Below are 144179 nucleotides of genomic sequence, written 5' to 3' on the forward strand. Positions count from 1 at the left end.
CATTCTGTTATGTAAGATGACAATTTTAAGTGATTCCTTAAAACCTTTGTTTTAGAAAACAGTGTCTTCCAAGGAAATTAGCTCTTGGCAAGAAAAGGACAGAAGACTTGTAAGAAGTTGAATTAAGAAACCTCTACTCTAGCTATTGAATGTATGACTCCAGGAAAGAGAAATCATATCATATGGTTTTATTCTAACACTTTTGTTATAGCTCTGTTAATAATAAAGTTTTGATGAATGAATTACATGAACCTTGCTAAAGCTGATCTACACATGGAATGTCTACAATGTAGTCAGCTACAACCATTTACTACTTTGACTAAACTTTAAAATTTTGGTGTTTACATTGAATTTCCAAAGTACACAGGAAAAAAAAAAAAAGAAATAGGAGGAGCATTTACATCCATTTTAATTGGTGGCAGGCATAAATTCATAAAAACAAAAGGGGAAGAAAGACCATTTAGCAGAAACCTCAAAAAGTGCAGATACAGATTTGTTGAATGACAATCTTTCAAGAGATTCTCCTGCAGGCTCGGCATTCCTTTTAGACGTTATGTTCATTAAACACTGTCACATAGAAGTTCTCAAGATAAATGAAGATGAAAGCATACTGCAGAAACAAACTGGTGGTGTGATGCATTTCAATCCCTTTGCAAAGGAGATCTCGGATAATTTACCTTTTTACTGCTTTGCTTCAAGGTAGTCTGTCTCCACCTGTTACAGATTTGTTTGAATTATTATTACCATAAATCTTTACATGGTAACCTATGCCACAAATTACATAATATATTAACTTTCGTGCACAAAAATAAAATCGGGGAAATAATTAGAGAACATAGAAAAATCACAATACTATTAAAGGGGAACATCTGATTTTGATAATAAATTTGTACTGCAAGAATTTCATGATGGTCAGATGTGAAACTGTATATTTAAAAAAAGAAGTACATCAAAATGAATAATGCTAGTAGTAATATAAAGCCAAATCACACAAGATCATTTCAAGATCAATGTAATAAATGCTTATTATTCAGCAGAAAAAAAAATCAGGAACAATGTACAAAATAATAGTGCAAGAACAGCTGCAATCTATTTGTTCTCATCAGTTTTGAGATTTTGGTTAAAAACTTTACAGCTGGCGAGAGATGCTGCTGAAAGACTCAGATTCCACTCAGTGGGCTGATTAAGGCACATCTTTATGGACTTCAAATGTTCATTTTCTGTGTTCATGTCTATTGAATTCTGTGGCTCCGAGACTTTCACTTGTAGCGTGCTGTGAGGAAAGAAGTGGGGGTGGGAGAGGGAAAAAAATGAGAAAAAGTTTAGTATGCTTTCCTCTTCCCCTGCAAACAAGCAAACTGACAAGAGGCAAGATGAGGTGGTGGCAGAGCGTGTTCTGCTGGGTGTTTTTTTTATTGGTTTACTGCGTTATGTTCCAGAAACACTGAGATGAGAACCTGACCGTGCTGCGTTCTCCCTGTTGTGAAAGGACATCAGGCTTGTTTGCATTGCAGTAACTGAGGTCCTGCCAAGTTTTGGAGACTGTCCTAGGTCAGTCTCCAGCTCGTGCTATTCCTCTGCAGAGGAATAAGGGTGTTCTGCAGGCTGGCCCTTCTTAAATAGCATCCAGCTGACTACTGTAAAACCACAGAGCAGGAACTGGGCGAGAATTTGTTTGGGTTTTTTTCTGACGTTAATTTAGTACAGTCATAAAAGGTTTTTATTTTGTTTCAGATCTAGGAAAATAAGTCCTACAAGAAGATAAAAAAACTTAGCTTTTTGTAGGGATCACAAAGCAGAGGCCATAAGTGTAGATTCAGTCATAACTCTCATTGTTGCCATACAGAACCACAGAACAGACTCATAGAATGGGTTGGGTGGGAAGGGGCCTTTAAAGGTCATCGAGTCCGACCCCCTGCCATGGGCACGGACACCTTCCACTAGCCCAGGTTGCTCAGAGCCCTGTTCAGCCTGACCCTGAATGTTTCCAAGGATAGGGCATCCACCACCTCTCTGGGCAGCCTATTCCAGCGTTCCACCACCCTCATCATAAATTCTTCCTTAATATTTAAAGCAGTGTAATTGTGCACGTTCAGAAGACAAGAAGGTACAGTTTGGCAATCCTAATTTTGAACCTCTCCACCCCTGCTATTTTTTCCCCTTTTTTTTCCTGCCCTACCTCTTGCAGTGATGCGTCCTATGTGCAATTCATTGTTTCTCACCATCTTTTTCAAAGATTTCAAGAAGTGCAAGAATGATGCAGAGGTGGAGATATTTTAGAGATATTTCTAATTACTGTGATACTAAAGTTCTAAGTTCTAGGTAGTTTAACTAAGGGTAGGAGGTAATGATCATACTATAAACTGCCTGTGCACAGTTTCTCCTATCAAGGAAGTGTTTAAGCAGCAAGACTCTCTTAATGGCTCTTACTTGCTGCATTTCAGGAAACCAGGTTCATCACAGGCCTTGAGTGTAAATTATCAACGATTGAATCTGCTGAAGTACAGTGTTTGCATGGGTGAACAATCTGGCTGAGGACATTCGGTAATCATAAGACGATAACCTAAAACATGGTAGCTTGTGTTACTCAAATACTGGTGACTGACTTTGGTTGGACTTTTTCCTATGTCATGGCAAGAGGGAAAGACAGCTTGTGTAACAGCTGAAGTGACAAGTCACTGTTACTTTTCACAGATCGTACGAAATACAATTTTCATTCTTTCACATTTTTATGCAAGCTTTCTAGGCTATACGCCTTTCTGACATGGTAGTGAAACAGGCGTTACTGATTTATTAACCCTCGTTCCCAGCCCTCCCTAACTGGGCTATTGCTCCCATGCCCTGCATTTCCTTGTGCCTTTTATTCCCCTGCCTCTGTCTTTTGTCCTGTTTTTGCCTTGTACCCTTTTCCTTCATTCTTTTCTGCTTTGCACACACTCTTGTTGCTCTGGTCTTTTCCTTCACATAGGAAACAGAGTGTGAGCACAGGTGACAGAGAAGACTGTAGTCAACAAGGTTACTTTCTTGAAGTTACAGCCTCTTCAGACTTGAATCTTTGCCCTCACTTGCTGTGAGGAAAATCAAAGCCTTTTCTTATGACCATCGGATTAGTAAGTGCAGACATGAGATGGTGCTGGGGCTGAAGTGTTGCAGCTTTCCTTATCCCCACTGGTTCTGTGCTTTCCAGGTGTGGCCAGGTAGCAAAACTTAAATTTAACAGAAATAATCAACAGCTAAATTAAGAGATAGGGCTTGAATGTTATTTTGTTTGGGGGTTGTTGTTGGGTGTTTTGTTTCTGTTTTGGTGGTGGCTGTTGTTTTCTGAAAGGAACGTAAATGCCTTGGGAATCAAGAAATGGCAAACTGAAGTAGTATATACCTGCAGCGTGCTTTGAAGAACAGCATTTCTACTGTCTTTAAAGCAGCAGATACAGAATTAATGCTGAGCAAGTGCCAGACAGAGAAAGCTAAAGGTTCAGGCTTCTCAAATGATTTGGCATGTTACTTCTGTGTATAAACTATTGATTGTACTAAGTCAGTATGGCGCATTTTCCAAACACCACTGCTAGCAGTAACACAGCTAGGGTTTGGTGTAATCGTGACCGTAATTCCCCGTTTGCTTGGACTGCAAATGAAAACGCAGAGTGCTGTAATACAACCAAACAGCACTTTCTGAGTAGTCAGCTGAGGGACTTTCCTACTCTTTACTGTTTATTTTTGTACAGGTTTCAAACTGGCACTGAGGTACCTGCTGATAATTGCCATGCAGTAATTCACCTCTTACAGAAGAACCCTAGGACACTAGAGACTTTCACATTTTAAAGAGAATGCGTAAAAACAGAAATAGGAAAGTGTTAGTGTCTTCTTTCAGTTCCCCAGTACAGGTAACAGCCACATAAAAAGCTCAAGTATTTTAGGAAATTTTACATTGATAAAAATAAAGTAGAAAATAATATGGTTAGAGATCTGCATTAATGTATTCATTAACCAAGAAGAACCTAGTTTTTCCATCTTTTCATTCTTGTGTGATTTATTTTTTTGCTGTTGATATAACAAGGTACAAAAATGGTGTATTTAAATAGTATTTTTTAAACACAGAATGTAATTAAAGCATAAAATTAAATAGAAAGTTTTAATTTCTCCAGCCAAATCTATCAATAGATTCTACTCTTAAATTTTATTCTGCTTTGCTTACAAGAGGCACACTGCATTAAGCACTCCTAGCAAAAGAAAGAGATGCTTCATACAGCAGCCCTCCTGTCAGGAAGAACTGCAGGTTACAGCCTGATGCCACCAGCAGCCATGAAGCCCGTTTGAGTAGAGCTTGGAATTAGGCTGTATAATACCTCTGCTCAATATCCTCCTGGAGTTCTCCACTACCAGTTCTTCCACCAGGAAGAAAACGGAGGTCCCTTTATCTTCCTAGACAATAGGCATTCGCTAATCTTATATAATGGTCTCTTAGAAAGGTTAGATTTTCCAACTCTGAAGCCATCTGTTTACTTTTCCAGCAATTATAATCTGTTTTGGTTTTATTCACTTGGGATTGACTCAGTTAATCAGTTTCTGTCCATGTGATTTGTGGAAGTGGGCTACAAGTGCTTCTGTAACATGGAACATAAATTCCAGCCATGGCATATTCAATAGTTTTGCTTTCACTAGGAATTTGAAGACAGGCCAACAGTGCTAGAAGCCCAGTGAAAAAGAAGAAAACCATTTATATTTTTAAAAGTTCTTTTAGTGATATTTCTTGAAAATTCAGATGCTTTTCTTCAACTGTAAATATACTACCCTCTACCAGCCCTTGTCCTCTAACTACTCTCGAAGTGCTGGTAACATATTTAAAGGTTAATTTAAAAGATTTCATATTTCAGAGTGCACAATAACTGATTCCAATAACTGTCTTAGAAAGTAAAAGTGAAAAAAAAATATCTAGAAATAAAAGTATACCTTTTTGATCTGAAACAATAGAAATAAAAAAAAATACACCTCAGGGAGCTAAGTTGTATGTTTCTGCAGTCCTTTAGCATGTGCTGTGTAACTGCTCTGTATAAGGAGCATCTTCAGTCTTACAAAGATTTTTGACTGTGAGTGAGCATATGTGACCTACAGGAGAGGCAGGAGGCACCAGGTACCGCACTGAGAACGATGTGGTGTGACACTGTGGTGGACACACCAAGGCCGTGTACAGTGACAGGACACGCTGTTTTGTCAGTGCAGGCTAAGGATGCCCTCATGTGCTCTTGGCTTTCTTTGGATGCTGTTGCACACAAAACCAATGGGTCTAGAAAACTGTCAGTGAGGACTCCAGGATAATTTTTTTTTTTTTTTCATATGTTGCAACTCCCAGTTCCCTAATCGCCATTCCTCAATCATCTCTGAATTTACTACTTTTCGACAGTGAGGGGAAAAAGAGGCAATTGCCTGTTACTTTAACAAATCACTGTAGCCAAATCAGAATAATACTGATGGACTGTGAAGTCCTGTATCTAGTCTCCCCTGGCTAAGCAGACAACCCTACGTGTGGTTAAGTCTCCAGGCCTGCTAGGACCTAAAAGGATCATCTCTTCCCACAGAAATTTCCTCCCATCATTAAAGCAAAAGGAATTAAAATAAAATGGTCTTTGAATTCAACCTTCTACTAAAGCAAGCAACAAGGGGCCTTTCCTTGCTCCCCAAAAGCTAAAGAAAACCCTGCCCTTTTCCACACTTCCAGTTAAAATTGCTTGAATACAAGTATTTCTTTGTGAAATATTGCGTTTCTTTCTCTAGTTTTACCAAGTCATTGTTATGATAACAGAAATACTGATTTTTAATAGCAGGATGTGAAAACAATACTGTATAAGTTGACAGGCTGACAAGCATGAAAATAAAAATAATATTCTTTGAGCTGCTTATTTTCTGTGCAGTTTGGATCTGCGTTCTTCAGGAAAAACAGGAATTTGACACCTGTTCTATGAAAATGACAAAGTTAAAAAAAAACATCTGGCTAGCTTAAGTCCATACATTTGCTGAGTTAATCTGTGTCTGCGACAAGTCAAGGCCATGCACAAAAAGTAGGGATAGGGATAAGTGTTTTTTATCTGTTGGGTGACTCCTCTGCACTTCCTATCAAAAAGATTACCATCAAATGTTGTGTGTTTGTATGCTGAAAAATGACTACGAAAGTACCACTATAGGGTTATATTTCTCTAAATCTTTTGCAACACTTACAGATAAAAATGTCCCCACCTAGCTAAGAGCTATGTCAGACTGGTTTTAACCCTCCTGTCTGACAAAAATTCTGCAAATTGCACTTGTTACACACCTCCATCAATGATGTGCAGGTTGATAGCTTGGAAAGTATAAGATCATTTGTGATACACTGCACTGATTTGAGGCTTTTACAGAAAGGTTTCAAAAACACTGAGTAGAAATAGTAAAACTTTAGCAGCATAAAACAATTTTATCTATACAGACTATTCAAACATTTCCCAGAAAAGGAAACAGTGGAATGTATTAGGTTAAAATCTGCAATGACTATAGTAGCCTCAGCATGCTTTCCAATAGAGATTGATTTGATAATGCAACATACATTGAAATTCAAGTAAACTGAGCACACACAGTCAGATTTGCTGTCTCTAAAATTTAAACTCATCTTTCCACAATGCTAAAAAGCAACAACAAAGAAATCTACAAATAAATTTTTAAATGTCTCATTACTGTTTCTCAAAGGGATTCTCATTGTAATAAGAAATAATAGTTTTCAGCTGAGTGGATGGAATCCTATTTGGGAATCAGAGAGAGAGAGAGAAAGAAATGCTCTGGAAATAGATGGAGCTGGGGAGATAAGCAATATCCAGAGAGTCTGAAAAATCTGGACTACTAAGACAAATAAATCAGTACACAAGACAGAATCAAGACAGAAGGTGAACTGAATTGAGACAAAAAGACAGGCTGAGGCGTCAGAACCAGTCACAGTCCCACCTGACATTATGGTAGAAAAGTTTCTTTTGCTCTTCATACTACCTCAGAAATGTTTTCTTGGTTTGAGGGGGAAAAAAAAAAAGTGGGAAGAAGAAAGGAAATAGGAATGAAATGCATACAAAATATATGAGAAAGATAACTAGAAGAGGCTAGTAAGAATTTGCTGAGAACTTGTGGCACATCAGGGAAAGAGGCTTACTTACTGGTAGCTATTTCCTGAAGCTATATATTGAAATATCCACACACTGTTGAAACTTTAATTTGCACTGAGGCAAAATTATATAGCAGTGGATGTTTGTTGCACCTTTTACATCACTAATTCATCTTCAAAGAACACAGCAGAACAGCAAAACCAAACAGCATATTTTATGCATTTTCAGGTGAAAGTTTGTCAAGTGGAATAGATGACAACAGTTTCAGAGTGCAGTCATAGAAATAACGTGACTTTCTCCCCCAAACCAGTCAGCTACAGCAAATATTCTCATTCCCTCAAACATAATAGATCACAGGCAACATAAAAGGTTTAAATTGCAACTTCACTGCAGAAATTGAGAACTGAAACAAGTATTGGAGGGGTGGGGGTGGGTGGGAAGAAAGAAGTTCATCAGACTTGCGCAGCCATGGAAGTACAGAGCTCAGTGCTAATGAACATTCTCCCCAAAATACAGGACGGATTTGAGTGTATGTTGACAAGTTTAAATATAGACAACATTCCTGCCCCCTTTAATGTTATAATTATTTAAAGCAGCCTGATAAAGTTATTTAGAAATGTGATCTTTTGGACAAGAGTCCTTATGTTTTGTAGTAATACAGATTATTTAGCAGTTCACAGAAAGCACAGGGTTCTTAAAGCACAAGGAAACAAAATATAAATGTAAGCTGTCACTGAAATGGGCATGAAGAAGTGATAAAAATTTTAGGGCATCTTTTTCTAGTGCTGATAGTATTAAACCTGTTAAAGAAAAAAATGCTCTTATGATCTCATATTGTTCATAGAATACTGTCTTCAAGATCTTGGAAACAAAAACCAGCTAAGAATCTAACAGTTGTAAGGAAGCATCATTAATTTGATGATGAACAAATTTAATTCTTAGCAACTAGGCACCTTCATGAAACAAGTCTGCCTCTGATCATCAGTTCCATCAAAGAAAACTGCCTAATTTCTAAGCATTACTAGAATTTAGTAGCATGCAAATAAATAAAAAAAAAACCCTAAACACCTGTTGTGCAGATGACTACTGTTGTATTTACCCTAGAAACATACTATAACAGAAAAAAGGTTTTGCTATTTGTATTCTAGTTAATCATAATTAAAAATGGTTTTGAACAAAGTACAGTAAGACTAAGGCTTGGAGGTTCAGAACTATGTATGCTGGTTTGGGCTGTTCTCAGAGGAAACAGAATGCCACCATCTCAACACAGTGATAAATGCAGCTACGTAAATGTTGTCATTGAGCTGGATTAATCTTGTATCTTTAATTCATAATAGTTTTTTGACATTAGAAATGCAATTATGTTATGGAGGGAGATCATCTAATAAATATGATGAGAGTCCCTGGGTGGTTTATAACCCACCAGACTTCTGAGTTACGGAAGGTCAAACAATAATTTGCAAATAAGTCACTTCCTTTTCTGAGATTTCTACTACTTAAATATAATTTAAAAACAGCTGTGAGTAGTAAACTGATAAATATGAATGTCTCAGCAACAAATCTGATATTGAGAAGAATTTCTTCAAACACACATCTCAAGAACTTCAAACTAGAAAGACAGGTATCAACAACCACCACAATTTTAAGAATGGATACCTTCAGTATAGCTTTTAAATCTTTACTTGTATTGTAAATAAATTTCTGAAATTATTGCTACTGAATGTTTTGAAATTTAGACTAAGTACCCCAATAAAAACACTGAAACCTAACTTTAAGTACTTTTCCCCAAAAAAATTTAGCCTCCCTTCCAAATGGAAAACGTGACATAGATAAAAGAGCACCAGCACCACCAAGTGAGAATAAGTTTTGTGGTTTGTTTTTTTTTTTTAATTAAGAAAAATATCACGTGGTATTCTTACAGCTTCTAGATAGGAATTTTTCAACTAGGCTTCCATTTCACGTACAGAAAAATAATCCGTTTTTTGAAGCAAATAATCAAGATTTCAATAGTTTGAAATAGACAACTTTGAGGGCAAGCCTGTATCAGTAAAATATCAAGTATAATCTCTGCGTATTTGTGCAGTCTGCACCTTCAATAATAGGAACCTGTGACAAGATCCACCTGAAAAGACTGACCCCCCTTAATAATCTTAATTTTTATATATGCATGTATTTTAATGTGAAACGTGAAAGTCTTATTATTCTCATTCCTAGCAGGACCACAATTTGGAAATATTCTACCCTGAGCTGCAAAATGAAAACAAAGAATAACAATACCTACATAAGACCTGCTTTGAAAAACATCAGCGTAGTCACGTTACTCACTAATGTCTTGACAACTGAGAGAAAACATTCAAAACCAAATAAAAATACATAGGCTTATGCTTTTGAAAGGATTTTAATTCCTAAGCTAATGTTAAATCAAGGCCATTTCCACTGGCAGGCATGCAGAAAGAAAAGCAGGTCTAAAGTCAATTATCACTGAAGAAAGTGCTGCAGCCAAGTTAAGATACCTGCCCCACTTAGAGATAAACATGATAAAAGACAGAAGCCTAGATTCCTTTCCCGTATGCTTAGAAGTGGAGACAGAAAGGAACATGCAGCAGTAAGTAGAGGATGGAGAGTAGGTAAGTTGGCATACCCACTGAAAGAAGTTTGTGAAACTCCTTCTAAATTTAATTTCTGAATTAATTAGCTGAATGCAGACATAAGTCAGGTGAATTTCTGCTGCTGAGCAAAAAAAAAAGACAATAAAATCTGTCAAATTGGCAAGACCAAACAAAATAATAGAGGAAAAAAAAGCTTAGGTCTGCACAAAGCAAGACGTTTCTCTAAAGATTTACTTCTCTTAGTAGAGCAAGAGATGCTATTATTACTACTCCAAAGAACATTGAAGAATAATCAGAGCAGCCTTACTGATGTCTAGAACATGAGAGAAATCAGCATCAGAAAAACATCTCCTTCCTTCAGTTATAAAAAAAAAGGAAAGAGAAATATAAATTCCATGACCTGTTCCACAAGAGCAGAACATGCAATTTGCCATGCGAATGGGCACAGAAACAGTAACTTTTCCAGAACTATAAAGTGGCCAGAGCTGTTGGTCCAAAAGCATGGAGCTAGGAAGACAAAAGTCTGTTTATACATCCTGATTTTGGAAAAGATAAAGATCTTTACACTGTAGGGAAAAAAACAAACCAAAACAAACCCTGGTCTTCAATAAGAAAAAGTGGATTAAAAAGTAAGCATGCCTATTTAGAAAAGAAGTTCCATACCTGGGTGGTGGTGGTGAAGAAATCTATGACAAAGGCTGACTGACACCTTGCTCATATGGTATTAATAAATCTCTTATCATGTATAAGAGATACTATGGACTGGCATAAGTACACAATGACAAATATGCAGTAAGCAGCAAAGGGAACGCAACTGGGCTGTGCTCGTCCTGCAGCGCTCTGCAGAGTATGCTTTGGCACTCATAAGCAGAGAGATTGGGAAAAAAGAAAGCTGATGCATGATCTGAGAATCAATTAAAGTTTGGTACTAAAGGAGAGCAAAGTATGAAGAGAGGATGCAGATGCGTGTGGAACCACTACAGTGTAATGGTCTGAATGGTCTGAGAAGCGGTTCAGACATGGGTGTGGATAAAATAATAAAAGCAATGGCATGAAATAAACAACAGTTCAGCAGGGACCATGACAAAGTACTAATGCGGGTTAGGCAGTTCTTTAACAAAGGCATAGGTGGCTACAGCGGATCACATATGAAGCACAAATCAATGCTATATTGCTGTAAAATTACATGTATCATGACATATAAAAAGCAGTGGGGTAGCTCACATGGGAAGAGATAGTCAATGACAACAGTGTAATTTTCATTATGGGAGCTAACCTGTTATGAGAAGCAGTTAGACACCCTTTTTGCCCTCATCAGCTTCCCTGAAAAAGTATGCACACTTTCTATGCTTCTATAAGGGAGAAAAAAAAAAAAAAATGCAGAAATCTGCAGGGAAAACATAGCTAGTCTGACTTATTAAAGCGAGTAAGATAAAAAATAATGTTGACAAAAATTATACATTGAGAAAAAAAATAAGTGAGCATTTAGATGAGAAAACAAGTCAGTCGGCTGAAAGCCGGCAATCCAATAAGGAGGAAAAAGAAATAGCAGATGAAGGAGATACGAAAACTGAAGTAACTCAAGACGATACCTTATGCATTGAAAGGAGAAGACGGAAAGAGATGTGTCTCAAGATCAGCATTATTTTATCAACGTATACTGCAACTTATCAAAATATTATTTTGAGTCATAAACTGACTAGGAACCTGACAAAAATGTGTGGAGTATATTTTAATTACTGCTCAGTTACAATAATTTCAATACTTCATTTGACTAGCAGTGAAATTTCTATTTTATTGTCTAGCTTTTTATAAGGCACTATTAAAAAAAATCCTTGCAAACAACAAAGTAATTTAAAAATGCTAATTAACTTCTAAATTGGGACCTCAGTCTAGGTTCTATTTGCAGTATTTCACATATAGGTACTTAAATTGGTACATTAGAAATGTTCTCAGTTCACAGGTAGCGCATATCCCTATACAAATACATATATAGGTACAGGTCTATAAATCATACATTTCCATATACTTCTATTTTTAAAAAACGCAAATTGGGTTTCCAAACATTTTCTAATAATAAAACATTTTCCAAACATTTCCTAACATTTTCTAATAAAAAATATCTAATAATATCTTTTAAATAACCGTGAAGTAAACTATGTTAATGACGACTCCATCAACTTTCTTTGCTAGATTAGGCACGAGAATACCACCAGGGTTTCTATTGCATTGAAGCCACAAGCATGACACCACCACAGCGGTATACCGCTGTACACAAATACCATCAAGCGGTGATGTCGTGGTGAGTGCACGTGAATGCCAAATGCTGCTCTTAAAATCTTGGGTGTCCCATATAAAACAATTTCCATTCAGATACATCCATCTAATTAGTTGCGGACTGTTGTAAAAATAGCTGGCTTAATTAGAACCTGAAGGCTGTGAACAGCTTTCAGAAACAGCCTGCTAGGGAACACTCAAGATTCAAGGCCGTTTTAAAGGGCAGAGAGTCTTTCTTTTTGATGTTGACCATAGGAAACACCAGATTAAAAAAGCCTTATGGTAAAAAAAAAAAAGCTGTTCTTAAAATATGGCAAATGTCTTATTTGTATTAAATTAATATCCAGTTACCAAATGAATATAAGGAAGAAGGAACATAAGAAACGAAATATAATTTCTAACAGCTACTCAATGTTTACCTACATTTGAAACAGAATTTCAGATAAATGAATAAATTTAGCACCACTTTGTAAAGCCCTGCAAACAAACGTTTAGACTTCCTCCTGAAATACTCCAAAATAACAAAACATTTCTATTAGTCTCAAATCCTGTTTAAATATCTTTAAGGCACAACTGTGACATTACAGCAAAACAAAAGGATACCGCTAGCAAAAGGATAAAGAGTGAATAAATGCGGCATTGTATTTGGCTTGAAAATCTGAAGGTGTTGTCGTCAAAGGACAGACTACAACTATCTTTTGATTAAGTGAAAGAGGAATTAAAGGAAGGAAAGTCTTTCTAAGAAGAATGAAAAGAAAAATTGAAATTGAATATTTATATTCTCTGCCAACAAATACAATAGATTTTCTTCTAAAACTCCAGACTACTTGAAGAAAAGCCAAATAATAAGGGAGAAAATGAAGAGGTTCATTTTAGATGAAGAAAGTATCCTAGCTTGAAGTGATTGGAATTGATTTTTAAAAGCTTTTCTACGTGAGCTCCCACCTTGATACGAAGGGTAAATAAACAGGTATGTCATATCATCACAGGATGTAGTACTGCTTGCTACTGTAGTAGGTCCACAGCAGCCTCCTTTGCATGTGATAAATCCACACCCTCTCAAGTAGGTTTTAAAAATATTCAGTACATTGTAAGTTCCTAATATGGAGTCTTTTACAGTGTCCCATTTTATTGTTGGATAACAGTTTCTCTTATTTTAGCTTGGCTCTCTTGAAGCCTTTTGGCCAAGTCATGCAAGTGGGATCTTTAGTCTTATAAGGAAACACACTGAATCACTCTTATGGAAAGAAAAGATAAATGCTTTCCCAAAAACATGCTTACGTAATTTTGCTTGCCACCACAGCGAGTAATAATGTTTCAGTGGAGCTAAAGAAATAAAAGTGGTCAGAACATAGATTTACAGTAAAAAGAAACTGCCCATCATACATCAAATGCATTGATGAAGCAACAGTTCAAAAGTCAAGTAGTAACAAACAGCATATGGACCAATATGTCTACCATCCACCTTATCTTGAAAAAAACAGGCAATATGAAAAAGTGATTAATTCTCTTCTATTACTACCATGAGTAAATGGCTAGTTCCAGTTGCTTGATACTACCTTGAGCTGCAAGAACTCAATGCTTTATTCCCACTTGCACATTTTAACAAAAACTGAATATACATAAAAATTTGATACTAATATTCTGCCTACCTGCCACAGTGCTTTGCAATAAAACAGCATCACACCACCTCCCTCTTTCAAGAATATTCGGTCAGACACCAAGATCAGTAAAACTTGGAAGAAAAACTTCAAATGTTGACCATAAATGTGTATGTAAGAACATTTCAAGCATGACAATGGAACAATGATATAATTTATGATATCACACCAACAAAAATAGAGTCCAAAGAACATACAAATGAATAATGATGTTTTCATGTGCACTGAACTTCCAGATGCAGGAATTATGTTTGAAAACACCTGCATGCACAGCTAGAAATCATGTACCTTCTTTTTAGCCTGTAGGTATACAGATACTAAAAATGTTTATATGATTTCCTTGGCTAGTGCAGACAGTATACAATGTTGAATCAACATGCCAAAACAAGACATCCATTTCTATACCAGACAATCCTGATACCACAAGAGAACCCTGAAAAAAGATTCAGGGTTTCAAGTGTGGAGAAAAATCCAGAATCATAATTCTTTGGTTTTTAACATTTCCTTTATCAATGAACTTTCTATCATATCTTTTCTAAAGACAACGACTGATATGAGAAACTATGAGTAAAAGGGAAAATAACAAAAATTGTAAATGAAACAATGTAAAATATCAAAACAGTTATCAGATTTCCTAAAGATACAAAACTAAACGAAGAAAGTTATCAGGTAAATAAAATTGAGTCCCAATTAAAACTAACATGAGACCATATCACAGTAATAGGTCTTACATTGCCATAGCAAGAAAAAGTTTAAAGATTAATATAGTTTGAATCCAAAATTTTCTCAACTACAGTCAAAAATATGAAATAAAAGTATGAGAGAGCTCTGTCTTCATTTGCAAAAAAGGAACAGAGAGATGTTACCCTTTCCTTTTCTAGTTCTAGCTTTTTTATAGCAATCTTGTGTCAAGGTTTTAACTTCTTAAAACCAAGTTTTTTATGTTGAGTTTGGCCCCAAATCAGTGAAATAAAATACAAAATAATAGACTAAAGATAAAAAATGTTGTACTTAAGAAAAGCAGAGTTACATTGAATGAACTAAATATGAAGAGCTTCATATATTACATAAAGCACAAAAGAAATAAAGTATACAAAAGCCATAATGTTATTTATATTACAACTTAAATTAACTTTTCAATTTATTATCAGGGATAGTTTTCTACAATGTACAATACAAAGGGGGACATAAGATTTGGTCTGATATTCTGAATTTTTTTTTTATTCTTTGGACAACATAATTGAACTAGCTAATACAGTATCTTTTCTACAAATGAATACTTCTGCAATAATTAATTCCTATTGCAGAATTATTTATTTTTTACTTGGTATTTTACACCTTATTTATTTTGCGGAAATGAGTTAAGACTTCTGTTTAAGGAGATCTCTTCACCGAACAGAAGAAATAATTTTGTAAGTGAACCTTCTTTGTAAATAACAGAATAGCCTTTCTGAGATCACAAGCTGTACTATGATGCATTATAAATATCCAGCTTTAAAAATGGATTTCACACCAGCCTAAAAAGATTCCAAGCCAATGCATTTAACACAGTAACTGTATATTGTATTTGTCTAGAATAATTTTGCATTTTTAATTGTTCTGTTAAGGATTTAATGTGCAAACCCTTTAAAGTCAGCAGATTTCATTTGGCGTTGAATGGATGTTAAAATGATCTCTGAATACTTCTCAGAAGTATCTAGTACTATTTTTTACTCTACAATTATAAAACTATTACAGATTTATATCAGAATCAATGACGATTTCTTTTAAACAACTATATGTTAATACACTGAATTTCTATTTCATTTTATAATTTACCCTTCCTCACAATATAAGAAGCTACAGAGCAGAATGATATTTTGTTCCTTTTGAAATCAGTAATCAGTTGCGACTGACTTCAGACATGCCATAACTCAATCTGTTGTCTGTCCATCTCAATTACATTAGTTAGCTCTTTTTTTTTTTTTTTTAATCTTGGTGTCTTATCACCATAATAGAATGTGACACACCTATTTTAGCTGAAAGATTTGTGTAAAGTACTATATACAAGTTAAAATTGCACTTTCTGCATTATTCTGATGCTATACAATGTTTAATTTCATGACTTCCCTGAAATTAAAATGAGTATCATGCAATAAAAAAAAAGTATTCAAAGTGCTTAGTTGTTTGACTTCTCCAATTCTTGGAGATTCCAAAGACTGGAATTTTAGGATGAAGGGGGGAACAGGAACTTACCTACTTGGTACTTTGGGTAATAAGTTGCCATTTGTCCACTACTGCATGACTGTCTCTTATGCTTTTTTCTTATATTTGTATCAGTGGTCTCCCATTGTGGAGTTTTTCTTTTGTTTATTCTGATAAGAACTTCAGAACTACCAGCAGGATTATCATCATGGTTTACACTACTTAATTTTCTGCTGTGAAACTGGTTATCCAGCCTTTCAGTCACTTTAGAAGAATTAGATCCTTTAGATGTTTCCATTTCATTTTCTTGTTTCTTTAATGCATTTTGCTTAGTAGAATGGGACCTTAAAAGAGGATGTCTTTTTTCTTCCATATAGGTCTGAGTGCTTTTACTTTCAACAGCTTCAGCAGAATAAATGACATTATTTAACTTAAATGAATTGTGCTGCTCAATATGGTTGATTTTTCTCAGAAATATCCTACAATCTTTAAAGGTTTTGGTTTTCCAAGTATTTTCAAACAGTTTATCTTGGCTTTGTTCTTTTCTAACATTTTGTTGGCAGCAAATTGTTCCATTTGTCTCTGCATGTGACTTAAGTATATTTGTTAAACCAGGATGTGGGTTAAAGTCAGAAGATCCCATCATCTGTTGAACAAATGCATCTCTGGCTTCATTTTCAGTTGGCAAGAGGCTACTCTGAGACTCAACCAAAGTCTGAGTGGGCTGGATTTCTACTGTATTTTTTTCCTGGAGCTTGGGCATTTCATCATTGGTTTCCCCACTTGTACTTTTAAACAACTGGCTTTGGCAAAAGAACTGTAAATTTTTCTTTTTTGATTTCCAGCCTCCAGGAGGCTGATTATAGAGCTTTTTTGTTTGTCCCCACCTATCATGCTGTAACTTCTTAAATTCATTTCTTTTTAATCTGGCTAACGTGAAATTACTTTTCATGCTCAAGACTGGAGACCTTACCATGTTATGTAATATTTGTAATTTCCCTGCTGGTTTAGAAGGAGAGGATAGTGCAAACTTTTTAAAGTGCTTTCTGAAAGGGCAAGTACTAAGATCAGGTTGTTTAGTTTCCATCTTTACCTCTCTAGTACTAACTACTTCTAAAGGATTGCGGGCATTCGCCTTCCTCACTAGAGAGAGAGACTGTGTTTCTGTAGTTTGCATAAACCAGGTGCAGAGTTCATTCATATTACACTTTTTCTGAAAAAGCATTCTTATAGGTGATGTTTCAAGTTCTACAAGGCAGGAGTCTAAAGGATTTGATATTTCAGTACTACAGTCTTGTTCAGTGGGATCCCTTTTTTCACATACACATTTATCAAACTCATTTCCCCCCACTCGCAACCAGGTATTAGTTATCTGTTCAAATCTATTATTTAGTTCTTCCAACAAAGTGTCACTTGAAGTGGAAATAGGCCACCACCTGAGAGAGGGATTCGATGAAAAAATGGGATCCAATGATACTTCATTAATGGGCCCAAATTCACCATCCTTAAGACCCTTTTTTGTATTTCCTGAATTTCTCAGTTCTGAGGTATCTTTGGATGCTGTGCTCTGACTTGATTTCCTGTGTTTTTCCTTTCGATCTTTAGCTTTTTTCAAATGGAGTTTGTAAGATTTACGTAGTAAGGCACTTCTACAAGTAAATGCACTAGAAGATGCTAATGAATGTAAAAAATGCAGCGAGGGTTTTCTGTCTCTAGCAGAATGTCTCAATGGAATTTCACGTTTTCTTGACACTGTTGTGATAACATTGTTTGATCCATCCTCTCTAGAATCTTTCCGCATGCTCTTTACTTGACCTATATTATTGCACAGTTGATTTTTTCTCTCCTGTGGTACGTTTTTTTCCAACACATTCTGCTGTTGCAAAGGAGGCAAACAGTTGCTAATACTCACTTTTCTTTCCTGAGGTGAAACCCTATTAACAGTTACTGATATGCCAGAGATTTTTACTTTTGCTGGCCTACCGGGTTTTCGAATGGTGGTTAATGGTTTCTTAATTGGCTGTATAATATTGCTGCAAGGATGTGGTGACGCTAGGTTACTCTTGATAGGTCTGACATAGTCATAACCACAGACCTTGTTTTCAGTAGAAGAATTCTGTAAGGCTCTTACTATTTCAGTCAAAGCATTTTCAGTTTCTGCACTATGCTTTGCTTTACTGTGGTCATTGGCAAAACTAGAATCAAGGCGTTGTGTGGGCAGAATGCTGATTACATTTAGATTACCTTCAGAAACATGTCTCTTTGTCCTTCTTGACCTTCCAAAAACAACCGTCACAGTAATGTTTTTGTTGCTATTAACTTCTTCCATTACTGCTGCAGCAGATTTGGTACCTCGACTATCACTGCTAAGTTCAGGTCTAGGTTCTGTGCTTTCAGTCACATCTATTTTTGGTTTTGGAGGCCGTCCAATAGGTCTCTTAACCTGCTTAACAACTTGAGGACCTATTTTCTTTGGTCTACCAGGTTTTCTTTTTAAAACTGATTCACTGCTGCTTGATTTCTCCGCAACTTTGTCATTCTGTTTCGCATCATTTAAATTAGCTTGACCAACTGGACAAGAACTTGTAATTGCTTCTGCATAAACACAGCTTGACTCCTCCTTGGTATCATTTTCACTGTAATCACAATCCTTGACACAGATTGCATGAGAAAGAGCTCCTGCGGCCTTTTTGTCTAACAATGTGTTTGCATGCCCCTGAAACAAACAAATATCTGTGCTTCCTTTAGAAGATGCAGCTGCAGATGTCAAAGTATATTTGACTCCTTCACTACTATTAACCTCAGAGACAAACATAAGCTTAATAGGACTAGAGTAGTTTAAGGGAGATGAGATCTCCACAGCTTCAGAAGTTGTATGCGAGTCCCCATTATTGGAAGCTGAACTGGATGAATCAAAGGTCAGAGATCTCAAAAGGCTATCACTAATTTCTTGATCTATAACCATTTCTTGTTTCTTTGTTGTCACACACAGAGCTTTGATTTTACTGCTGCTTAGTACAGGTGAACGTGGAAGGAAGCTTTGTCCTGTGCATCCCATTTCACTCAGATTGAAAGGTAAGACTCTTCTAGCAGCTGCGTTCATAAACTGTTCATAAACATTCTCTTTTAATTTTTGGCTGATTTTGTAACTATCCAACAATGAGCTGTTAGTCTTTCTAGCAAAGTTCATTGTATCTTCTAAACGCTCTACAACAACTTGCAGATTTGTGTCTCTCACAATTTTGCTTATGTCACTGCATCTTTCAGCAGGAACATCTTTATTTATTTTAATTTTTTCCAAACTTTCTAAAGACTTTTTTGCACTGGATGACTTCCTAAACACAATATTGTTCGTTACATACACAGAGTACCATCCAGGGGGCACAATGTTACGTTTAGTTCTTCCCAAGTTTCCATTACTTTCGTCCATTAAAGGAATCTCATCAGTCTCTTTTAAGGTTGCATAATCTCCTTGTGTGTTTGCAAGTTTTACCTGGCTGGCTGCAACAGCACTGTTTTCTGAAAGAACTAAAAAGCTGGGGCTGGTTTGAAAATTAGTAAGAGGTAGTTCGAAAGACTCTGTTTGGTGAACTGGAAAGCACATTGGTTTGGTTTGGCAATTCACATATGGATTACTTTCAAAATGTTGCAAAGTGTCATCTTCTACCACCGTAAAACTGTGTCTTTTATTTGGATATATTTTGTCAAATTTTTTTGTAGATTTCTTTGCATTTCTCTCAGAAATTGATTTTTTTCTTACAAGAGTTTCATCAAGGCTTGCAAGCTCCCTCTTGATTTGCAAAGATTGTCGCCGAATGAACGGTGAATCAGGAGAATTATACATTGCACATAAAGTTTCCTGACGCTTGCGAAATCTTGTTTGGATAATTTTATTTTCCATTTGTTTATCATGTTGGCGAAGTAATTCCATAAAGCTGTAATCACTTGCCTTAGCATTATGCAAGAGAGATGTTATGAAGTCTCCTAATTTGACATCATTTTCTGGTGCCCTGTCACTGCTAGAAAGTTTTAGAAGATTTGTTGCTATATCTGTAGTGTCTATTGATTTTAACTTTTCATTAATACGATCCATTAAATCTTGAAAAATGTAAGAATGTTCACCTTTCTCAGCCTTCTCAGAAGTTACATAGTAATTGTTGCTTTCTTGGTCTGTTGCTAGCAACATTCCATCTGAATATTTGGTCTCTTTTCCTCTGCATGTTCTACCTTCATATTCAAATTCTCCTGCGTTTCCTTCCGCTGGCAAGAGGGATGGAGGCTGGTTGATGGATATTTCAAGTTTGTCATTGTCTAAAGTTGGAAAATCTATAACAGATCCTTCCAAAGATTCAAATTCTTTACTCTGTACAGGCGATAGCGGAGGCGGTGATGGGCTGCGGGATCTATTTGAATTTTTAATGCTGTTCAAGAGATCACAGTCCTTAGTTGAGTATGTACATGCTGCTGCTTTCACAGAATGCCTGTTACAATTTTGCATTTGTTCAGCACAATACTTATGAGAACTACATGCTTTGTTCATCATTGTCTTAATACATCCCATTGCTACAGCTTGGCATGACAAAGAATGGAAATCTTTAATACAGACAGACAGAGGTGGTAAACAAGTGTTTGGTTGTTGATTTTGTAAACAGCACCTTTTTGTTAGCATATGTCCATTGCAATTGCAAAATGAAATGTGAACATCCTCTTCAGTAAGGGAATTGGGAGTTTCAGAGTGGACCAAATGTGTTTGCTTGCAACTGCAAACTATAGGAACATTTTCATCTTGTATTAAAAATTTTAACATAGCCAAAGTCTGTTGCCAGTGATATGAACAAAAAGACTCCAAAACTTTGTTTAGTGTTGATTTTCCTTTTTCCAAATTAGCTGTTTCCTCTGAATTTGCATCAGCTGTTGAGCTTGAACTGAAAATGAAAACAAATCAAAACAAAATATAAATTACAGTAAACACCATATCTAATACTTGTTATAATGGTTAAACTCAAGCCTAAACCCCTGAAGTTTGCAAAACAGTTCTGTTCTATTTGCACTATTCAATCATACTTGCAAGTGTCACTAGCAATGATGTGCATTTTATAGCAGCGATAGTCCTGTTATAAGTAAAATAATCAGGAAGAAATTAAGGGACAAAAAGAATAGTTTGAAACATAGCTTCTCATATCTAAAAGTAATTTAGATAGGAGATTAAAGAATGTTAACTTTCTGATATATCAGACTACCTTAGTCATTAAAGAAAAACCTCACCAAGAACCTAAGGAGCTTCGTATTACTCCCATTTCACAAACTGAGGCACAGAGAGGGTAAATTACTTGCCTAAGGTCACAATTCAAAGGTTGTGGCAGAGACAAGAATGGATCCATCTCTCCTGAATCCCACCCTAAGCTGTTCATACATTAAAGTGTATCAAATGCTCTTCAGGATACTCAAAAGATCCTTCTAAAGACATTTTTGTTTAAATATTTTTAAAGAACACTTAATAGGCTAATGGAATATTGAAAAAATAGCCACTTGCTACTGTCACTGTTCTTTGCAGATAAGAGTTTTCTTCTAGTTTTTAAATAAATGACAGTGGTGCATCACAGGCTCCTCATTGCGATATATTAGACACACATACACGCGTGCATGCACACACACACACGGATTCCTTCTTTAAACAGAAACAGAGATAATCACCACTGGAATAAACCACTTCTGTGACAAAGATTAATATCCTTTAAATCTCGAATACAGGGTAGGCCTATATCTAAATAAGACTTCTGAGACGTTGTTCTCAAAAATATTAACTCAAAATAAGATCACTTACACTACCTTAACTATTTAATTGATTTCTTATAAATTATTAAAACTAATGTCACTACTTACCTAATCAATCATTTATATTGAAAAGCTGAAAGTTTTCCATGGTAGAAATTAATACAGATATTTCTTCAATTAAATACAAAATCCTTTTGCTGGATAGCAACTATCAACAGATAGTTAACACCTAATTCAAATGTTTTACTGAAACCAATTGCATGGACAGAAAAGGTTAGAGGAATTCTGTTTTAGAAAAGTATGTATTGTTTAAACATATCACCAAACTCTGAACATGACACTAACTTTTTGCCCTACTATTATCTCCCGTTTTTTGCATTTAAGCCTGCACTTTGCAAAAATTCATTTTGATTAGGCTTACAACTGTATTATCGAGGAACAAACATATTTTAAATTTAATGTGCTGTATTTACATAAAGTTACCTATTCATTAATTAGCTCATACCTGATGTTTTTAGCATCAATAATAACTTTTAGCTTCAGGTTTCTAACTGGAAGTTACACATGCAAATTTGTACTTTTATTGACCCACACGGATTTTAATGTTTAGAGCTTAAAGACAGCCAATTACACTTAGTCATTCCTTATGTTTCTTCCTTCTCCTGCAATATTCAGTATGAAACAGAATATATTCAAAATCAAGCACCTAGATGATAACTAACTCATAAAAGCTTAAGATAATTGTGATGGTACTAGCTGAAATTGCAATTATTTTTAAACTGAAATAATTGAAGACTTAAAAAGAAAAAAAAACCCTTTCCACTTGCAACCTAAAGTAAAACCAGCATTATTCAAGGGCACATCATTATCAGGATTTAACTGTTTTCGAACAGTTAAACTCTCCTCCACTTCACTGAGGAGAGTCTGAGTGACTCAGTCCCACAAACTCAGGAGTCATGAGGTGTTGAAACATTATCACTACACTTGTGAAATCAAAGCTTATTCCAGTAATACAATTACGGATAAAAATTAATTGCCCTCCCCAGCACTATGACTTTAATTAAGTAATGTTCTGAAAGGCCAGACAGAAAAAGATGAACACGGCACTAGGTCTTCAGTACTATTTTGTAAGTTGCAGTAAATTTGTTAAGTACTCATTTGCTAAAAAGAAGGCTGTAGTACAGTCTTTAGACTGAACCTCTGGACAGTTATCTGTCTGTCTGTCTAGACTTGCAAGGTATGTCTAATGGAGTTTCACTGCAGAGCTCTAATTGTAGAGGACCTGTATTCGTAACTACTATTTATATTATACTCATTGTTGGGAGAAACTTCCAGAGCCCTAAAACCTTCTCAGTCAGTAACCAAAACTTCCAAAAGCCTCAAAACTGCTTTGAATTTGCTATGTGGAGATCAGCCTGTTACATAAAGTAATATCCTGGTTATCATAGACATATTGGACATTCTTCCAATATGATTTCTTTCCTGGTTATCTACCCTTGCATAACATCTATCAACTGCTTTCCTTTCACGTGTGTTAGTTTCTAAAGACCACAGACAACTTAACTTCATCTATTCTACTGTAGTGGTACCACGCTCCAAATGTTCTTCCAAGTCTGTGAAAACACATTAGTCCCTTACTTATCCGCGTAGTAAGCTCTGTTCCTAAATGGCAACCAACTTAGAATGTTAGAGCAACACATTTTTTTCAAACTGTCTCTCTATAGAGATGTCTATATTTTTAAACAAACTAATTTTTAGTAACTTTTCAATATAATTATGGAATTATATTTTGGTTTCCCATAATTTCTTCCTATAGTCCTTTGAATTTGTGTTGTCATACAGTAGTTTAGACTATCCTCAAGATAAAAGGCTTAAACAGTAATTTCACAGAAGGAAGAGCTATCACCCTCACAACTGCATACTTCCTTCTCAGAAGTCTTATGCTACCTACAAATCACAAGAAAAAAAGATGGCTATAAAAGAGTGGGTAAGAAATGGAGAGGTTGAGAGGTGTGAGGATCAATATGCACTGCTCCCCCGGTACCTTTTGTGCACAGTATCTCTGAAGACAAAAAAGTTACGCACGGAGTGACACTATTTCCCTGCTAGAGGGCAGGGGTAGTTAATAGCATGGAGTGGGCATTGACCGGTGTCCAAAACTGGCACAAAGGCAGAGATGTGATGGGGTTACGTACTAGCCTTTCAGCATGTTATTTTATGTGTAAAAAAGTAAACCTTTGCCTCCTCCACAAATCCAAAAAACTATCAGGAAAGAGCTCTATCAGAGGACTCCCAAAAGATGTCCTTCCCTAGCGTTCTATCCTCTGTCATCCAGAAACAGGTAAGATGGATCAATCTAGCAACTTCTTTGCAGGCTGGGAACAGGAACAAAACTGGAAACAGAACATACTCTCAGGTACTCATACAAACAGTAGAGAACTATTCTAGAAATATAAATTTGTCTCAGAGAAATGTTTGTTTTCTGACTTCACTAAATAAATCCTTCAAAAAAGCTATATATTATCTGTAATATATAATAGATAATTTTTAGCTGCAAACTAAAGGATGTAACTATTATAAAATCAGTTTTCTGAATATCTTCTCATTTATGTATAATTTCTACAAAATCTTCCTTCCTTAAAGCTACTATTTCTGATATATAAAATTCTCATAGTACATTAGTCATTATGTGCTTAATTCGTACAGTTCTTTATCTTATGCCACTGCTAATAAACTTGTGCCTCAGGAGTAAGTCAAATGAGTCAGTGTACAGGTTTTTGTTTCTTTCTTTTTTTTTTTTACTGAATGAGCAAAATCAATCACACATCAGTGTTGTAAATTTATGTGCAAAAGCATTGAAGTGCTTTACTACAAATTACAACGTAGAAACACGTTAACTAAACAATTAAATTCATACAATCAGATTTAGGAATATAACAACACAAAGAAGAAACAGAATTACAGTACATTTACAACACAAGACAAATACATGGAGTTCATTAGAAAATATTGTAATAAATAATTCATGAATTATAGTGCAATTGATTTATGCATAAATATAACTAATTGCCTAAAAATCAGTTGTTAACAAAAATCTGTCAAAAATCAAGGCAGCCACAGAGTTTTACTAAATTACTGCGACAATGGAAATACTGCAATTAAAAAACAAATACAAGTATTTGTACTGTAAACAACTAAAAAAATCAGTCTCACTAAAGTTAATATACAATTTAATATAAAATTGTCATTAGCTACCAGAAATGGTTTAAACAGCTTTACTGAGCAGTAGTTCTAAAAACAGAGGCACTGTTTTTTAATATAAAATACTTGAGAAACATTCAAATAAGTAGAAAGCATGTAGGGCTTGCTTTCGCCTTCATTTAAAATTCTGCTGAAACAGGAATTTTCAGAAATTGTCAATTACTAAGTAGTGACTGGTAACTGAATATACAAAACAGTTCAAAATGTGTAATTTAAATGACATTTAATGGAATACATAGGGGTTGGGGGAGGAGAATCTACACATTTCCCTGCCTTTCCTTAGTTGTGTAATCAAAGGTTAGCCTAATAATTAGAAACAAATATTCTGTTCTTTAAACACTTACAGGTTGAGTATAATCTATAAACTATCAAAAAATATTTTAATATACTATTTCTGACCAAAAAATAAATACAAGTACTAAAATGCTGAAAATTAATTATAATATTACATACAAAACTACTGAGTACTGTTAAGTCAATAGTAAAATGATCCCTGATTTTATGAATCCTGTTAATTTTTTGGTCAGGTCATCTTTTAAATGACATAAAAAGACTGTAACTTGCCTTCAATATAAACTTCTGACTGATATTTATAACATTGTCTGAGAAGTAGAAAACATCAGTACGGTACAAATATTAGGCAATATATTGAAGCCCAAAATTTTTGCAAGTAAAACTGTATAAAGACAAATCTTGAAACATTTAAGTTTTTTTCAGCTTCATTTTTCAGTGGGGATATATTCACAAATTAATCCTTCTGTCCCTCACAAAATATGGCTTAATTCTTTCAAAACAAAAAGATGACCCTGACATCTGCTGTTTTGTGACCTCCTTGTTATCAGGTACACTTCTGCTTCAAAAAAGGATTCATTCTGTAATATGCAAGTAAACCTTCACCACTGAAGAAGATTCAGTATAGATCTGAGAGACCAAAGAACTGAGACATTGGTTGTGCAGTTTCAAAGGATTATCCTGTTTTAAAATGGAAGTTATTTTTTAGTAGCATTAATAAATATGGGCTAGATTTTGCCATCAATATTGCAGTATGCTCTCCACTGAATTTAATGGCAAGTTTATCTATAAATCAAATTACCTGATGTGGCCCATATGCGTCTGATGTCCTGTTTCATTTATATCATTAACCTATACACCTGCAAATTTAAGTGGGGATAAAAAATCATGCATATGCACCAAATGTATAAAAAGTTGGAGAAAAGTCTTTTTCTATGCCAAATTAGATGTATACAGAAAAAATAACATTTGGAGAGGAAAAGGGCATTGATGTTCAGTATTGACTGTATGAAGCAAGCCCCCATTCTTCATATGTAGACATATACTTTGTGATATTACACAAAAAATTAAGTATGATATAAAGTCCAATGTGAATACTTTGAAATTCATGTAAAAACTGCAATAAGAAGGTAATTGGTCTCCCTTAAATTCTATTAAAAGTCACATATTTAAAGTGAACTGCCTAACTTCTAGCTACCAAATTTATAAAGAATTTATATTCTTGAAAGTTCAAAACAGCTTCACCATTTAATATTTGTATTTCTATCAAGACCCTGAACTGCAAATTTGGTTATTAGCAAAATGATGATGTAACTTGGTATTCATTTTGATAAACTGAAAATGTTTTGAAATGTCACAGCAGCAAATACATTACAGTTACAGTGAGGTTTTTCAATAGGAGTGTGACACAATCCTTAAATAAATTTTAAGTAGTCATAACATCAACTAACCATCACGTTTAAACAAAAAAAACCCAAACAAACCCAAATCATTCTCAAGCTCATTCTGTGCACATTATGAACATGCTCTAAGTTGCATTCCAACTTTCTTTTTAAACCTTACAAGTTACCTTATTTGTCAAACTAAAAAGGAAAATTATGTTAAAGTTTAAATTATTTTATGTTCTTAGTATTTCATCTTCATATTTAATAATTCTATAACTACAGTAATTTCTCAGATTTCATAAGTGTACACTTTGTAAACACCAATTTCTTTCTAAACAAACAACAAAATTTTCTTAAAATGATAAAAAAATGCAGTTTATGCCTGCTAAACACACATTTTTAGTAATGAAATGTTTTCCTTACTTGTATTGGATATTTAAGTAACGAACTTTTTTTCTTTCACAGAATGTACTATACCCTACTAATACTTCACAAATCCACTTCCTTGTAAGGAACTAGCTCTTTAAAAAAAAAAAACCCTTGATTTGTATAATCTGAGTTACTTACAATTTATTGCAAGTATTCTGTGAAGTATAAAAGTCTGCTAACCCTTGGTTGTGTATTTCCATAATAAGATGGATTATTGAATGGGTAGGGTGGTTCTTCACCAATTAAAAATTATGCTTCACATGACAAATACTTGTTTTCCCAAAACATCTTTATGCTATTGACTACTAAATAAAACCTGAATCTTTTCACCTATTTATACAAGGATTATATTAAATACACACTATCAGAATTAAGTGAGCAACTCTATAATTCTGTCCACAGTGAAAACCCTGAATAAAACTATTTTTCAAAAGGCATGTATGTGGTTTTTGAACTGTATAATTTCACGTCTTCTGTCAGAGTGAGCATATGTATTTCTCACATAGTGTGTGTATACAGACATACATATACACACACACAAAACAATTTGCTAAGAATTATTCTTTCTACACAGGCTTGCTACTATTTTTGCAGCTGCCAGTCCCTGAATCTGTCATATTAAATAAGCCAGTATCTGGTAATCGGAGTTTCTTCTTCGGCGGAGTCTTCAATGTTCCAGATCTTTCTTTTACTTTATATTCTAAAGTGCTGTGAGGTACCCCATAAATTCCTTGTGCTTTGGAAACACTCATTTTCCCACTCATTACCATTGCAATTGCTTCTTCCATTATTTCATGATCATACTGCCGATAGCGGCCACGTTTTTTTCTTGGTTGCTTATTATCTTTACGATCCAAACTATCTTCTGTGTTTTCTGAGGTTCCATCTACTGTCCCATTCTTAGCATTAAGACACAAAGGAGAGAGGTCCCCATGCAGAAAGTAGGAGTCAACACTTGAGTGAGTTACAGGTCCAGAACATTCAATTTTGTTCTGTTTAGGAAGTATATTTTTCAATTTTTGAAGAGCTGATCCTTCTAAGACTGAGGAGGTTTTAGAAACGTGGTACATAACATCCAGAAGACCAGCAGTATCAGACTGTGGTTTGGACACAGAACTTATTCTTAGCTGAGGAATTTTTAATTGTACAGTAGGACTTGAAGTTTCATACTGTAGATTTTCACTTTTTTCTTTAAACTGAGTGACCATTCTCTGTAGAGTTAACTGGTGGAGGTAACTGGAAGCTGTTGGGAATTTTAATTCTGAGGTTTCAAGTAGACTGAGTTTACTTTTTTCTGTGCGCTCTGCTTGAGCTCTTGCCCACAAGGCTACTTTTTGTAGGACTGCACAAGTTTCTTTACTGTCTTTAAATGAATAACTATCATTGAAATCTCGAGTTTTGTTTTTAAAAGGTGCAGGCTTTCCTGCTGGTAAGGCTTCTAAGTGGAGAAGTAAAGTTTTTTGAGGTATGCCATAAAGTATGCCTGCTTTATTTATGTCCAGTGCTCCAGACTGAATGTCTTTCAAAGCTTTTGAGAGCAAACCATCTGCAAACTCAGCACTTCTTTCCACATAGTCCTCTCTGTGTCTGTGTAGTCTCCTGGATGGATGGAATGAAACGATGGTAAACTGATGTATGAGAGACTCTCACACAGCTATGGAAGGGAAGGGTCCACTCCTTTATTATACTCCTTGCTTCGGTAACATCACTGCTTCTGATACTTTTAAGCCTTTGAGCTGTGGTAGTTAAATGATTATCCTAGCAAAATGTTACAGTTCTGGTAGGACAGTGTGTCAAAAATCATACGCTGGCTTCTACAGCAGCCCTTCCAAGAACTTTATATCCTAGCTCAGTATTGGCAATATTCTCATGTGCTTGCTATGTTCCCTTGTTCGCATACTTGCAGAGCAACACTGTTATAGTTTTAATTATACAATTAACGTTCCATTAAATACCCAAATCCTGAAGGAGTTTTTGTTAGTAGAAACGTGACGTTACCGCTAAACAAGTAATAAAAGAGTCAACCCCCTCATAGAAAATTTGCAGCAATAAGTACATAACTACACACAAACATCCCAGACTTACACAAAACTAGGCTTTCTACAACAGTAAGATAAAGTGCTGAAGCTAACAATCAAGTCCATTTTGGCAAAATAAAACACAGTGTTAAAAACTTCTAGCCACTATTTACAGCTCTCTAATTACAAAGTCATATTAATTTTAAAACTTCTTCATATCAGCAAATTAATAAAATGCATTTTTACATCATTCAAATACTGCTTTGTAGTCCTATTTGTAATAAGTTATCTGGTAAGACGTACAGGTGACAAAAAGGGTCCTGCTATGGCTAGTGGATGGGAGGATGCCAAGATAATAACAAAATCCAACAAAACAATGTGTTTCACTAGATTTGTGGTAGCTTTCAGCAGATGCAATAATGTTTTTGTTGCTGAATAAAGAAATTTAACCATTTGCCACCACACACCATAGTCAGAACCATGATGTAAGTAGAAGTATGATGATAAGAGCTCTCTCTCACACGCTTGCTCCCTCTCTCTCTTATTAAGGAATAGTATAGATAATAGTAATTTAATTTGTTCATGTTAGCTGAAGAATATTTTAAGTCTAAAATATTAACATGGTCATTTTTGTCCAAAATTGACGTTTCCTAAATAAACTCTGAAAGAATATCTTTACATTTTCTTCTACTGTGCTATTACTTTTAATGTGTTATGTAATCAATTTTCAGTTCATTTTTAGTAACATGAACTAAAGTTTGGTGATTGTTCTGATAACTTTTCTTTAAACAGAAAAAAAGGAAAAAGACAAATGAAACATATGATATATACGTAGACACACACCTATGAATGACAAAAATTCTTTTGAAAGCAAAATAGGAACCACATGTGTGTGTCAGTATATACAAATATGTTATGAACATAAACCCTGACTTCAGAGAAGAGAAACCTGGATTGTCTTTTACATAAGCTGAAGAGAGTCCTAAATGTTGCTTACCCAGACACTGAGTTTTCAGAACACAATGGATCATATTTTGGTTCTTCCAACCTTGCGCTTTTCTTTGTAGAGAGATCTAGCACTCCATCCCCTGCAAAGAACGAGTAGTGGTGATAGCAGTTGTTTAAGGATGATCTCAGAAACTGTATTAGCAAGTGTTTGTACCTATGGCACAATTTTTAAGGAGTTACTTTATCCTGTAAAATTTCTGACATCTTATTCCTTTAACAATGTCAGATGTCAGCAAATTGGTTTATATATTTGATTTGTAATAAAACTTTTTAAAACTAAAAAAAAAAATCCACTCAGAAAGAATAAAATCTAAAAGAAGAATCTGCCTTAAACACGTGACCGCTTTCCTAAAAATGACATATGCACGTATATATATAGCGTTGTTTACTTTCAAGGCAACCAAGGCAATACACTTGATAATAATATTATCATCCATATATTCACATTTACATACTGTAAACAAACAAGTCTTACAGTGAAAACTGACATAACTAAATCATAGGCTTACAGGATATTTCAGGCTAATAGGGATTTCAAGAGGTCTCTAGATGAACCCCTTCCTCAGAGCAGGGTCAGCTATGAGACCAGACCAGGCTACTGGATGAGAAAGTAATAGCCCTGTTACTGGGATGAAAGCTCAAGCCCAATATAGCGTTTTAAATATATGAGACATGTCATAAAAGGTTGTAACAGTTTGTTTACACTTATTACCCTGCTGCCCCCACATCTATGTAATAAAGAAACTAGAGAAGTGAAAAGACCTAGACTAGGTGGGAGTCCACCCTGTTAAGTCATTGGCAAATGTTAAATTCAAGATTTAGTTGGCTGCTGAAGTCTATGAGGTATTGAAATAGAAAACAGTATTTTTTAAAATCAGTATTTAAGAATGTTAAAAATTAAAGAAACTAGTTAGCACCTGAAATATTCCTCCTGGTTTAAGTCTTTGGTTTTTGTTTTTTTTTTTTTTAATCACATTTAAATTACAGATAAATCCCCTAAATACATTTAATTTCATACCTTTCTTCCTTGGTTCTCTGTTTCAAACTTGTGCTGTTTTGTGTGCCTGAGCTCTGTGAATCTGATTTTGAGTTTCAACATGTAGCTCAACAGTCAACTCTACAAGCAATCTTATGCTAGCCCTTTTTACATTACTGCCATCTTCATGTTAATGTGTATTATTTCTAAAACATCAGTCAACTCTATATACTTCCCCACAACCTCAGATGCAGACATGAAGCATTGGTTGAATAGTCCAAATGCCAATACTTGAATAACAAGTAAGAAAAATTGTTAGGGAAACTCTCCTTTATACCAATACTACAAAGAAATAGTTTTGTGTGACAATCAAATCAAGCTCTTTGGTTTGGACTGTTTTTGAGAAATTTTGACTGGTTTTCCTCAACTATTTTGTATTATTTGAAGAAGGGTAAAGAGACAAAAAGTAGCATTTGAAAGTCAGCATAAGGGTAAAAAATATTTATAAATACGGCACTTGTCAAAGATGTTACTTTCCTCCTAAGTATGTTCCTTTCAAAGTCTTCCTTAACCCTAAGAAAGTTAAAGGAAGGACTAGTTAACGTTGATCAACCTTTGTGATGCCGTGATATTCCAGAAGGAAAAGTCAATTAAAAACACTGCAGAAATATTCTCCAGGGACTATTTGGCCTACCCAGCTGTAAAGTTATCCTGAATACCTAAGCTCACAACATCCCTGAGTCCTGTGCAACAGACAGGTTTCGTTTGCTGTGTTCTGTCAGTCATCCAAAGTACATCTCCCTGTCTTAAGTGTTCATGCGTGTATGTTTCACAACAGTTTCTCCATCTTCAGTTCACATTCATAGGCACTAAGATAAAAAAAGTTCAGAAGAGATAACTGGACAAAGTCACTGGAGAAAAACCTACTTAAAAGTTCACAACTTAGCAAGTTATGAAGAGCTAATCATCTCTATCTATTCAATCTACAAAAATAATTGAAGTTAACTACATTTTTAGGAAAACACATCCCAACAAACGAAACCCAAATACTTTTGCAAGATTCCAAAATAATTTTCATTTCCAGTCTTTCAGAATTGGTTTTGACAACACAAGGCCATCAGTGAGTTGAAAAATGACTAAGAACAGAGTACTGAAAATGCAGGCTCCTGAAACAAAAATTAGATACATTTTGGGTCTCCAAGGGATAAGCAGAACTGCAAAGTCATTTCAGGGTCAAGACAGTTGGTTCCTCCAACACACAAAACTTATTCATTAAGTATATGACAACTCCCTGAAAACAATGCTTAATGGGAAGATGATCCTTAGTAAAAAGTGTGAAAGATGCCAAAAAAGTGATAATACATACAAAATACCAGATAAAGTCACCACACACCACACTTTTATTCAATGATTTCACTCAAAAAAAAATAATCACCCCCAAAAAAACTTCAAAACAAACAACAAACCAAACAACACAAAACCCCCAATGCGGATCCACAAAGGGCCGATAAGTCAAAAAGATTAATTAAAAATACACTGTGGCTCCTGGTTTTGATAGATCTTCCTGCTTTGTAGTAGCATTGTAACAAAGAAGCACCCACAACTGGTAGGAAAATGAGAGCATTTGCTATAAAGCTTTGACAAAGAAATGCTACCTAATGAAATCAATGTATGTATATATAGACAGCAGAGATGTTTACTTTGGTTCAGTAGGTACAAGTCCAAAAAGTTTGCAAAGAGGCATCCGACAGGTGGACAATGAAACTTGAAAACCTGTTATTTGCAAGGTAGGAATAGTGGTTTTTTTTAAGATGAGTCAGTTCCTATCATTTCTATCAAATCACTCAAAACAGCTATTTAGTCAAGAATTCTGGACAAGAACTGAATAAGATCAGGAACACGAAAACCCTATAAGGTGGTTTTATAGAAAAAAAATATTGGAAGTTTTTCAGGTCTGCTGCTCAGTCTTCTAATGAAGTTAATTCCGTGCATATTAAATAATATTGAACTTCAAAGAAATGGCCCAACCTCTGGCCTTTACTTCTCAGCACCAGATCATCTGGTGCAGCAATACCAAGCTGTAACTGTGAACAAAGGTCATCTTCAAAATAATTGGGACTACAATCACTTGAAACTCCTCCAAACCAGTGATGTTAGAGAAACGGCAGGGGGGGGTGGCGGGTGGGCGGGCGAAGAACAAGCAACAGAAACTGTATGGGTCATCCTTGAGTTCCTACAACTGGTATTTCTGTACTGATTCTAGCAAACTTCTCTGGTTTTTTCTGGGTTTCAGGAAACCTCTTGCTAGCTATTATGAATTGCCTTACTAGGTCACATAACCTACTCTACTCAGTCTTCAGTCTCCAGGCATGGGAAAAACTGCACTCAGTGTGGGAGAGCACATCAGCCTGGCCACTATCTGCAGATCATTCCTCTTCTGCTCTCCAAGTAGCTGCTATATTGGATTAGGAATCTCAGAGATACAACCCTGCCTACTTTAGCTTTAGTTTCTGTCCTTGGTTCTGTTAGCTGAGAAGTTGTCCAAAGCCTTTTTTGAACCAAATGACATTGTCTGCCTCCACAGCCACCTACCACAGCAGTTCCATATGTTTACAAACTGCTGTGCAAAAGCTGCCCATTACCTGTTGTTCCCTTTTAAGCAGTTTCAGCAAGCCCTGCCTAGTTGTAATATTGTGAGATTTTGTAAATAACAACTCCTCCTTTATCTTAATCATCATACTGTGGTAAACTTCAACAAGGTTTGTCACAGCAACAAAATGACATTATCTCATCTTCAATACCTTTTCTGATGCCTTGCCTTTCACTGGCTGTTTTCTGTGCTGCTGTATGTGGAAACAATGTTTTCACAAAACTAGCAGTAAGAATGCCAAAGCCTTTTATCAGTTCTTACCTACTGCTTTGACTAGCCCCCTTTTGCTGACCTGACGCGCTATTTTGTAAAATGAAAAACCGCCAGATGAAAAGTTTATGGCTATATATTGGGTGTCCATGGCAAGGTCTTGGCAGCATCTGCGAGGAGAGGCCAGGGGTGCCCTGTGCTGGACAAAGATGGCTCTAGCTGGTTGCAGCAGACCCACCGCAGCGCACACCTGAGCCCAGCAGCTATTTGGGCAGAACCTCTAGGAAAACATACTTAAGAAAGGGCAAAAAGTGCTAGATGGAGAGAGAAAAGGGGATCAGAAAGAATGAGAAAACAGCAGAAGGAAGCCCAATGGCAGAGAGAAACCATTGGATACAGACTGTGGACACCCCACATCCATTCCCCTTGCACCACAGGGGTCACAAGGGAATCTGGAGTGAAGCTGAGCCTGGGAAAGGGAGGAGGAAAGGTGGTGTTGTAATGAGGGGGTTTTTTTGTTTCCACTACCTGAATTAATAATTAAATACTTAATAGGCAATAATTGCAGTTAATTTTCCCCAAGCAGAGTCTGTTGTGCTCATAATGGCAAGCAGTAAGCAACAACTATTTCCTTAACCCATGAGCTCTCCTTCCTGTTCTTCCCATTTTCTCCCCTGTGCCACTGAGAGGGAAGCAAGCAAGCGAGTGTCTGACAAGGAGGTTGGCTGTTTGCCACCATGGCAGCCAAGGAAGAAACAAACACCTACTCCCCTCAAAAATGTACTTTTTTAGGGTGACCTTTTCATGCAGAAGTATTAAACAAACTGTTTCTTGAATATATTTACAGCTCATACAATTTATCTTTGGGAACATGGCATGTGTACCTTCAAAATGCACACACAATATTTTCCCCCAATACATATGGCAAAAACAGTGTATTAAGAAAATAAAAAGTTATTTTCAGTAATGTTTGGAATTCTTTCTATAGCCCTGAACATAGCTATCAAGAGGCCACACATGCTGTGATCCCAGTTGCTATACTAACTGCAGTATGGATTTTCAAGAGACATGAAACCACTTTTCAGAAATTAAGAATTGTTTCCAATTTCTCATCTGTTATTGAAAAGCCCTTATTTTGCTATAAATTTCGGTGAAGTTACACGCATATTGTTAAAATGGATAATAAAATGCTATTTTAAATTACTTAAAACAGAATTTTTGACTTGGCTATTATTGAAGAAGTAGGAAAAATATGAATAATCCAACAACAACAAAGCTACAGGATAGTGGTAAAAAGTTCATGCATCACACATTGCCAGCAACCTTTTGATGTCTTCCAGTCTATGATGGATCAACGAAACAAGGAAATTATGCAAATTCTCTTGCGTTTTTCTGCTATGTTTACACACTATCATTCCCAGTATGTTCCCAGTAGATACAGCAACAAGAATAAGCTTGTGCAGCTAAATGAACAGATTATTTATTTGTATCTTATACTTCTGCCTTTTGTAAGTCATTTTGCTTTGCATCATGAGAACTATCAACTCTCCCACACCTAGCAAAGGAAAGAAACCTCTGCATCAAAGTTAAATGCTGCTGGGAACACTCCTCAGAGCTCAGCATCATGAGTGCACAAGAAAATAGAAAGTTGCTGCAGGATACTGCAAGACTGTTCCTCACTCAGTGTTTTATTCTGCAACGATGCTGCTTCTTCATTGGCTTAGTTTGGAGGACAAGTAATATTGCAAAAACACACAGTAACACCCTATTTTTTTTAGGTGCAGTGCATGCAAAACAAATTGTCTTTCACTATACAGAGTATTCTTTTCAAGGCCTGGAGAGTCTTAAGAGTTACATGGATTACAAAAAAAAAGAGCACAAAAGATATAAGTACTTCTGGAGACAGTTGCTTCTAATTGACTGACGGCAAAGTAACTGCCTGTTTAGTTACCACCAAGATGCACAGGAATTAAAGTGCCCTGCCAAGTGCCCTGCCAAGTTACCACACTTCCACATGTAGAAGAAAGTAGAGCACAATCTGGGACTTTGCTATCAGTCAGGTGTCAACTGGATATCCCTAAATGCCAGTGCTCAAATACAGCACTGAATGATTCGGTACCAGAAGTGCAATGGGTTAACCTTGGCCAGTAGCTAGGCACCTACCCAGCCCCTCTCTCACTTCCCCTCAACAGGGAGGCAGGGACAAATAAGATTAAAAAGGTCATCAAAATGCAATGATAGAATCATTTTGGTTGGAAAAGACCTCCGAGACCCTCGAGTCCCACCATTAACCCAGGACTTCCAAATCCATCACTAAACCATGTCCCTAAGCACTACACACCTACGCCATTTTTGAACGCTTCTAAGGATGCCAATTCCACCACTTCTTTAGGCAGCCTCTTCCAATGCTTGACCACCCTTTCAATGAAGAAATTGTTCCTAATATCCAAACTAAACCTCCCCTGGCAACCTGGGGCCATTTCCTCACTAGTCATCTGGGAGAAGAGACTGACCCCCACCTGTCCACAACCCCCTTTCAGGCAGCTGTAGTGAGCAATAAGGTCCCCCAAGTCTCCTCTTCTCCAGGCTGAACAACTCCAGTTCCCTCAGCTGCTCCTCATAAGACTTTTGCTCCAGACCCTTTACCAGCTTCACGGCCCTTCTCTGGGCCTTCCAGACCTCTATGTCCCCCTTGTAGTGAGAGGCCCAAACCTGAACACATATTCAAGATGCGGCCTCACCAGTGCTGAGTAACAGGGGGACAACCACTTACCCTGTCCTGGTGGCCACACTGTAACTGATACAAGCCAGGATGCTCTTGGCCTTTTTGGCCACCTGGGCAGACTGCTGGCTCATGTCCAGCTGGCCATCAACCAGCACTGCCAGGTCCTTTTTAGCCAGGCAGCTTTCCACCCACTCTCCCCCAAGCCTATAGCATTGCATGGGGTCGCTGTGACCCAAGTGCAGGACCCAGCTCCTCTTTGTTCAACCTCATACGATTGGCCTCTGCCCATCAGTCCAGCCTGTCCAGATCCCTCTGCAGAGCCAGCCTGCCCTCAAGCAGATCAACACTCCCACCCACAACTTGGTGTCATCTTACTGAGGGTGCCCTTGATCCCCTCATCCAGATCATTGATAAAGATACTAAACATGACTAGCCCCAGTACTAAGCCCTGGGGAACAGGGAAAGATAAATACAGGGAGATCACTTACCAATTACCATCACTGGTGAAACAGACTTGGGGAAAATGGATCTATTGCAAATGAAAATAGATTTGGATAATAAGAAGACGACAAAAATTAAAGCACTTCCTCATCCTACTTTTTCCCATGCTCAACTTCACTCCCAGTTCCTTGACCTCTGCCCCTCACCCCCAGGTGGCACAAGCAGAATTGGGAATGACTGTTACAGTCATTACAACTCTTTTCTACAGCACCTTCTTCCTTAGACTTTTCCCCTGCTCCATCGTGGGTTCTTCAGAGGCTGCAGTTCCTTCAGGAAATATCCAGCTGCTCCGATGTGGGGTCTTCCATGGGCTGCGATATGACTACCTGCTACAGAGTGTTTTCTTCCATGAGCTGCAGGGGAACACCTGCTCCACTGTGGCCTTCTCCTTGTGCTGCAGGGAAATGACTGCTATGGTGCGTGAGGCACCTCTTCCTTCTCCTCTGACTTTGTTGTTCATCCTGCTGTTTCTCGCTCCTCCTGTGAGTGTCCAGCATTTTTGCTCTTCCTTAAATAGAGGCACCGCAAACCTCACTGATGTGCTCCACTTTGGCCTGTTGCAGAGCTGGCTGTGTCTAAGGCAGCCAGCCCCTGACCTCTCCTCAAAGATGCCAGCTACCAAAATTTGCCATGTAAACCCATGTAAACTGGAAAGGCCAGCCCTGAGTATTTTGGGCGTACTCCAGATACGGCCTACAGATACTGCAGAGAAGTAAGAAGCTTTCTTATATGAAGATTATCCAGACATCTTCAGCGAGAGAATCTTTCTTCAATATTGAGCTAGCACTTAGCTTGGATCTGCTCAGTGGAAAAAAATACTTCTAGTGACCTGGAAAATAAAGCTGACTCCTTCCTCTGAACTTAAGCCCAAGAATCATTGCCCTAGCAAATGAACAAAGACTGTTTGGCTATTTAGATCATTCATTTTAAAGACAACTACGGTAAACACAAAATACCTGCCTAAACAGAAAATTTATCTGAAATATTTATATTTACATCATGATCTGCTTCACAGGATTTGAATTAAAAAGATTGATTTTGAGGATCTATCAGAGTCACATACAAATTTGAACTTCCTACTCTACTATAGTTCATTTGGAAATTTTAACAGGAATTGCAAATAGCAAATAAAGAGCTGCATGTCAATTAAAAGACACTTCTTAGAAGGGAACCATGATATAGCCTTTATGAGTCTCCAGACTGAGGTATGCTATGTTAGACACAGACTAATGTATTTTTTAAATAATGCAATTAGAAAGTTTCACAATTCCCTACTATAGGTACGTAGCACTTCAATATATCCAAGCTTTCTTAGGAAAAGGACAGAAGTGAGGGGCAGGTAGAATAATGATACATAGACCCTGACAACAGCTAGTTGAAAGAACTTTTCATGAATCATTGCACACAACAAATACAAGCAGGCTGACTTTTTCCATGTTGATCCTATTTGCTTGTGTTGCTACTACCACAGTGGAAAGCTAAGAGAGCTCGAACCCAATGTGTTCATGGGAAATAGGAAGCGCAACACTGCTTCCCTAGTAGGCAACAGACGATGGCTCAAAACCTTTCTCCACCTATAGTTTCATTTCCATACTTCCTCTCATTTCAGTAGCTCTAAACTTTACAGCGAGACTAGGATCTAACATCTGCAAAGCGCTCCAGCAAACACGGCCATGCATGTTCTGAGAATCTACAGTATCTTACAGAGCATACAAGTTTTACATAGTAAACTATGTATGCTGAGTGAGTTCAGCCTCAGATGTTTTGCTGAAGACATGCAATTCTAAACTTGCTGTTAAAGCTTCACTGTAAGAAGAATTCAAACGATATAAAAAGAGGGTTTAATACCTCAATCTCTCTAAGTTTTTCTTGGACAAAAGATTAATGGATTTTCAAATACCTCAGGGTGGCAGCAGAATTTTCTTCCCATCCCTGCCTTGCTCACCCTCTGCCTTCCCTTTAATTCACTGGGCTCAGCAAGGCCCAAAACTTGTCTTTGGGGACTTGGCTCCTGCATGGACATTTTAAACTAATTGTTCTTTATAACCACTTGCTGAAGTAAGCAACAGGCTATATTGCTGATATCAGGAGAGTACTTTTTATTGCTCTTGCAAAAGAATCATGCTTCACCCTGGCCAACTATAAATCTCTAAAATTTGTAATCCATTCAGAGCAGAGAAATGTGGAAACACAACTCAGGATTTAATCTGTACAAGGTATTTGCTAAATGCAGGCATTAACTGGTTTCTGCTGATCACACAGAATAAAAGTGGGAATTCCACAATTTCTTAATACTTCTGCTGTCAAAGAGAAAGGATGCTGAAAATTTGATCTAGAACAGGTGTATTTAGCAAGGTAAATCTATGTCAGAGTTCCCACCCTCAAAGGATACATCATCTAATAAAGACCACATCATTAAGCACAAACACATGAAATCTGCTTTCATTCTGACCAATACATTATTGTCTTTTAAAAAACTTTTAACTTTTTTAGTATGGTATGTGACACACAGGTAAACTTTTCCCTTTGCTCTGCAGTATTTTCGGATTAAAATGGACCCTTGTATCTGTAAGAGACAAACGCTGCTTTTGCCACTGTCAGTTGCACGCGACAGTAACAACCCTACCTGAAAATTGCTGCTAATCCAAATAAAGTTCAAAGTCCAAACCACTCTCGTGATTATACTGTTATCAGTTCTGGATAGCAATTCCTTGAAGCAAAGAAATTATTTCCTTTTTTGTAAATGATAATGAGACAGAATTTATTTTTCTTTTTCTAGCTTTAACCTCAATTAAGAAAGTTGCACTGAACTGTAATGATTAATTTATATTCTTTAAAATTAATTTATATTTAATGAATTTAAATTACTAAATTTCCACGAAGTATGGAAGTTTCCTCCCAAATTAATCTTTCTATCATTCTAACCAGCCTGTATTTAAAGATTCAAATTGTCCAAGGGAAGACACAGACAGAATGATCTTTGCTCTCTGAAATTCCATTATCTTTCTCTTTCCTCAGAAGGCTTCTTAACAGCCATTTTTCAACAACATTTTAAACTACTGTTACCTGTGACAGCCACAGGTGAGCTGACTTAGATTCAGTATTCTAAAGCTGAAAAATTCCAAATTATCTAATACAGGCACTCAGGAGTAATAACATTTATCTGCTAACCCAATATGAAAAATGTTTCTAGAAAGAATGTGTTGGTGCTTTTGTTTTGTTTTAACAGTTCTCTAACCATTTTCTTGGTGTTTAAGGGAAAATGTATGGGTTTTCTAACTGTTAAGTGGATGCAACACCAATTTTCCTTCAACCTTATTTTAATAACACAGAATAATATCCCCCCCCTCCGATTAATTACTAATTTGGGAAGACAAAACATACAGATACTTGATACAGACACATACTTATGTTTTTAAGGCAATAAGACATAACATGGTAATAAATAACAGCAAAACACAGATAATCAGATATAGAAATTTACCTTGCTGAGTATTCTGTTCTTGAGTTCGATTCACAGTGAGGTCTAGAGGGCTATCCTGCTCTTCCTGAAGGGAGTTTTCAGTTTGGTTCATTTGGATACTTTTACATATCAGACTTGGTTCAAATGATGAACCATTTCTGTTCTCTTGAATTTTGCTACTTTTTGAAATGTACTCAATTGCAAACTGACGGATCATTTTTTTCATTAATTCCTGAGCAACTAGGGGAATGTTAGGATCACAGTTCTGAGGAAGATCTAGGAATAAAAAAACAACACAGGCAACAGATGTATTAAAAACCCCAATTATTTTTCTTTATATAAATACTTCTTATAAGCACAATAAGTGTGTGTAGTAAGTACACATGTAACAAACATTAATTCAGATATCTACTAAGTTTCTCTTATGAGCATTCCTACTGGAGGTCACTTAGAAGGACATGTTTAGCACACATCAGTAATTTTTACCTTATTCCTCTGTCACAGCAGGCAAGTAAAATTATGTGGATAGATAAATACTACAGGTATGCGAGTCAGCATCTGTATTTATTGTTTTTAAGTTGAACTCTCATTTGCTGACTCTTCATTTTCAGTTTTGAAATAGTTTTGAATAAAAACAGTGGAAGTTAAAGCTATGAATTAATACATAAATAAGTTACTTTCAAAGAACCATAACAAAAATAATTAATTTTGAAGTGCAGTTCTATAGATTAATCATTTTCATAACATAGAACATAGCTTCTGAGGAGCTCATGTTAAAAAAAAAAAAGAAAAATTTGTTTCATCTATGTATTAGATTACAATCGCCATCATAGATGTAGGATTATAATGTTAAAACCAATATGACGCTACCTGGAATGTTTTACTACAATTTGTACAGGACAAGCAACTGAATTTTACAATAAAATTGTAAATTTTTTATTGTAAAATCTTACAGGATTTTCAGGACATTTCCAGGACATTTTCAAAGTGTTACCAAGGAAAACATTTGGCAAAAAAAGCTTTAGTTCCTATTCTAAATTTATGTACCTTATTTTTTGTCTGTGTATGTAACAGTCCCATGGAAAGAAGTATTTCATTTTAGATCCAATAAAAGAATCAAACATGAGACACCTATGACTTTTTCTAGCTGACAGACAACATTAAAATAATTAAAACTTCTTATTAACAAGCATAGATGAAACTACACTTGTGAATCACTGAAAGGAATCCTAATAGAAGTACCAGAAAGATCAACAAAATACATATGTGTAACTTCACATAAATAACAATGCAATTAAGACACTCAAAGTAAGCTGCGTTACTCGTCAATGCATTACTTGATTTCACAAGAGAAGCACAACTGCCTATATTCAAGGATCTATGTTCTTCCTTCAAGTGGCAATACTGGTACTCATTTTACTATCCCACCCTTCCTTCTTCAACTCTGCACACACAAATAAAAATACCCTTTTTAATGTTTTAACCACTGCCCATCCTTGAGTTCATAGGTAATAAGTGAAACAGTTTTCATCAAGAAAGGACAGGGATTTAAATTGAGTGTGAATGTGATATGAAGAACTAGCTTATAGGTCAGCCTTGATTGCCTGAAAGAAACGCTAAAGGATATGGTGGCAGTTACTAGAATACTTAAATTAGTCTGAAACAGATAAGACAAATAATAAATTGAGTTTTGTTTTCATAGAAGTGGAGAAACTGAAAGGAGTGGATCAGGTAGGTTTGCATGCAAAGTGTAAATTTCCTTATAGGTAGCTTGGAGGATCACACAGCATATTATTCAATCATTTTATGCCAATGAAGCTTTAACCATCTACTAGGAAGAGAGTGGCCACTGAAACAGATCAAAGAATGCTGCTCCAGTTTAGGATGAATGCACAGATTTTGTTTGTTTGTTTCAGGTTTATTCAAAACATATCCATTTTGAGAATTCATTTTCAGAGTATTGCAAGAGTTACAAACATGCACTCTGCTGTGCATGCGATCTGCTGTGTAAAGCATATGAGAGGGAATCTGACTAGATGCTTCTTGTTATTACCTTCTGGTTGGTACTTTATAATACTTATAATGCTTTATGAGGTAAGGTAAAGCTTCAGCATTTTCAAAGACTGAGTATATGCTATACATCTTGGCTTCAACAAACCTTATTCAAGGCATGACAAAACAAGTCTGCTTATGGTTGAAGCACTATCTTCTGACAATCTCTCAACAAGATCTCTAACAAAATTTCTAAAATTGATAAGAATTTCTAGAAGAGGTATGAGGTGAAATTCTAAATGATGGGGGATACCTACAAAGAAAAAGATCTCTCCCTATCATGTAGCACCCAGGCACAGGTATTTGTTTATTGGCATTTTCCAATTCCTAAATAAAGAGTCCAATAAAAGTTCAACTGGAATTTTATTATCCTAGAAACATACTTAAAAGGAAAGAAAAAAAATTCAGCAGAAGATATTGAAGCAGTAGGGCAACATGCGTAAAAATGCTAATCTACATACAAAAAAATAACAAAAATGAGGAAAGTTAAGAGATGGAATTGAAAAACTGAATTATGTAGGAACTAAAGTGTCTGCATGACAGGGGAATCTTAGCTCTAGACAATGAAAGCTACTGATCAATAGTTTAGTTTAAAAAATCCAAAACACCAAAAACCCAAACAAACACCAAAAAACATACCCAAACACAAGCAAACAGAAATCTGACAACCATTTCATACAAAATGAAATAGACAGAACATCACCAACACTAAATAGCCTACCAAATAACTGGTCTAGAAGGACCCTGCTTATATAGACAAATTAGTTTGTTGCATGTACCCAAGAAAAACTTCTTTGGAGATTTTTGGAGAAAAGGTGATCATGAGTGCAAATGGGAAAGATTAGTTATTTTACAACCTGGCATGGTCTGTGCCTTTAAAAAGCAAAAGATCATAAAACACAGGGGACGCCTACCATTAGCTGAAAAACACAACAGCCTGGAATAAATTCCTGCATATTAATCACCACTCCCAGCATCAATTATTATAGAACTGCCAGGTTTCTATTGCTTTTTTATTCCACTTTAGACAATTCACACTGTTAATATTCAAGACTATTTGCATTCAGACACTTGCAGGAGAAGCCTTCTTTTCCACTAGAAGCAAAGTCATCTTTTGACCTACGTGGAAAAACAAAGGATTTATTTTTTTGCTCGTACATTTTCTTTAGTATTAGTTTTATTTCTTTTCTAATAATTTCCAAATACTCCCTATAGAAGAATAAATACAGGAAAAATTCTTGTCTATTCAACTGCTACAGCTACTGGCAGTTTACAGGTTTAATTTACTCTAGAAAGGTATTACTTGGAGCAGTGGGGAGCATTTCAGAGCATATAATCTAGAAGATGTGCTCCAGGGGTGCATCTGAGGTGTTCTGGCTGCTAATGCATACTCAAGCTATGGGGCTAGGCCACAGTTAGTCTAAGCTTAACTGCCATAAATGCAAATAGCGTCAGTATCACATTGACTGTTCTGTTGTGTAAGTCACAGAATTGTAGTCCATGTTGGAAGGACCTTGGGATGTCTCTAGTAACGGCCTGCTCAAAGCAGGGAAGACTGAGATCAAATCAGGTTGCTCTGGGGTTTATCCAGTTAGGTCTTGAATACTTCCATGGATGGAGACTGTACAGCCTCTCTGGGTAGCCTGTTCCACTGCTTGCCTGTCCTCATTTTTCCTTATGTAAAAAAGAGCCTCTCGTTTCAATTTGTCTGTAATATTCCATTGTCCTGCTGTGCACCACTGTAAAGAGTTTGACCCTGTCTTCTCAGTAACCTCCTCAGAGGTACTAGAAAGCCACTCTTGATCCATTCCTATTAATACTGCTTTGCTTCCTAACAGACAATGAAGCTGTGCATACATTACTTCTTCCTCATAATAGAAGTTATTTAGAGTATTTAAGTTCAAAATAATTTCCCACTGCTCTCCAAATGACATAGAACAGAAGCAAGAGAGATGTTAGATAATCAAAGGTATGAAGAAAAAGTTATATGGTTTCATATACTTGTTTTTGGTTTCACACACTGTACATTTGTGAAAGAAAGCAGACTTTTTAAGGCTAAATGCAACTTTGACATAATGTTTTATCAATACAAGACTCCCGAGTGATCACAATCGGGTACACGCACTTGAAGTGCATTACATAAAGTCTAATTACTTACATTCAATGGCTGTAAGTCCATATTTTTATTATAATGGTACAACAAAAACATGTAGATACCTGTAATTTTAAGTTCACAGTGGTAAAGTCTCACTAAACATGGGAAATTTGTAATTAGCTGTATAAAATTTTTAAATGCAACTTAATGTATTTTGGGGTAAGAGAAGTTAGGTCTCTGAGCTTAGTATCACTAGGAAATATTTCTTAATTATTATCAGCAGATGGCACCAGATATACTTTGTATGACCTAAAAAGTCTTTATTCTATGACATTTTATGTTTTATTCTAAGATTCCAGAAGTCATTATTATAGCCACTTACAAAGTTTAAAATCTACATGCCTACATCTGTCTAAACTTCTGTTTTTCATGTAGTTGATTTAAAACACAAGGCAGATGTATTTACTCCATGGATCATGTATGTATCTACATACTACTTCAAACCCAGCAGAAGAGTCTCTTAAGGATTTGGAGTAAAAGGCAGCTCTGATATTCCTCTAGTTTCTCTCAGATCAGATCTACCGATATTAGGATAAGAAAAAGCTAAATGATACATTTGTGTGATGTAAACTGCTATTTTCTGCTTCTAATTGTCAAGATTGTCAAGACAGTAGTAAAAATTATGTGTAATTATGACTAATTGCAATGATTTATTGTAATTCAAAGCTCACATTTAGGATTAAGTCCTCAATTTATGTACTGCACCACCTTGTAACTATTAAAATTCTTGTTCTTAAGTATTCTGTACATTAACACTATGTGTGTTCATTAGACTGCAATGCACAAAATAATGACCGATTTAACTGATAGTTCACATGTGCACAAGCAGGACAATGAACCAAGAGTTAAAAGTTCCCAAAATAGTGTTCACAGTAGTGCTCTATTTCTTGAAAAACCAGTATTTTTTCACTAAAATGTCAAAATAGCGACTTAATTTCTCTTCTGATACAACACCAAAAGGCAGTGGAAATCAGCAGGAAACCACAACCCCTTTGTACATTATAACCCTGTTGTGCGAGTAGTAGAATTAAGAACACCTAGTTACTTATCACTGTGTTGCCTGTTTTCACTCCAGATCTCCCCTTTTCAAAAAAAGCCCACATTTTCTAGAATGACCCAACCTCAACATCCAAACTGTCCCAGCAATATTCTTAGCTCTACCCATAAATTTGTCCAACTCACCATCAGATCACCAGCAAGTTAAAAACAGAATATGGTAATTTATTCTGAGCCATGTAACACGATTAGTTTAACTTAACTGATCAACCAAAAGAATAAGGGCCAAGTTCACTCTAGTCTTGTGTTCTTATAAACATTCAACGTTTTTCCTTCCTCTGCTTGGATGGTAATTTTCAATACTCTACATACAGTCATATCTCTAAGGATTTTCTTAAATGTAGTTGTAAATGACCAAAAAATCCGGAAGTCAGTGAAGACAGTAACACTGGTGGGCAGTCAACACAACAAGTATGTTTTACTTGCTTAAGAGAGCAGCTGAAATGCCGCTAAACATTCTTTCCCGATTGCCTTGAGGAAGACATTCATAGAAGTTTTGAAGCACAAGCTGTGACAGAGTTCTCAGTTCTTACAGAAAACCTTTCAGACTTTGAAAGAACAAATTAGATTTCTTAAAATTATTAATAAAAAGGAAACTGCAGGTGTATTGGATCAAGTAGTGTGTACATCTCAAAACTACACCTCAGAAAGTAACACTTGTTTGTAGTCTGACATTATGTGTGCAAAATTACATTTTCACAGGTTTGCCAACTTCTATATACACCATGCAAGAAGCATAACCAGCTCATGACATTTATGAATCTGAGCTATAATCAAGCAAAGAACAGAAGAACTCAGAGAGTTAAATGCAGGTATACAGTGTGGTGTAAGAAAGCCCTAGTTAAGGAATGGAAATATTTCAGAACACAGGACAGATACCTAGAAACTAGGAATAACTTCAAAAAACTTCCAGGGAAATTATTTTGGTATGGAAAACACAGCACTAAAGATACTTGACTGAGCTGCCCAGAGAATCTGGAAGATTCAAGTAATCTTGACCATTTTCTCCCCTTTTGTGGCTCCATTCCTTAATTTCTACAAAAGCTTTTCAGGTCTCTGTCTTTATCTGGTTGGTCATGTCCTGAAGATAGAACCTGATTCAGAGCCCTGAATATATTTAAATGACTTTTTTGTTTGTTTGTTTAAAGAGGTCACAATCTGCACGGAAAAAAAGCTTCCAAGAACGCAAAATGAGGATCATGGCAACCCAGAAAGTTAATAATCCATGATTGAAATGTCTGATCGAGCTCTTAAATAGCTATGGTCCTGCCACATGCCACATTCTATAATACTCATAGTAACAAACAAACAAAAGACTAATATGTATTTTCTAAAGCACATTACAGTTTTTCTTCTTAACTGCTTCTTTGACAAAAGAAAATTGATGTTTTTTAATGTTATTTAAGTGGAAAAGTATCACAGTCTACTCTGCTTACAACACCAAATGGCTAAAGAGATGTCACACTTAGGAAGAAAGCATCTGAGTTTCAGATATATTGTTTAATGGAAACTATCAGTGTTTGATGACAAAAATTACTTTACCGAGGTGTCTGCCAAGGATAGGCCTTTCCTACAGACATAGTGAAGACAAGTTCCTAATATGAAGATTTTATTACTTATAGCCTCTCGCGTTTACCCAGCCTGGTTGTAATTCTATCATCCTCGTAAAAGAAAAGAGGAATCATCTTCATCTGATATTCTGCAGACAGATCCTCATCTATGAATGCCTGAGTGCTGTATGTTGTAGACAATGATATAACCTGGTTGCATATTTTGAGATCTGAGGTAGTTTCCCAATGTAAAAAACACCTCACACACATACACAAACAACCACACCACACACATAAAAAGCCCCCAACAACAAAAAAATCTTCAAATTAAAAAATCCAGCCATATACTATTTTTTAATTATTTACTAATAATTAATAACAATCTAAAATAGAAGGATAATGAGAACAATAAACACAACTCTCAAATTTGCTCACTAGTTTTAGAAGTTGTTCACAGAGACCCTAAATTAAACTGTGCTAGGTACAATATTAAGAGATAATATATAGCCTTGAGGAGGAGTTTGCAATCAAAACAAGTGAAACAAGTGCTACTTCCATTTTAAAGACAGTCAACCACGAATTCCACTACTTTTTTTTTTTTTTTGACAACGAAAGGGCATCTGTTTTACTACCAGGTATAGTAACTGTTCCTTAGCTAAACAATTACTTGATTTTTTAAATTCCTTTTTTCCTAAGTTGATAACTGATCTCAAAAACCTTCAAAAATTCAGAAAGCAGATTTGGAATTTTCCTGGTAAAACTCTTCATCTTCCTACAAAGCCAAGATAATTACTTAAACGCCTCACAAACTGGTTTCACGTGCCGTTTGCAGATACAAAGTTTTTTTTTCCTTTCAACTTCCCATAATTTGAACAACTTAAGAGACTGCTGGAACCTGAACTGAAGCAGTATTCTTAGAAAACTCTCCAGCAAAATACCTCTTCTTACCCAGGAATACACAAGTCCTTTAGAGAATCACAGTAACAATCAGTAAAGGCTTTATTTTTGTTTTTAAATAGACAAAACCTTTTTAACCCAGCATTACTGATCTGGCAGCTCAAAAAACCTAAGGAAGATGCTAAAAGCCAAGAGCTCATTGTGAAAAACTTCACAGAAGTCACTCACTCTGGTAAGTTGAGGTCATGCCAAGTTTCACTTCTCCCATGATAAAAGTTCCTCTCAAGGAGTATCAAAAAACAGCATCTCCAGCAGAAGCATAAAGCAAGTGCATGTTGAAAAACATTGTACATCAAGACCAAGAAAAGATCTGAGAAAGTAGAAATTTGAAGGAATTAAAATACCTGCCCAGGGAGACATCATTCAACTAGGCCTAAGATAAAAATATAAGAATTTCAGAAATAATGAGGTGCAGCTTCAGTGGACATATTATTTCAAATGGAAAATAGTTGGTTTTAATGAAAGCCAGGGAATGAAGATGGACTCCAAATGCTGTTGAACTCCATTTAAAGTTCTTTGAAGTCCAAAGCAAAACATAGGCTGAACAGACAGATGTCCCATACAGAAAAAGATTCCACCCACTCCAGGTTCAAGGACATAGTAATCTCTTACTGCTACAGCAGGTAAAGGGGAGAAAATTTCATTTTCTTCACCCATCTATGTGAAGGAAAAGAATGTGCCTGACACTAATTCTTTGTTAGAGCAAGAGAGGGTTGTCACCCTAATCATACTCAGCTATTTCAATACCCAAGTACACCTACCAAATCCAAGAAAAATCTGTGAAAGTTGTAGTTACTGTGGAGAGCTGCATTCACATTATTACACAGAAATTTAAGGAAGAAAATGAGGATTTTTGCTGCTGTTGATAGTGACTAGTTAAGTAACTTGCATGAACCAAGCTGACTTGGCAGTCACTCATGTACTGCTATAACTTGCTGAGTGCCAAAGAACAAGGATAGTAAAAGAATTAATGAGCTACTAAATACTATATTTTGACAAGAATTTTCAGCTTCTGACTTGAATGTATTTGAAGTAACAGCTTTTGTGCAAGATCCCAAATTCCATTTTGTAATCTGTAAGACACATTCTCTCACCTAAAATGGTCTTCCTGCTGAAACTCAGAAGTGAAAGTTTAGGAACAGAAAACATTTAAAATTCCAGAAAATGTCTTCATGCCAACATCAGGTGCCAAAGTAGCAGCTCATGGTAAACAACCCAATAAAATATAATGGACAGGGATTCAAGAGAATAACACACAATATAATAGGACTAACAGCAACAGCAAGTAGGAAGAATAGCGCTTCATTTGGTGATTCAAGTAAGTGAAGAAAAAGATTAAGGAAACCAAAGGAACAACAGAAGGAAAACAGCATTCAGTAGGCAAACAGAAAACTACTTAGAGAATCAAAATCTCCACTAAATCATTTGATTCTTCTAGATTTGTGTTATATCTCTTAATATAAAAGACACGCTTTTATTACCTTTCTTTCGAAAGAGTGCATTTAGATAGTTTTCTGCTTGGCATTCAATCTTATCAGTGTTGGACTGGCCCTGAGATGACAGTTCCTCTGTAGGCGTTGACTGTGAAGAACCGATAACTGATGCACGATCCTAGAAGACATACAAAGATTATAACATCTCCATCAGAAGTTAGTCTACTAGTAGTACAAGATACAGTTAAATTACTGAGCTACTGAGTCAAGAAGAACCACTAAAGATATCTACTATAAAGCCAAACCACCTCACTCCCTCTCATAGCCAAACTCCCTTAAGTCAAAATGCAGTATTAACCTATCTGCAAAGTCCAGTTCTCTGATTCTTACTTTCATACCAAAGACTGGGTGTTGGGGAGTCATGCTTGATATCATGTTCATACTTACACTGACTGTTTCTTTGTGTAAGTTACAAAAGGAACATTTCTCATCCATAGACCAGTCAGTCAGCTCTTCTGGCTCACAGTCTTAAAAAAAGAGAGAGCGCTAGATGTTTTAAACAAGTACAAATAGATTTTGAGAACAAAATACACATCCTATAGTTCTCTTAAATAAATTTCATCATAATCTAATACGCATTTATTAGTACAATGTAGTCAGTAGTATTCAATTCTCCCAAAATTTCCAAGTCTTATCCGGCTCACATGGCTCAGCTTGCAAACAGCAGAACGCACTTTTCTTAAAAGGAAAGGTAAACTCGTACATTTAAATTGATTACCTATCACAGTTACTGGAGACATCTGAATATTGTAGATAAAGTTCTGAATTCCAGTCATCATTGCTTTCAATTTTGTAGTAAACTAAGCTAGGAGTTAAGATATGGACTTCTCACCATCTAAGCTACACGTGTTGTACTTCAAAATATTTTCATTTATTTGATACCATGACTATAGGTAAACCAAACCCCTATATTCACTTGTAGCACTTATTTAGAAAACTTTAAAGTAACTTTATATTTTACCAGAAGATGATGTACTTTGGTCTTAAGGGAATATAGGACTTGAACTGATCACCCATATCAAGTCCAGTCTTCTACTGAATGGAGACACGCCATCTATTCCCTTGAAACAAGTTACTAAATTCCATTTCAAGAGTTAAGAGGTTTCAACCACATACTCCTCCTCTTCCCAGATCACCAACTGCTTTAAAGCTTTTTCAAACCAACTGTGCTAATAGTTAAAATTAACCTTCTAACTTCTCATTTGGATTTACTCAGGGCAAATCATTCCAGTTTGCTTTTGTGGCAAATTGTTCTTATCCCCATGAACACTAACTGTTTACAGAGAATATTGTTACCCTGCCTTTACACTTCACTAAGCTAATCTAGCCCACCTGGTTTTCTCTAATGACATTCAACCCCATCTTTTCTGTACCATTCTCACCTGAACACCTGTTTCTTGAACACAGGTGACCAAGATGTCAAGATGATACCTTTCTTTTACATTTGCACCAGACTTACTTAAACTGTAAACAGTACTTTTCCTACAGTATCCTGGTTCTGTCATCATGTCATGATCATCATGAGTCAATCATCGCTGCAGCATTTTGGCAGGTGAATATGAACCTGGTTACCTACAACACCAAGGTCCTCTCTATCCTGTTCATGTGCTGACAACCTAGACAACTTTCCCACCCCCCCCTTATGAATTACCAATTATGGTTCCTCCTTTTCCCCATGCCATTAAGTCACAACCATAGTTCTGGTAGGCAGGTTCTTGAGATTATCTGCTTTCAATAACACACTGCGGTAGTTGACCTCAGCTGGCTGCTACCACTACCCAGTCACACTCTTGCACCCCCATCAACAGAGCGGGCTGGGGAAATAAGATGGGAAAACTTGTGGGTCAAGATAAAGACAGGGAGATCACTTACCAGTTACTGTCACAGGTGAGCCAGGCTCAACTTGAGGGAAGTTATTTATTACCAACAAAAATAGATTTGCATATTGGGAAAGGCAGAACTAAAATCACCTTACCACCTCTTCTTGCCAAGCTTCAACCTCACCCTTCATTCCTGACTCTTCTACCTCCTCCCCCACCCCAAACAACAGGAAGAGAACAAGGAAAAGGGGCTCTCAAGTTCACAACAGTTCCTCTCTGCTGCTCCTTCCTCCTCACATTTTCCCCCTGCTCTAGAGTGGGGCCTTTCCCATGGGTGACAAGCATTCATGAACTGCTCCAGCGTGGGTACTTCCCACAGCTGCAGCTCTTCACAAACTGATCATGTGTGTCTTTTCCACAGGGCACAGTCCTTCAGGGAAAGACTGTTCCACAGGTCCACAGTTCCTGCCAGAAAACCTGCTCCTGCAGGGGCTCCTCTCCATGGGCTGTGACTCCTGCCAGGAGCCTGCTCTCCCTGGGCTGTAGCTTTCTTCAGGGCATCTTCACCTGCTCCAGTGTGGGGTCCTCCATGGGCTGTAGTGTGGATATCTGTTCCAATGTGATCCTCCATGGGCTGCAGGTGAAGCTCTGCTCTGTGCCTGAAGCACCTCCTCTCCCCTCTTCCTTCTCCAACCTCGATGTTTTCAGGGTTGTTTCCCACACCTTCCTTCCACCCCAAACCACTGAGCTTTTTCTTTCTTAAAAATATACTATCACAAAGGCACCATCCAAAATAAAATGAATCTGAAAAAATTAGGTTCTTAAGTTGAGTGCAAATATAAGCCAAGTAACTCTGTTATTATTTAAATGTAGTTTGCTGAGCTCTAAAATACTAATTCAAAGCAGAATTCTGTATTAGCAATGTATTATATGCTTCCAGGGATGCAAACCAGCAGTTTTGACAGGTTGACAGCTGATTATCAAAAACAGATACAAGATTTTTCTTAACCGGACAGTAACAGAGGATAATGAGTTATTTTTCTGAATTAATCTAGCTGTCCCAGCCTGTTAAAACCATTCCTTTCAGATGTCCGTAGATGAAAAAACCCACACTACTTTTTCTGCTGGCTGACAGCCAGCTGAATATGAGCCAGCAGTGTGCCCGGGAGGCCAAAAAGGCCAGGAGCATCCTGGCTTGTATCAGAAACAGTGTGGCCAGCAGGACCAGGGCAACGATCATCCCCCTGTACTCAGCCCTGGTCAGGCCTCACATCAAATCCTGTGTTCAGCTTTGGGCCCCTCACTTCAAGAAAGACATGAAGGTGCTGGAGCGTGTCCAGAGATGGGCAAAGAGGCTGCTGAGGGGTCTGGAGCAAAAGTCTTATGGGGACCAGCTGAGGGAACTGAGTTTGTTTAGCCTGGAGAAGAGGAGACTCAGAGCTTATCGCTCTCTACAAGTCCCTGAAAGCAGGCTGTGGACAGGTGGGGATCAGTCTCTTCTCCCAGATAACTAATGACAGGACCAGAGGAAACAGCCTCAAGTTGTGCCAGGGAAAGCTGAGACTGGACATTAGGAAGTAGGTCTTCACTGAAAGGGTGGTCAAGCATTGGAAGAGGCTGCCCAGGGAGGTGGTGGAATGACCATCCCTAGCAGTGTTTAAAAACCATGTAGGTGCAGTGCTTAGGAACATGGTTTATTGATGGACTTGGCAGTTCTACGTTAACAGCTGGACTAAATCTCAAAGGTCTTTTCCAGCCTAAATGATTATACGTTCATATTTTCAGTTTTCTTTGCAACTACAATAAACCTACTTATGAGTGTTGGGATTCTGCATGTAACTCCAACACAGGTTTTATATTTTCAGATAAACTCTTCTGCCTCGGAATCCTGGAGTTCCACTGTTAAAAGTCTAATTAGAGAGCAATCCTTGTGTGTCACGAAAAAAAGTAAACGTTGAGAAAGATCAGCTCAACATAACACTAAATTTATTCAAAGTAGTATGGACCATGTACAACATAGCACATTAAGTATGCCGATGAGCTAAGCAAAAGTGCCATCAAACAGCAGGTATATACCAGATATATCAAATGCCAGTCTCGGGTCACCACCACAAGAAACATACCAAGACCAGTATTCGTTTTTAACTACATATAATCATGTTCTCAGAAAGATCAGAGGCACAGATGACACTTTAAGCAGCACAAACTTTCTCTTAGCTGCATTCAAGTTCAGATCATGATCATTTCTCCTCGCCACTTTATCCTGCTTAGTGTCAGCTGATGAAAGATGGGCTGACAACATTCAACACTAGCTGGCCCTTGAGAAAAAGTTGCTAAGACTGTGCAAAGAACATTTTAATATTACACACAGTACAGATTACTACTTGAAACCAAAATATTTTAGTACAAAGCTGTTAACCTATTTCCATTTTTTAAGAATAAGATGGTGAACTTTGACAAGAACTACTGCCTTTTTATGTTTAAGCCATTCTAATCTTTGTTTCCCCAGTCATGCCAAATTAAGCAAATACATACGGACATCTGTAGTACTGAACAGATTTCATGTTTACCTCTTTAATGGCTGAATTTAAGCTATTTCATATTTAGATTTACTAGACAATTATTTCACATTTTCTTTCCAGTATTTTCTGCATTATTAACATCCCAATAAACTTCCAAGCTATTTGTGACAATTCTGAACAAATCATTCCCTTCCTTTTCATATGGCACTACTGCTTCCTAATAAGTACATCACAGTATCTAAGGTGTTTATTGCATTCTTTCATCTTTTAATTTCATAGAAACTTGAACAATAATAGAGATTCAGGTTTCTAAAAATTTTTCACTCTATTACTTTATATATGAATAAATATTCCAGAACAACCTAAGGAAAAATAAAACATACCCTCAAACAAACCTTTCATCCTGTATAAAGAGGTTTTTTCCTGGCACAGAAAGAATGGTAAAGAGACCCGCTTTTCTCCCACAAGGCACTGTTTTTACTTTGTCTATAAGAGAACAGAACCCCAGCATATAATCCCAAGAAAGGAAACACACACACCAGATGATTAGAGGGAAATATTTTTAACAGTTTAGCTAAATATCCCTAAGTAAAGAATAACAATTTACATGTGAATCTACTTAGCTGAAAATGGGTAAAGCAAAGGATTAGGAAGCCCTAAGGATCCGATGACACCAGAAACCTTGAGCTCATTCTGAGCATGACTAAGGTCAGATGCCAAGATACAGAACCTGACACCTTCGCAACCAGAAGCTCCACTATCAAAGCTGTCAGGAAAAAAACTGGTGCTGAATAACAGAGATGAAGAGAACCATTTAAGCAAGCCCAAGCTAATCCTACATATACATCATAAAAATTTCAAGAAAATGAAAACCGTTTTGCCATCTTCAGGTAACTTATTATGAGTGCCTATTCCAGTTTAATTAGTTTGGCTTCTCAGTGAAATAATTTCTGAGGTTTAAAAGATATTTTCTTGGAAAAGTAAAATAACCTAGTAAAACTGAAGGTTTTAGAATAAAAAGAATACCTTTTACCATTTTTTATTAAAAACTATTATTCTCTCAAGAAACTTTGAGATAATACAATACAGTATTTTAACTAGAGATCAAATATTTTTTCAAGACAGAACTAAGGAGGAAACATCAGTTAATAACTCATGTTACATTTTATAAACATTATTAGGTTTTTTCCTATGTTACAAGCAATAGATAAACCAACAATGTAAGAGAAAAAACACTACTGTAGTTAAGTGGCATATGTCTTAGCCAATTCTCACACAGTTCTGGATAAGAAAGCTGTATAATTTCTTGAAGTTTGTTCAAGGAAACATACACTCTTGCTAACGAGGCATAATGCTGCATGTTAACAGTACTGGTTCTGTGGTTATGACAAGAAAACCTGACACCTTAAAAGATGCTGTGATTTTAACATGTTGCTAAGAGTCTAAAAACTTGAGTTCTGGTTTTGATTCTACCAACTGTATAGTTTAACTAAGGGAAGTTATTTACTTTGTGTCTTAGTTTCAATATCTGTAAAGTGAAAAGTGGCACTCAAATCATGACAGTGGAAAGACTTATAACAAATTTTACTCAAGAGTTCTGAATTAATCTTCATAATGCTGATCAGACCTTGTATTAGAAATAGCCTTGCATCCTACACTATAAGGGCTACCTCTACTGTGTTTCTAGAAAACACAGAGATTTCAAATGGCATTACTGAAATTACAGATACTATTTCTATAAAAATGAACAAAAATAGTAAGGTAAGGTGGTCATCCCAAACTAACACATCATCTCTTCTGCAGTTGTTCCAGAAGTAAAATCAATTTTACAGATGTGTCAAACATGGAAACAGGATTTAACTGTTTAAAAATTCAGCCACACTACTTACAGATATTCTTACAAATTGGAAAAAAAATCAGGTTTTTAAAACTTTACAGGTAAACATGAATTTAATTTGCAGGACAAAGTCACTGGGACATCAAATAGCAAAGGTCCTCTACAAGCAATGGAAATAGCAGGTCTTAAAAAAGTTACAAGAAATCTTCAACAGTTTAAGGCAAATAAGCTAAAACTTTTCTTGTAAGACCACTCAAATATATACATGCAGAACCTCTAGAGAAGCAATATAAAACCTTATTGTGTACTAGCAGGCTCCTTTAACTGTAACTCTTATTTTCTGGTCATTAGCACAGTACCTTCTGCCTTCTTACACAAAAGAAAAAAACACACCAAAAAGTCCTGAATTTTCTTTCAATAGGTAAACCTTTTGATGCAAAAGAATAATAAAGCTTTGATCACTAATCAATATAAAGCCCAATACACAGCAACCATTGGAATTACAACCAGAAAAAAACCACAGACACTGTACACTACTATAACAATGGCCTGTTTCTTTTCCCGAGTAGTAATATGCTTACTTATCACAGCAGATGGGAGTACTACACATGAAAATAAGCTTTAACCCAAATTTACATGTTTCTTAAATGTTTTTAAGTCTGACTAGTGGCATGCTTAGCTTTGTAAGCCACAAAAAGCATTCTTAAAACATTGGTAAAGTACTATTTGGAGTTCTCCCCCCTCCGCTTGAAAATATGGTCTTATGCATATGATACAGGCCATGGAACTTGCAAAACATGAAGAGACCAAAACCATAACCTAGTTAACACAATCATTTCAAACCTATTTAAGCAAACGTAACAGTATATGTCACTCTGCCTCATGTACTAGCAGTATGTAAGTTACAAGCTTTACAAATTACACTGTCAGATAATGTAAAGAAATAAAATGGAATGGAACATTTTGAAGGTTCGGTAACAGAAAGAACATTTTTTTTAAAGCCGTCAAAATGAATTAGGCACAACACTTCAAAGCAATTTTGTGCTGGATCTTGCTTCTCTGCTTCTGTTAAAGATGGACAAATCATTTCATACTTAACCAAGGATTCAAGCGTTATTGACAGCTTTCCAGCAAACTCCAAACCATCTGGAATAAGGCTACGTCTTATAAGGGTAATGAAAAATATACATTTTTATATATACAAACACACACTCAAATATAGAGATACTTTTTATAGATACACAAAAAATAAAAATAAAGCTTAATTTATATATAAAGATGTAAAAAAATAAGCTTAAAATTTCTCAACCACTACAAGATGACCAAACTAGTGTTCATTACCTTCCTTTTCCCAATTAATGCCAATAGGAAGCTGAGCAGCTTGTCCTCCCTTTCTAAAAGCTGTCCAAAAAATAAAGTAGGAGATTTACTTTTCTGGAATACTTAATCTTTCTCATGAGAGCTTCACACGAAACTTAGCTAATCCAAAATTTCCCTGCATAGGAGCAAAACCTAGGTATCATTTTACTTAGCGTTTTGCCTATGCTCAGTATTGACAAGAACATAATAAATAAAGATTAGAAAGAAAAACAGTTGAATATTTCCTTTTTAGAATATACACTTTAAACTACCTTTAACTAAAAAAAAAGGTAATAAATTAAGGTAATTGCGCTAAAAGCTGGCTCATTTACCTTCAAATAAACTGAGGTCTCTTCGTAGCCTTGGTCCATAAAGCCCTTCTAAAATACTTTCAAAACCTGGAGACAAAAGAAACATTTAAAACAGTAAATCAAAAGTTTCTTAAAAGAAATGAGATTCGAGAACACTGGCAACAAGTATTCTCAAATTCTGAGAGCAATTCCAAGGACTGTTACATTTATCACACAAATATTTACTCCTTCCACTACAGCACTATTCAACAGAATTAGAAGATAAATATAAGATAAGGCAACTGCCATCTGCACACAATCAGCCTATTAAGCCATGCCCCAACAACCTCATTAGACTTAAAATAACTACCACAGAATCTTAAAGGTGGGAGGATTAGCCTCACAGCTCTACACAAGTGAAGTAGTCTCTTTTGCACTGAGAAATAAAACAGGGGTTAGGGGGAAGCGAGAAAAAAAAAGGGGGGGGGGAAACTTCAAAATTGGAAACTTCTCATTTATGATCATCTGAAATTACATAATTTGAATAGTCTAATATTTATACAAATACAAAAATAAAGCTCATTTTGCTTCTGATATCCTCCATATCTGTACAAAAACATTTTAAATTTGAGGATTAGAGAAATCCAATTATTTTCCAGATTTACCAGCTAGTCTGTTCAGGTATTTGGCAAAAATCACATAGTGTAATAAGGGAGAAGAGACACAGAGCTAACCAAGTGATTAAAGAAGAGCAGCAAAAACATCAACAAAAAACCCCAGAAGAGATGTATAGCAACTGATGAAATATGGTGAGAATTTATATCAACATAACAGTAGTTTTGTTCAATATAGAAACAGCTTCCAAGTGCCCCTTCTTTTCTCCTTACAAATAATAAGCTTATTTTCAACTAAGAGGATAACTCCAAGCAGCATTTGAAGGTTCTTATTCTTCATACTTGAGACCTGCCTATATTAAAGATAAAGCTATTTTGTGGTACTTTGCAAGACTATTTTATATCACATAAAAGATACCAATATCAACTAACCAACCTCAAACAACATCATTCAGAATCATAAAATTTGCTCATCAGCTGTGACACTCTCTAAGGCAACACAACATAGTACTTTCAAAAAATGAAATTTACTTTTGGTTTAGATTGTATGTACCCTAGTATAATGAAGTATAAGGAACGGTATAATTTACCATTCCAGTCAGCACCCCAAACTTCCTTGTTTTTTGGGTGCCTACCTTCTTCCCCCTGCCCCAGGTCTGGAGGGTGTTACTTGTTTTTGCCTTTACTTTTGTACTTATACTGTCTGCTCCTGCCTATGCAAAAACATGAGCACACAAAAAACAGCCCTGCAATTTCCAAACAGGCTAATACGAGATGTATGGAAAAGATGGTGGTTAGCACACTGTGGATTTTTTCCCTGAGCAAAGGATACACCAACCCAATCCTCTGCTCGTTCACCAAACATTGTTCCATCCAACCCATCGAAAGTGATGTTTCTCTTACAAGTCCTCAGAACTTCCCCATTTTTACTTCCTCACCTTTGGATAATGAGTCCTTTCTTTTATAAGTAGGATTAGTTGTACAACCTAATGATGTAGAGAAAATATTTTTCTATCTGTATTCTAAAGTTTTCCCATACTACTTCCACGCTGTGCAGTTCTCTACAAAGTTCTTCCACTGCTTTTTAGCGGGATTGATACAATTTTAAATTAGCCTAAACAGGATGACAAATCTTTCTAGTAAAACTACTGATGAATATATGCTGGCATTGTTTCATTAAATGTAACCATCTGAACATGGGCATTTCAAGAAACCTTTGTTTTACCTCATGAGACAGTATGCATAAGTAAATGGCAGTAGTAGTTTTGGAACTCTTCAGAGCCTACAGATGCCAGTAAGAAATACACTTTTGCTTATACCTCTTGTGATGTACCAATAATAATAAATAATAATAATAAAAAAAATCACTCTAAGTCAATTTACAGAATTTTTTGTATCTCTTGGCGGCCAATTGCCTCCTTGATTCCAAACTACCCTTCAAAACTACTGTTTCTTGAGCCCTGACTCTTTCTAGCTACAAACTGAAAAGAAACATTGTTGGTTTTATTAATTTGCAATGCCCCAATCTGTCAAAATCCCTTTACCTCTATTAAATTTATGTTACTTGTTTTACTTCTCGTATCTTTATGTAAAAAAGATTTCTTCATTACTGACACCCTTTATGATCCAAGTCAGGTTTCTCCAACAGTCTTCATAAGGAGACATTTATGTTAGTCTCTTAATGCAATTAAAAGTTTCCACAGTTTGCTTTCCTGAACAAAGTTGTGAACAGTTCTTTTCCCTACATTAACTCTCCCCCCACCCCATGACCATCCTTTACCAAACCTATTGCTTTCCTCACTCAGGGCTAGGATGAGGACTCCCAGGACGCATGAAGCTGGAAGTTGTGACCTGCAGCAATAGGAAGGGGCTCTGTTTTTCCACTGGTAGCTATTCAGGTGCTGAAAAAGCATGCAGCCCAGGAAAGAGGTGAGAAGGAACAAGCACTGCCGGAAGCTAAGCCCGCTTCATGGGTCGCAGCCAACGTCACTAAAAGGAAGCAATGGGTGGCAGTAATTGCAAATTCCCAGTGGGATGAAGGTTTCTGCACAACAGCCAGACTGGCTGTCTTAAAAGCTCTGCTGCTTGGCTGTGGTCCAAGTGCTGCAGAGAAACTCTTACAACTCATCTGACCACTGCAATATTAGTCTTATGTACATGGCCACCATGATACTGCCGAAGGACATCTTCAGCTGATCAAAGCTAACTACAGGTGTCCAGGGAAAACAGTGAATGACACCTGAGCCCAAGTGCTGATCCAGGGGAAAGGCTCCGACAGGAGCAAACACATCCTGTGGATCAACATCTAACAACATGGCTGCAGGCAGAACTTCAACTCTTAAAGGCATTAAGATCCTCTGAGAAACTGAGAGTGCTTGAGAGAGATAAGACCCACTTGATAACGTAGATCATTATTGCCAACAGGCTTGTCTCATAAGGAGGGCTTCAAACTAGCTTTGCCAGGAAGTTGAGACTGAAGCCTAGAAAGCAAGAGAATGGCAGAGAGGGTAAATGCACAAGACAACTCAACAGTGAGGATCTTGCAGTCCCCCTGAAAAAGTGGCATAAGCAGGGACACATCTGAAGTAACTGTATATGAATGTATTCATCACAGGAATCAAACTGCAGAGCATAATAATTTTACTGTTGAGTACGTGGTATGGCAAGACAGTTCACACAACTGGAGAACTGCAGTGGATGGATACTGGCTTTTAAGAAAGGAGAAACTAGAAAGACAAGGACAGCATTTACACTTTATGCAAAAAACTTGAACAAATGGAGCGTGGAACAGGCTACAGGACAGATGAAAATCCATGGGTCAGGATCCAGGGGAACATCATGATGAACAGCTGTTACAGACTGTCCAAACAGAAGTAAGTAGACAAAGCCTTCCAACAAGAAAAAGTGCAGCACAATCACAGGCCTTAGCTCTCATGAAAAATACCATTCACCCTGACGTCTGCTGAGAATGCAACATGGTGTCACACAAGCAACCCAGGAGATTTCTATAGTGCTTGCAGGACAAACCTGACTGAGGTGGTGGACAAGCTCGATAGAGGTGGCACTCCGCTAGACCTGCTACTTATCAAGGAAGAACTGATCAGCGACCTGACAGTTAACAGTGGTCGTGGTCACAGCAGCCACTAGATGGAATTTAAGATCCCAAGGGAAGCGAGGAACCCGTGTAGCTGAATGATGGCTCTTTGCTTAGCGGTCTCTGACTTACACCCCTCACCCAGGAGGTGGGGTGCAAAGGAGTGCAGCAGTCCTACCTCTGGCTGTCTTGTCTAGACCAGAGAAGCCTTAAATAGGCCAAAGGCCTATAGCAAAGTTTTTCGTGGGTTATCCTACCGACTCTTTATAAAGTAAAAAAAAAACCACCACAATACAGGTAACAGTAATTGCCACAAACTGTTATTCTGTGAATTATCTCCAGCATGTTATCTGTCTACAGAAGTTCACTCAGATTTAAGAGAGTATTAAAACAGGATTATTAAAACAAAAGTAATTCTTCAGACTGCCTTCACAACTTTTAAATAAAGTCTTCTTCAGGAGAAACTACTGTTCAAGTGTTCATAGAACTTAATGATTTGTTTTCCATAATGTTTTATCACTGTAAACTATTTAGTGTCTGTCACATCTTAAAAGCCTATGTACATTAGGAAGTGTATGTTGCCACATATGAACAGTACAGGCTGTAAAATTATTTGTTATGAATAAAACAGAATAAAGATTAAATGGATACATTCCATGGAAGCTTCCCAGATTGTGCACTTTATACAGGCTTACAGAAGTATTCAGGAAAGACAGGAGGATTCTTCCTCACTGCATGACTACATACTGCTATAAAGTAGATGAAAAATAGCTGTAGCATGGGTATGTGTGATGAGAGCCTCTTCCATCCAGAAACTTGTAAATAGCTAAGATGCACCCGTCAGTGTGGAAATATTCCACGTTGCACCAAGCCTAAAGAAAAATCACAAGGCGCAGACCTAGAACTTTTAATACAAGTTGGCCTAGGTTAACTTTGAGCAAACATAGTAATTGAACAATTTTACAATACAAATTGAAGTCAAACAGGTTTAGCTATACATTAGCTATTGTTTTTTGAAAAGTTGTATGTCCATAATGTCTGAGACAAAAGTTATTTCAGCCTCACAGCTGATCCCAATTCAACACCTGCTCAAACTGCACCTCTCCTCATCCTTCCCTCCCCACATATTCTAGGTGATCACAACGGAGACTGCATATATGCTTTCAATAAGTCTGTTCAAATGACTCAGACTATGTGTTAGGAGAAAACCAAAGAAGAATAAATATGATGCAATAAATGCAAACTGACATTTGAGTACTGCTTTCAAATGCACCACTTGGCAGGTCTGAGGATAATAGAGGTAATTACAGTACAGTTGGGAAAAAGAACAGTAGTATATGTACAGGCTATATTAGAATGTTTTTGATAGGTTTGGTGTATGCTACATCATACTAATTACTTTATTCCCCTAGTCCTGTTTATGACCATACTAACTCCAGTATTTGTATCTTCTTTTGAAAAACAGTTCCATAAAAGCAGACATATTTCCATCCACCTTTGACTCTTCATTCCTTCACAAGTAGTCTTTTTTCCACTTCTATTTACATGTTTCTGTTTCAGAAGTAATCTGATTCTACAGCTTTAGCTACAAGGCTTTTTTAGTTGTTAAAAGTCACTACATTTGAGACATTTCACTAAAATTTGATCCTTTTTAGTAAAAAAAAAAAACAAAACAACAAAACCCAACTTTTTCTTTGCTCTACTCAGTTCTAGAACACAATACTACTAAATCTCAGTGAGGGGCCTTATAAAACTTAGGAAAAGTATAAATACAATTGATGCAGGGGCATATACAGATACTTGTCTAGTCACTTGTAACAGGGTAACTGGGGATCCATGTAACTAGCTGTCATGCTGCAGCCACTGAGTTTGTTTTTTGGGTTTTTGTTTTGTTGTTTCGGGTGGTTGTTTTTTCTTTTTTTTTGTCAGTGAAGGAAAACCCTATAATTCAAATTGTTATCACACCAATGACCTCACAATAATTCACCTAGAAAAACCCTTCACTTGTACTTGCTCCCCCTCCACAGGTCTGCTGCAGCTTTTTCCAGTTTAGGGAAGTATGAGCAGAGGAACTGATAAAAAGCTTTCAGTGCAAACTTTAATAAATTCACTTTTTGGTTTGATGTTTTTCCAAGCCATAAAGAGTGTTTTATTCATATCTCTGGATGCATACCAGAAATGGTAGATGAATGTTACTTATATAGACAGACAAAATTTAAATTGAAGAGGGAGATGCTTAACAATACCACTCATCCGATTCATATTTACTGCTCTATTTTTCATCTTAATGCTGAAAGGTTACCCATTAGAAGGCTTCATATTCCCTCATAAGTATGTCTTAAGGAATTTGGAAAATACCAGGTGTATGCAAATTAAGTTCTGCTTTTTCCCTTCTTCTCCAGCATACCCTCAGTTAAGCATAGGGTAAGACTGCTACACACCACTTTGAAGGACAAGCCAAGCATGTATATTTTTACTACAATGAAATGAGACTTTTAGCTTAAAGCCGTACAAGTCTCTGGAGGCACCACAGCAGAATCATAGGTCGGAATCTTCCCTCCACTTTGTGGCTTCCTATACCAAGAATCACATCTGAATTACAGTAGTTCAGGTTGGTTTACTGAAGTCCAAATCACTTGTTATTTAGCTTAAGTAAAATCAGGCCTTGCCCCTCCTCCTATTTAAAAGAAGGCTCTTAAGTAACATGCATCAGCAAGGAAGATTTATGTCTCCTCATTTTGGAGTTTATTCAATATTCTAAGCAGAGTAAATGGAATGAAAAGTTACAGTAGAAAAAACCTGCATGTTCTAAGCAGTGTGGAGTTTAGCCCATTAATGCCGCTTTTTAAATCAAAACTAATGTGAAAGTAGGTTCAGAATTACTGATTTCAATTCTTAGAGGATTGTAAAATTTAACAAATGGTCTTTAAAATGTAATTAGGAAAATCCAAAGAATAGGATTACATTTAATGAGATTGGGCACAGTACTGCCAGACACAGCATTAAAATGAAACTTCCTTTTTTATTTTTTAGTGTTCTATAATAGTAGTTAGTGTTACTTTATCTAGTTGTTAAAGAGACTCGATTACAATGAAAATTTCAGTTGCTGCTTCTGCATTTTCCTTTGACCACAGGAACACTGTCATCTAGTTTTCATATATTCACATTTTGAGGTGGTATTTCTTAATCAATGGGGACTATTACATAAGTTGGTTGTATGAGGAGCCTCAGAAACTAAGACCACATTGGAAAGAAACTATGGGCAAGTAAGGACCAAAAAACAACTCCTGCACACCCCAGTTTACTGCCCTAACCAACAGGCTGACCTCCTTAATTGCTAGCCTCCCTTGCCCCATATACTTTTATTTAAGTGGTAGTAACTTCATGGCGAGGTACAACACAAGTCTGGAGCTATAATTCACTGACATAACTGAAGTTAACATGAGAAGTAAGAATTTCCCTTCATATGTGAAAATATATAAGCGTTAAGACATCAAGCTTGGTTCTTCCAGAGCAATGACTTAAAAGACATTCCCCCCCCCGCCCCTTACAACTTTGCCCCCTTTCACTCAACTAAAAAGTGATCCCTTTGAAAAATAAGTGTAATTTGAAGAAACATTTTATATAAATGACAAACTTTACTTCTACTTCTCCCCATTCTACATAGTTTCACAACTGCATTATTTAATTTGGCTCAGTACAGAAGTGTATCTGAAGGAAGTTTTGTGGTTTGCGTTACAAAGTCAGCTATCTTGGATTTAAACAATCATACCACAGACAAAATTCAGCTTCATTAGTTCTGTCAAGCATTAGAACTGCTTTTATTATTTTTTGTAAACAAGTAACCCAGGCAGACAGAGCACCAAGTCTCTCAGTTTCTCTGAAAGGGAAACTGCTTCTATTCAAACACACTCTCAACAGTGCTTCAATATTTATTTTAAAATACAGGTGCAAGACTAGAAATCAGTAAAGGCAAAGAAGTCATCTGCCTTTTTTTACAAGTTATCCCTTTCATAAGAAAGGGACTTAGCGCTCATGTTCAGTCATCTTTTAGTTTCTAATCACATAGACTTACAGCCTTCTGAAGTATATACCCCCATTTTACAGGTGCTGCTTGCATGCTGCATTCCACCATATTTGACACTGCAGAAGGTCACTGGTTCTGCTGAAAAAGATGGTTATCTGCGTGTAAGTTTTGTGGGTTTTTGGTCTCCAAATAAACAAGTGGTCTCCAGCTTCCAAATGACAGGAAAAAAATTAATTGCATCAGAAACTCAAACCCCTTAAAAATATCTCTGTTTATTACTCAGACATCACCAAGTTCCTTTGATGCATCAGACCACTCAATTTAGAAAACATTTTAGCAGTTTTACATAGCACTAATTCAAAATTTTGAGAAGTATTACATAGTTATCTCAATCTTTTTCTTCATTACACCTAGTTAGCTTTATCCTACCATTAAGGATACAAGCAGCAACTCCCTTACAGCTTAGTAAAGGAGATATTCTTTAAAGACAACAGTTTTTTTCATTTTTATAAGAGTAGAGCATTTAACAGAGTAACTTAAATTAGATGTTAACATCTCCATCTGTTTCTTTTGCCTCTCCATTTCTTCCACAGGTCAGCAGCTGTCCTCTCTGCCCCCTGACCCACATACTGACAGCAATAGATGGATTCATAATCTTAGTCTTCTTTCTATATTAACATAATTCTCAAAGTAACAGGGATTTCATTGTTTTTCTGTTGTTTTGTTTTTAATCTGCTATAACAATTGGGAAAGGATTAACCAGGTTATGAAACCACTGAAGCACTAAGTTTAAAACAAAAACAACCCACAAACCCAAACACAAACGACAATCAAACACTCAAACAATCACCTTTTTGCCGTTTATACAAGCGGTAAGAAAAAAAAACCACTAACTTGCTGGGCAGAATACTCAAGATATAGGGCATCATGACAACAGAAACAAAGATTAAAAAAAATTTATTCAAATGTTGTATTTTCCTGGTTTTGATGTCACTACAGAATATGTATTCAGTAAAATATGTTACTTGATACAACGCTGGCCAGATTCTCAGGTAAAAAACTGCCCATTTTTCTTGCAGAATTCTTCGACGTAATTTAGGCTGGATTTTACATAGGGGAGTGGGGGTAGGGAGGGGGTTTCTGTTGAATATGTTGTCTAGCTTGAATCCACTTTTTGCTTATAACACTAAAAAAACCCAGTATTCTTGTAATACAAAGTTCTAAACATTTTACTTAATACACTCATTTTCTTTACCGTATTGATTCAGATCCCTGAGCAAACAGGAACCAACATACCAGAGATTCCAGTGTCAAAGGGAGGAAATCCTCTATTTAGACTCCAATACAAATTCCAAACCATAACTTAAAAAGATATTTGTCCTCTGCAAATCTTGACTCCAAGAATTAATGTAGTTGAAGACACTGCTTCTGCCACAAAGAAGAGACAGGGTGACCAAAAATGAAATGAGACTACAGAACAGCTTCAGTTCTAACTGGTTACTTTTCACTTCGGATAAAAATCCTTGTTTTCAACTCTCTACCCTGTGCTTGAGGGAATGCAGACAGTGATGAAATAGTTTCAAAAAATATATAGATCAAAAGGACTAGCTATAATATTAAACAGTTTTAAGCATCAAGCAGAATACAAAAACAGGAGTAATATTCCAGTGCTAGGAAGACTGACGTTGCCCACACCTCAGAGGCAAAACAAAAAGAGGAAATGTCCTGCCTCCCCCATCCAGTTGCTCAAAACTTTTGAAGAAAAGAGTGGCCAACGGGGGGGGGGGGGGGGGGGGGGGGGGGCGCGGGAAGAGAAAAAGGTTTGTGGGTTAAGACTGAGATTAGCATCAATTCTGAGTTCAGGTCCATTTTTCAAGTACTTATAAATCACAGTAAGAAAAATAAGGTTCAATAAAAAATGAAGCATCTCCACACTACAAAGTAATGTTCTACACCAGTAAGTAAGTGTCCTTACAGACTTGTAAACAGAAGAGCCCACATGACACCTCTTACTGTAGACAGACACTGTCAAAATTAAAATTAGAATTAATTTCTAATGTAGTATCAAGACACTGAGAAAGTTGTGCTATTTATAATTTAAAAGGTGTAAGGAAACCACTTCAGAAGTGACAGTGCTGCTCTGTGTATAGAGGGAAAGATGCTTTTAAGCAACAGTAACTAGAACTTAGTTTCTGTTCTCTCTAGAAAGTCTTCTTTCTTTGAAGAGTGATGTACTCACAGATGTCACACAGGGACATTTAGAGATGGAATTGGTGTGAGTATCAGTATTCTTCAAACACTGAAGCTTATCCTACTGCCTTTCTTTTTTCAAGATGCTACATCAAAAAGTTATCTAGATATGAACTGTTACTTAGAACAGTGCTGGTGATAGTTTGGGCCAGTTCATAGTTTGTGTCCTTAGAGAAGAAGAATCAGAGGGAGTAAGTCATGGTAAAAGAAGATCACATCCAGCTTAGAAAAATGCTCATGACTTCCTCATTTGGTATCAATTTAACTGTTTGACAACAGAAGAAGACTAATGCCCAAAACTAAAACTTGGGAACTGTCACTTTCAAAAGACCATGTGCCTGAAGCATGTGTTTGTTTCTTAACCATAACTTTAATATGCGTGAGGACTGAAAAGTTTGGCTATTTCACTTAAAATGTTTAGGTTTGCCAGACAAAGGCATCTTTTCTACATGAAGGTCTAGTCAGACGATCACTAAATCATCATAAAAAGTGAAGTCTGCAGCAAATCTGTAACGATGAATAGGTCACAACATTGCTTTACTATTAGGCAGCACCATACATCTTACCAGCATCTGGGAGAAAGTCTAGCAGCCAACTAATGAACAAATAGGTCTGGCACAGTTCCTGGATTATCAAAATCCAAGAATGTGAAGCTTTCTGCTAAGGTAGAGCTAGCTGAAAGCTGTTAAGAGAAAAACACAGTTATCAGAAAACGCCAGTTCAATGAGCCGAAAAAAATACTTAATTCAAATAATTCTGACCCTGATGGACTTTTGAGAAACTGAAGCTTAGGTTTCTGTATTACACCATGGGTCTACTGCAAACTAACGAAGTTCCAAACCTTCAGAAGCGTTCCATGCAACCGATGACCAACAGTGAGTTTAATAAGTAAGTGGAACTTAAGGAGATTCAGACTTCCATGGGAATTTTCAGGAGGTTTCTTTTCAATTATCATATCTGCATCATTCAACAAACCTGTCTACTCCCCACAAACTGCAAACCATCTTGAAATTATGAACATGAGAAGTCATTCTGATCTCCCAGTAGATCCAACTCCTTCCTATTCAGAGACTATTTGTTGGTCTCTATTATTTAAAGAAAAGTTTGAATGATTGAAATCTGCAACTAGACTGCACTAAAATGGTGGTCCCTGAAATCAATTGACACATTTCTTATCTGCTGAAGCTATAGAATCAAAGGCACCTTGTATCTAGATGCCAAATTGTAACAAGGTAAGTGAACTATCAACCCTACAAATTTCAGTGCTGCATTCTTTGAAGAATTTATTTCCAAACATATTAACACAAATACTGAAACCGGCTGATTATAAAATATTTTTAATAATCCTAGACATACCATAATTTTACCAATAAATGAGTGCAACATACCTTTAAACTAACAGTTCATTAAAGTTTGTCATGCTTACTTTTCTGCATTTTATAATACCTGTGCCATGTATTTTCTCCTTTAACTTACAGATTGTTTTTATGAATACCTAGGTTTTAAAAAAATTATAAATAAATAAACCAACAAAACCCCCTCAAACAGCCATCATTTTTGTATCCAGCCAAGACCTGGCTTGACAAATTAGACAAAATGTAGAGCTGCAACATGTCAACTAAGTCAACAAGAATTGGACATTTATCTATGTAAAAACTTCACTTGAAATAAAACTTACTAACCATGTCTCCTTTCCCTAAAAGATTTTCTAGAATTCAGGGTTAAAATTGCAAGTGTCTCAGATAATCCAGTTACATTGTAAGAACTCCAAATTTAGCTTAACTGTCATTTCAAATCAGTAAACAAGCTCAGTGCATAAAAGAAAAGATGACATTGCTCAAAGTAGGTAAGTAATGTATCTCAACTTACATGTCATGGACAACCAACCTGTAATCTACATTTTCTAAGCACACTTTTATTGAATTTACACAATACACTGAAAAGAATACACATGAGTTGCTAATTGTTTAACATTTGATCAAGAAGGCTGAATTCCCTTGTTTCCCACTGGAGATTGAAAAAGCAGAAATACGGAAACGGAAACTTTGCTTAATGTGAAGCTAAAATTTGTACTCTCATCAGATAAAAGATGTCAGATATAAGAATAGAACAGGAAAAAGAGTCTTCTGGTTTTGCTTTTAGCATTTGACACAATTCAAAGATTAAGCAGGTGTGTTTGGGTGGGGGTTTTTGTTTGTTTTTTAAAGCAATTAACAGACATCTGTACAAACTTTTGATAAAACTTCCTCCTAACCACTAACTGGCCCAAAACAAAGAACAAAATGGTAAGATTCACAGTATGAGACTTTGATTCTCATCTACTGTAGAACAGAATTCATATAGTATTCAAATGAAACCACGTCAGTTCTGAGAATTTATTGGGAGATAAATACATTAATAATATATGTATAGTAATGTTTTATAGAACATAATCAGAAGTTAATTACAGATTAGTTACAAAATTTATTATTCTATAAACACATTACTAACAACTGTCAATGTGACTTGGGGAGCAGGGGGTGGAACACCATAAGGGAAAAACAGACACGTATTTCAAGTACCTAGAGGCCAGACTCTGAATACTTTAGTCACGTAGAGAACAGACAACTGCTCTTACAGAAGGCGGGTGGGTTTAAACAGTAGGCTATCCTGTCTTAGAAACATGCTGTTCCTTCCGTATTCCAGCACTGGCTCTTCCTTAGCAGAAGCAAACATCCATTATTTCCAGACAGACATTGATTCTCAGTTCTAAATTTTTAAAATTTTTAAATTTTAAAATTAACTTTAAAAATAGTAAGAGATATCTCTTCATTTCATACTGTGCAAAAAAGGAAAAAAATCATGTCCCTATTTTGTTTCTTAACAAAAACTCAGTGCAAATTCTGTACTTAGTTTAAGCAGCTAAAAAAAAAAAAAAAAACAAAAAAAAAAAACGCCAACCAAAAAAAAGCATTTGAATCAGGAGTTTTAAGCCAAACAGCTACCAGGGGTCTGGGTGTTTTTTGGTGGTTTTTTTTTTTTTTGTTGGGTTTTTTTTGTGGCTTTTTTTGTTTGGTTGTTTTTTTGGTTTTGTTTTGGGGTTTTTTTTTGGGGGGTGGGGGGCGCAGGGTGTAGTTGGACCATGAATTTTACAATTAAGGTAAAATCTTTACCAGATTTCACTTTTCCATTGACAATCTAGTGAGTTTCTTTGACACAAGACAGCCATATCCTATTGCTTCCCCCAAGTCTCAAAGCAAGACAAAACAGGAAACTTCAGTACTTTAAGAAGGAAAAGTACCCTACAGATCAGCTTAAAGAAACAATTCAGAAAGACAACAGCAACCACTTAGGGAACCCAACTGAACTGCAAGGTCAAGAATACAGGAATAGGATTTCTTAAAAGAAAAGGGTGATTACAGTCTGTATTTCCAGTAAGAGGGAAACTCCTGCAGGAACCAGATAAAACTGTTCCAGCACTCTGGAAAACTTCATATGAAGTTACTTATCTGGTACCAAACTTCTTAATCAGTCTCATAGGTCAAGGTTACTCGTATGCCACACAGAGCAAAACAGCCTTTATCTGTAAGGCTGAGAATGAAGGAGGAGAAAATGCCAGAGTACCATTACAGACATACAACTGATGAAGCTGTTTAGTATCCGGTTCGTAACTGTTCTGTATGCCACATAGTCAGGTTAGTTGGTTGTTAAAGGGCAGGTGGAGAAGTACAGCACCACACAGAACAAAGGACAGTTAACAGCTCTTCAAATACACCATCCAAATGACTGCCAAGCAGCTACTCTTGCAGACAACAGTAGAAGAGGCTATTCTGGTTCTTCCCAGTTTGTGATGCTGGTGGTTGAATGAGGCAGGCAAGGTAAGCAGAGGGTGTGTAACCTGTTGTTCCTACCTAGGATGAGACCTGGAGAAAACAAGCAGTTGCTCTACTGCCTTTAAAACATTCTCTTTAATACCAATTTCCTCGAAGTTATTTGGTTCCTCAGAAGATTCTGAAAAGATGCCAAGATCTCCTCAGACAGTATGAAAGAGCCAGAAATGACTGACTAAACCAAGTACCAGCCCTCAAAATGCTACTGTATATGACAGCCTGAAGTAAGGGCCTGAGAAAGTTGGGCCAGCAAAAAAAACCCTTCCTGAACAACTGGACAATCATTCTTAAAGTCACCATTTAAGAGGCATATTCATCAAGTAAGACCACAGATTTCAATAACCAAAATAATCATACTAAAGCAATTTTACTCAGGACACACTACCATGGGTTTCTCACAGCTTTTTCTCCTGCAGTGTCACTGCACAAAGCATTGACTGGTTAGGTAAGAAATCCATGATCCCTCAAATTTTCAGTCCACTCCATAAAGGTTTGTGGAACAAATAGTGCTTGCCAGAGATGACAACAATAATTCAGACATGACTGATTTACAGACAAATGCTTCCTCAAAAACTCCTGATATTTTTTGGATTTACCAAATAGTTTACCTCCAGTGAAACCCCCATGTTTTGTTGAGAAGCCCTAGTTTTAAGAAAACACCCTGCTCTGTGCAAGCAGTGAGGTACTAAATGCAGAAGTATTCAAAACTCAATCTGCCATTGTTTCTGAGGACTGTGCACAAAAGTTGATCTAGGGTCACTGCTGAAGCGCAGTATTTCACATCAGCACTGAACTCAAGAGCTCTCTGGACACTTCCAACATTTCAAGAGAAGAACTCCCAACACCACAAGTTATAAATGGAGCATTTCTTATTAAATCCCATTTCCTTGGGGCACAACACACTTGTTCAGGAGTCAGGAGACTTAGACAAGGGTGCAGATGGGAAAGGCACCTAAGGAAAAAAATGGAAAGGCCCAAAATAATTTCTCAGCTCCATATCAGACAGCTGAGAGGACCGGATAGCATGGATGAGGAGTGCATGTTTTTGGACATGGCTATAGCAGACTGGTATCAAGTGCCTATGGGATATACATCTGTTAGAGTCAAGACACATATGAATTGGCATCTCAAGACAAAACTTTGTCAAGTCTGAGGGGAATTTGCACAATGCACATAAAACAAGCATAGAACTGAAAAAAAAGGAGGAAGACAACAAGTGATGCTGAAGAAGATGGTCCAGCCTGCAGAAGAGTTGTTAGACTATTTCCTTAGGGCTAAGTTTTACCTTGCTAAATACATTTTACCAACAATCAAAAGCAGCACACAAGTATACCTGAAGTTCTGACTGATTGCTTCAGCACAGACTACAATATAAGCCCCAAAGATACACACGACACCTCATTTCACATCTGATTATATGAAGTAAAATCACAGGACAACTATAAGCCATTAATTGAACAATTCCTCAGATTTAAGCATCAACAAAAAAAGGTGTGGCAAGACCTCAATTAGGACAGCTTTGAAACAAAGCCTCCTGAACCTCTTTATGGCAAAACTCTAAATATCATCATCAGGATTCTGAGCTTAAAAGCCAGGTACCACAACAGAGTAGAACACACAACAGTGGCAGAATTGCAAAATAAATAGCTAAGATGGTAGAAGTGAGTTTATAAACCAAATTTCTCCAACAGTCATTGTACTATAGCACTTCCAAGCTTGTTTTTAGTCAGTTAAATACTACCTGTGAGTTCTGTACAGTCCGATCTACAGAGGTCTTCATTTTCAACTCCTCAGGCTGAGCAGCTAACCCTTCTTTCTCTCCATTCCTTTTTTCCTCTCCCGTTTAACTCACCTTCCAGCTTAAGCTACAAGCTCCCAGCTTGTTGCCATGATGGTCCGCTACATTCTATACATTCTCTAGGACCTTCTCTCTGCCAAGCTAGTTCAGTTGATGCCAGGGAAGGAGCAGCCTCTCCTACTCCTCAGAAGGCCTACAGGACCCAGTCATAATATGATCAGTTTAAGGAGAAAATAAAACATCTTGTAATAACAGTCTCGTTGACAGGGACAAAAAAAAAAAATCAAAGTAACATGAAAAACTGAGAGGAACTTGAGATTCATACAACTGATTATGAAGAAGTCACTGACCTAATTACCTCAAGACCAGAGCACAGGAAAGGGGCAAAACTTAATGCCAATCAGCAATGGCGTATGCTTGCTTAGGTTATATGCTAAAGGCATACATGGCATGATAGAATAATTTAGGTTGGAAAAGACCCTTAGAGATCATTTGAGTCCAACTGTAAACCCAGCACTGCCAAGTCCACCAACTAAATGGTGTCTCTAAATGCCACATCTACATGTCTTTCAAATACCTCCAGGGATAGTGACTCAACCACTTCCCCGGCAGCTTGTTCCAGTGCTTGATAACCCTTCTAGGGGAGTTTTTCCTAATATCCAGTCTAAACCTCCCCTGGCACAACTTGAGTCCATCTCATAAACCAGCAAGTCAGAAAGCTCATAACTGGGCAAATAAAATACAAAGAACAGAATTACCAGATGCCTAAAGAATTATAATGTATTACTAAAGAGCCAACAAAACTTCTATAAAGGGAAGTTGTACTTCAAACACTACTGAGTTATTTGATGATGTCAGTAGGTATACAGACATGACACTAAGAGTAAATCAAGATTTTGAAATAGCATAATCTGACATCCATCTCCAAAAGCTTTAAAAACTTCCCAAATAACAGAGGTAAAGTCCTTGAGTAGATAAGTAATGGGTAAAACATGTAAGTAAACTGTTAGTTTTCACAGCAGGTCACAATCAAGAGTGTCCCTGGGTTGCCTTTGTTCTTCCACCCAAAGAGATGATCTAATGAAGTGACAATCCACTGCCCAGTACAGTCTAGTATTAGCAGCAAAGAAAATGAAGAGCATCAGTGGAACTTCAAAATATTGAGGTATCAAGGTGGCAAAATTGAGGAATATTACCAAGTACATATTAAGCTAAATAGTGGAGAAAGCAGATCTTCATATTACATAGACAGTAACGGGCTTTGAACTGACATCACTCAAGTTTTAGCTTGGGGTTCAAATACACAGTTCTGTGGAAGGCTGAGCTCTGTAAAGGGCATGTCAAATGCTTTGACGTCTTAAAGGAAGATCTCCTGCATTGCTTCCTGGTTTGACACCACAAATTCAAGATCACATCAGTGTGAATACACGCAGTTCTAGTTTTGCCACCTCAAGAAGAGAGCAGAACTAAGATGAAAGAAGAAAGGAGGGAAGAATGATCAAATTTAATAAACAGCTTCTCTACAAGGAACATGTAAGAACTCTTCGGTTTGGGAGATGGAAGAGATGGCCAAGGGAAGATAAATCAGGTCTTCATAAAAAAAAAAAAAATGGAAAAAATCTCAAACCCACATAAATAGGAAACATCTCTGCCATCCACTGCTTTTTTAAAGTAATGGCTTCATATGGTGCTTCTTGTTTTGGGACAAACAGAAGTCACATAATATAACCAGGGGACACCTGAGATACACTGAAGTTTTATGTTGCTTTGAAATAACACATCTATGCAGAATCAACAATAACTTATGGCAGAATAATCTAGTAGATTAGTTATAAAAAAACAAGAAAATGTTATTTCTCCCAAGGATCAAGACAAGTGTCAATGAAGGCTAGAAGATTTCATAAATACCATTATAATTTTTCCCTAGCAGTCCCCCACTGGCTGCAGACAGTAGATCCTAGACTAATCAGACTTGCTGTGATGTAGTAGAGCTGTTCTTATCTTATGATGCAAAGACAGATTATTATGACCCCCATTTAACATGGTCTAGACCATACTTTGTCTGAAATACTGTTTAGTATGACTCTCTAGAACCCATTCAAACTGAAACAGGAGGAAAGGGAAATACTCAAACAAATCACAAGAACAAAGTGCTTATTATAGCCTCTATTCCGCAACTGGGACTGTACCACAGTGCAGACAGTAAACTTTGGACAGTATATGCTATTAGCAGTCTGCACTAGCTTGTACATTTGTAGCTACATTTTTTTCACTTGTCTGTGAACTAGTAGTTTAAAATTCAAATCCACTACAGCAACTTTTGAGTGATTAGTGCTCATTATCCATTAACACTCAGGTTTTACTATGCTAAATAAGCAGTATCATCTGAATATATGGAAGGGGAAATGAGAAAAATAGAAGGGAAAACCCCTAAATGACAGCATTGCCACAATGCATAAAAACTGGGGATAAATTAAGGCTGGAAGTGTCCTAACTTCTAGTCAGAATCAGTTTGGGATCCATTTCCAAAATCAAACAATTAAGTCCTTCGAAACAGCTACCGATTAGCATGTGAAAAACCGATAACAAGGTAGCAGACTTCTGGACCTGGCAAGACTGCCAGAGACTGACATTTCCTGAATAAGGTGGTAGGAAGAAGCATACACCCCTCTTCCTCAAGCACCATGAGATAGGATACCTAGCAGCAGTTCATATAGAAAGAAACAGATGAAATTACACTTGGAGAAAGACATCATGACAATTTTCTGACCAAAAGATGGAAAGTATAGTTTGCCTTAGTGAGCATGTTTGTGGTGAAGATGCTCCATATAGAAACATACAAAAGTCAAAAGCTGAGAGAAAACTATTTGTGGAGACACAAAGTTGTCAAGATTGCTTTAATGTCACTGATGATAAAAGGTTTGGAAGCAAAGGCAAACAGGTGGTTTCAAGGAGAAATCAAAGACAGGAAACAACTGCTTATGAAAGTTGAAGGATGGAGAGATAGGGTGGTCCAGGAAGAATAAGAAAATTTAAGGAGTATGAACCAGAACCACACATAAGTCCGCAGTCACCGCATTATTTAGCTGGTAGCACAGCAAACTTTTGGAGACAAGAGTTTGGCGCAGTTAGCACTACAGCCCTTATACAGAGCAGTCTAAGGCAGCAGTAGATCCTATTTTTCTTCCCTCATCAGATGGCTAACACCAGAATGACCTACATCTGAACTACAGGTCACAAAGCAGGAGCCATTAGACAATCCTCCCCCATATTAAGATTAGGGGGCTTAATAGCTCCACTTGTGAAGATTTGACTTTACCTATTTAACTGGGCCTTGCTGTGGCATGCTCTCTGTTCCGTGAGCCAAACCGACAGCTGCAATCACAAGCTGGAGTCTTTTAAAGCAGTCTTCTATAATCTACATCATATACAGCAGCAATATTAGTTAACTGTTAATCAAAATATGTCCAGCAGTTTTGCACAAGTAGTAGTTTAACCTGGCATTATGAAACAGTGTAGTGCTTTTAGAACAGAAAATAAAACTTGTAAATAACATGTGCAAAGCTTTTTGACAGTAGTTATAAAAAGCAGCCACATATTCAACCCTGATTAATTACACTGCCCCCTGACCTATTAGTGGCTCAGCAGACTAGAAATGCACTAAAGTTAGTTTATAAAGCAGTGGAATTTTGACTGTGAAAACTACTATTCATATGTAATATTTTTAACTAGCCTTTAATTAAGATGATTTGAAGAAGCTGGGAACTGTGGAATGAGGAAAATAAATATTTATAATGTGAAAATTAAGCATTTTTGAAAGCAGTTGGTAGCATTTTAGAATAAAACATGTTGCAAAACAACATTTTTTTTCCAATGAACAGCTCTTCAAATGCGAGTAATCAATCCCCAGGTGCCACAAAAGCTAGGATGTCTTGTAATTGGAAAGCAGGACCCTAGCAAGTTATACAGAAACTGAAAGCTGAGGATCATAGTTAAAGCAGTCACAAATTCAGTAAGCTTTTGTTTACCAACAGACTATAAAAGAAAAATTCACATCTAGTGATACTTACTCAGCTCTCACTGCTACTATTCAACACATGCTGCTACAGAGATGCAAGCCTGGATGGATGTTGAGAACCAAACAATTAAAAGCAGTAACTTTATTTATAAAAAAGCAGAGACTCCAGAAGAATTTTGCAAAGAAGAAAACTTTATGTAAGAAGGGGTTAATCCAGCTGCTCAAGACTGCACAGGAAGCTGGTCTGTGCCAGAAATGGAAAGAAAAAGATGACAACCTTACACGTGGGTCTTTGATCTGCAGAGTCATGTGCTGCTGACCACAGCCCATAGAAAGAAATTCAGCCTCTACCCCCCAACGCATTTCTGCGGATTCAGAGTTGCCTGCTCTTTGTAATATGCCTTCTACAACCTTATAAACTCAAACAGATGAGCCATTACCATCCATCTTCCCTTCCCTGCTCTCTCCTCACCTCTTCCTGGCTTCTTTATGCCTTTAGTGGATGGAAGGATGAAGTGGTAGATTAGCAGTAGAAAAAAACAAACCAACTAACCACATAAAAAAAACCAAACCCACCTTGTCTGAGGGTGTAAAGTTGTTTTATGTATGGTAGCTAAATTTATAATGCCATCCTTTTTTCAGAAGTTTAATACTAGACATGTGAATCACACAAATTCAGTTCTGTTCCAACCTATCTTATGAAAGTTCCCTCCAAGCACACGGAAGAAAGCAAGGTTCAAGAATAACATAAAAGACAGCGGTCCTAACTGGGATGAAGAATTTTAGGTTAGCGAAGTCTATAAAGCTCTGGCTGACCTCTACATTTTACATAAAGACACCGAACATTAAAGGTTAGAATAACAGCCTTGTTTGAAGCCCTAATACTTGTGTCACATTCAGGAATAAGGGATCCATTGTAACTATCTATTCAAAACACTCATATAATACAGCTGAAAAGTAAAAAAGGTGAGGGCGGATAAGGGGAAGAGGTACTAATTTTTCTCACTTTAGCTATAGGTAGTACAAGCTTTGGCTACTTGCCAGTAGCTGAGGAATACAGCTCCTCAACAGCATACACTGATCTGATAAGTTCATCAGCATGACACATTCCTATTACACAACTACTAGTACTTATTACTATAGCAAGACAGTTCACTAGACTCAACTAACAGGAAACCAACCCAGAGCAACAACAACAAAATCACAGTAGCCGCCCTGCCCCCCCCCCCCCCCCCCCCCCAACTTAAACCAGAAGGGCCATTCATTGTTACATGAGACAAGTTCCAGTACAAAGGGAGAACAAATGGAAAGATGTTATTAAGAAGAGCAAGAGCACAGTACCACTCACAATCTTGATCAGGATGACGTTCATCCAACTTAGTTTTCACCTTACTTCAAACCCCCAAAAAACTGTTGCTAAAATAGGCAATTACTAAAAATCAGAAGCCTTGTTCTCTCCAGCAAAGCTACTTATACTTGACTCACAAGAAAAAGCAGGTACATAGTAAACCCGATTAGGAAACTGATCCAAGTTAAACTAGATCTGACCTTTTCTTTCCTATTCTTCCTCCTACCATGTTTTCCCTCCTGTTTTCTAGGTTAGCATTAAGCTAGAGTAGTTACACAGTCTAGTTTGTTGAACTGTTTAGTAAATGAATGCTCATACCAGCTGACGTAAATCATGAAGGTAGGCACAGTGAGTCCGGAAAGAAAATAAAATTGCGTTATGCATCAACAAAAAAAACCCCCGAAAGTTACCAACCTCAAGCATTAGCACACAGTTATTGAAAGCCCATTCAAAGAAAGGATTGAAACAGAGTTGCAGTGACACTATCTGTACTTCATTGTTTTAGTTTACACAAACTCCAGCTTAGGAAAATCTTAGTGCCTACAACGTAGGAAGGCTATCAGAGTTTAAATTTGTCAGCTCAACACCAGCCACATAAAAAAGTAAACAGCTACCATATAAGAATATACAGTAAGAAAGTTCAAGCTATGCCTAAAAACATTGACAAGGATTACAGTAGTTCCTGGAACACTTAAAAACTGAACTGCTTCCATATACTGGTATCTAGAAATAAGGAGCACCAAAACCATAATCAGAGGTGTTATCAACATTAATCAATATGTGTGTATCCATTTGCATGCCCTGCCACACATTTCAATTCTGAGAGCAAAGAACTCAAAGCATTGCTTGCACCCTGCAGTCCATGGATTAGTCTGTGTAGCAGGCAGTTTTGTCTTTCATAAAATTTTGCTCCATTCATCCTTACAATTGCAGGTTCACAAGAGATCAGTGAACTTGTACAGCATCTACTGCTAGATGCGCAGAACTTCCTCCCTTGCCTTTTAAACTAAGCCTCTGGGTATCATTAAGGTAACTTTTCTTGTACAGTTTTCCCAAGTAAAAATTTGTCTCAAGACTCAAACATAACATGTCCCTTCAAAAACACATGATGACAGCAGTAAGCAATTACTTCTTCCTGAGAGAATGAGTTGAAATGGATTGTGAAAGGATATGGAAAAGAAGCTGATTTAACACTATATATTTGAAACAAAGTTAATTCAACACAAGCCAAACAAACCCCATGTGTTTTCTCTTAATTCAGTCTGAGGACAGTTAATGTGACGCATACACTACAGCAACTTCCAATGACATTATACACATACTGGCAATTTTTCCTCTTTTGTCAACCTGCTTAATTTAGGGGAAACCAGGCTGGTATGTTTAGGGCTATGTTCCATTCTTGGCAGCTGACAGCATCATAGGCAGCTAAACCAATCCAATGGCTTATTTCTGCTATTACTCATCCTGCTTCTGTTTCACTGTCCCATCCCTGTCCTTGTGCTAGCATCAGCATCCATCTTTTCTGGGGAGGTAGGTTGGTTGGTTGGCTGTTTTTTGCAAACCCCTAACTCTTCTCAACAGACTGCTGACTGGCTACTGAGTTAAAGCAGATCAGACAGTGGTCCAATGAGTGCTGATGCAAGTATACAAGCAACAGGAACATGCAGTCAAGATTGTGATTTCTCCACTCTGGTAATAGTTCTGTGAGACATGATGATGCAAGATGGCACTTTAACGTATTCTTAAGATTGCAGTGCCATAATAAGTGTTCAGTGCTAATGTTGACTTGCACACCTGCCTCTGATACCAGTTTGAGCTATTCCTTTACATGATACCATCTTCACCCACTGCATCAAAAACTGTCTGTGAACCTGTGCTATGATTCTGATCTAGATTCAATTTCTGTTCTTCCAACACTTGCAGTAATGCCGAGATTACTTCCCTGATCTCTTTTACAACTGGAATCACTCCAAGAGTTTCACATCATAGCTCAACGCACGACAGATCCACAGGAACACTTTAAACCAGTATTACTACCCATCATACTGGATGATGGCACTGTGGTCACAGCAAGCTTGTTTGCCATTTCAAGAAGCCAGAGAGCCAAGGAAGCAAAAGAATTGAAAGCAAGTATAATTTTGAAATCATTCTTGCATACAGTCTGTTAATGGCTTGACAGGTAATAGAGCATTGAGCCATCAAAACAATCACTAGCAGATACACACATACATTATAGATGTATAGCAAAATAACTAGTTCTGCCACTACTATTGCAGCAACTGCAGAAAGTCACCCAAAACTGCCAGTAGTATTACAAAAAAAGTGACACTAAGCTGCTGCGAAGTACTTAGAGCCACAATGAAAGTGAGAACACTTCTGCTTATTGTGGGAATAAAGATACTAAGTACTTAATGCAAGCCTGGGGATCACACCAAATGCAGTAGCTACAAATTTTTTGGTTGGGAGTGAGGTGGGGAATGTTCCTCTACCTGGAAAGTGCACTTGAGACCCCTCATGTTCAAAAATAGTAAGCTGGAGCAGAAGTTCAAGTATTTTTTAAAAAATATTGAAAGACTAGATGCATCAAAACACAGTTAGATGCACCAATGTATCCCAGTTTAGAAGGACAAAAGTCTGAAAAAATATAACATGAGTAAAGGAGTATTTGTATGCTAGATTTCACAAGCATACAAAAATGGATTTTCACTTTGATCACATTTCAGTTTTTATAAGAAACCAATACCAAGGCTATTTCCTGTCAAATGTGTGCCATTGAGCTGCAGCAGAGGAACAGTAAAACTTCTACCCTTCCCCTCCCCCAAACAGCAATATATTTTTTTTTAAATAGTTGAAATAATATTTTAAACTTTCATTTTCACAATGAAAGGTTATTCAGAGTTTTTTATATTTTCACAATAAAATGCAATGCCATAGCAAGAAGATTCAATATCCATGACTGGAGTTACCTGGCACTTTCCATTAAAAAGCCGCAAGTTACTGCTCCAAACTCCACTGTAGGCTACTGTGACAACACTCTAAAAAGCACCATCTGATGAAGCTTTTTCTTGCACCCAGCAATTACTAGGTCTCTCCTCTGTGCCTACTTCATGAAAGTTATGGGGACTCAATATACTTGCTAACACTCTACTTGCAAAGTTCAAACAAAATTGGTCAGTGGGATCAATGACTGCTTGGAAAATGGCATAAATCCTGTTTCTTAAGGCTGACCACAGTATGAAGCTAGACTTTTATAAAAGCTCCATACTAGCAAAGCCTCCCAATCCAATGGCATGCATTTAACCAATTCACATTACAAAGCTTTTTTAACCCTTCTGATATTCATCTCTTGCAATTTAAACCACCACAGAGCTCAGTTGCTGGCTAAGTTCAGTACTTCAAGTCTGAGCTTTCTGACACTTTTCCATAAACATAGAATTTAGAATTAGGGTATTTTGTTTGTTAGTTATGCACAAAGACTGTACCTTGGACAAAACATACCAGTGAGTGGTGCTATAAACAGTACTTGTTAGCACATATTATGCTGTAAGAACACCAACAGAATCAAGATCTTCAGGTGCCTAAGAGCATTTAGTTTTGAACTCTTGATCAAGTCATGCAAGGAGTTAGGCACATCTATAAGCACAAGTCTAGGCATCTTAGGAATGTCAGCACTCAACAAAACGTACACAAAGATTACCTACCACCTGAACAGCTATTTTGTACTGAACACCTCTTTAGTATTTCTATGAATATATTCATTCACTTACAAATCTGAAGTCTTTTGTACCTTCAGATATGTTTAGATACCAAATAAGAGAATTCTCAGTAATGTCAGTGAAATTTTATTGCCTTTTTTCTTTTCCAATTTTTAAAATGCTTAAACATTTTTACCCAAGACTTTATATCATATTCTGCAGGTCACAAATTAATGTAACAGGCTGGCAAAACCCAAGCTTTTAATTCTGAAGTCCATGCAGTATTCAAGTTTGCAACTAGGTTTTGAGAAACAAACAATTCAGCAATTGAGCCCTTCAAGCATAAGTCCCTAACCATCAATGAACTTCAAGCACACAGTATAGTGTAAGCAACTGAATATTATTTCTGTCTCAATGTTGCGGATATGAACAATCTGTCAACTACAAGCCCCAGGCTAGACGATCACTGTCTTGGAGGTATTATCTCTGGCTCAGTTTACCATATCCATAAATTAAGTGGATGGGGAATGCTTTACAGATAAAGGATTTCAAAATGCTCAAGTGATTTATACTACAGAAATGTAAACATCAAATTTAGTATCAACATGGTAAGTGATACCAGACATCAAAATAAAGTTACTTATCCAAAGGGTTTAGCAAAAACAATATGACATTTTCAAGGAGTCTGTACTTTCTTGCTTTGTTCCCTGAACATAATGCTTAACAAATGATATCACCTTTCAACATTTTTTTTAATTAAAAAAAAAAAGCAAAGGGTAGAATGATCTGAGACTTTTGTTGTTTTTTTTTTTTTTTTTTTTAGGGCAGTAAGCTAGCTCAAGAAATGGGGCAGGCTACTACTTTACCACATAATTTTCCTCACTTTGCAACAAATGTGTGATTCTTGAGAAGAATGAAAAAAGAAAAAAAAGTTATGCCAGATCCATCAAATTCACCACTCCTCTCACACCACGTTGCCATTTCAGCCATCAACCGAACAACTTTTCAGACCTTCCACTTAACACTAAGTTTGCTACACTCTTCAGATCCTTAGAAACATTTTGCCGAGAAAACACAATTAACCATTTTTACTTTGGAAGCTGATTTGAGCTAACCTAGGAGGCCATTTTACACCTACAGAATTTCAAAGGAGTAAAGAAAAAAAAAAACCAAACAACAAGCCAAAGGTGTTAAGGGTACTCTACGTCCATTATCCTGACTACTCACTTTCTTGCCACTTTGTTTACATTTTCTCTCAGATAAGGGCTGCTCAACAGGCATGCCAAGTAACAGTTCTTAACAAAGGTAGCTCTTGACTATTAAACCATAACCGATGTCCTTCCTCCTTAGCAGTTGTCAATCATTTCAGGGCTCCTTTCTATTAATTGAATTTTGCATTATGAACATAAAAATCTATCATATCCTAAATAATTATATTTCACACTGATTGCACTGTTGTGTTGCTTCACACTCACTTTTCTCCTTCTTGGAACAAAAATTATATTACCATTTTACACTTTGCAATTCTCAGTGAAAGAGCAACCAAAAAAACCCCAAAAAACAACTTTGAAGAAGCTCCCTAACCACAATAGGTCTGCCCATCAGAAGACCCAATGTATGGTGATTTTTTTTTTATGGAGCATTCATTACATTTCTTTGCAGCCCTTGTCAGTGTTGGTCATGCTGTGCAATAGCATTCCCTGAGCACATCCAGCAGCATACCATTACCAACTGAAAGTCCCTTCAGTCACCAACTGTCAAGCAGACTTTTAGGATTTTAATTTAAATCTAAAACTGAAATGACATTAAATAACAGGTAAACAGAGGAACGGCCACTTATATACTGTGAGATATTAGCCCATCAGATTTATTACAGCATCTGTGTCAATGACCTACCTTTCCCTATATATACTAATTAAACTGCATTCTTTCCACAAGAAGCGTTGTCTAATGTATTAGTGTACAGAAAGACATAAACATTGTTTTCCTAAACAGTAGTATAAAAGCTCAAAGACGGTGCAAGTGTACACAGGTATCATAATATATAGACAGGTGTTATAACAGGTGTTTAAAAGTGTTACTGGGGCAACACTGCAAGAACAAGAAGTACATGCGCATGAAACAGCTACCAAGTTACTGAAAATATGTAAAAAAACCCCACAAACTCGGACAAAACTAATTGCCTGCAATTATGTGTACCTACTCGTTAGATATTTACTTCTTTCTTTGATCTCGTCTGAAGCACAGGCAGAAACACTGAATGAACTGCTGCTTACCCTCCCCGCTACACCTGTGTTTCCACCGCTCAGCCATCAGGGAGGATCAGCACTGACACTAGCGTGCTGCTTGAAGATCAAGGGGTTTACCTATTTCCCTAAGAAGGGAAACGGCTGTTGAAACGATACAAACGAGCAGTTCCTGGCATCAAAGTGTTCGCTCCCCCTCCAAACATTATAAAAAAAAAAAAAAAAAAAAGGAAAAAAGGGAAAAGAACCAACAAAAAAGAGAAAAGCACACAAACCGCACCCCAACCCCCACACCCCCGCCCCGCGGCGGCGGCACACGTAACGAGCGCCAGCGCTGGCAGCGGGCAGGCTGCCCGCGGGGAAGGGGCAGCGGAAGCCGGGGCAGAGGCGCGAGCCGTTACCCCGGCGGGCCGCGGCGGAGCGTGCGCCCTCCCGGTCGGAGCGGAGCGGCCCCGGCCTCCCCCGGCCCCCGCCGCCGGGGCTCTCCCCGCGCGGGAACGCCGCCGGGGCGGCCGCCAGGGATCGCGCTCCCCCGCCCCCCGCCCAGACACGCGGGGAAGTCACGTGACCCGGGGGAACCTCACGGCACGAGAGCCACCGGGGCAGCCCCGGGGGCGGGGGGGAAGGAGTGCGAGGGGAGAACTGCCGTCGCCATGACAACTTCCAGGGGGGTGGGAAAACTTCAAATCCCAACCGTCAGTGCAGGAGCGGCTCCCTCTTAAAGGCGCACACACACACGCACACACAGGCGGGCTCCCTCCCCCCCTCCACCCCCTAGGCACTGGCGATGGAGGAGGAGAGGAGGGGGGCAGCCACCGGCACTCACCGCGCCGACGGGAAACCGAGACAAAAGGACCCGAGCCGAGAAGGGGTCTCGGTCGATGGCGAAGGGAGGGACCGAGCAGCCCCGGCCGAAGCCGTAACACCCACCCGCCGCTGCCTTGAGGCGGCTTAGGACCTTCGCTCTCTCCCACAGACCCCGTCTCCGCTTCCGCCGTCCGAGAAAGCCGCTGGAGCCGCTCCTCCATTCCCGCTACGCCCCTCCGCCCACCCCAGCGACCCGGCTCAGGGCGCCGAGCCCGCTCCCCCGCGGGGAGACCCCGCTCCCCGCCTCGCCCCCCCGTTCTCCTCAGGAGCCCCGCTGCCTGCCTGCCTGCCCGCCGTCGCCCCGCGACGGCCGGGGTACCCCGCCGCCCCCCCCGCCCCCCGCTCTCTTACCCACACAGTGCATGAGCCGGTGCCGCCAGGAGTCGAGTTCTCGGCGGACTCCCCTGCGCTCCGCCGTGCAGCGGGGGCTCCGGCACTGGGAGGCGGCGGCAGGAGGAGCAGGAGCCGCGGCGGCCATTCTGTCTGTTCCCTTTTCCATCTGCCTCTGACCTCACGCCCGCTCATTTACATACGAGCGCGCGCTCCCCCGGCTCCTCTCCCTCCCCCCCCCCCCCCTTGCCTCGTCGAGCGCGTGCCCGCTCCCATCTTTCCCCCCCCCCCACCCCCAGCTCAGCATCCGGGGCGGGGAGCGCGCGCCGCCTGGCGGGGTGATTGACACGTGTCCCCGCTCCCCGCGGCGTCCCCCGCCCGGCCGCGGGCCCTCCCGGGCCCCATTCTGCCCCGGCGGAGAGCGGGCCGGATCGGTAACCGGGCCGAAAGCGGGCGCCCCCTCCCTCCCCACCGCTGCCCCGTTTCCCATCTGTGTCCCCCCCCGGCCTACAACTCCCGCAGGGCAGCGCGCCACCTGCTCCGGCCCAGCCAGGGCAGGCGGCAGCAATGCACGCCGGGAGCTGTAGTTCGCGGGGGGAGGAGGAACGGTGCCCACCCCCGGCGCTTTCCCCGCCGGGGAGACGCCGCGCACGGTCCTTCCGACGGCTCCGAGCCCCGGCACCTCAGAGCGGCCCTCGCCCCGCGCCTGCCAGCACCGCAGCTCGGCCGGCGGCAGCTCGGGGTTAAGAGGATTTCAAAGAACCGGCGCTGGGCTTGCCCCCATCCCACGGTCCGCCCCGGGTGCTGGCCGTGGCAGGGCTTGCCCGCGGGCCCCCCGCAGGCTCTAACACCCGCTCAGCCACACCTGACCCCCCGGGCTGCTGCCCATGATGGCAGCCCGTTCCCCGCCTCCCCTTATCGCACCACCTGCGCGGGCGCGGCTGCCAGACGAGGGAAGGTGCAGTGCTGTGCCTTCCTAACGAGCTCGCCACACTCACTCCTTAGGGAGAGTTTGAAAGTTCCCTAAACCGCTGCTCAGTTCACCAGAATGTTTTTAACGGCTTTGCCTTCAGCCCGCTTTTTGTGAGGGTGTTGATCCCGTAGAGTCAGACAGGGAGGTAAACTGGGGACCGGTGTCACACAGAACGCAGCGTTATCTCCCCCGCTTTGGAAAAGACTAGTGAGGAAACCAAACTGACTTGCTCCCAGTTAAGTGTCTGGGAGCATGTCCGGGAAAGCTTACTATCAACCCATGAATGACTTCAGAACTAAAGTCGGATTAAGAGAACTGCAACAAAGTTAACACACAAACGCCAGATTGTATTACTTGGAGCATTTGACAACCACTTGGACAGTCAGTTTTACTGCTCTGTGCAGTCACCCTCATGCTGTACCACTAGACTCCAGCAGAAGACAGACATCCCTCAGCACCAGCCTAATGTGACAATTGCTACCCATGCCTTGCAAGAGAGCAATTAGCAGTCTTGAATTCCCCAGACAGAAAAATCAAGATCTTGCTGTTTTCTCAGATCCTGGTGTGTCTTTGAGTGCCTCCTCCTCCCCCATGCTCCCCTTCTCAGAACAGTCTTTGTATGCAGCTTTACTTCAGCAAGAAATGGCATTTTCTGTGCGCATTTGCAGGCCATGATAGGAAACAGAATTTAATAAGGCCGTAGAAAAGAAAGACACCCTTGCTTCTCCCCTCCCTCCTCCATAAGGGTTGAAGGAGCAATGCTGGAAAGAATCATGTCACCCCTACCTATACACTTATTTGTTTTCTTGTGCTAGAGGATGAGCAGAGTTAACAACAGCAGGACTGTGTCAAAGCTGCAGAGGAGCTTCAACTGTCAACAAAGAACGGGAAGCCATTCCCCACTTACTCATCCCTCTACATAATCTGTGTAGAGTGTCAGTGCAACCAGAAGCAGAGCTATTTGGGAATGGAGCCCTTACTACCATTCAGTGGAGCATTTCAGGAGAATGGCGAGACTGGAAGTACAGATGAAAAGGCAGCCTATTTCTTCCCCTAGCTTTTCGTTGTGGCAGCCAGCAAAAAATAACAAGCAGCTGCTTGCCAGTCTCCTTCACCTCAAATCTGTTGTGAATACCTTGGCTCTCTTATTTGCACTGGACTTCCAAAGAGCAACAAAAATCATCAGTCTTGCATCAGAGAAATGGCAAAAACCAAGGCAACTCTGGGAAGGCACTGTCAAACCCCACACAAATGAAAATGCAACCTTATTCAGATAGACTGCATCACTTTCAAACTAATAATATCCTCCAGTAAAAAACAATTTTTTTGCCATAAAAAGGACTTAAAAAAAAAAATCTGTTACCCATTTGCTTCTCCTGCAAACCTTCCATGGTGGATATTTCCTTCTGAACTTCTGAAAGATGTTCTTTTTTTTGCAGTTAAAGACATATTCAGGGATTGCTTGCAGAGCACGGCCCTGAAGGTCAGTTCTGCTTCCAGTGGAATGAACAAAACTTTGGTAACAGATCGCAGGTCATGTCTTTTCTTGTAAAGAAATTTCATAAAAAAATAAACTTTGTCACTTCTGTAAACAGCTAATTGAGCTTAATGATTTCAACGCACAGGGGTTTTAAACACTGTTCATTTAACTGGATCCCTGAGGTTATCTGACATGAACCAGTTTTGTAGGGACACCATTGCCCACACCTGAAAAGTTTTCTTTTGAGATGTCTATGATTAAATAAAGAGCAGAGAAGAAACTGCACGCCCCCGCCCTTTTTTAATTCATCACACTTCTTGTAGTTTGAAAGTTCCTCCTGTTTGAGAGACTTCCTCATGCATGAAAGAAAAAAGAAGTAAACCTGGCTAACAAAGTTGGTGGGTAGATTTCAGGGAGCAGGAAGAGGAAAGGGGAAAGAAGGAATTTCAAACTGAGCTTTTATAGTTGCCTAGATTTTGAACTCCTAGGCCTTCTGAAAATACTGCCTAGATATCAGACATGCTGTAGAGACTAGGTTTTGAAACAGTCCCTCCCTTTGAGTTGTTCTGTTCTTCCAAACTTAAAACTGAACCAGGTAACTCAAGGATCCTGCTTTGTCAAACCGTCAAGGTTGTTATTTTTACATTAGCTGCACTGTTTTTTCTTCTCTATGAAAATGACTTTCCAGCCAAGAAGTCACTTCTTATGTGGATTTGTACTTGATTTTATAGAAGCAGCTCCACTTTTCTGAGCAAGGGTTGAATCAAAACTCCAAGGCTGATGGAGGGGCAGAAGCTGGAGCAGTGAGGGATAATTTTGATTTAGTTAATTTTAGCTACCTATCCTAGCTTATTTTTATGGGATCTGAGAGTCAGTTACTTAGAAATGGCTCTGGAGGCAAAGTCCAGTGCAATTTTGTTTGAAGCTACAGGAATTATTACTGCTTTTCTTTCTGTATGTTTCATCTCACATTAATTTGAGGGTAAAGAGAAACTAGAATTGTCACAGATGCTTACAGTTTGATACCACAACCCCATCAAAATCTGACATTTTGAATTAATTTTTTTGAACACACATTGGGGAGATTTAACTATCTTATTGAAACACAGAAAAATTGTTCATCACCAAAACCTCTTTATAATTAATCCCCAAAGGTGAAATTCACTCCAGTATAGACAGCTTTGCATGGCTCTTTGTCACATAAGTACTGATCTGCGGAAACTGGGGGTAAGGATGAAGTGTAATTAAAACAGTCTAACTTGAACAGTCAAAACCCTGTAGTAAGACTTTTGCAGATACTATCTTGATGTGAATACATCCTGAAGTGGTGAGCTTCCTCTCTCAACATGAATGCAATTTGTAAACCCGGAATTGCCAGTGTCTTGCTAAAGCAGAAGGAGTTAAATGGTAAATTGTGCAATAGTTTTATGGACGAGTCTTGTAGATAATAATTTATATTTGAAAGATATACCACAGCAGAAAAGAGAAAGGTAAAAAGAAACAGACACTAGAGGAGATTTCACCATAAACACTAAGATGATCTTTTAGATACAGGATCTAGCCAAACCGAGTAAGGGTTATTTAGCCATCAGTATGAATATTAGATTGCCAATACATGACTACTTAAACCTATTTGCAATATCCATTTTCTAACAATTTAACACACAGAGAGAATTCAGAGATGCTCATAAGACATACCACTTTCTTTTGCAGTGTCAGGTGTAGGAAAATGTCATTTTAAGTGATCAATTGTATAGGTCATTTTCCCTTTTGAAAAAAAAAAATATTATTTTTCCTCCCTGATCGTTGAGGACGATCTTAAATAGTGCTAGGGGCCTTAGCACATAGCTTCTGTAGAAGAAACTCTGAGAAGCAAACCCTCCAGTTCTGTTCACTGATGCTTTTATTCATGCTTTGAAAGCAGAATCCCTGTGGTCACTCCTAAAGGCATATTCATACAAAGTATTTAAGTTGCTTTTGAGTTGCCTGCATAAAGTGTAGTTCGAATTCAGGAGCTGGAAAAGTACACCTATTCAAAAGGAACAGGATTTTCCAGGTGCAATCCCATCCTTAGATTCGGGCTGTGATGAGTGGACAGCCAGCACAGAGAGTCTGGCAAGATGCAAAACAGCACAGTCTCATCAGCTAGGATACCATGCATTTCAGAGATTTAAACTGATTCACAGCAAAATACACTGTAAAGCACTGTGGCTGAGTAGGCTGGCAACCTCCAAAAGAGATGTAAGCACAGACAGCTAGGGAATGATAATATTTTTTTCCACTACAGCTAGATTTGTATGGTTTGAGGCATTACTGTCCCACCTACCATTTCACCTACTGCCAGCAGATACCTCCACTATTCCAAGTTTGATATACAACCTATTCTTTTTCCTCCAGGGGAGGAGGAAGGTAAGCTGCAGCAGAAGGAGCTGGACCAGCCGCTGTAGTGCAGTACAGCAAGACTGTGAGAGAGAGGCCATCCCCATCACCTTCTGCTTCCCTGCCTGTCGGGGCAAGCAGCACAGCCCAGGTGAAAAGATTTTGCCTAATCAAATAGTTTAGACTTCGGATTTGCATAACAACCTCAGTTGGTGTGAAGTTACAAAAAAATATCTTTGAAATCCAGAATTATCTTTTTAAAAAGGCTAAAATCCTTCACAGTTAGTTGCTGACATCTGGGTTAGGGGCCCTGTGAGCCTCGAAACTCAGACCAAAAACATTGCCTTGCATGGTCACCAGTTCTAGTAGGGAAAATGAAAGCTCAAACTCACATGAGAACAATTGGAGAAGTTTCAAATTCACACACAGGTGGAAGAATGATCTTTTTGACAGGGCAGAAAAGTGAGGCAACTTCAGGTCTACTCCTTGGCTTTTGGGTCCTCTAGGAGAGGTATGATCTGCAGGAGTTCTAGGCCTCTCAGGTTTAGGCCTTTTATCTCCCTGTGCTCCTATAAAATTCAAAGTAGTTTACAAATGGTGATGCGTAGAGAGGCTATAATTTGATACCAAATATCTTACAGATAAAGAAAAAAATGGCACTTGTTTACATCCGAAATCTCAGGTATAATATTTGGTGTTCAGTGGCTGTGTATCTCAGCAACATATACAATGAAAAATACTGCTGCCCCCTAACTACAGGGCCTGCTTTTGTGAATCTCACCAGCGTTAGCCAATACCACTATCTTTCAAAAATATATGTGCAACTGTATCTATGCACAGGTTAATAGAAAGCTAACCAATGGGAATTTCTGAGTCTACAATAACATTTTTTAGCCAAAACCAGCTCCTTGAATCTCTAGCTAGAGAAAAGTACCAGGAAATTCATGGAGTGAAGCTTTCCTCAAGCAGAAAGGCGGCCCTAAGCCAATCAAGTCAGCGCTGTGTTTGTGCTCCTGTTATTGACCCAATTCTAAGTAAATGAAACGTGATTACTGCAGGCAGATGACCATTTTTCACAAACATCTTTTTCTCTTCTATAGGAAGGTAGAAAATGGGAAAATGCTTCTTAGCCTATGTTCTAGCAGTAGTGCCCTTAAAGCTCTGAGGATCTAAATAGGTAAAATCAAAGTTTGCATCCGAGTGGAAGTTTTCTTATCAGACCATCTAATTAACTTAGCGAAAAGCACCCAGGCTTTCAAGAACATCAATATTCTTCATGTCCTGTCTACTTAAATCAGCTGGTATAGTTAAACAGAGATGTCAGTTCCATGTATCAAACTAGCTTTGTTTGTAGCAAGCAAGCATTATTATAAAACTCTTTGGTAAATGTTTATAAAATAAATGCACTTTGTTTTACATGGGTAACCAAAACATGAATACAGCTCTCAGTTTATACCATTTTAGAATCCACAGTGGAATTTTCATTGGTTAATTTCAGTTTTTTGTTTATCACTGGTCTGTAGAGGCTAAGAGTCTAGTGATACTGTGGCCAAAGGGACATGGTCTCATCACACACATGTTCTGCTATGTAAGAACACACATGCGTGAAGGATGTGTTAGATTTAGACAAACCCCTTGAGCTAGGAAAAAAAACAAACCACAATCCCACACAACTTTTATGGTGAGCTAAGTACATTTGATCAGAGTAGAATCCAAAATGTTAGTTTACAGAATTACTCCTCAGTGCAAACCTATATCTCAGTGCACAGTAAGGTATTAAAAATAGGGCTTTAAACAATACAGGCTTGCAAGATCAAATCAAATGCTTATATGCAAACTGCTTGAAAGACTTTATGGCATTAGAAAAAAACTATTTGAATACTTTGCAGCTAGAAATATAAAAACTTTTGTTCAGTACTAATTTAAAGCATTTATTATTCTTAAAGTTTTCTTATGAGGATGATATATCCTATGTTTCAGTACTAGCCTGGCAGAAAAAGGTGTGTAAAAGAAAGGAGCCAGCTTGAAATGCCAAAAAAATAACAAATTAGTCTTCTATAGATTAGACTGCTGTTTTAACATGTCATTATTTGACTATTAAAATTAAATTTAAAGGGAAGGTAAAATCTGATATATACTCCTAACTGATGTCTCCATAGTGCTATCTATCAAATACGGCTGTTTTTTTCCTTTCACTTAAACTGTTATCCTATGTTCCACACAGCTGAGTAATGTCACTCACTCTCTCTAAAGTTTCCCAGGTGGCCAAGTAACTTAAGTATGCCATCACCAGAGCAACTCTGTAGCTGAAAATATACTGCTATTAAACCCAGAGAGAATAGATCACTAATTGCAGTTTAATATTAGAGATAGACATGAAATACTGAGCCAGCCATCAGAGCAGGCGCTGGTAGTCTAAATTCATGCTATTATTGAGAAGACAAAGAACTGTTTACTGTCTTCATGAATGACTTTTACAATTACACTAGCTAAGAACTTGCTAAAGCTAAGTAATGCAAGGGCTGCGAGTTCTTCTGCAGACAGCAGATTAATTATTGCTCAAGCTAAGAAGGAATTATTTCCCCCAAATCTACCCTTCTTTGTGTGGAATGTCACACTGGGTGGGTTTCCCTATATGAGAGTAGCGCCAACAAGAGTATGTGTCAAGATACAGCATATGTGGAGCATTAAACAGAGGAAGTGGTTCCTTCTCCCAGAAGGATTACAATCTAAATAGAAAGGGAGAGTACCACATAAGCAACAGCCAATTCACAAGCTGGCCGCTCCAACAGTCATTGCTCAGGAAGCAGAGTGTAGGGTACCACCTCCTAGGTCTCTAGCATCTCCCCAGCAGTGGATGCGTGCATAATTCTGGGAGAAGGAAGGTGTATACCTGCAACAGGTTTTTTGGGTTTTGTTTTTACTGCAGAAGTTAATGTTTGGAAGTCCTTCGCACCTCTTTCCAGCTATGGTTTGCCAGCATAGGCTGCAATTTTATAACCAACCTAACCAGCATCCATCATAAGAGGTGGCAGAAAATGAGACTGAATGGATCATTGGTCACTTAAGTAAAGCAGTTTATTTCCTGTAACATCACTTGCAGAGTTACTGCCTCTTGAAGTAGAGCTCTCCATGCTTTGGTTTAAAACAGCTATTTATATTATTACATCTATAAGCTTTATCTTATCAATTTTATGTATAACCTTTCTTTTAGCTGAACCATCTGAGCTTTAGCTTATGCTCTCTTCTGAATCCCCTAGTCAATTCCCTTCTCCTTCCTTTCCCACCAATTCTCTCTTCCACTTTCAAGCTAAACACCTCAAATTGAAAAAAAAAAAAAAAAAAGTAGAAGAAAGGAGGAACACTGGATGAAATTCACCACCCTTTTTGCAAAACAAACAGCACATCATGGTTCCTCAGACCCCAAATAATTTGAAAATAAGGACCTAGTTATATTTGAAATGTAGCTATTTCACTAGCTAGATCAGTGTTGTGGGGTTTAGTTTGTTATGGCCTTATATTGCTTCACATAACTGCATTCTTGAAATGTTCAGGGGTTTGTCTGCTCATTCTCAATAGGCTATCTTTCATGTGGTTTTAATCAATCACAGTAGTGCTACAAAATAACATTTCTGTTTTGAAAAGGCAGTTAATTGAATGTAACCAAGGTATTTTAATATTGTCCCTTTTTTCATACTTAGATTTTAAAATCAAACACATGGCATGATTTTTTTGTTTGTTATTTCTCAAGTTTTTTTCAACTTGATTTTCTGATTTTCTTACATTGTCTGATCATTTGCACAATAATTTTTAAAGACTATTTTTGTATTAGGTTAATTCAAACAAAGTAACAGAACAATTACAGATTCACATTAAGTATTTCTTTTTGGGACTATATGAAGTAATCCCCTCAGATAATAAAACAAAAGAATTCACAGTAGGCTGAATATGACAGACTGAATGGTTCCTCATTGGATTCCTGCTGAGAAAAGCAGCTGGCTTTCTCTAGTAGCAGATCTACTGCAGATCATCATAAGAAAAAATGTAACATTGCTGTTGTCCTTTCCCATAATTTGATCATCCCTGGAAAGGCCTTTTTCATTCCAAGTATTCATGGGTTCACATGCAAACAGAATTAATCATTTCCTTCTCTACCTTAAGCAAGTCCGCTTCCTCTAAAACCCCAAATTTGTTTCTTCCCTTTCTTCCTCTTGTTTAAAAATTTAAGTGTTTAAGTTCCTACCATTTGCGTTGGAGGATGTTTTCACAGCAAGATATCTATATTCCCTGGCAATGCCTCCCCACAGCGCAGCGCAAGATGGCTAAGAAACTGGTGTGGATCTAAAAGTGCTATAGCTACATCAGAGCAATGCTGGCGTCCTGCTCCTTCACGGTTGCGCACAGTGATTCAGATATATTCCTTCTCCATCCAGTCTCTCTATTGTATTACTTTCCATTGTGCAATTTTTCTTGCCTTTCTGCTTAAGGTTGAATCAAGATAGCTTTTCAACCTTTTCTGCACTGTTATGTATGTAATTTCTTTCGAAGAGAAGCCAAGAGGCTCCTGTCTTCAATGATTCTACGTTCATGGGCTTAAAGAAATAACAGAATTTGTAATGCGAGTGTAAAAGCTGGCAATGTTTTGTTCTTTAAGGTAGGGACTCTATCTTAAGTGTAGTGTTTTACTATTAAAAAAATAATTAACCATAGACTTAAGTTTTACACAAGTATTTTTACAAGCCAAGGTTGTACCACCACTTCATCAGATTTGGTTGACAAGGTTTCATATTGAGTACTTTTTATACCCTTGTAGCAAGCCTGCCCTATCGGGATTATTTCTCATATTCTTAGGCTTTTAGGCATTTTCACAATCAGCTTTTCTCGTATTTATCAACCAGTTGTTACTGCCATAAAATGAATTTGAGTGTCATTCAACTAGTCGTTCAGACTGTAAAGTCAGGGGAGGTGCTAGGAATGTCTTAAACCAACAGCATCAGTTGCTGATGATTAAAGTGGGCTCTAATCTTCTATCATTATATCTACAGTAGTATGAAAACAGAATAGATTTAGCTACAAACTCACGGTAGAAAGCACATAAGCTTTTAAGAATCCAAATCAATTTTGTACTTGAGCTTTTTAAATTTTTTTTTTTATTTTGAAGGTAACAAATCTCTAGTGATGTTATCTCCAATCCTCAGAGTCAAAAAAGCTATAAAAGGTCATATGCTTGCACTAGTAATTCAGCTGTTTCAATCTGGAATTCTTTCAGAACTCAAGTGGATACTCATGTCTTGATGACTTATTTTTAGTGTTTATTTTAGCGACTTGTTCCATAGCTCTTGCATAGCCACTTTGATTTCAGACAACTCCTGTGCCAAGTTCCCTCTTTCTGGAAATAAAGGGTTCAGCATAAGGATCTCCCTAGCTTCTCCCACCTCCAACACAGATGCAAAGAACTCATTGAGCTCCTCACCAGCGGCTTTGTCCCTTGTGAGTGCTCCTTTTATACATGGAGTACTGCTTCTAAAATAAATCTCAGCTCCATTTTCACATTGACCTTATACAACTATTTTGCATGGTTATTGGCAACAGATTATTGGAACTAGCATCTTTTCATTTCTAGAATCAATATTTCTTATCAGTGAAAATATATTTGAAAACATCTTACATGTCCAATGTAGAAAATGAAAGGCTAGGAAAAGCATACTATCTGGAATAAAAATAGAGTCTAAGTGACAGAATTTTCACTGTGTTTTCAGGGATATTAGGACTTTTAGTGGAGATGCTTTTCGGTTTGGTATAGCCTTACCAGGTGTTGCTTGCAAGACGCAAGCTTGATTTGCTGCTGGGAAATTCCTGTGTAGCTCTATATAGATCTGTAGGTTGCTAGACAGGAGCTTGTGCATATGTGAAAAATGATCTCTCCAAAACTACCTGATGAACTAAGACAGAACTTGGCCTGTAAGGCAGAAACCAGTCAAGGTCAGCACAACTTGCTATGATGAACAAGCAACTTCACCTGTAGAGTGCTACGTAAATGTACAAATTCACCAGCGCAAAATCCCCACTCCCTGGTATTCTAGTGCTTATCAGATTTCCCTTACCACAGCTGTCATGTTTTCACCCCAGTTATCACCATTCTTCTCACAAAGTGTCCCTGACTAGAAGGTCAGAGCTTCAACAAGGTCTGCACACTCCAGCACTGGGAAAGCTTGTGCATGTAGTAACTAAAACTCCTCTCCCCTTATTTTCACATGTGGGCAATTAGTTGGTTAAGTGCAGGGGAAACTGATAACACATGTTATCTCCCAGACATTTAAGCTAATTCTGTGCACAGTGAGGGGATAACAGTAACAACTTTCTGCCTCTGTGCAATTACAAAACATTTCTCAAATTTAATCAATCATGCCAATTCTAATCTTGCTGTTTCTTGTCTCTGCAGAGCTAAATGCAGTCACAGCATTCTTTTTTTCCTATGACACACACTTTACTCAGCTGCTTGAACCATTTAGTTAAAACAGTCCTACTTTCTCCTGTTAAAGATACCTAAGAGCACTGTGCTTAATGTTTAAACAGCTCCATGTGTACCCAATTATGAAAGCAATTAATTTAGTCAAAGACTAGATTAACTACCATCTGTGGCCTGATTGTTTGTTAAATTTGAGTACTTCTGATCAAAATTGTCATAAACAAAGTCTTATACAAGATGTGACAGATCAGTGTTGCCCAAGGACGTCTTGATATGACGAGAGTTCAACATTAAGTGGTAAATATTTTTATAGCACTTCTATCACCAATTTGAACAGTGTGTATTTTTTGGGATGCATTTTATTTGTTTCACAGTAGTGAAATCTTGGAGTCTGCTAATAAAATAATGCTGCTGTTAAGTGATTTAATAGATGATACAAGAACCGTGTCTAGGATAAGATGACACACATATACACAGTGGAGGACAAAAAGCCAAGGGGAAGGTATGAAACAAAACAAAGGTGGAGAAACAAATGACGTGGAAGCTTGAACTAAGATCAGCCCTCACGATAGGACCCTACATGCATATACAGCTAGTTACCAAATAGGCAATGTCACTATTTAGCTAATCCATACAAAGTGGACAGCTGTAAAAAGAACGGGCACACAATCAAGCCTTACTCTAAGCCCCTGGTGGTATGATAGCTACCAGGCTCTTCTCAGTACTCAGAGATGTCTATTCTAACTTCCTAGGGCAGAGGATAATGTGTTTTATGTCTCCTATGATCTGAGTGAAATTCATAGATTATTTTAGAAGGAAAATGTGACCAAATGGCAGAGCTGCTCTTTCCCCTCCTACCCTCATAACCCAGCCTTTGTTAAAAGTTCATGAAGGCATGGACATAAGAACATCATCACTCTCAGGCCAAAAGTACTCAATGGGTATGATCAATATTTGTTAGTAAACAAGTAAACAATGACAATTTTCTTTTAAGAAATACGATTCACCATGAAATATATTGATTTATATTTTGACGTCATGTTTATAAAGTGGATGAGAGGAAAAAATCAGGTTTGATATGATACCTTAGAAATATTTCAATAATAACATTAAGTCTCTGATAAATGAGGGAGGAAGCAAAGAGGTACTTTTACACTGCAGTCACAAAGTGAGCTATATTCTAAAGTACAATTTTATTTTATTTTTTAAATGATCCTTGCTGACCTGTTTTCTAGACTCTCAATGTACTTGAAAAGGAAGAATAAGAACAGGCAGTAGAATTTTACAAAAAAATCTCAAAAGTGAGATACTGGAAGTAATTTTACTTCAGTTAAAGGATTCTCATTACTTCCCTGCTAGAATATAACTGCTTGAATCACATTAGCCTTTCTAGAGGAACTGATTTGGTCTGTGCTATTGTCCTTGGATTTTTTTTTTTGACCATCACTGCCTACAATATGGTTCCCTATTTTGTAGGAAATGCCTATATTTCTTTTTTCCTATAAGTGTTTAGTCTTCCACTTGGTTATTCTGAGACCCATGCTTTATTTAATAAGCTGGGGGCAATGCAGTAAACTCATTCTCACCATCCTTGATAAATGCAACAATTTTTGCATCAGATGCAAATTTTCATCTTTGGGATTTTCTGTTCACTTTCAGATCATTAAAGAAAAGTTTGAAATAACAATCCATTTTTTAAAGTACCAAATAGTGTTGGAGCCTTCTGTCAACCTTTACTGAGGCCACTAAACAAATTTATTCAGCAAGGATTCCCTATTAACCACCACATTGTCAGGTGCTTCACAGCTTCAAATGAGAATTAAAAGTATTCTGCTATATTTCTAATAAAACAAAGTAAAATATAAATGTTTAGAATGTCACAATTTATTAATTGTTCCCTCATTATTTCAACAGTCAGTAATTTTATATGTTGTTTAATGAAAGGAGAATGGTAATTAAGTAGAGCATTAAGTAACCTCCAAAACGCAAAAGACAGGCTGAAAATGCTTTAGTGTAAAACATGAAATTTCACTCACCATTGAAAGTCTGGGCTTCTGGACTTAATAATACTATAAGGTAAATTAATTCAATATCTGTTAAGACCTTCTCCTCTAAAGGTATGTAGTTTCTTCCCCTCTTTATTTAATCACTTACTTGTCAAAACATTTTGATATACCTGAGATATTTAAGGCATCACATCTAATTTTGTTTTGATTTTCTGTCATACACTTCACAGTGACCCTTCATACAGTGTTTGATGCAACTGTTCTAGCCAACATGGGAACTGGCTGTACCACCTACAGCTAGAAAGTAGTCTTGGAAGCACAGCTGTGCTCTCACTTGGAGCAGAAAAGATTATGGAGTAGGTCTGTCTAAAGATATAAATTTAAGTGATGGTGGTGGTTCTAGACATGGGAAAATGCTCATCATTTTGGTCATCTGGGAAGACGTTTCCTCTTAGTTACAGAAGTATTCAGTCAAGCAATAACATGCCTTAGAGCAGGGAAATACATTTAAAACAAGTCTTCGGGAGACAACATACTTCCTTAAGATGCAAGTTTGTAATATTAAAAACAAACAAACCAACCTTAAAGGTGAAGAAACGGTTCAACTCTATGCAGAATCCAGATGACCTGCAACAGATTTTTCTCTCTCAGGAAGAAAGCCATATATATATATACACACACACAAAACCCAGTAGCAATCCCTTGTCATATAAGCAAAGCTCAGTATGAAAATTAAAGGAAAAAGAAAGGAATATTGAAACATATTAAACATTTTTTTCCTCCTTCACATTGCTTCTTATAAATATGATAGACTTGGAGAGACAGGTGAGTTTGGTCTTACCAATTCAGCAAAATTATGTAAAGAAAGGGTATTTATAACAAGTTTTTTTCTACTGTATATTAAGAACAATTTCTACTTCTTTTAATAAGTGACAGGCAAGAGAAGCTAGAGGAAGAGGTTGTAAGGAAATTGTCCTGGTACATGCAACAAACCTCCAAGGTACACAAGCTTCTTGAGGTTTCATTTTAGTGAGAACTCATTTCATTTTGATATAGCTTGCTTGAGAAATGTTGACTTACAAATCACCTTTCCTCAAAGTATTAAGTGATCTGGTAGTCACCTTGTTTCTCTCCCTGAGGAGGAATAACAATCCTGGAGTCTATGGAAAGGTTGTTTGAAGATCTGCTAACTTGCCTTTAACATAACTAATGCTCCTATCTCCAGCACCTACAGTGGGCTTTGTAGGCAGTTTCAGCAGATTTTTTTTTTCTTTTAAAAAGACCCAAACAAACAAACCAACCCAAAACACAACATCAAAACAGAATCAGAAACCTTTAATGTGCCATCTTCCAAAAAATTAGGGGAAAGGAAAAAAATATTCGCTCACCCAGTACAAACACTGAATAATGAAAAACACATGCTAATCACTGCCCAAATAAGGGCTATTAGTCAGCATCTCTTTTTTTTTTTTTTTTTTTTTCCTTCTAAAGGAGATGCATTTCAGATTAGAAAATAGGATACAAAGGTTATTTCTATCTAAACCTGATCACCTGAACTTAGAGTTATAACCAATCCTATTGTGGTAGTCAATTGAACTTTTTGTACACAGCGTACTTTATGGGTTTTTTTGTTAATAAACCCATGACTGGTCACAGAGAGGATAGCTGCCTGTCTGTACAGCTTTGGCTGTTGCACTCCAGCCAGGTGCAGTTCACAGGGAAGGAGGTAGTTCACCTGGGAGAAGGTTTAGGTGTGAAAAAATAGGATTATTACAACTGATTTCTGTACTACATCATGAGACAAAATCATGTATCTTTAGGAGGGTGAGAAAGAGTCTGAGGAAGAGAGCACAGTGAATTTGCAACTGAAAAAAAATTGTGAAACAGGGTTAAGTTACAGTAGCATGAACACTCAAAGATTTAAGTCTCGGAGTAGCAAGAAGGTGGCATTTTTGGGGAGATTATGCAGAGTGTATTGAGTTTGGGAAACTTTGGTGTAAAAAAAATGAACTGCAAGGAAAGTCATAGCCTCTAAGGGCTCAGCAGGAAGGGGCGGATTTGTTCCTAAACGTATGTCTCAATATTTCTGACTTTGTTCTAGGTACAGGAGTACTTTGTTCTACTTCGTTATCCTTTGTCCAATGGAAACTTCTTTTGGGCATTATAAATCTGTAGCATCTTTGGAAGATTTTGTCTTTAAAAAAGGTGAAACTGAACTAACATCAAGCTTCTGGCTGAATTTGGATTCTTTTTTTAATAAGTTTAGGCCTTGATCCTACAGGACAATTTATGTAGACAATTGCTTGCTCTTGTAGCAATTTTCCAAAAATTCCATCCTAGCTTACCTGACTGCAAATACATGGATAAACATATAGCTAAAAAAATAAAGATATTTGTGTTCTCGTTTCCACACTTAAATATATATAGGCAAAATGATTATTTCTTTTGTCATCCTGTAGCTATTTTTTGGTCACTTTTTCACAGGTGAATTTTTAGTAAAACTTGGTTTAAAATGTGCAAGACTGAGGCTATATATGGTATCTTTTTGTTCTGGAGAAAAAGAATAACACAAAATCTGAAATATAAACTGCACGGGGATGGTTTTCCTATCCCTGAAGTAAAATGCAGTGAGTATTTAGCAATATGAATGTTTGCAGAGAGTGAACATCAAACTTTGGACTAATAGGTGCCCTTGCTGATGTTATAACTGCATCTGGTTTGATTCTGGTCTGAGAAGAAAAAGCTGTGTTTATTGAAACCTGGGAGTTTTTCAGAATAGCTAACAACATTGTTTCTACTTTTCATGAAGCATGTTACAGAATGTTTAGTAAACACAAAGGTATGGAATGTTTTTTGTATGAATTCAGTGAACTGTTCTGAATGATAATTTTAATGAATAAATCTTCTCTTGTTTACAATGATCAATAGGACTATACTGACTAGCTCATGTTTTATTTGCTTTGGTTTTTTTCATTTGATTTAATGATAACAACTTTATGTATTTCTCATTCTTTAAAAAAAATTTTAATTAAACTGTATTTTAATTATTTCTTTGTAAATATTTACTCAGAAAGCTGTTTCACCAGGGTGAGGGACAGGAAACAGCTGTCTGCCACATACACTGAACAGTTATGGTAGGAATTACTGCAAACCTAACAACTGTATCTATTTAGCAATAGAAGCAAAAAATGGTACAAATTGTCATAATATGAGGGAAAACAAAAAGCAAAGGAGAAAGAAAGAAATGTTTTTCCTTCCAGAAATAGTCCCTTGCTTAGAAACATATCAATCTCAAATGACAAAAATCAAACAGATTTCTAAATAAAGGTCAAACTAGTATGACAGCATTAAGAAAACCAGCAAAACTAGCATTAATAGCACTTATTCAGCTTCATTCCTTTTCCTTTAATCTAAATACTTTCCTTCTCTGCTTCTATATAGAAATGTAAAATAGATTCTACATAACGATATAGTTATCAGTTATACCACTGTATGGCTGTAATTCAGGAAAGCACTTAAATAAGTGATTAACTTCAAGCATCCACTTACCCACTTCCCTAATTATGAACTTAAACGCATACCAAAAGTTCTTTCCTGGATTGGTTTTATGCTACGCCTGTTAGCTCTGTGCTCTGCTGCAGACATTTGAGCTAGTTTGAAAGCAGCTTGCTCAGGGGCTGGAAAGAGTCTAACCACAGCTGCCTCGTGTTTGGGGTGATTTCACTGACTTGCTTCCAGTGCTCAAGCTGCCTTGGTAAAGCCGGTTAAATTATGCAGCTTGCAGTATACATTTCCTTCTGTTAGTCTGCTCTGGTTTCTGCAGAGCAGTTGCCTCTTTTTATTTTCCCATGGTCCTGCTATTTCTTTTGTAGGGAAGTGTTTATAGACCTCAAAATCAGAGGAATCAAAATAAAGGACTTATGATCCTGAAGCCGAAAATACAATCCAAAAAGACCTTGCTAAGTAGCAGTTTCATTCTAGATGCACTTGACTTTCTTTGTTTCTTTGCCTTTAAAGGTGTAAATGTGCCTAGACATTAGCTTTTGAGCATATCAGAGGCTGTTTGGAGCCTGCCCATGTTCTACCTCAGCCTGGCAGTGATCTGAGAACTGTTTCTCTACCAAATCCTCTAAGTAGCTTGACCCGGGGGACATTCTCAGAGCATACCTAATGCTTACTACAGGATTAGATCCCTGACAAAATGCAATTGTAATGTTTTTTCAAAACTAATACCAGGGTTCACTTTCTGTAATGGCAGCTATGACTACCTGCAGACTGTCACCAGCTATTCCTGTCTTTAATAGAAAAGTCCTAATCATTAAGTTAGAGTTGAGCTTGCTCTTTCCTGTGCAATTTATCACAAATTCGTTTCTGCATGATGTCACAGTGTCAATAGAACGGACAGAGAGTGCCTTCTTCCCAAATTACCCACAGGTTTGTGGTTATAGATACTTCTTGAGAGGCAGAGGTTAAATTCCTACAGATGAAGCCAAGAGTCGAGTCTGGATCACCTTGCTGGGTTTCCTATTTAAGAGGTGAAGATGCATTGACAAGAAGGATTTGCCAGCGATAACCTGGAAGCTTAAATCTCAAGGATGACTTATCACTGGATATTCTGGGGAAACTGATGTGAGTTAGAAGGTGAACCACTGGTAAGGGAGGGCATGGTGTTCCACCAAATAAGAAAAGAAAAACTTCCTGCCACAGTTTTCAGTCACCGTAGTGCTTATGATTTCTCTTAAAATTCCTGGTTTTGACTAATTTGTACATTTAAACATCAAACCTTCCATGGCACTTTTCTGGACAGCATAAATGCTGTTCACATCAGCATGTGGTTTCACCCGTTGAACCTGTAGAGTTATGCACTGGTGATCAGGTCTTATGTCCCATTTATTTATATTTTTGCAGGTTTACTTTGGACTTGCTGTAGTCTGACCCCATGAACTACTTGTCTAGCCAGGAGTGGACACTATTAGGTGTGCTTCTAGAACATACTTTTTAGCTTTGTTTCATCTGAAAATAATGCAGCTTTTGCACTCTAAACCAATTCTGTAATGTGGAGCATAGTATGTGGTGATGAGTGGGAGACATGCTTGAAATCACTAACTTTTGATTGAACTAGAATGCTAATGTAGATGGTCCCAATATAATTTTCCTTCATCAAAGATAACGATCCAATTAAAATTTATTAATAGTGAAATACCCTGTCTGACAACATTGAAACATGAACATGATTTTACTCCTGACCTCAGGTATCACTTTGACATATTTGAAAGAACTATGTAAGTATATGACAGTAGTTCCATACTATCTCAGAGCAAGTCATATATTAAATGACTAGAGCATCAGTTATTTTTGTTGGATGGGTGCTTATTTTCTAACAAAGTAAAGAGATGGTCTTTTAGTATCTTTCAACACAGAAACACAAAAATATTTTTTTTGTAGTAGATATTCCTGCAAAAAAATACCTCATAAAACTTTTGAAAAGTCTTTTTAAAGGCTCGCTTGTGACACTTAACAGTACTTTGGTTTACCCTTTGGGTTTTAATGCTATACCACAATGGAGTACAATGTCAGCTAATTATACTTCAAATTAAAAAACTCTGTCCCCTCAGATTTTGTGCCTGAAAATGACCAGTTGAAGTAGCTGTTCTGGGTAATCTTTTCCCAATTTCAGTGATCTGTCACCATCTTCATGCTTGGCAATATTTACAAGTAGAAGGGAAAGCAAATTCAGGACCATGTATTACCATACTCATTATAAGTGGGTGCTTAAGTCTACACTGTGTTCAGCTGCATGAAGCATGTACTTAAATACTCTGTTGAATGGGGATTCATTTATCATGGTTAGTTTAGGTGCCTGGCCAAACAGCAGCTAAAATGAAGTAGTAGGACTTCAACAGAGTCAGTAGGGTTGAGGATGCTTGCACTGATCTTATTATTAAATATTATTTATTTACTATTTATTATTATCTAACATATTAAAAAATTATTCAGAACTGGGGTAAAATAAGACTAATGCTGATTTGCTCCTGGCTATTAATGCAGACAGAGTTTATTTGAGCTTAATTTTAACTGTTATTTGTAATCTCTTATTTCTTCGTTCTGCATTCTTGCTGCTCTGCAAGAGAGTTTCACTTCAGTTAACATGATATTTGCTCAGATATCTTGTTAGTGCAAACCCTATGGCTGTTAAAACCCACATCTGCTGTTTGGAATTGTAATTAACTCATTTACCATATTTTAAAGAAATCTAACAAGTGGACACATGTTTTCAACAAAAAAAAAAGATTGAAGTTTGCATAGAAGTTTGACATGACGATGGAGTGTCAACATTAAATGTCAGCTGGGTTATTGAAGATTTTGATCATATAATTGGGATTGTTTCAGTGCATTTTATTGTAGTAAGTACGCTAGGGCATGCTCAAGTCAATATGAATCATCAGTGTACTATCAGAAAGATATAAAGTAAATAAGTACTCATATAAGCAAAGCTATACTTCATAGAAAAGACAGGTAATCGTATACATAAAAGTAACATCCTTGCTGCAAATTTGTCCCCTAGTTGTAACTCCATTATCTCTCTCTCCAGGTTCTCAGTGAAGTTATGATGGACATTAATTTTACACACACTGCACTCACTAGTACTGTCATCTTCTTCACTTGTATCCAATAATTGATTTGATTTAGAAGATTTTTGCTGTATTGTGCCTAAGAAATAGAAAGAATTTCACTTTCTATATTCTTGTTGTCAGATTAATGCCAGCATACTATAGGGCTCTTTACTGTTGCTTCCTCACTTCTAGTTTCAATTCTGATAACTAGCAACTACTGTCTTTCCACGCAAACTAAAGTCTTGTCAGTAATCTTACATGGACTATGTCTTGGTCACTCAGTGGCCCAATATATTTTTGTATAAACATACATAACTATGTTTAAGATTTGTGGAATATTACTTCAGTGTTACAGGTTTGCATTTATTTCTAAATTTTAACACAGGAAAATTCAGGCGATCTTTTGAAATTTAATTAATGAATGTTATAGAGTAACTAAATTTGCAGATAGAATAAAAAAATATCATCATTTAGGCCTTAAAACTGAGAATACAAATTGAATATTTTGTTTGAACTTTTGGGGTATTAGTGCTAAGTATAAATGAAACACTAAATCTATATGAAGACATTCACTCGCTCTTTAAAAGTATATTTAATAAACAGGCACAATTTGTGTCTTCAAGCCAGACTCTGACATGGGGAAGTTAAGTGGCAGGTTATGTGTGTCTGATTTTCTAGTTTGACTGTAGTGCAATTTAATGTAGTGCTGTGCACAAGCCAGCATACGAGTTTTTAGGGACCAGGTGTTAACTGGAGATTGTCAGTGTGAAATATCACCCTCTATCAGCCTCCTGACTTCTCTTTCTAACCCTAACAAGATCTACCCATTTCTGCAGCAGTGGTGGTAGAGGCAGAAGGGGCTGGACTGGAGGGCTGAAAGGAGCTGACTATTGGCACTGTGATTCCCAAAACCTCTTCTACACTCTCCCAGCACATACCAAGAAACTTCCAATCCATTTGCAAAACAGAGCTGAAAAAACCAAGACAGGAAATTTTATCTTAGTCTTAGGTATTCTTGCACCTTGTTAGGAGCTAATTCACAATTATTTCTTTTTAGATATATTAATCAATTAATGTTTGCAGAAATCAAGTCTAATCTGGGTGTCAAAGCATTTTACTTTGTGTCACAAACTATTCCTGTGGCAAGTGAAATAATTTTTAAAGATGTACAGTATTTCACAACCATTATGAAAGAAGAATCAGAAAAAAAAAATATTTTTTTTTTTAAAAAAGCGTAGCATATTTTAGCAAGACAATTCACCAAAAATTAAGCTTTGTAGATAGGATTTTATAGGTAGCATTCTTTGGTAGCTACTTAAAAAAAAAAAAAAAAAAAGAAAAGAAAGTACAAATTAATGCAGTATTTTGATCTGCATCGTTACTCATTATATTGTAATAACATTTTACAATTTTAAAGATGAAAACTGACATAAGATATAAGTTGTTAAATACTTTAATTTTATCTACATTTTTTGTGTCAAAAATTATTTTGATATTAAAGGACAACTGTAGACTCCTAATGACTTGAATACAGTTTGACTGTTTTCATGAAGTGCTCTGTGGGATGTCAGAATATTTAATTCAGGATGTTAAAAACATCCCAAAATGTCACAATAATTATATCACAGCAGGCAATTAAAACACTGGAAAATGCCAACTGACTAAGTGTGTTCTCTGTTATTTAGGAAACTAATGAGTGAATGACATATAAAGCAGAAAATACAAATTATAACCACAGAATCCAATATACATAATAATTAATTTTAATATAAAATATATATTAAATTAAAGCAACCTGTCTTAACAAAAGCAAAGAAATACTTATTTAAAGCTACCATTGGAGCCTGAGGCTCTATAATTCCCCAGGCATAAGAAACTGTTTTTATGTTTCCCCTTCATTGTTTAGTTAATTAGTTATATATTTGTATTATGATACTGTAATATAGGCTTGCTTGTGAAGCCCTTATTAACTACAGTGGTTCCATTCACTGCATTGTAATAGTCTCTGCCAAATTCTTCACGTGTCCTTAAATTAGTCTAAAGGCAGCTAGGGAAGATCTGTGTGCTTGTAGGGTGGAAAATACAACTCCCTTCACAGTATGTCGGAGACACTGCAAAATCTGCATCGACTTGGGTAAGTTACAGTGCAAGTAAGGATGCTGATTCCCAGACAGAAAGCAGTAGAGCCTTGGAGTTCTTCTAGCAGAATTCTTGCATTTGAATGACAATGGGTTAATCAAAATGGCAATGCAATAAGAGAGAGATGCTTTTGATTTAATTTGTACAGGGATTTAATCCATAATTATTAAACCAACATCTTTTTCTAGCAGACTCTGTGGAAATCAACTCATCCTATTCAACTTAAGGGAAAGAAGTACTGTAAGAAGCATGACTATTTAAAAGAAAAGAAAAAGAAAAAGGAAGGATTTAATAAAGATGACAGTAGGCAATTATTCTTATTAATGAGGCTGGAATAACTATTATTACTGCAGCTGAATAGTTTAAATAACAGAAAAATATATGAAGTTCCAAGCAGAAAAAGAAACTGTGAGAGGTGTCTGAGGAATCACTGTCACTGATCCTATGCAAAACTACAGTATGCAACAGTCTGTTTGCTCCATTTCAGGGTTTTATGTAGCAACCATTACCTTGGGATCCAAGAAGTTTAACTGGCATAAAGCATTGCTGCCACTGAAGGGCACAGCCTTAGTTGTTTATTCTTGCCCCTTCCCTTCAGAAGTTCATGCAGCCGCAAGGTGAACTGGCTCTGGCACTGATCTGGTTAGAAACTAACCCCCCACCCCCCCATGTAATTTTCAGGGAGATGAGATCTCTGGTGCATCACATGTCTTCCTGAGTGCTAGCACAAGAGGGAGACAGGAACTGGGAAGGGGAAAAGAGGCAGGTGCAACCCCTTCAGCAGTAGTGTGGATCCATACTGAATTAAACACACTGGGGAATCATGACATAAAGCATCATGTTGCATTCCCGATTGCAACAATTCAGACAGAATGAATTATTGCTGCATTGATCTGAGCACTGGAAACATCGGTATTTAGCACTCTTTTAAAATTACTACCTTTCTACAGTTCCTTGACATGAAATCATCCTCAGATTTCTCTAACAGCTGCATGCACTGAATGCCTCAAAGGCATCTTAAGAAAAAGAGTAACAGTTAATCTGCTTTTTATAGTCCCCATTGCCTGTGCTTAACAACTTAAGCAGTATTTTGCACTTCCTTGGTTGTTTTTTACATATCCAGAGTTTCAGCTCTGGTTGGAGATGATCCATTTGTAGCTAAGTTTCTTTTTTGTATCTGGCATCATGTGGTGGTCTGTGATCACTCAGCCCTTAAAATGCTTGCATTGTGTGTTATTTTGAGGGGTGTTATTTTGTTTCTGGCTTTACATTCACATCATTCCTTGGGCAGGTTGTTGAGAACTGATATCTGGATCACCACACAGCCTTCAAGCACCACTTGTTGCTAGTAGCCTTCAAAGGCAAGATTTTTGGCCCAATTACCTATGCTACTACTACTGGGAAAAAAAAAAAAACAAACCAACAAAAAAACCAAAATCCAAATCCACCTTACTCTTCTGTCTCATTTTGAGTCAGAGTGAAGGGAAGAGATCAAAATCTTGTCTTTCTTCATTTGGTTGCTGTTAGGTAAGTGTATATATCACACCTACCTAAAGGGTGATTCCTGCTCTCATTGAAGTCCGACCCAGTGCCCTGAAAGAGACCCCAGTACCCTGGGGGTTTAAAGGCCAAGTAGCTGAGGCATAAAAAATTGCGTTCTTCCATGTCTTCTCATACAGACTAAACAAACTGTTTTCAGTGTGTCAGCTCAAATAAAACTGAGGCTGCTAATTCTGTCACTTTTACCTGTATAGGACCTTTATTTTTTTGTTATAAACACTTTCAGGAGCATTCTTTTTGAGTCATTGAGAAAGGTCTAGGAGTAGTTTGTCTTCTGGTGACAGTTAAGTAAGGACATGATACATATATATATATATTTTTATCTGAGATATATAGATAATGCTTAGAGATATTTATATGTGTGTATCTCAAAGAATTTTTGCTTTGAAGAAAGCCAAGGTAGAATGGGATAGCAAGTAAGACTACTGGCTAGCTCCATCCCAGTATGTCTTGTTGTTCCACAAAGGTCAATATATTCCCCTCACTTCTAATTGCCATGAGATAAAAAACATTTTTACACTCCATATTAAGAAAGAGATGATAATTAAAAAACTCCAAACCCTGACTGTAATGAATTCTTGTGTTTAGCATGGACCTTACTGGTTTACTCTGCTCCATATTTCAGTGTTTTGTTTTGTCTCCTTGCATTAAGGACAGCACTAAATAAGCAGAGAAAGACATACTCCATGAGATCTCTTAAAATGGTAAAGATGCCCTTGCATGAGAACTCTACAATGTCTTCAACTTCACTACCTGTTTGTATTATTACAAATTTAATGTAAAAACTGCTGAAGACTGTAATTTTGAAAGGTGCATCAGTAGCTTCTTTTGCCTTTCAGGACTTATTTTATGTCTGTTCTGGTGTTGGGAACAACTATGGGTGAGGCCTATCTAAGGAAACAATGAAAACAGCAATCCTACCTGTTAATCTGGTTTTCCTGCTTTTCTCTGTATTAATACAGAAACATTTCACTTTGCTTCACATACTGAAGCAGAACTGATTTTTCGCCTTCTGAAGTCTGTCTTTCTGACGTGTTTTCTTTCCCCCCTGAAGACAGACTTTCAGTCTACTTTGCAATGATGTCATCTACATCTTTTAAACAGGTTTATTTTTTCCTTCTTTGCTATGAAAGGATGAATCTTGCAGAGCACCTCTAAAGAAAAGAGTTAAAGAAATCAATTTAACAGGTAGAAATTACCAAATTGTGATTTGCTTGAAAAAGAAAATCTGGACAGACAAAGATTATACTCATTATTATGAAGCCTTTTCAGTCACAAAGGCATTAGAAAAGGTATTTATAGCTGACCTTTGAAGATTCATCATTTCTTTCAGTGGAGAACTATGGAGTTTTTTACTAAATGTTTTATTACATTCTTACAGTTAAAAATGACACATAATTTTCATAACAGAAGTTCTAAACAATTTTTAGGAGAACATTGAAGCAATATCATATGTGAACAACTTTTATTGTTTAAAAAGGTGAAAGAACTCTGAGGATAATTTTAGTCTGTATATGGTAGAAGGTAAAATATTATAAATAAATAAATAGCTATCATATATTTCTCAGCTTGAACTTTGTGATTTTGCTACACAACAGAAATATCTTCCTGTTGTCCTGAGGGAAGATTTTTCTTTCTTTTCTTATAAAAGTATGGCTTCAAATGTTAAAAAAAAAAGGATGGAAGCAGAAAAATATAATTATTGTTTCTGAATAACTAAGAAATTATAACCTCCATAGTTTAAGAAGCACTGTGAAAGACTGATTTTTCAAAGGTGAACTTTCTTTCCTTCATATTTGTTTCATATTTTTCCCTAGTTGAACCTGCTTTTCTAAAAACATATTTGAAGCTGCGAACTGGTACTCTGCAAATGTGTATAAACGACTGTACTTACAGTAACTAAACCCCTTTTGGTACCAGCTGGGTTATTCAATATAGATAAAATTATAGCCATTAGGATATAATAATATTTTATCAATATCCGCCACACTTTTACCTCTCAGTTTAGGTAGCTATAATATAAAAAAAAAAAACAACCACCAACCAAAAAAACCCAACCATAACCCCACAGACATTAAATTACATTTACTAGATGCCTTAGGATGTTTCAATACCTAAATGATTGGTACTTTACTATCTTTTTAGCTTTATTAATTTTCTATGGTATAAAGAAATAATATTTAAAAATAATTAAAACAGTCCTAAAAGGTTTTATAGGAACATCTTCACTTCCTGTTAATTATTTTTAATATAAATTCCTAAAATTATTTCTAGCTAATTTTACTTTATTTTCTACCAAAATATCTATTAAAAAGAAAATACATAGCAGTGTTATAAAGTACAAAAAATGGCTCCAGTTCTTGAATTGAAAGAAACTGAAAGTTGCAGTGAAATTAACTTCCCCTTTTCCTGTTCTCTGTGTGACCAGAACACTGCAGAATAAAGCATCCATATTTTCAAATTATAGATTAAATTAAAAATTGTATATCTAGTGCTGTCATCTTCTGAAAAACTATTTTTTTCAAATTTATGATTATTAAATTGTGAAACCAAGTGTGTTTAATCTAGGTCAAGGCCTAACAGTCCACACAACCTTAACCATGGAGCTGAACAACCTCTGTATGTCTACTTTCTCTTTTGTCATCCGGAGTCAGCTGAAAATTCATCATCATGGTATTCTCCAGTTAAAACAAAATCTTTCATTGCAATTAGTCGTTTTTGTTCTACAGCTTTATTGAAAAATAAGAACTTTGTAGGTTTTTGGAGTGATTCTCTTTGTTTGTTTGTTTTTATTTTGCTAAGGGATTGTAAAAGGAACAGAGCAAATGAGAGAACAGCATTTTGGGATTATTTGTATTTCCAGTATTGACAGCTTTCTGAAAGGGAAATCTGCAGTCAAGAATAAACAAGTAAAAATTAATTTCTGCAAAACTATAAAGTGCAATAGTACAGAAGCTGCTATTTCATGGTAGTTATTATAACAGATGCTATTATTTCATGGGGAGCACACAATTCCACTAGAAATCTTAGTGTAAGAGGATAGAGCTTGGGGCAGTTTGCGGAAACATGTCCTGTAGGTCCCTGCGGTCATAAATGAAATACACAAAATCCAGTTAGCTTTTTTAAGGCTGAAAACATCAATACATTCCTTAAAATAGGATTACAGATTACAACATGGGACTGGGAAGACATCTACATGTTCTTTGACAGACTTGACACTCCTACCAGTTTTACATCTGTTTCAGTCCAAATATAATTTTCAATAAGAAATAAACTGTTCATCTCGAAAAGGCAACTAAACCCTATAAGCAATGTGTTTTGTGTTTATTAGAAGCAAATATGTAAAGACATGATAGCTGCCTTTAGGAACTGTAGACAGGGATCCATGCAGTTGGTGCTTTGTTTTACACTTGGGCCAAGGTCAGAGGATGCAGATCCTCAGAATCAATGCAGTGCAATTAAATGTCAGGTACCTCGCTTTGGACCCTCCTAATCACCTGAAGTTTATATTCTGGATCTCTTTCATGTAGCTTGTACCCGAGAGTTTATTAATATTTAGTTTATTTAATATTTAATTAAGGTGTATGCAAATAATTACTGCTTCATTTTAGGGGCTACATGGAAAACTTTGAGGTGGAAAAAACCCCCATGTGAGCAGTAAAACTAGAAGAGACTAGCTGTCAGCTGATCAGCATCTTAAATCTCTATCTCATCTCACAGAACATCCTGATGTGCTAATGCTCCTGTCCTCTCCCCCTTTTTTCTTCCTAGCTCCTAAACCACTTCCATGTTTGGCTGGGCATCTAGCAGCTCATGCAGAGGTTGGCTTAGTTCATATAGATGTGGTCTGGATAACAAGAAAGTGCTGTAGTTACACTGTCTAGCTTTACATGTCAGGGATATGAATTTTGGTCTACTTTCTCCAAACGGCTGTCAATTATCAGACACATTTGTAGAGATTTGCATCTTCATATAAGCTGTTTTGAAGTGGTCAGTGGGATGAAAAACTATTGGAAGACATGGAGTACAGATAACAATTGACAGTGCTGTTACATAAACCTCATTTACTTTGGAAATCAGAATAAAATTGGTGTGGGAGGGCTCAGGATAGAAACTGGGACATATGGGAAGTTTCTTATGGGAAAAAAGCAAAATCGTATTAGCTTGTAAAACATTCTTTTATGTTGCTCAGGTCAGGTAAAATAGCTGAATTTAGATAAATGTATGTTTTCTGGGTTATTTCACTTATAAATTGCTCTGTTTCCAAGTAAATACACAGTTCTTAAACAAAAGTAATATTTTTTGTAGAAAATATCTGATGTACTCATTTCCCCTGGTTTCTGATGTTTAATTTCTCAACAGATCTACTATTTATTCAATTGCCTTGATTAACTTTCTGTAGAATTTAGATGTGATACTGTAAGTGGTATAATAATTGTTTCAGACATTATATTATCCATGCAGAGATCATTTACTTGGACATTTTTTTGATGATTTATGAGGCATACTATATTTGTGATAAAATGTCCTTTGACTTCACCATAATAAGAGAAATTGTCTGCTTATTTAGGGAGTAGGTCTCTAAAATTTTCCAATCTCTTTTTTTGCCATGGATTTGCCTTGATCTGGCCTCTTAACCCAACCTGCCTCTTCTGTTCTTCCACTGCTCATCTGTCTGTTGGCAGAGACAGAGAGATATGAAAAGCAAGAAGATCGAATTAGCCATGACCATGGAAAGTAGGTCAGAAAGCAGTGATAGATTTCTAGTGTTTTTTGGTCTGAAAGCTATTCGACTGTAAAAACCTTTGTGTATTAGTTTTTAGGCTAATTAATTTTTTAGTCAAAAATCAACTCCCTAATTTAATTACTGATTCCTTCATATTTTGTCTTTCATTCATTTCCTGTAACTCTAAGAAATCATCACCGCAGCTGTATGTAAACAACAGGGAAAAATATGTAACTAGCTGGGATTTCGCCTCCTGTGCACTGATGATGTTATTCCTAAGAGACTGTTGTGAGTTCGTTACCTGTTAAACCAAGTCCCTTTCTGTCTTTTCTCTTCAAGTGATTTTAAATATAAAAACGTCATAATTTTTCTGTCTATGAACTCCTGGTACAACTGATAATAATAACAGAAATGTGAAAAGCACTGAAAGGTGAAAACATTAATCAAGCCTTGAGAGGTTTCAACAGCCCTTTTCTTCCTTTATGTCCTCTCCTTGTGAACTGGAAGACTTCAGCCAGCTTCAGTAGCCCTATTCTTATGCATGATGTTTCAGTAGGGAATTAGCCGGGTTGCTTAGGAAAACAGCACAAATAAATAACTCTCACAGTTGGAAGACTAACAGCATACAGTGAACAATCATTAGAAAAAAATCTAGTGTCAAGTTCATAACTGGAAGAAGCAAAGACAATTTAATACCTAACTTCGGCTTATTTAAAAGGACCAGTGTCCCAAACTTTCCAGCAAATCTACTTAGAAATAGGTATACAAAGCATTAATTAAGCACTGGATTAAATTCCATGATTTTCAGTGTTTGAAGAACTAGCTCTGATTTTCTGTGCTGAATAACCACTTCAGGCTTGATTTGTTTCCACTGTCACAAGCGATATTTCCTTGGGGCTGCAAACTGTAAACCTGGTAAATTGCTGTCATTAAGTAATTGTGCTCTCTGTGTGACCAAGGGAGCCAGATTCTAACCTGCTCCAGTCCCGTGCCCCTTCCCAGCTCTGTGTCACTTATGTCATGCCAGGTTCAGTGATGGGAGTGTTGTCTGCTACAATCTGGAGAAAAAACATCACTTGCTTCACTCAAGATAAACAATCATTGATCTGCCCTGGATTCAAAAGGAGAATGCACACAAGGCAATTTCTACCCCTTTCAGCCTGCCTTTTGAGACAGTGAACACTCGTGAGGTATTTTCAAATGACAGAGCAGCAAAAAAGTGGAATGGCTCCTGTGTTGTTCCTGGCAGGTTTGTGCTCCATTCCTGAGCCTGTGTCCCCATTACCCAGGGAACCGAGGCACAAGGCATCTCTGCTGGACACCCACTCAGGCTGTCAGGTTGTTAGCAGAATTTAGGGTGGTGTCTTTTATAATGATCAAAAAGTTCCTTTTTTTTTTTTTTTTTTAATCTGTAAAAGAGATTAAATGTGCCTGCTTTCAGGTAGTTTATGGTTGAAGAGTACATTTTGGAGTGCAGTTAGAGAAGACTGGCTGGGGGACGGATGTAGTTTAGGGTGGGTCAGTCACTGCAAGTGCTCAAAAGCACACCAAAGCTTTCCTGACTGCTGTGAAAAATATCTCAATGCTATGTCCAGAATGCAAGCAACAATGAAAGAGTAACTGAGGTCTTTAATCTTTGTGTTGTTGTGGAATACATAGAAAAAAATCCTTTATATTTTCAATCTTATAGGTTGCTTTGAGAACAAGCAATGTAGAGTCTATGAGGTAGTGAGGGTTTTGCTGGGAAGGCTCTGAGTGGGTAAGTGCCCTTTGCTTGTGGCGCTCACTCCGGTGCCATTATTAATATTTACAGAAGGCGGCACCTACAACTTTCAGACTTTATAGGAGGCAAAGTCTTTGTCTCAAATTTATGAGCCACCTCAGAGGAATTCACCAGTACTGCACCTAATCTAATAGTGTAACTAAGAAATACTGTTTAAGCTTTTTTTCAGATTTGTGGATTTCTTTTTTTGTCTTTACAGTCTGTGAAGCTATAGTGCTTTATCAATGTAATAAACAGTAGAGCACTGGGATTGGCAGAGTAGATCAGACCCAAATGTTCCAATAGCTGTGACCAGTAGTGTAGATTGAAGAAGACAGCACCAAAAACTCCAATAAGCAGCTACAGTAAAAAATTTTCACATACATTAAATGCCATCCTAACTTCTAATACACAGTCATTTGTTTAAACCATGAGTTTAGTTTCTTTCTTAGGTCTTTCAGTTAAATATTTTAGAGTATCTTTAATTAATATATATATTAGAAACTCTACCCCCAAACATCTAATCCTTTCTCAGATTTCATTGTTGTACTGCTGGTGTAATAAGCTCCATGGAAATGTCTTAACTTATTCTGACGGTTTTGGTTTTGTTGTTTTTCTGATCAAGAAACCCTCTTTTATTTTGTGACTTTTATTTCCTCTTTGAGTGTGAGGCATGGTGGGGGATGGAGAAAATAAAAAGCACTTAGCCTGTAAATCTGAAGTGCTCTGTGAAAGAGAGAAACAATGATTCATTATTTTAGAGGAAGACACATTGTGTGACAGCTAGAAATCTGCTTGCCTGCTCTGACCCAAGAAATCCCAGGAAAATCTGCAGTAGTTTGTCTATATGTTCTGCCTTACTAGATCAGCTTGTGTTCTCTGTTGTGAAATGCAAAAATCTGAAATGGATTAAAAGGATTATCTCTAAAAATGCATATTCTGATTATATGACTGATGACTCTCTAACTAGGAGGTTTATTGCAAATGCTTTAAAAGTTTTGGGAGAGACTGGAATCCCAGTAGTCCAACGCAATAATCTACAAGTTTCCAGTTATGCTGTTTTACAAGACAGTATGTTCAGAACAACATGACCTAGCACTAAGTATTTCCAGAACTGATTTAAAATACTTTAAAATGTTTTTTCTGATACTTAATGAAGGAGTAGAATAAAGAAGGAATTTACATATATATGTATGGTATGTATATGAAAGCTGTTAAAAGCCCACCCAGATACAGAATAGGGAACAAACTAGGTGAACAACAAACAGGTTCAAACTCTAAAAATATAATAAAATACAGTTTTTTCAAAATATAGCATAAAAATAAATGCTAGTATGTGTGTGGATGGGAAAGGGTGGAAAAGAAGAGGAATAAAGATTTTATTGGCACTTCTAAGAATGAGTTGTGTAACTTCTTTGTGAGGAACATACTCTTCCCAGAATTGTGGCTATAAAACCTTTTATCATTATGTGTCCTGTACCCGTTTGATGGTCTTTTCATGTCACTGTCTTTAACTGCATAGAATAGAAAAAAAGCGGATGCAAAATAGGATGATGTAACTGTTACACAAGTTACACGAGTTAATAGTTACACACTAGTTATACAAGCTCGGGACTGACAGTTTTATACAGTTCATTGCTGGAGCCTCATTTGAGTTTCAAGAAGAGTCAATCTCAAATCATCCTATAACGTGTCTTTTCAGAACAGCAACTGACAACTTGTCAGCTTAGTCGAAGAGCCAAGAAAATTCAAACCAACTTCGGCCTGTATTTTTTGAAGGAATTTGAATGGACAAGGAATTCCCCATTTGCCTTGTCCTGCAGGAGCTGGTCTTGAGAAAGTGAGTTTTGGGCTTTCTGAAAATCAAATGCACTTGATATATTTCAAGTTGGGCACCTGAAGATAAAGTACACTCAACCAGCTTTTGAACTTGATGTCCTGCCCCCACCCTGAGTTTTCTTTCAGTTTTCTAAGCTTTTTGCATTTCTCCTGTTTGCTCTACCTATTACCTTTTAGGGTTCCACAAGATGTTGTTCTGCACTAGTGAATTCCACATTGCTAAAGAAAATGATTAATCAGTATTTTGAAATATTGGACAACATTTTGACTTTGAATTCCCATATGTTTCAGGTGTTGCTCATCAGTTTATAGAGTATATAGATTATAAGCTATCGGATGGTTATACTGGTTTTCCAAATCTTCTTCCCTGCTCTGAACACAGTTTTGGAGAAAACCCTGTGCTCCAGAAGGGTGTGAGGATGTTCTTTAAAATAAGCATGAACTTGGACTGCATATAAGTTTTCCTGGTTCAGGGTCTACAAAGTAGCAAAAAGATAATTCTCCAAGAGGTCATCAATATTAGGGGTATTGTAAAGATTTAGTAGATACAACTGAAAGCCAAAAAATGAAGTATTTATTATGGGATTTAGTAGTGACAACTTTTCTTCTATCCTCTTTCTATGAACAAACCAAAAACCAGGTTTTCCCACCTGGCTTAAAGTTTTAGGAAAAAAGGATAGAATTGATGCTGAGGTTGGTCTGAGAAGTGATACAGGCTAGATCTGAAAAGCTGTGATTAGGCAACATCAGGATGAGGTGAGACCTTCAGTGAAAATGCTTCACCCAGGGAACAGCTGAGCTGAATCAGGATGAATATAAGTGATTCGGATGACTGAACTAGGAATTCAACCTTTTCATGAGTTTGTAACATTTCTGGAGTAGTAATGATATGGGTAGGTAGGGTATGTAAGGTATGAAAGGTAGGTAAGGGTATGAAAGGGCATGAAAGGGCTGATTCTTTTCCTGCAGGGAAGAGGGAGATGAGGTGCCCTTAAACATTGTGTTAGTGCTCTGATATTGGGGTTTGGCATATTTAATTCTCCACAGATTTCTTCTGTTGCTGCCACTCCGTGGGACTCATTAGAGGGTTGCTCTGCTTAACTTATTACAATAAGTTCAGTTTCCAGTTATGCTGGAAAAAGTCACTACTTTATATGCATGTACAGCTTATGAGCAACAGTCTTGTCCAAGACATGGGGGAGTCATGCTTCCCTTAACCTGCTTCCAGAACACCCCATTTTGCTTGTGGAAGTGTGTAATAACAAGACCATAATTCTAACTCTATTTGAGAAGATGTAATCTGTAAGGAATGAATATACGGAGGCTATGAGTTTAAGCAATCACTTATGTATTTTCATAATGTGCTGATTAACATGAACTAACATTTTCTGTGAGTAGCTGGCTGTACCTTATTCTTCTCAAGATCCTTTCACAGGTGTGCAGGATGAATATACCATATAAAATTTGGACAAGTGCCATCTGATTTTTGAATATACCTTAAGTAATTACAAGTAGAGATTAAACATCTACATAAAGCAGTAAATCCCTTTTGAACATAAAAATGAGTGCCATTAGCAGGTGGAATTTTCATAAAACCTTTTAAATCTAAAACCACTTTTGCTGCACCCAGAAACTGGCAACATATGGTGGTGAAGCACAGAGTCAGGCTATATTTAGTCCTGTATGACAGGTGTAAAAACAAATGTTTAGATGAAAGAGAATGGGCTTTTTGTTGATATCATATCCTGAAGTGTGTATTTTTCCAGAAGTGAAATGCTTGCTAATTTGTCTTTTGCCTAGTGCATATTTTCATCCTTAGAAGCAGGGACATTCTGTCATGATACAGAGCTCAGTTTTTGCCTACAGGGTTTAACTGTGTTCTTACTAAAGGTAGTTCAAAACTTCCACATTAGCAGAAGCATAAGATGGCTCTTATAATTGTAATGGAAGAAAGAAAGAAAATGGAAAAAATTATAACTTTTTTTTTTTAAATGTGTGGTAGCATGGCTTACATGTATAATTCTGTAGGCAAATACTTTGGAAAATCGATGACATAAAAAAAGATGGAGTAGACATGGAATCCTTTCTGTGCTTTACTTGGGGCAAAAGCCTTCATCATAGCAGACTTGATTGGAGTGCGCTGGTGCCTGCTATACACTGGGCTTGGTGGGTTTAGTCTGACCAGTATGCAATTCCTTATTTTACTGCTGGATCAATGCACTATTAAGAATTCAGACTGCAGTTTATCTAGTAAGGGAGAAAAAAAGGCATTCAGGTATATGCCATTGGCACTGGGGTAGGCAGTTCCAAGCATTCTGCAGTTGCAGAGCTGATCTGTAAGTAACAGGTCCATATTTTGGTTTCTAAGCCCACAAGGTGCACCGGAGTCATGCATTCAAGAATATGCTTACAGCTATGACAGCCTGAAATCATTATTTCAATTACATGAAAGCTGCAAGTCTCATTTCATGGCATCACTTTGAGTGTTAAGGCCTTAAAATACCCTTTTGTACTGAAAATTTGTGACTTGTGCCAACAGTGGCTGTGAAATTGTTAGCAGTCAAGCTCCTGTGCAAGCAGTGTATTGTGATTTCCATTGTATATGAGCAGTGGGGTGCAGTCTTGAATCTGGCATTTGTTTTTTGTGTGTTTTTAAGGTAGTCTTGAATAGGGTTCTTAACTGAATGGGAAAACTCAGCTGGTCTGAAAAGTAATGTATCTTAATTTCAGTGGGAGCTAGTAGCCATTTTCAATGCGTAGGTTTGGGCACTCTAATAAAGTGTGAAAACTGTAAAACCCCCAAACCCCAAACCCATGCAATATAGAACATTAAGATGTTTCTTATAGAAATTCCTTGTGTTTGGTGGTGGGTGGAAAAGAAGAGCTGAATATGTCCACAGCTGACATTAAAAAAGCCACTACAGCTGGTTACCCTGACCTGCCAGGTGCTACAGGGCTCATGGGCTCTTCCAGAGGCTACTACCCACTGCCCCAGGGTCTACCTCAACTCCTAACTCTCATAGGGACCAGATTTGCTCAGCTTTGCCCAGCCCCAAAACTGACCTGGTTCATCTCTTGGGTTTATTTATTCAGTTGGTATGGCAGCTGGAAAGCATTGAGTGTTTTGCTGCTTAATTGTCACCAGCACCATAGTGTCAATTGTCCAGCAACTTGAATCAAATTTATGCCTTGCCTTTATAAATCAGTTCCTTAGAAAAAATCCTGTAGATTATGATTTTAAACATGTGCCTTTTTAATTGGTTAATTAATTTATTAATATGCAAAACATGCACAGAAAAACTAGTCATTAGTAGCACCACATGTTCAGTACAAGCTATATATGTTTGAAAGCTATTTCTAGCATTTTCCAGGCTGCATGTCTGTCTCCACAAAGTGCCACAAGTAGACTTTCACTTGTCCTTCAACAGACTATGGACATCTTTCCTGCCAGTGTCTGCTTCAGTTGCACAGCTATGACAATTAGACTTTGAATTTTTCCTATCTTTATATCATTGTGTTAGTGACCTTTGCCCAGTGGCACCTGAGCATTCATCTGGTCAACGGGAATCTTTTTACACTTGGGATGTAAGCTGGCTTTCTTTATATATGTGTATGGTGCCCAGCACAGTCCTCAATCTGGAGTCACCAGAACTCTACTCTTGAAGTGTTTTAAAGCATCTGAAACTGGCAGCAGAATTTAACACTTCCAGTTGGCATTATCAATCTGTTTTGCTATGTGCCTGAGTGCTGTTTAAAGATCCGTAATAATCAACAAATTTCTATCATTAGAGAGCTGAGACTATGGCATTTAATTTCAAAATAGCAGCATGAGCTCACAATTTAAACAGGAATGACTTAGAAATAAGAATACTGTGTCTGATTCATTTTCTAGAATATGCCCATCTATTGTGAGTTGCATTAAAAAGAATTTTTTTGTAAGCTAGGGATTCTTTAAGTTATAATACCTGTTAGTGTCTTCTTTCACTGTGTGCAATTAAAAGTTGAGAGTGACATACTATCACCAGAAATAAATAGAAGAAATAAATCTAAAATCCAGTTTTACACAAAAAAGGACTCAGTTCTGCTCTGTAAACTGCACTATATCTCACTGTTGTGAACTGGGCATTTCCTTATTTGCACATCACAGTGAAAATCAGGGTCCTAATGACAATGGATTATTATTGTACGTACTATAATTAAATTATAGACAGCTTCCATTTTCTACTTACATTTCACTGCACGTGGGAATAGATTTGTATTAATAATTCAAGCATCAGTTTTTGCAAAATGCATGCCCTGATCCCAGTTTTTTTCCATTATTACAAAAAGTGCTCAGGTCACAAAATGATCTGTAGTTAAAAAAGGAAAAAAAGTCATATTAGCAAAAAGTCAAAGATGATGCACATGAACGAATGAGGATGGCTATAATAACATATTTGGAATTAGAGTAATTTATGACATACATGAGGCAGGAAAAAGGAGAGGAAAACAGAGCAAATACACTGTAACAATGAATTACAGCATTTAATGACAGTCTTGATTACTAAAGCATCTTACAAACCTAATGGTATACAGGACATTGGAATGAACTCTGTAGTGATCTAAAAAGGCAATCTTTTTAAGGAAAGATATCTTTACTAGTCCAACCACAGTATGATAAAAAGGCCAGAACCTTCAGGTGCATATCTTTTTTTCTACACAGATTTTCAACACCATCCTCTGTGTCAAAGTGTTGTTTCCCAAAAGAGTTGAATCTTTTCCAGTACTTTGTCAACATATACCAGAAAACAAATAATCTGCCTCTTTGAAGAACGATATATTAGTTGGAAAATCGAGTTGTACTACTAACTTTAAATCCACAATTGGATTTATTTGGGTCAGCTTGTATCGCGAGAATATAAAAAATATCCTGCAACTATTCAGGAGTATCTTGTTATTATCTTCCAAAGGTAACACAAGGGGCTTTCCTTACCAAGAGCCTTGCGTAATATATTTGTGTTCTTTCATATAACTTTAATCCGATTTCTGAATCAAATGCCGTGCTGGGTTTCCTTGGTGCGGTGCTGGTGGCAAGGGGGCTGCGGGTGGCCTCTGTGAGGAGAGGCGGGCACTCACAGCCAGTCCCAGTCAGCTCCAGCCAGCTGGGCACAGGGCACCCACCGCTCGGCCCCTCAGCCACCTGTGAGGAGCCTCTGGATACACGTGTGTAGGAGAGAGGAGGTAACACGGGTCAGATTGGGGGTGAGAGAGCCAGGGAGTGAGGAACAGCCCTGCAAACACCGGGGCCAGGGCAGGGGAAGAGGTGCTGGAGCAGGGATTTCCCTGCAGGCCGTGGAGGACCCCGCACCAGAGTAGGTGGATATTCCCTGAAGGAGCTGCGGCCTGTGGAGGACCAGTGCTGGAGCAGGGGAAACTGTGGGGAAGGAGGAGCGTCAGAGAGGAACCCTTATGGACTGAGCAGAGCCCCCCATTCCCCTCCCCACTCTGCACCAGTGCCAGGGGAAGGTAAGAGGAGGTGGGAGCGAAGGAGTGAAGTTGAGCCTGGGAAAACGGGGAGGAAGGTGTTTAATTTTTTTCTTTGTTTCTCACTACCCAGATCTATTATAGCTGGTACTAAATGAAATTATTTTTCTCAAGGGGGGTCTGTTTTGCTCACAATGATAACTGGTAAGCAATCTCCCTGTCTTTATCCAACACCATGAATTTTTCCATCTTATTTTCTCCCCCATCCTGTTGAAGAAGGGTAGGGACAGAGCAGCTGGGTGGGAGTTTAGTCCTTGGGTAAGGGTAACCCACTACAAACACATTTATTTTCCTTAAGACAAGTGCACTGTAATTCAATTTGCCATAAACTAGCATCCAAATGTAACTATAATTCCTAATTTTCTCTATTTCTATATTTTTGCCTTTTAGTAAGAGAAAGACATCACAAAGAACTTTGTTACTTTATTTTATCTTTTCTTCTACAGTGGAAGCTCAGAAAGAGCTGAGCAAACATATTCACACTCAGCGATCCAGTTCTTAAAAATGTATTCATCCTAGTCTTATTTTTCTTATTAGCTACACTGCAGAGTTCAGTTTCTGCATGCAAACAAATTATTTGTTCTACTTTTTTATTTATGACATATAATTTTACTAGTATTCTGTTATCCAAAGAACCAAACTGGGAACAAAAAAAAAAAAAAAGAAAAGAGGCAAAAATGCATTCTGAGCATTGCAAAAACCTGCAAGCGGGCACAGCTATTTCCTGAAGAGCATTCAGCTGTTACCAGTCTGCTCTATGTATACCCTTATGGTCATTGGAAGAAGATGCCTTTGTTGCTTCTTAATTGCTGGAAGACCTTTAAAAGGCTTTCCCTTTCCACCTGTTTCATTATTATAACCAGTACTAAATATGATTACTTAAGATGAATACATGGCTCCTCAGCAACATCTTTGTATAAGAGAATTATAAGCCTGATGGACTGCCCTGTGAAGGCAGCGTCCATTGCCTCCAGCGGGCTGTGGAGAGGCACATTGTGCATCACTCTCTAAAACCCCACTTGGCTGCTTTCCCAGATTGCCCTCCATTCAGATCTGAGTTCTGAATGGTTTTCAATTAATGTAACAAGACTAATTAACTGTATAAGAGTAGGGATTTTCTTACCGTTACTGGCTATGCATCTATTTAATAATTACTTGGAATTCAGTGCTTCTCATTCCAAAAGTACACAAAGCCAGTGGGTTTCTGGGGGTGAAAATAAGGAACACAAATTTCTTTCTTTGCCTCTGAACCTGGACAAATTACAAAGTTACTAGAAACAAGTAGTCTAATCGGAATGAGACACCTTTCTGACTGGCTCTCCAACAACTTTACTGGACAGCTTCTGCTGAAATCAGTATCATTGCTGGCATTATGTGCTGGCATAACAGTGGCATTGCTGTTTTAATTTCACAGCTGGAGATTATCCCTGTGCTGGTACCTAGTGCTCAAAAATAAGAACTGTTAAAAGGAAACATGTAAAAAAATAATAAAAAAATAAAAAGACTCTCCACTGGGCTCTTCTTCATGGGAATGTAATATTTTTGTGATCATGTTTCAACACCAGACAGTGTTAATGAAAAGTTCCCCGTATCACTTTGCCTAAAACCTGGTTTGGGGTAAGACCCTGAATGTTGAGAGATCATTTAAACCTCCATTATTCAAGATCCTTACCTTGAGGTTGTCACGAAGTGTGCCACTTTTTTTTTGTGGGGGGGGAACATCACTTGCTGCAAGAAAGTGGAGTATGACCTGGATTATATGAGCTATCAGACACCATCAGATAGTAACAAGTTCTGATAACCACAACCTTTTGATACTTGAATCATGTACCTGAAACCAAAAGTACAGGCATTGATTTGCTAATCCTCTGGGACACCTAATTACTGTTTTTATGAAAATGTATTTTTAAGAAAAAAGTTTGAAATGTAATTATCTGTATGAGAAAGGCACTTTAGTAACATACTGTACCAAATACTTCACATATGATTTTGTGGCTGTGATAAGTACAATAGATGGTATTGTAATAAGTATGCTATCCAATTCATGATTCCTTGTTATCCTATTTATGCACGTTTCTGGGTTAGAAAAGACTTATTTTTATTATGAGAGCTAGTTATTAATCGGTGAGTAGAACTTCAGTGATTTTTCTTTTTTTATTAAAAGCATTAAAATAATAAAAGTCTATTAAAGCATGCTCAATTTTTTCATATGAAACCTGAAAGTCGGTAGTAAAAGAAGGAATGAGAAGATGAAAGAAAACAGTAACATTTGTTTGTTTCATCTTATTGAATAACAAACATCAAGATCTGGAAGGGACCCACTTTACTAATAAGAAAATTTATTAATATGCAATAATATGTATCTTTCTGAAAATACTAGTCTTATCTGTAGCACTAATGTGTTATACCAGTATTTTATGTTAAAAGCATTCTACCTAATACCTAATGATTGGTTTCAGTTTGCAAACCAAGAATGAAGCCAAAATTATAAGAAACCCCTACAGTCCAGACTGTTTAAGCATGAGGAGGGAAATTCTCCCAGGCGTCTGGACACACAAACTACAGTCCTGACTGTAGAGTTCTGGTTTCTTTTTTTTCCCCAGTCTTGAATCTTGAGTTTTGTGGCCAGCAACTAAGTAGTAAATGGTGGTAATGGTATTTTCAATTATATCTTTGTTATTCTGCACTCTCATCTTTACAGTTTTCTACTTTTGAAAAACAACATTAGAAATCACTAGGGTGTTGCTTCTGCCTCTTAGATGAAGGAGATTTCTTTGACTATAATATAAGCCAGGGCTATTTGAGATCTGATCTGAAGTTTATTCAATCAAATAGAGATTCCCAGTAATTTTACTGAGGTTTGAGTCAGACTTTGAAGTGGCGCACTGTGATCCCATGTATTTTGAGTGGCATTTATCTGAAGGAAAAGGTCCTGACTGTTTTTTTGATGTGGACAATAGGTTTGTCTTGGCAAAACAGACACAAAACATTACTGTTCTGATTCTCTTCTTTGTGCTGAAGTAAATATTCTACAAGATTCAAGGCAATGAAACTTCAAACATGTAGGATCAGAGAACAGTTTAAGGACAATAAACTGGTCGATTGAGACATATCTACTGAAGGGCAGAGCTCCTACTGATAATTAAGAGAAATGCAATCAATAAATCACCTTTGAAATGTAGCAAATAGCTCATTAGGAGCCACCTACTGAAACTGTTTACCTGATTAAAGCTGTATATGTAATGTGTTGTATATAGAATGAGGCCATTGCTAATGCTTCATTCATGTATCGTATATGAAAATTTCAATTTCTTTTCAAAACACTTCTTAGGGTAAGTTCATAGGAAAAATGAAAGCATTCATTGCTGACCTATGACCATTTAGAAAATCAGTTAGACAAAGATTGACAAATGCATTGTGCAATCTGTTACTATAAATTAAAAAACATTGGCACAGAAGCCAGAAATTAGAAAAGTGGTATCAGCAGCTTTACCATTACTGCCTTCAAAAATACAGCAGGCCATCAACAGTACAGGGAAATGACAGTTTAGGGAAAAGAATGAGAAATATGAACAAAAAAAGATAAATGTTTATATTGTCTTTCAACAGCATTTCATCATTCATATTACTCTCCAGTTGTCTATGCACGTTTTCCATCTTTCTCACATTTGTATGTGACAAGAGCTACGCCTTTTGTCATATGAAAACAAAACTATTCCACTTGTATAATCTAATTCTGCTGACTTCCCCAAATTCCTATAATTAAAAATCTATGATTACCAAAAATGACATTAGACTTACTTAATACCAATGTCATAGTTACTATTATCTATTTTTTATATGGAAATATCCTCAAAAGCACTTATATTTTAAACTCTCAAATGCTATAAATTAACTCAGAAAAGTATTATGCTTGTGAAATAGCATGTGCTTCCTTACATGAATCATAGACTTTTTCTAGTTGCCTCAGTAATATGCAGTTAGGCAGTTTCCCAATCATTAGGCATTTCATAGAATCCCAGAGTCACAGAACAGCAGAAATTGGAAGAGACCTCTGGAGATCTAGTGCCACCCCCTTGATCAGAGCAGGTTGTCCAGCACTGTGTCTGGTTGCATTTTTAATATTTCCAAGGATGGAGGCTTTGGAGAATATCTCCAGACTCTGCAGTCTCTCAGGGTGATCTGTTCCAGTGTTCAGTCACCCTCACTGTAGAAATGTTTTTTCTTATATTCATTTTTTACGCTGTTTAGCTAAGACCTGATGCAGTTGAGTGTCTGCATAGCTTCCAAACACAAAAGGGCTCTTCAAGAACAAAAGAAAAAGAGCAATTCTAATGGCAAGTTTTTTTCTAGGGCTGGACAGACACACAACGATAAGGGTCATTGAAGGCTATTTGTAAAAAATAGTCTTCAAACACAAAAAAAATTCTAAATCTAAATTTAAATTCTCAAGTATTTAAGGAGTGTATTCATTACTTTGGATTAAAAAAAAGCAAGATCAAGCTATTACCTCCTAAAACATGTTATTTTGCTATTTAGGGCCAATTGGGTGAGGGGAGGAGGAAGTAACATATCAAATATTACTGTGTGTATTATTATGACAGCATTTCAATTGTACTTACAAAAAGCTGCTAGAAAAGACATAATTCTTACTGGCCTTGTTTTCTTTTGATAATATAACACCTCAAGTGTGTAAGTACTTTCTTTGTAACTACCATGGAACACAACTCCAGAAAGGAAGCACCCCTGCAAGTCAGAGTTCATAACTCTGAATTCCCATCCCAAGGATAAGAAGTGTTTTTCTTCTTTTCAACTTCCAGGTTTACCCTGGAGACCCTAAATGGTTCTGACTCAAGAACAAACTTGTCCTTTCATCACATCATGATTTAAATTATACCCAGTCATAATTAATTTTATTGATTTCCAGGGAGATTTTGCTTGTTTTAAGCTCCAGGTTTTTTTGTTGATTGAGGAGAAAATCTGGGATTTTTTTTACTTCAAGTTTGAAAGGTTTGTGCTCCTTTTTAGACCCCCTCACACCCTTTCCTACTAACACAAACACGTGAAAGCTTTCAAAGGGGTTACTAAGGAAACCAGAAACTATGGTTACCCAGACTAGAGGCACTCTTATTTGTCCAAGGAGATGGAAAGGAGAATTCAGGCAATGCACACTGCAGTCACACTGTAAGCCCTGATCCTTCCTTTTCCCTTCAGCTGCAGCAGACTTTCTGTTTCTCATATTCCCCTTCCAGCAAAGCTATCAAACAAGAATTTTGATTTAGATAAAAGGAGAGAAACATCACTGCAGTAATGTAGATGAATGTGAATGAAGGTAAATGGATTTGGGCAGTATTACTACACCAAACTGGTAAATGAAAAATCCTTCTAACTTCAATTATTCTTCTAGCATTAACATAGTGGCTTGGTCAGCAATGCACCACACTGCCTATCTTTGCTCTGAGGAGTAAGGCATTGTGTTAGCAATACTCTTCACAGAAACTCTTTTCAAAGCCATCACCCTGCACATGCTTGCACTCACTTTTAGTTCTGCTGTCATAAATAGTCTCACTGAATAAATACTGTCAAAAGCTAGTAAATGCTTTATCATTGCTAAGTAATGGTGCTTTATTAGAAGTGAAGGGAGCTTGGAAGCTCATCAGACTGGTCTGGACATATTCAGTTGTGCCTTGTAGAAATCCTTTTACCGCTGAACTCAGCAACAGAACTTTCTCTGATTGCAGGGCATCCAACAACATTTAGTAATGGATAACGAAAAATAATGTATATCGTAATAAAGGAAAAGTTCAGTTTTGACCATGTTCATTCTTTTAAAGCTTTGTGGAAGAGCAGTTTATGCTGCAGGATAAACTCATTAATTTAGAAACAGGGAAATACTAATTACCTATGGCTGAATACATATATATATATCTTTGCTAGTGGTCTGATTTGGCAAGCTGACATAGAACATTGAACAGCACCAATGCAAATAGATTTATTGAAATTAGTGAGGTTATTCCTGTGAGGTCATTTGAATCAGGGTTACAAGACTGGACCCTCTGTTAGCAAAAAGTAGAAGTTGTGTCAGAAAGAAATGGCTACAATGTTCAACACAAGGCTTAATGTATTGGTGCATGAAATTGCTAGCATCAAGTATTTTTCTAAGTGAAGCATCCAGAGGAGAATGTGGCTTTCTTATTTAAGCAAGAATAGCAAGTAGGTTTGTAAAAGTTCATGCTCTTTAAGTATGGCTTCTGGAAAATTAAAAAATTGGGAAAAGAATGTCTGTGTATACCACACATCACTGAATTAGGAAAGAAAATGAAACAAACTAGTTATATTATTGGTATATTTTTATTACTGAGTAGATGTGATCGTCAATAGCAAACTGATTTGCATCACACACAAAATGGTTGATGCTGAAAAAAACATTCTGAGCAGAATGGTAGCATTTTGTTCATGTAAGCTAGAGAAACAAGGGATGATATGAAATCCCTCCCATTTAGCATATCCGCTTCAGAGGTAGCCAGGATTTTGTTGCTATGAGAGAGGGAGGAAGCTGACCTGTGCTGAATGGTACACAGAGCTTTTTAAAGAGCTAGGAAAAAAAGTCTGATACTAACAGATTAAAGGAGTTCATTAAGTGGGGAAGTCACATTATAAAATGGCACGAAGTCCTCTTTGCTATCTGCATGAATTATGACCTGGGGCTGGCAGTACATATTTTGTTAGATTAGCAAATATTTACAAAGTAAACTACAGTTCAGAGGACATGAAATCTGTGAATTAAGTATTAAAAACATACCTGAAGTTTTACTGCTATCATTTGCTAATCAGTATTTTAATGGGAGGGTTGAGCATATAATATAGAGAACTATTTTCCATTATCAAAATTTAGATGAATGTTATTCTTGCTTTGACAAATACTTTGGAGAAAAAAAAGAAAGCTAATGCATATATTGGCTAGAACAAATGATTTTATGCTAGGACCATTTGTACTACATATGATATGCTAATATGGACCATTTGAATCAACAGTGTCACTCCCTGTTTGCATTTGCAGGTTAAAATTCTTACACAGTTGTGGGGCACAGATTACAAAGGAGATGTTGCCAAGTTTTTGTGCTGGAAGCACTGCAGAAACCACACAAATGCCTCTTCTCTGGGAGGCCCACAAGTCTTGGTGGGAAAAACATTAAAGACAAAGAGCAGAAAGTGGAGGAAGCAAATTAAAAGCAGGAACATTTCTCTCCAGAATCCAGATATGCCAAAGAAGGAGGAAAGTCTCACCTGAGAGCTCCAGAGAGGAAGGAAACCTCCTTTGCTCCTCAGCGAATCTGTAGGGGGGGGTGGGGTGTGGATATGAAGAATAGAGGCATGAAGGGAAATAGTACTCTTCCCCTGCTTGTTCACAAACCTGCAGAGAGAGCTGTAGAAAAGTGGCTAATAGTCTGCTTGATGACTTGTCAAGCTTGACTTACCTGTCCTCTTCCCTGTAAGTGGAAAGGAAGAAACAAGATACAGATGTAGAATATAATGGGTTTCCTTATATCTTCATTCTTTATCAACCCCTTCTACTGTTATACTGTATGTCTTCTATAGCAGCATTATAGAACCAGCAAGTCCTGCTTAAGCTTTGTAACCTATTATGACCAATGTTAACCATGCTTTCTGGTTTTGTCCTACTCAGTGTTTGTGGTATTGTGCTTTTGCTCTGTCATACGCGGTAGCTGTATTTTCTCAGGACAAATTGTTATAGCAGCTAATCTGAAAAAAGAGTGAGCATATTTTACTGCTGGAAGCTTCTTTTGGTTGCCTTGTGACTAACCCCTTACTTTAAACTTTCAGGAGCAGTGAAGAACAATTAGTTGTTGGGAAACACTATATCTTTGAAAAGAAAGGCAATGCTGTCTTTTCCTTTAACGCAGCCTGTTAGTATGGTGTCACCTCTTTTTTGTAACAAATGTAGCTCTATAAGCAGATATAAGAGCATGCCAAAAACAAAATCATTGTTTGATTCTTTGTTTTGACTGTATCAGTCCACTTTTATTCCATGCCCTTTGATGTTTAACTAATGTATCTCTATATTTTAAATGAGGCCTAGTCCCCAGCTCATCACCATAATTTGGGTGGCCCATTGCAGTTTTTAAATACATAGATTTCATCTTCTAAATTTAGCCATTTGATTTTCGATATGAAACTCCGGAAAAAAATGGAGGAGGGGAAGGAAAATAAAAACTGATGACAAGGTTGTATAAACCTTTTTCATTTCTAGAATACAGAAAATCTGGTCTCTTTCCTGGCAAGTGGCAGGAAGATTTAAGAGCCCAAACAGTTTATGACTGTTAAATGGACTTTTGCTACCTATTGATATTCATGTATCCAGACACATTTTTCATTTTAGATTCCCTATTGCTTCTGGCTACAACTACAGAAGATGATGAGTCTACCGGTCAGTCAAGTATGGGTAACTTCAGTTTCTGGAATGTCTAAAATTTTCACCTATGTTTAGGCAGATGACTCCTTCTCAATCTGCCTACTATACAGAGTAAAACTTATCTGTTGAATTATTCTATTGAATATCTGTTGTTAGTGATCCAGTGCTCCATGAAATTCATTTTATGGAGCACTCCTTCCGCCTCTGGGCCCATGACTCCACCACAGCTGGGTCTGTATTTCTATTTTATTTTTTCTTCTGTGTTCAAGTTCTTATCTGTACCTTTAAGTAGGGGATATGAAAGTCAGATCTTTAAGCAGATCCACTTGCCAAGGAACACCATTTAATCACCTGGTGTGGCTTTCTGTATAATCAAAGGCTGTTATATTGCTTACTGATCTCCCCTATGATCCAAAGATTTCTGTGAGCCAAAATAATTCCAAATGTCAGGAGACTAAACAATAGCATATTCGTTATCCTGGATGATCTGTTGCAAGCAGCAGCAGCAGTTTACACTTTCCAGATCTGGTGATAAATGTATGACCATGTGAGCTGGATACTTCAGTCAGACATGCTAAGAAAGTGGACTGTTCCACAGCAAAGTAGATTGACCTGTAGTGTCCCTTCTCTGTTGTTGACCAATACCATAAGTCTTAAAAAAAAGCTCTCCCTCTGAATACACCTCTTAGTTGTGTGTTGCAGAGGAAAGGGAAATTTTAGTAATATAAATAATGTACTGAATGTACAGGAAAATTCCTGAAGCATGAATTTTGATAAAATACTGAATGAATGCCATACCAGTATTACTGGTTTCCAGTTATTTTAGAAATTTGCAGGTGGGGACTTACTACAAGCTAAAGTGATCCCAGGCCCTTGTTCAGATCACTCTCCCTCCTGGTTGTTCCCATCACTGAGCCATGTACTATGCTTTGGCTTTCTTCCGTCTTCTGGGACACCAGCTTTGTGGAGTGATCTGCCTGCTGCTGTTCCCTTGCTGGTGAGAGCTCGTGAAGCACGTGAGAAGCTGGAGAACAACATCCCAACAGAGGTACCCATACCATTAGCACAGGCAGTCCGTACCTACAATGCCCTGCTTATACATCACTGGCAATGTGAACCATTGTACAGCTGGGCATGGGAGCTCTTCTGTGCCACAGGGGGTGATTGCTAGCCTGAAGTCCCTGATTCACCCTTGAGCTTGCTCATGTCTGACATAAGACAAGAGTCCTTCATAATAGCCCTAGACCGTTCCAGTCAGCTCTGCAGCTAGTTACTGTGGGGATCTTGGATATAAGATTCTCATCTTTAACTGAAATAATTAATTTTAGCAAATGCCTCTTCGCATCTTTCTTTGTCAACAGATGGTAAACTTTTATTGCATCCTTAACATCATATGGGATGTAACATCTCCTTCTGCTTCATTACAAATACAGAATAGAAATGAATAGTGGATGATTCCTTCAAATATACATCACTACTTGTGACTTTAATATCTGTATCTAACAACAAACATGGTAATGGACTTTGATTTTTTTTTTGTATTTTGGCCATAGTCAATTCTGGATTATGCTGGAGAAAGGTAACCAGGAAGCTCTAGGCTAGTGGAAAAATCTGGGTGTTATGAATATTATGAATCTGACTGAAAAGCAAAATGTTTTTGCAGTTACTTGGAACTTACTTTGGGCTCAGTAAAGCTTATTTAGCTCCAGAGCTCAACATTGGCTTTTCCAGGTACATGCTGGTTTTGTGCATTGGGTGTCTTTTGATCATATCACTGGGTAACTTGGGTGCTGGGCTTCAGCCTGCTCCCATTCTGCCATTCACATGCTGCTGTGCCCATCTAAGAAGCTCTCCTGGAGCTGGGGCGCTTAGAAGTGCAATTCTGAGGCACTGAGATGATTCTCCAGGAGCAAAATTAGGGCTGCTGAGTTTGCAACCTCAGCTTTTGTATCACATGAAAGAAGTTGAATTGTTTCTGGGCAAGAGTTGTCCTGGGATTAATGTATCTCTCTTTCATCATTTCTGAGGTTGAGGCAGCAAGCTCTGTTAGACCCAGCAAGCTCTGCATCCATAGCAATAATATTTCATGATCTAGGTAAATGTCAGTTGACTGTGTGTTTAAATAAGTGGTTCCATGAACTAGTGGAACTAATGAAGTCTGGTTTGCTGCGAGTTTGTATCTTGCAGTTAATTGATTTTTTAACTACATATACTAAACCACAGCATGATCTCACCCTTCTTTATCATCAAATAGAATAAGCAGAATTTGTATAATCATGTTTAAAATATGAAGTACAGAAGTTTGTATTTTTGGGTCCCTTTCAGTATGGTCAGCTTTTTTTTTTCAGTCAGCTGCAACCTTTAAGATGCTTACAAGGATCCATAGCCAAAAGCTGATGAAATGTCCAGAAAATATGACAACAAAAGACATTTTTCTTATTACCCAGGTTCTCATAATACTAGAGTCTGGAATGGGAATGATTTAAAGAATTTCCAGAGGGAAGAAAGTGCACCATAATGAAGCTCAGGTTTTGTTTACCTGATTGCCTGGGGTGAAGGAAAAGACATGGCATTTATTTATAAATCTAAATAACTAATTGAAATAAATGTGAGTATGCAAGAGCAAAGAAGCATTAGAACCAGATCATACAGTATAATTGTGTGTTTTATTTGCCAAAGATGTGCTGTTCCATTGAGATCAAATCAGTAGCTGAAATCAGGCAGGTGAAAACAAGTATGTGTGGGGCCTTCATCATACTTTTTATCAGGACATTCAGTTTTTAATAAACATGAAAGAAGATGACTTCACAATGTCCACTTTTATTTGAAGTTCTCGGCTTCTGTGAGATCATCATTTTTGGCAGAGGCCAAAAGGTCAAGAAGGAATAAAACCTTTATATTCTCCTGCAAATGATGAACAGGTTCTTACCTCAGTATGAGCTCTCAGAAAGATTTCTGAAAAACAGAAACTGGAAATAAAAGTGTAATGAACATTGGTATATTCTGGTTTTGTACAAGATCTGTTAATAGGGTATCTGATTCTACTTATACCTGTTTCACATCAGTTTTACAGTTAGTAAAGTGACACCCAATTCTTTTTCTTGCTTTTCTCTGTTTAAGAAGGAACATAGTTCTTGTGAGTTGCTGTTCTGTACAAAATATGTAACTTAAGTTATATTCAAAATTAATAACCAGTATTGGATAGATGCAAGCTATGATAAAGCTTCCTCAACTGTACTGAAAATATATTCAAAAATATGGAACCACTGCCTTCACCCCCCAGGTGTAAAGAAGGGGTGTTGCCCAATTAAAAGCATATTTACCCCTTTTCTGAGTACAGATATTTTTTCCTGTAAAATTCCCTTCAGTACTTCATAGAAGTAAGTTCTCCCTCCATTAAGAAACCAGAAAAATTAGAATTGAGGTCCAAATCTGACAGAGGCAATGCTTTTGAGAAGTCTGTGGAACAACACATGGGAAAATGTGGCATTTCCAGTCCATTGACATTATGAGTTTTCATTTTCCCTTAGGAAACAACATGCAATATTTACAAGCCCTTGTCAAATTTTAGATTCTTGAAGTGAACAGTTTACTGATAATTGCTTACAGTTTTTAATCTAATATTCTAAAAAATAAGTACCGAAAACCACATTTAGGCACCTAAAAAATTAGAAACCCTCTGTTACCAATTAGTCCCTCCAAGGCAATTGTATTGCTTGAGCTTAGTTCATTTTACATCTTTTATTTTGGTGCCTAACTTTAGGCATCCATGTCTGAAAACTGTGGTATGGTAACACAATTTTCAGTAATAGGCCATTTTGAGACTGTCTACCAAGTTCTGCGTACAGCCCTTTTCCCTTCGCTTTTCACTTGAATTACTATTTGAATTCAAATAGGCACGCTTTGGTGTATCTCTAGCATAGTATTGTGAACTCCTTGTAAGGGCTAACAAATAGTCACAAAAGGGAATGTATTAAAGGCCATTTAATAAAAATAGAAAACACCTGACTGAAGTGCAGAGAAAAAAAATGCATGATTACTTTAAAAAGTGAGTGTAGGAGAATTTATGGAGTCAGAACTTTTAATCAATTTTAGAGGTTTTAAATCAAATGCAGTAATTTTATTATACTTGAATTTACCACGAAGCAACAATATTTTGAACCACATTATAATGGATAAATTTGACTGAACTGGAATTTTAATAAATTTGACTTCTTTAGAAAGAGTGATTAGAAAGCAGGTGCTCTGATTAAATCTAGACAATTATCGGAAAATCTTCAAAGTTAAGATTCCTTATCAGGAAAGATATTAATTTTCTTAAAAGCTCACCCTAATTCAGTGATACAATGAAGATAACAGAAACAGAAAAACAGTCTATGCAATTGAAGAAAAGCAAAAGAGAGAGAAATGGACTTTAATCTAGAGCACAGAAAATTGTTAATAAAATAAGAATTGCAAGAACATCATGGCTGCTAGTAAAAAGGGTAATACATTTTTTTTTTCCCAATCACATTGGGAACAAAGGAGATCCTACTAACAGAATAGGCCATTATGAAATTGGACATGGCTAAAGTGAAGGTAATTACTCAGGAAATGTTCAGCAATTGCTCCTATTCCCTATTTGAAAAGGTTGATATGGAAGAGTTACACAAGAATAAGGAAGAACTTTCTTGCCTGGCCACAGAAGCAGAGCTGATACCACTGCTGATGTCAATAATCAGAGCCTAGAGTTTGAAAAGAGCTGGCTAAGGTATCTAGTCTGCTATTGTTAATTTTAATAAACATTTGAATATTGGGAAAGTTCCATACAGTTGAAAACCAGCCCCATTTGTGCCAGTGATGCAGAGGGGCAAAAGAGATAGCTATGTAAATGTATTCTGGTTATTCTGAAATCAAAACCAAGTGAAATAATGTGAAAAGTTTTATCTGACAAAAACATTGAAGAAGAGGAATACATTTTGTCATAGTTAATGTGTTTTTAAGGAAATAATTTCAAACAGGCCCGATTTTTTTTTTTTTTTTTGCATTGAATATGAAGTTTGGTGCATAAAGTTTCCTGCAGGTACAAAGTACATAAAGTTTTTTGTAATAATCACAGTGAATAATATTCTGGTGAAAAATCAACTTTATAGCACAGCAAACCAGCACTTGATAAATGGACTAAGGATTAGATATATGAAAGATTTCAAGTGCTGGCCAATGGTGAATCATCGTCAAATGGTGGATTTCCTAGTGAGGTACTACTCAGACTGGTCTTAGACTCAATGTTTTTTCAACATTTCAGCAATGATATGGGGAAACAAATATGAAATCAGTGACGATAAAATGTGAGGATGGAGATGTAAATAATGCTGAAGATATGGTAGTTATTTAGAGAAATCTAGATTGCTTGATTAGCTGGACCTATTCAAGGAATACTCCTATTCAGGAGTACTGTATGTAAAGTGTTCATCGGTGAACTGACACTTTAGGAGACTTCAGCCTAGAAAATGGTGTATATAAGTAATACTTTAAATCTTGTGTCTTTTGTTGTGTGAGTTTTTTCCCTAACAGTCTATGTCTCTGTATCTGTAAGTTTAACCCATCAATTCTGGTCCTTTTCACAGATGTTCAGATCTTTTGGCTATGTTTTTTTCTTCCAGTTTTCATGCATGAAAATCTTTCTTGTGAGGATCTTAGTATCATCTGTATGATAAAATACAAACACACACACACATCTTTTGAAATTTTAGCATGTTGCCTGTAGAATGTAATGGGAACAGCAGTGCAAGAGTCACCTAAAAGATAAATTAAACATACACAGGTGTACACAATATTTTTGGAAAGGTGGTTACTAGCACATATGGAATGTATTTCTGACACAAAAAAAACCCAAAACAAACCAACCAAAAAACCTTATCCTTCTCTCAAAAAATCTCTGTGAAGTACTGGAAAATATGCCTAATTTATGTGTTTTTACTATGTGACTTAAAGAATGCATTGTCTTTTCTAGCAGTGGTCAGCACACGCAACTATTCTACTGGTTCTTTTGTTTGTTTTGCTTTTGACTCCCAGAGTGATGAGTCTTTTCTGATACTCATCCTTTCCCTTGGGACAAAATGAAACTTTACCTATATTCTGTACTCTGGTGAGAAAAATGTCCACCTGGAAAGTTGCCTTAAAATTTCCCTCAGTTGTTTTAGCCCTCTTTTCCTTCAGTAGACATACTTATTAATTGAAAAATACACTAATAGATACTTTCCCCTGAGTACTGTTGCAAATTCCATCTTTTCCAGTTTGGTTACTATTAGATTAAATTCACATGGTTTGTTAACCTGGACGGTATTTTTTATAAGCTTGAGTGCTATCAATAGAAGTTTTAAAATATGAGGGTTTTTTTGAAACTAATGTAACTGCTTTTGGCACCATACAGACAATGCACTAATCGAAAATTAACACATCTTTTGTGACAAGACTCTTAGTATTGTCATCCACTGCTGCAGTTCTGTGCCTCATGCCTGTGAAGTGATCTTTGAGCTAAGGGTCTTTCTTCTCTTTGCCTTTACTGCCTTACATCTTCTTTCAAATATTGGATCATAATTTGGTTTGTATTATTTGACCAAGTGGCTTTAGTGCAGCATTTGACAACTTATTTAAAGTACGTCTCCTTGTAAAGTACGTGCTTCCAGGTTCATTTCTTGTAGTATTTTGTGTTCTCCATAACATCAGGATTATCATCTAGCTTGCATAAACTTTGGTTTGGATGACTTTGCCTGGCAAGTTCTAATTATTTTAGGATACATCTCACTCCACAGATTTTATATTCCAGATTCCGATTATGATTTTTTACGTTAGCAGAAGCTCAATCTTTCACAATTGCAATATTAGATTTTCAGTTTTATATCAGTCAAAAAAAGTTTCCTCATTCTTTGAACTGTTACATAAAACATATAAATTGTGTTTTATTTTTAATGTGAAAATGTAGAACTTCTCACATTTCAAAATCACAACTTCATAACTATCTTCCTCTGCCTGCCTGAATTAACTAAAATCTGTTAAAAACAAGTACATTAGAATAATTTCTTATCAAATTACAGCTGCTTCTGATTCTTCCTTAGCTGGTGGCTATGTAATATGAGAAGTTTAAGGGAAAAAGTAATTGAGGTTATTGGCTTAAAATTCTTTAGAGGAAAATGCGAGCTACTCCAAGCTAACTATGGCTTTTATATTTGTAAGAATCATGTATGTGCAAGTGCAGGCAAATAAAAAAAATGAGAACAGTTAAAATGTTGAAATGTGAATGATGTGATTTCTCAAAATGTTGAATGTTATGAGCAAATTAATGTAGTATTCATCCTCATAAAGGCAAGACCTTTACCAGGTTACAGTAAACAATATTTGCATGAATTTTATAATAAACACAGAATCTCAATTTTAATTGAAAAGCAATCTGTGTGCTTGAAAGCTTCTTGGGGTTTTTTTCCAGCTATATCGGTAAATATAATAGCAGATATTATCCTTGCTTCATTTTAATTGACTGCATCCTTCATATTGGCTTTCGATAACATTTCTGAGTGTGAAGTTACTTTGGGAGGTGCTGACAGTGAGACATTGTGCAGGTCCTGAGAGACAAATGGATGCTACAGGGTAGGGTAGAGTAGGGTAGGGTAGGGTAGAGTACGGTAGGGTGGTGGGCTCCCAATGGTTTCCCTTCTTGCTGCAAGGAATGCTCAGTTGCAGGAGGATGGCTGGTGAGGGTATGGGGCTCAGTTTGGGGCTCTGAGGAATTCCCTACCTGGGCCTAGGGCCTTGATAGTTTCCAACAAGGGAGAGCAATCATAACAACAAAAGGAGAGAAACAGTAGAGTGTCTCAGCATCTGTGATTTTTAAGATGACTGAAAAATAAGACATTGCTCTGCTGCAGATTATATAAAGCCACTGTTATTAATTGTTCAGAGTCTCTGGAGGTTCAGTGCTGACAAACTTGAGGGTTCCACTTTGAAATACTGCTGGGTTTGACTCCAAGTTCACAGTAATTGAAATATTGCCTAAGGCTCATACAGGAATGTGAACTGTATGTCAGACTATCTAATTAGTAGCCTTATTGCTTCAGTGAGCCCTTATACGGGTGGTGTACCACACACTATGAGGTGGAGGTAAAAAATGCAAAGAATCCATTAATATCTGTAGAAAGACCTGACCTGCAGAAAACTGATGCAGGTCCTGCAGACCAGTATAGAAGCTTGGAAAACCTCAAAGACTTTATATCGAGGACAATGACCGATAGATTTTAAAACACAGGAGCTGCAGAAATCTGTGAATGAAGAGATATTACGTCATGTTTCTACATGATCAGGAGATGGAGAAGTTAGAAAGCATTCATTTACTCTCTGTGACTTAGGAAAGAAATGGTTTCTGACTTTCATAAGAAAGAGATAAAGAAGTTTTTCAGCTTTAAACACTAAGTCTTGGGTTGTGATATGATTGCAAGCACCTGCCTGCAGCCCCTCTGCCAACATGGACCTCAGATAATGAGGAAAATCATTGCTCAAAGAATTATTCGGAGCTGCTCTTCCCTTGTGTCCAACCTAACTAAAAATTAGTTGTTTAAAGGGAGAGAAGGTAGACCTAAATAATTTTTTATGTATACTTGTGTTAAGAGGAGTCTTAAATCTGCTGAACATAAGTTTACTTAAGAAGTTTATAAATATAACAGAAAAACCTAAAAAAATAATGTGAAAGTGGATATAAGTAGCAAAAACCCGCAACATAATGGCTCTTGATGAATGGTAAAGCTGATGAGTTCTTTGGGTGTGTAATACAATACTTAATGACTAATTTTATTAAAAACTATGTTTGTGGTAAAAATGAGTGGGCAAAGGTGTGAAGAGATATGTCATTTCTGTAAAAGACAAGTAGGAGGAGAATGAGAGAAAATTTTATATAAAGCTCAACAGAGAAGCTGAGAGAATATCATTAAAGAAAATGGTGTTCTCTGAGGTTAGTAAGTTTGTTCAAAACTTTTGTACTTGTTGAAAAAAATCACAGGAAGTAATTTTCCTCCTGACACAGGAAAGTTGTTTGTTGTTGTTTTTCCTTATTATTTTCTAGTCATGTCTGCAGAAATGGTGGCCTTTGTGTACACATGACTAAGAATGTGACTATTTCAGGATTCTTTGGAAATTGGGTCCATAAATTTTTTAAGGCTGTGTGTGAAGGATTTTTAAGATACTGACTTCAGTACTTTTGAAGGATTTGGCTTATGATTTTAAAAAGGAATAAGTAAATGTATTATATTAGATATTTTTACAGTTGCATTTTATGGAACATTTTACACAAAATTGAGTGTCTCTATTATGAGACATCTTTTCTTCACCAAAAATCATTCACATGTGAAGATTTCTGGAGCTATACAGTTACTGCTGTCATTTCATTTAGAAAGTGCGGATTGCTTTATTCTCAAGTGTTGCATAAATTTATACAGAAGACTTCCCCCTTTAAAAGCATTTTCATTTTTATGACATATGCTTACACTTATTTTCCTTTTAGATGTTTTATGTTATAATTGAGATGAACATGAAACTTGCAGTTAAAAATTCCACTTATTTCTGTCAAAAGTAGTTCTCTTGAGGATGCTGTGAATTCTCTGCAAAGATAATTTATAGGTAACAATCAATTTCCATCTTTAAGGAAGCTAATAATACAGTTTAGACTGGAAACTTAATACGGTGATACAAATCTTTGGGAACACACCAAATAAAATATCCTGTATGATGTGGACAGCATTTGTTCTAATCATGCATATACACTTTTTACTAGTTTCTGATCATTGCTCTAACATATTTCCTACACTTTCAGATGGACTGTGAAACATAAAGTTCACACTAATTTGGGTTAAAGGGTCAAAAAAGATAAAGTCTCTGTGGCAGAACTTTCTCTCTAGGATGCAAAAGAAGTTTTCTTTGAGTATAGCTATCACATACTTTTTAATCTGATGGATGGAAGAGATGATGTGCTCCCTGGGAGAAGTGCTACATCACCAAAGGCTTCCCTGGAATATCAGCATATTTTTCCTTATACTTAGATATGCAATACAAAAACCTTACCAAGTTATACTCTGCCGGACAGCATACTACTAATTCCCATCTTACTTGGGGAAGACATGTTAAAAAATGAAATGCTTTCCAGGGTAAAATTAATAAATTAATTGTTCAAATATATTTTGACCGTAGTTTTCTATTTTGTCAAGAATTAGGTGGAACAGCTACAGATGTAGCAGGTAAATATGGCTCACACATTGACATGACATTTATTTTATATACATACTATTTCAAATTTATTTTTTTTTTCATTCCCAGAAGGCGGAAAATCTGAAAAATACAGAGTACATAACTTAATAGAGGTCAAGATATAGGAAACCAATTAGGTCCAAGTCTGAGATTCACTGGTTTAAGTTATTTTTTTCTTTTTCCATCAAACCACCAGATTAGTGATTGGTTTGGCATGATGACAAACAGATTTATAGATCTGTACTTAAAAGAGAGCTACAGGTTTTTATTGTGCTACAGGAGCACTCTCACTAGATTATGCAGCTTTCACTAAAGTAAATTAAAACCATAGTTTATATTCATATGAAAAATAAAGCTTTCTTTGAAGCCTGTGATTATTAACATGTTTGAGGTTAAGCAGGTATTTATATAAATTGCTGGATAAGGGCTAGTCTGTTCAGCATTTTGGAGAATCAAATTCAAACGTCCTGAATCAACTGTTACTGATTTAATTTCCATGGCTGTGAGATCTGTCCCTGTGGAATGTGGAGCAAAAAAACCCAGAAGCAGCTTTAGCAGTTACAATGAAGACCTTCTTCACTGATGAGTACTTTATCCTTAAAATTGAGCAAAGTTCTGTATGAGGAGCCATTTCTTCCACAAGAGATGTGAAAAGGTACAGACCAAACGTGAGAAGAGAAGTGTGCAGGAATATGGGGCTGTGAATGGTCACCTGCATCAGCAGGTCTAATTATCTGTAGTCCTGAGCAGTCATATCAAGTCTGAAGGGTCCACAATATCATCTGTGCTACACACTATATATCTCATAGGCCATAAAACACTTCTGCATCCCATTAGAAACACAAGCTCTGTAATAAAAGATGAAAGTCTTAAAATGTTCCACAGGAAGAGATCAAGAGAGACTGTGGTCATTGTCAGTGCACTAGAAGAATGTTTGTTAAATAACCTTTCTAGATGATCCCAGGAAAAAACACTCCATATGAACCAAAATCACAGTGATGCAAAAGCTTCCCTCTCAGTCCTAGTTTTAGTGGTCTTTTTAGGAGTAATAATACTGTAAATGGTGTATTTATTATTTTGGATTAACTTCACCAAGTGAATCTGAGACAACTTCCAGTTTTACATATGCATTAATGGATGTGGGAAATCCTTGAATACAAAACTGTTACAGTGTCTACCTGTAAATGAGGCTTTGCTTTAATTTGTTAAATATAGAAATTATATGCTGACCAGAATATAACAATAAAAAAAACACTTCCCTTCTTTTTCTGTAAGAAAAAAGGCTGATCTCTTTATGAATTAGTGAAAATCAAATTAAATAAAGAAAACGTTAAATTATTGGTCTAGTATGTGCCATGCTGTCTTATACTGAATTCAGCAAGCACACAGGTGTACATTGTAGGTGTATCATCCAAGATTTACTGTCAATTTAGTGTGATTTATCTTGTTGCAAATGCCCTGGTCTGCAACTCTTGGTGTTCCTTTTATATGAATCAGCCAGGCAGTCATGTACCAAATCCAGAAATATTCTAGGACCATGTAGTTCTTGTGAAGCTTTTAAAATAATTTAGCTTAACTCAACATGCCACGGAGCTCTCTGATAGAAAGGAACTTGTAGGGGAATAAGCAGGTGCTGGGAACTCCCATGTAGCATTTCTGGGATCAAGGTAGCACTTGGGCAATGATATTGTGCAAATTGCTTAGACCTGTTTTAGTGCCTACTGAAAACCTGCAGCTCAGCACAGTCTACACAATTCCTTTTGAAAAATGTGGGAACTAGGTACTTAAATAATAATTAAACTTTTGTGGATCTAGCTACTATTAGATAATAAATTTTAGGCACCTAATTCTCTTTGAGATCAACAAGATTAGGAACCTGCTCCTTCCTAGAGGCCTTCTTAAGTGTCCCTCTGCATGTTTATCTCTATTTGTCTGTCCTTTAACATCTTTCCTTAGCTATCTTCATTTGCAAGTTCACAAGCTAAATACATTAAGCATCACAAGGCTAGGGACCACCGAAGTACTTGCATAGATAGCGTGTGTACTGGTCGATGGTACTTCTAAGCCACGTGATACTGCATTCACTTCAGCTAGCTTGATCCTTTCAGAAAGAGCTAGCAGATCAGTTGTTTCCAGAGCTGCGAGGCAGCAAGGTTAGACTTTTTGCTCAGCATCTGTGTTAAAAAGAAAATGTTGTTATAACCTTCAGTGATGGAAG

General features: G+C 37.2%; 1 protein-coding gene across 10 annotated transcripts; it reads right to left on the reverse strand.

Annotated features, from left to right (window-relative positions):
- Positions 1 to 385: 385 nt before the first annotated feature.
- LCORL (ligand dependent nuclear receptor corepressor like) lies at positions 386 to 86013 on the reverse strand. Of its 10 annotated transcripts, none has more exons than XM_056348429.1 (9): positions 85810 to 86013; positions 57675 to 57740; positions 57325 to 57384; positions 50192 to 50271; positions 49793 to 49922; positions 40563 to 40817; positions 30006 to 30096; positions 15905 to 20774; positions 386 to 1273 (listed from the first exon to the last, which is right to left on the reverse strand). In XM_056348429.1, the coding sequence occupies exons 1-9, from the start codon at positions 85955 to 85957 to the stop codon at positions 1214 to 1216; spliced, it is 5760 nt and encodes a 1919-aa protein (XP_056204404.1). In that variant the 5' UTR covers positions 85958 to 86013; the 3' UTR covers positions 386 to 1213. The 10 variants fall into 10 exon arrangements, with proteins under 10 accessions (XP_056204404.1, XP_056204414.1, XP_056204437.1 ...); XM_056348439.1 differs by having other exon boundaries at positions 15901 to 20774; XM_056348462.1 differs by having other exon boundaries at positions 85814 to 85941.
- Between the last annotated feature and the right edge of the window lie 58166 nt (positions 86014 to 144179).

The sequence above is a fragment of the Falco biarmicus genome, chromosome 1 (assembly GCF_023638135.1).
Source record: "Falco biarmicus isolate bFalBia1 chromosome 1, bFalBia1.pri, whole genome shotgun sequence".
NCBI classification, from domain to species: domain Eukaryota; kingdom Metazoa; phylum Chordata; class Aves; order Falconiformes; family Falconidae; genus Falco; species Falco biarmicus.

What these genes read in the sequence shown, in the direction of transcription:
- LCORL (XM_056348429.1), bottom strand. Translation starts at nt 85,957, where the DNA reads ATGGAAAAGGGAACAGACAGAATGGCCGCCGCGGCTCCTGCTCCTCCT. An exon ending in AGACCTCAGTTTATTTGAAG is followed by an intron (nt 57,385 to 57,674) that starts GTAAATGAGCCA and finishes TTTTTTGGACAG; the next exon opens with CTTTTAGAAAGGGAGGACAA. An exon ending in CTTATTACCCAAAGTACCAA is followed by an intron (nt 1,274 to 15,904) that starts GTAGGTAAGTTC and finishes CTTTCCTCACAG; the next exon opens with CACGCTACAAGTGAAAGTCT.